The sequence below is a fragment of the Xyrauchen texanus genome, chromosome 17, assembly GCF_025860055.1.
Source record: "Xyrauchen texanus isolate HMW12.3.18 chromosome 17, RBS_HiC_50CHRs, whole genome shotgun sequence".
NCBI lineage: Eukaryota > Metazoa > Chordata > Actinopteri > Cypriniformes > Catostomidae > Xyrauchen > Xyrauchen texanus.
The window spans coordinates 12,771,493-12,915,671 of NC_068292.1; the positions used below are offsets into that span (position 1 = coordinate 12,771,493).

General features: G+C 39.0%; 3 protein-coding genes across 9 annotated transcripts in view; 1 reads left to right on the forward strand and 2 right to left on the reverse strand.

Annotated features, from left to right (window-relative positions):
• Positions 1 to 329: 329 nt before the first annotated feature.
• Positions 330 to 8,935, forward strand: LOC127658040 (NADH dehydrogenase [ubiquinone] 1 beta subcomplex subunit 9-like). Its single transcript, XM_052147109.1, has 4 exons — positions 330 to 495; positions 3,579 to 3,771; positions 8,263 to 8,376; positions 8,619 to 8,935. Exons 1-4 carry the CDS (start codon positions 407 to 409, stop codon positions 8,748 to 8,750), a joined length of 528 nt encoding a protein of 175 aa, XP_052003069.1. The 5' UTR covers positions 330 to 406; the 3' UTR covers positions 8,751 to 8,935.
• Positions 8,936 to 9,391: 456 nt separating this feature from the next.
• LOC127657916 (protein MTSS 1-like) lies at positions 9,392 to 115,936 on the reverse strand. 7 transcript variants are annotated; one of them, XM_052146904.1, is made up of 16 exons: positions 115,674 to 115,936; positions 115,464 to 115,542; positions 111,144 to 111,205; positions 105,657 to 105,730; positions 54,000 to 54,084; positions 48,663 to 48,754; positions 48,362 to 48,436; positions 36,823 to 36,980; positions 36,416 to 36,523; positions 33,091 to 33,188; positions 29,885 to 30,095; positions 28,050 to 28,160; positions 15,727 to 15,954; positions 13,938 to 14,123; positions 12,959 to 13,118; positions 9,393 to 12,611 (listed from the first exon to the last, which is right to left on the reverse strand). In XM_052146904.1, the coding sequence occupies exons 2-16, from the start codon at positions 115,533 to 115,535 to the stop codon at positions 12,004 to 12,006; spliced, it is 2,328 nt and encodes a 775-aa protein (XP_052002864.1). In that variant the 5' UTR covers positions 115,536 to 115,542; positions 115,674 to 115,936; the 3' UTR covers positions 9,393 to 12,003. The 7 variants fall into 7 exon arrangements, with proteins under 7 accessions (XP_052002866.1, XP_052002865.1, XP_052002870.1 ...); XM_052146906.1 differs by having other exon boundaries at positions 9,392 to 12,611; positions 29,885 to 30,011; positions 115,464 to 115,936; XM_052146905.1 differs by having other exon boundaries at positions 9,392 to 12,611; positions 29,885 to 30,092; positions 115,464 to 115,936.
• Positions 115,937 to 130,660: 14,724 nt separating this feature from the next.
• The window catches only part of LOC127658261 (secretagogin), a 17,647-nt gene continuing 4,128 nt past the window's right edge, over positions 130,661 to 144,179 (reverse strand). Inside the window, exons 3-11 of the mRNA XM_052147462.1 lie at positions 144,097 to 144,179; positions 138,191 to 138,280; positions 136,370 to 136,426; positions 135,806 to 135,883; positions 133,416 to 133,471; positions 132,898 to 132,943; positions 132,731 to 132,790; positions 131,281 to 131,349; positions 130,661 to 131,049 (exon numbers count right to left, since the gene is read on the reverse strand). The exon at positions 144,097 to 144,179 is cut by the window's right edge and continues 10 nt beyond it. Coding sequence (XP_052003422.1) covers positions 130,921 to 131,049; positions 131,281 to 131,349; positions 132,731 to 132,790; positions 132,898 to 132,943; positions 133,416 to 133,471; positions 135,806 to 135,883; positions 136,370 to 136,426; positions 138,191 to 138,280; positions 144,097 to 144,179 — 668 coding nt within the window. The 3' untranslated portion in view covers positions 130,661 to 130,920. The remainder of the gene's footprint in view (positions 131,050 to 131,280; positions 131,350 to 132,730; positions 132,791 to 132,897; positions 132,944 to 133,415; positions 133,472 to 135,805; positions 135,884 to 136,369; positions 136,427 to 138,190; positions 138,281 to 144,096) is intronic.

Sequence of the window (144,179 nt, forward strand, 5' to 3'; positions counted from 1 at the left end):
AATTCAGGGCATGTAGGGTACAGAGCGATATTTGTGTTTTTGAGTAATACTGGGCTTAGTAGAAGGATATGAGTTTAGTTTCCTTAAAAAATTGTATTTATTAATAATGAAAATGTATGAATATTAGTAATGGTATTAGATATTTATGAAGTTATTTATTGGTTTTATTATGGATGTATGTAGTTATTTATATATTTATTTTAAGGGTAGTGAGGAAAGGCTATTGTGATCCACACTCCATATCAGAAGGTGGCGGTAATGCACACCTAAAAGTTGTTTGCAAACCGCCATTAAAAGAAAGAAGAAGAAGAAGAAGAGCCGCAGTAGCGCATCCAGACCTGCGTGTGGCAGCACCGACTCCAGATCTCTTGTGTGACATTCATCTGAAGGTGACTCAGTGGGAAAGATGGCGACGGCCTACCTGACCCACCACCAGAAAGTCCTCCGACTCTACAAGAAATCTCTAAGACACCTCGAGTCATGGTGTATATTTAGGTAAGATCACACAATGAATCCTACAGATGTGCTTTTATCTGTCTACATCAGCATCTAGAGGCCGATCAGATTCGATCTCAGCCCGTCTGTCCTTCTCACTCCACTGCTAATGTTTACTGAGTTTACATGAACACACTGTTATTTACTACATTTCTGCACGTTTAAGTTACTTAAATAACAAGTTAGTTACGTTATTTGCTTATAAACCTTAATGGAGCCGATGCATTTATTTGATTTAGGATCAGACTAAATCTAATATAAATGCTGACGTCCGTTGCTTGTGTTCAGGACAGAGGTTTGACGTTTTTTGGATCATATTTCACTATTTAACCCTTCTGTTCCTATTCTGTGATTGACTTTCTTACTATTTGGGGTCCCAGAGACTCGTACTGCACAATTCAAAATAAAGAGTAATTTAAAAAGTATTAAATCATTATCCCTTTACGTTCTTACAATATTTATGATTAATATGTATTATTGCAGGTTTATTTCACTGTTTTACCATAAAATACACCTGCACTTTTCAGAAAGTTACTCCTACTGATTGGGGTCAATTTGAGAACCGCAAAAACACAATGTTGGAGGAAAAAAGAAAGAAAAGAAAATAAAATCTACATCGAAAAACCAAGAGTTATGCTGCAGTGTGTGCATAAGAGAATCTTAGTGGGAAAATGTATTGCAATTATTCATGTTTTATACATATGTTTCATGAAACATCAAATAGATGTACAAGCATGTTATCAACAATTAGCCCTAGTTTATAAACAGTTCAAATAAAATCACAAAAAACCATTGACTTGGAATGGAATATACTTTATTGTCACCGTTGGGGGAAACTTGGGGTGAACTCAAGAGGCAACATTTCTACATTTAAGCATCACCCGAATAAATATAGAAAAATAACAATATAATGGATACATCAAATACACCACAATTCAACACAGCATACATATCAATCATAAAAATATATCCATCAATAAATACACCTAATACATAAAAATTCAAACACAATAAAACATACAATCTAAATCATTTGGCATCATTTAACAATTTAATAGAAAAAGGCACAAATTAATTTTTAAATCTATTGAATTAACATAAGTACACTGAAACCAATTTGTATACAAATAAATCGCTTCTCAGAAATGTGCATATAAAATTTTTTAGCTACACTTTTCATTAATGTGTACAACACAGAATATATATTTTACATTGAACTTGGAGAGATATATAAAGTAAATGAATATCGTGAGTTCCTTGAGCTTCTTTAGTTTGCAAATCCATAAAATTAAGATTTTAAGTGCTGCTATTTCAAACTATCAAGTTAAGTAAATTTGAATGAACTAATGCATTTGTGTATTTCTAACAAAGGTTTTCTAGTTGTGCTGACATAAAATGACCATAAGTCGAATTTTTTTTAAAAACGCGATGTGAAAATGTCATGCATATATTTTAAGTAAATCCAACACATAATTTTATTCAGTTTATGAATTATTTGTATTACTAGACGTATGATTTATTGTGCTATTAAATGACTAGAGTCTAGGGCTGATTCATGAGGATGATTTAAACTGATATAGACGATGTCTGATGAAGATCCTGATGCTGATATCGATGCTCATCATACCTGTCAATACTCGCGTTTTTACCGGGAGTCTCCTGTATTTCACACCCATCTCCCGCCCCCCCTCCCGTTTTGTTATTTCTCCTGGGAAACTGCTGTAATTTGTATGGCCCAAACCTCGTTATATAAATAATCACATCAATATATTATTCCAAGGTTGTCCAGTTGACAGATCTTTTATGACACATTATTGTTATAGATTCATACTAAATCTATAAAGTGGTGGGCAATCTACTAGGGATGTGTCCGAAGCAGAATACCTTATTTGGAAAGGCACGGATAATGACTTCAAATCTAATAACGGATTCATTCGAATTATTTAAACAATATGAAAGGCGCACGGTGTGATTTCAGATCGGATGGGCGCAGTCTCGCCTCCGTTTGCTGTCTCTGTTAATTGTGTGCATCTGGAGCTTATCAAGTGTAACATTACGATACAACATCATATAAACTTTCCACTTCTTGAAATGTATATGCTAATGTGTCACACAATTCACACGTGATTATAGAGTATTTTCAGCCTAAACCTGAGCACGATGTAAAATTCCTGACCTGAAGTGTTGATTTCACATTGGAGCTCATCTAGCCGTCTCTTAAAGTTGACCACATTTATATTCACATAAGCGATTAAGGTAATTCACTGGTTAAGAATTTATTCAGAAAAAAGTAAAAATGCTCCATAGAGTATTCGTAATATTCCTTCTTATGTTAAACGAAGAAACTGAAACATATTTTTCTTCTTCTTTAAACTGTGCTAAATTTAAATATTAAGTGTTCTTGAACTCTGGTAAGGCACTATATAATCCTGACAGACTTTCACCTGTTTGTAGGCTTTATGGATTTTATTTTAATTTAATGTTTTAGTTTGTATTTATTATTCACTGCAAAAATTTGTGCTTGACATTTTGCTTGACACCAGCATCCAGAATAATGTTGTTATACATGCACAGACAAACTAAAATGATGTTTCATGCAGATATTAATATCTGAAATACCAGGAGAATCCACAGTTAATGTAGCCTACAAATTCAGCTTCATCTGATAAGAAATAAAATAATATTTTTTTAAATAATAATTGTATAATATTATTATTATGAGAAGGCATATACAAGGCCTGTTTTATTAATACAAACTATAAATGTAAAAGTAATACTTAAAAATGAGCATTTAATTTAGTTTTGACACACTTCCTGTTTAAGCCCCGCCTACTCCTGGTTCTGTCCGAATACAGATACAGAAAATATTGTCATATGAACAGGTACAAATACAGATAATGGCTCCGCTGCACACCCCTACAATCTACTTTATATTATAACAACTGACAATCAAAGGTTTATAAATGTCTTTACACTTTACTTCTCATTTCAAAAGCCATTGTTTTTTATAGAAACTATAGTAACATACTGTATATCTAACCACAGTAATGAGAAGCCATCCAAGTTTTACCTTTACCTTTCAGGGATAAATATCGTTTTTATGCGTGTCTGATGCGAGCACGATTCGATGAGAACAAACATGAGAAAGACATGGTGAAGGCCACCCTGATGCTGAAAGCAGGTGAGGAGGAGTTCTGGGCCAATCAGCACCCGCAGCCCTACCTGTTTCCAGACTCACCTGGAGGAACATCCTACGAAAGATATGAGTGCTACAAAGTAGGTGGAGAAATCGTGTATATTGCATACTGTGTATTGTATTTTGTGTAGTGTTGCAGCTTTTGTTGCATTTGAATATCTACCTGTCTGTTTATATCCATATTTACATGGGAGTACACAGGCATATAAAGAAAACAATCTTCAGCTGTTGTGAACTTTACTGATGATGTAAATTGGCAAATAGATTATCTACAACCCCAATTCCAAAAAAGTTGGACCAGTATGGACAATGCTAATAAGGAATGATTTGTGAATTCTATTCACCCTGTGCTATATTAAAAGCACTACAACAATTATATGATGTTTTACCATGTGAATTTAAGTCTTTTTTTATTTAAATTTTTTATATACACCCAATTCAAATCATGCATCACACATTCTTAATTGGAGACAGGTCAGGACTGCAAGCAGGCCAGTCTAGCACCCGCACTCTGTTTACGCAGCCATGCACTTGCAATCTGGGCAGTATTTGGTTTGGCATTGTCATGCTGGAAATCCACTTCTGAATGTGCGTGATCGATTAAAAACCATCATGTGTCTCTTTTGATGATATCATGATATGGGCTTGGGGATACTTTGTAAACCTTTGTCACTATTCGCTTCCACAGTGCAAGTTAAGACTTGACTATATAAATGAGAAGCCATGCATCAACACTGTCCAGAAGTGGCGCCGGCTTCTCTGGACTCGGTCCTATCTGAGATGGAATGTAAAACAGTGGAATCGTGTTTTGTTGTCGACAAGTCCACGTTTCAAATAGTTTTTGGAAAAAAACAGAAATCGTGTTCTCCAGGCCAAAGAGGAATAGGACCATCCAAGCTTTTATCGGCATCAAGTCCAAAAGCCAGTATCTGTCATGGTATTGGAATTTGTCAGACAGTTCCCGTGAATTTGTTAACTGTGGATAACCATGGATCTGTGAGGGTACCATTAATGCAGAAAGATATGTAAAAATTTTGGGGCAACAAACAGTGCATCCGGAAAGTATTCACAGCGCTTCACTTTTTTCACATTTTGTTATTTTACAGCCTTATTCCAAAATGGATTAAATTCATTATTTTCCTCAAAATTCTACAAAGAATACCTCATAATGACAATGTGAAAGGAGTTTGTTTGAAATTTTTGCAAATTTATAAAAAATTAAAAAACGACTTATGTACAAAAATCACATGTACATAAGTATTCACAGCCTTTGCTCAATACTTTGTTGAAGCACCTTTGACACCAATTACAGCCTCAAGTCTTTTTGAGTATGATGCTACAAGCTTGGCACACCTATTTTTGGGCAGTTTCTCCCAATCTTCTTTGCAGGACCTCTCAAGCTCCATCAGGTTGGATGGGGAGCGTTGTGTCATATGGGTGCACGGCCTTTTTCAGATCTCTCCAGAGAAGTTCAATCAGGTTCAAGTTTGGACTCTGGCTGGGCCACTCAAGGACATTCACAGAGTTGTCCTGTAGCTGTCCCTCCATCTGGCCCTCACCCACCTAGATAAAAAGGACTCATACGTTCGAATGCTGTTCTTAGATTTCAGCTCTGCATTCAACACAATAATTCCTCATTACGTGATTGGAAAGCTGAACCTGCTGGTTCTGGACACCTCCCTCTGCAACTGGATCCTGGACTTCCTGACTGGGAGACCTCAGTCAGTCTGGATCGGGAACAGCATCTCCACCACCACCACACTGAGCACTGGGGCCCCCCCAGGGCTGTGTGCTCAGTCCACTGCCGTTCACTCTGCTGACTCACAACTGTGCAGCAATGCACAGCTCGAACCATATCATTAAGTTCACCGATGACATGACCGTGGTGGGTCTCATCAGCAAGAACAATGAGTCAGCATACAGAGAGGAGGTGCAGCGGCTAACGGACTGGTGTAGAGCCAACAACCTGTCTCTGAATGTGGACAAAACAAAAGAGATGGTTGTTGACTTTAGGAGAGCACAAGGTGAACACACTCCACTGAACATCAACAGCTCCTCTGTGGAGATCGTCAAGAGCACAAAATTCCTTGGTGTTCACATGGCGGAGAACCTCACCTGGTCCCTCAACACCAGCTCTATTACCAAGAAAGCCCAGCAGCGTCTCTACTTTCTTCGAAGGCTGAGGAAAGCACATCTTTCACCCCCATCCTCACTACATTCTATAGAGGGACTATTGAGAGCATCCTGAGCAGCTGCATTACTGCCTGCCTGGTTTGGGACTTGCACCGTTTCGGACCGCAAAGCCCTGCAGAGGATAGTGAGAACAGCTGAGAAGATCATCGGGGTCTCTCTTCCCTCCATCAAAGACATTTACAAAAAACACTGCGTCCGCAAAGCAACCAGCATTGTGGATGACCCTCACGCAAACTCTTCACCCTACTGCCGTCTGGCAAAAGGTACCGAAGCATTCAGGCCCTCACGGCCAGACTTCTTCCCCCAAGCCATGAGACTCCTCAATACTCAGAGACTGGTTTGACACACACACACACACACACACACACACACACACACACACACACACACACACGTGTCCTGAGTTGCACTTTAATTATTGTCACTTTATACCTGGCTGCTACCTTAATAACTGCTATGTGTATAGAATACTATCTCATAGTATGTATTGTTTACATTTGGCATTTTTAGAAACTGTCATCTTTTTGCACTACTGTGTACTGGTCGGCACTGCACTGTCTCTCACTGTGCCTATTGTCCTGTTAATTTTTTGTAAATTATTGTACTGTCCCGTACTTTTTGCACAAGTTTGGACGTGCACTTTATATAGGTATGTTATTTAGTCTGTGTTGTCTCATGTGGTTCTGTGTTTGTCCTATGTTGTTTTTATGTAGCACCATGGTCCTGGAGGAACGTTGTCTCGTTTCACTGTGTACTGTTCTAACTTTATATGGTTGAACGACAATAAAAACCACTTGACTTGACATGACGCTTGCCATTCAAGCCAAAGAGTTCAATATTTGTTTCATCAGACCAGAGAATTTTGTTTCTCATGGTCTGAGAGTCCTTCAGGTGCCTTTTGGCAAACTCCAGGCGGGCTGTCATGTGCCTTTTACTGAGGAGTGGCTTCCGTCTGGCCACTCTACTATACAGGCCTGATTGGTGGAGTGCTGCAGAGATGGTTGTTCTCCTCTCTCCACAGAGAAACGCTGGTCAGAGTGACCATCGGGTTCTTGGTCACCTCCCTGACTAAGGCCCTTCTCCCCCGATCCCTCAGTTTGGCCGGGCGTCCAGCTCTAGAAAGAGTCCTGGTGGTTCCAAACTTCTTCCATTTAACTGTGGGACCTTATATAGACTGGTGTGTGCCTTTTCAAATCATGTCCAATCAATTGAATTTACCACAGATGGACTCCAATCAAGTTGTAGAAACATCTCAAGGATGATCAGTGGAAACAGGATGCACCTGAGCTCAATTTTGAGTGTCATGCAAAGGCTGTGAAATTTTTTTTTTGTTGTTTGTTTTTTTTTATAAATTTGCAAAGATTTCAAACAAACATCTTTCACGTTGTCATTATGAGGTATTGTTTGTAGAATTTTGAGGAAAATAATGAATTTAATCCATTTTGGAATAAGGCTGTAATATAACTGTAAGTGCTGCCATCCAGACGGCATCTTTTCCAGGGATGTCCCTGCATTTTCCAGAAGGACAATGCCAAACCACATACTTACTGGATTACAAGAACATGGATGCGTAAGCAGAGGGTGTGGGTGCTAGATTGGCCTGCCTGCAGTCCTGACCGGTCTCCAATTAAGAATGTGTGACGCATTATAAAGTGCACAACATGGCAACGAAGACAATTGCACAGCTGAAGACCTGCATAATGGATAAGTGGAAAATTCCACTTGCTAAATTTAACAAATCTGTGTCTTCAGTGCCCAAATGCTTATATGTTATTAGAAGAAATTGTGATGTTACACAGTGGTAAACACTAGACTGTCTTTTGTGGAACTTGTTGCAATCATCTCATTTGAAATGAGTGTATATTTAAAAACAAAATTAAATTAAAAGTCACAAATTAATAAATTAAACCGAGGAAACTGTTATTTTGCATAAATCCAAATTTGCATAAATTCAGATTACATCCTTTTAATTAAGTTAGATGGATACAATTGGAAATCTTTGGGGTGCTTTCTGCCTGTCAACCATTTTCAAGTTCACAGGGTGAAGGTGGTAGTTGAAGTGGATAATTCAAGTTTAACTCCAATTCAACTTCATCAGCAGTTGTTAGATGTTAGTTTGTCATGCGAGAACACTGTTTTGCTATAGTTGCTTTTGACATGCTCCACCTTTCATCACAACGGTCTCAGTGGTACCTTTATGGCATCTATGGAGGACTGGGGATTTGGAAAGTGTCTGGCAAGATTTCTAGAATAGCTAACGTTTAGCAATAGTCTCCATTGTGGTTTACATTTACATTGTGGTCTCATTGTCACTTGTACTGTTCTCCAGTAGAATGTAATTTTCTGTCATTGATCTCCACACTTATTTCTACCTCTAGGTCCCTGAATGGTGTCTAGATCATTGGCACCCCTCAGAGAAAGCCATTTATCCAGATTACTTTGCTAAGAGGGAGCAGTGGAAGAAGCTGCGGGCTCAGAGCTGGGATAGAGAGGTATGTGTGTTCATGACGCTCTGTGAGCTTTCACACTATCAGACTGGATGCTTTGATCATGTAGACCTGCATCACTCTGATAAACATAATGAAATGTTTGTTTAACAGCAAAACTGAATGTTTTGGTTCATACAGTTTGTAGTGATATTTTGTTTCATAAAGGCTTGTCTCATTTTAGATGAATAATTGATCAGGTTATTAGTTTGGTACTCCAGTGAATGGACATAACTCCTTTTCTGTAGGTCCAGCAGCTGCAGGCTGAAACCCCTGCTGAGGGCCCCAAATCTGAGGCCCTGCCACCGGCCCGTAAGGAAGGAGACCTCCCTCCCCTGTGGTGGCAGTTTGTCACTCGTCCCAGAGAACGCCCAATGTAAAGCCACACATTAGAATACGCCTCTTGAGATGTTTGTCAAACGTATACTTGCGTTCTGTGAGCTCAACCCTTATAAATATAATAAACTATTCTGTGAATTAGAACCCTTGTATTCATTTGATGTTAACGGGATAGTTCACCAAAAAAATTAAAATTCTCTCATTATTGACTCACCCTTGTGCCATCCCAGATGTGTATGACTTTCTTTCTTCTGCAGAACACAAACTAAGATTTTTAGAAGAATCTCAACTCTGAATGTCATTTCAATTGAAGTGAATGGTGACCAGAATGTGAAGCTCCAAAAAAAAGCACATAACGGCAGCATAAAAGTAATACTCTTCAGTGGTGATAAGATGTGATAAGGTGTGAGTGAGAAACAGATCAATATTTTAAATCCATTTTTTTTTGCTGTTAATCTCCACTTTCACTTCTACATTTTTTTTAATTGGTGATTCACATTCTTCGTGCATAACGCCACCTACTGGTTGGGGCTGGTCAAAGGTGTAGATTTATAGTCAAAAATGACTAAAATACTGATCTGATTCTGACCCACACCTATAGTTATATAGTGATAGTTACCTTCAAATGTCTGCACCATAAAACCACATTATCATTGAGGTAGGCACAAATAACAATACACAGTAATAATTCAAATCATTCAATAACTAATTTATATTTAATGTATTCAGCAGTAATTATACAGAGAAAAGCATACAGAAAGTGATTTTATAAACAGCACAGTGTTGAGATCAACTCTCAACACAAACTACTCATACTAAGGTTTTGTTTGTTTCTAGTACCAAACATATACTAGATATCAGCCTTTACAATAAGCCAGATTTTTTATTTATTTTTTTGTTAGCAATCGGCTTACACACATTTTGGCAGCTTAAAAAAAAAAGACTATCTAGAAATACTGTGAAATTAAATATCTAGATAGTTGTCATCTAAAATAAAGGCTGGTTAGAACTAAACGTTTTTACATGGACAATATTAAAACATTGTGTATCGAGATCATATGCAGGTTAAGCATCTGCTAATTTGATACTAATTTCACAATTGCACACTATTGTATTGAGACAATATTACTAAAGCTGGTCCACACAGGAAATAATTCTAATCTCTCCCTTTGTCAAAAAAGTGTCAATTTGATAATCAACTTATGACTCATTATGACTATCTTACATCATTTTAGGATTCTGTACAATAATACTCAAATTAAAATAACAAAATATAATGAAATGAAAAAGGGCTACAAATTATTTGTGCTACCCCTGAATAATTTGTCTTCTACCTGTATGGTGTGCTTTTTTTCACCCCCTCAGTGTACCTTTTGGCCTCAACTGGATTATGAAATAAAAAATAATTTATACAACAGAAAAAAAAGCACCAACAACAATAATAAAAAACCTGAAACATTCAAATGTACATCACAGAGGATGTGATTTTCTAAACTTGCTCCACTGCACTCCAATAAGTCTTGAATTAAATAAAGGAGGTAAAAAGTATGTTGAATGCTATTAAGATGGTTTGGGGATCAAAAAAAGACCGAAATGATTAAGGACTTAAGTCATACTATTAACAAATCCATCTCACCTCACTCTAATGTGCTTATACTAGGACTGGCAGCTGCCAGTTTGTCAATTTGTCATGAAAATGAGTCACTTGAACACAGCATTGACTCTTGCTGGATGTAGATGATACAGACATGCTACATCATATTATCATGTACTGGTAATGTTCTTTGCCTTAAAGAGCATGACTTTATGACAGGTTTGCAGGCCTAGTATGCCATTTTTAAACATGTACGCAGATATACTGTGCCATGCGTGAACAAAAAGTATTTAACTGGAAATACATAAAGGGCACCACACCGAACATTAACCACTGCCTCCCTAATTAACTGAGTATATGGCTTACTATCACAGCTCTGCTAGTATAATTGCTTGCATCAGCATTTAGTTGCTCCACAAACCTAACAAACTGAGATTTGCCACAGGGAGAGACGTTCATGTGTTCTGTTATATGGAAACAAGAAGTCTAACAATCACGTGTGCTTTTGTCAAATAATTAACCTTGTTCTATATTAACATAATATACAAAATAATCATGCACCGCATAAATGAAAGCTTATCTGGTTAAGGATTAAAGCAGAGAGTGCTGAAGAGAAATAAATTAAATCTGTGGTTTCCTCTGTTGATATTTACATTTTCATACAAATAGATAAAAGTACTTTTTTCTGCTCAAGCTTAAAATTAAAGTATATCCAATATGGGAATTAATAATCGAAAGAATTATAATTAATGCTGTAACTAAGAATAAACAAGATAAACATATTATTTTTGTAGATTAAGTTGACCATCAACTGAAGTCTAAATCAACTGAAGTTACCAAGGTAAGGCTACATGCTTATTATACATTAAAATATAAATGATAAAACTAAAATCGCAGAACATAATAGCACTGGAACGCAAACAGAAAAGTAAATAAAACTCTTTACATTGTGACAAAAGGACTCTTTTAACCTCTCATAGCAACACAATGGGACATGATGAGGTGATAAGTCAGGTCAGGTTGACTATTAAAGGAATATTCCAGGTTCAATACAAGTTAAGCTCAATCGACAGCATTTGTGGCATAATGTTGATTAAAAATGGTGGTTAAAATAAGGCAGTTACAATGGAAGTGAATGGGGCCAGTCCATAAATGTTAACATAGTCACTATTTAAAAAATATAGCCACCCAAACGTTAGTGTGATAAAATTGCTTACAAACCTTATAAGTTTAAAGTTTCAACCAATATTACAACTTTGTTGCCATGACGATGTAAGGTGATTTTATCACACTAAAACCATGTTAACATGTTTACATATAAAAACGGTTTGTATTTCACCACTCACTTCCATTGTAATTCCTTACTGTAACCACCATTCTTGTTTTTTATTATTTTGTAAATGACTGACGATTCAAAATAATAAGTTCAACATTATGCAACAAATGCTGTCGATTGAGCTTAAATTGTATTGAACCTGGAATATTCCTTTAAAATAAGTCTGTGGCATGAACAAGATCAAATCACAACCCACACGCACAGCTTGTACCAACATAAACAGATGTAAGTTTATCTGCATTGTTACCGAACAAGCTTGAGTGTCCTCTCCGGCCCCGCTATTAAGGCTCAACAACAATCTAAAAACAGTCTTTACACAGTATTACTACATGTTACTTAAGTCTTAAGGGCTCTTTGTGCTCTATCACGCAATGCGTGGCGCAGATCGGTCATTGGTCATGGTTTTCTTTAGCTTGACTCCTCTACGGATGGCCAGAAGCATGGAGTCGCACTGCGGGTCTGCAGAGTCCAAGTCTTCTGGGTCTTCTTCAAGTCCATCCAAACCTCTAGGCTGAAAAGGAGGGTTAGTGGAGGCCTGCCCACTCCAGGACGCCACTGGCAGGATGCCCACCGGCTCAACGTCTTCTCCTAGTATGGTTGAGTCAGGGTTGGCTGGTTCCACGCCTTCTTCACTGCTGCCCCCTTGTGGGCAGGAGAACCCGCCTGGAAGATCTGGCACAGTGGGTGTCTTCACTGGGATGACTGGGGTTTTGATGGGAATAGGGCCAATGCCCATGGTAGCCCTACGGACGGAGGGTTTGGTAGAGGGTGTGCGGCGGATTGTAGCCACTCCGGGAGTGATGATGACAGGGCCGGGCGTGGAGGGAAGACCAGCTGTGGAAGCTGGACGCTTGGCCTGAAACATCTTGCGGTAGGACTGGCTGATGTCACTGTTGCGGGGGATGGTTGATGACTTGTCAAAATCATCGCCATCTGGATCACCACTCACCGAAAAATAGTCGTAATCAGACACTGAAACCAAAAAGGGAACTGTTAGGTGAAGACAGGTTGCACTCAAACTACAATTTGATTTGACAATGCAAAAAGTGGCTTTAGAAGTCAATATATTTTTGGGGTTTATTGCCCTACCACTGGACATAAGCTTACAGTCGACACCAATCCATTTTGCAATTAAGCTTGTCAATCAGAAGGACGTATTAAAGTATTATTAATAAGAGATTTATGTACAGTACATATGCATCAGACAAACGCTTTTGAAACATCACACTGGTTTTCAGTGTTATAAAAGTTGATGTTCAATTGAACCAGTGTTGGCAACAAAACCTTAGTGTGACAACCAGAAGTGACAACAAACACACCCTGGGAGGGAATGGTGTCTTCTGAGCAGCAGGGTGTTGTTGTCTGAGTGCTGTAGCCACTGGAGCACTGCAGAGAGTCTCTACTGGAGCGCTGAGTTTCCAAATGCAGCCCGTGGGACAGAGCCAGTGCCAGCTCCTCATGAGCTTCCATGTCCTCCAGCTGTGCAAGCACAAAACATGAGCATACTTTTAAAAGGAGTAATCAGTCATTTTTATCTTATTAAAAAGGTTTGCCTTTAAGAAATTGAACAGTGCTTTTAAAATAAATGTGTTGAGTAAATTAAGTCATAAATTCACTTAAGAATTCTAATCAAAAGCCATTTATGTGGGGTCATACGTGTTTGAAGACTGCAACCAAAAGGTTGCCATTTCGAATCCAACGAGGGGCAACTCATTAAATGTTACCATTAATGGGTCTTGCTCCAAATGGCCATTGTTTGAGCATGTCTATCAAGCCCCCGAGACTGTAGGGTGTCCCATTTGTCATTTTATGGTTCTGAAGTTTGCTCAAAAGTAATCCCTTTGCCCTTTTGGCTAATCACACACTACAGCGTCACTAAAGTTTATGCAAGTAGGCAAACACAGGTAGCGTGCGATAAAAAAGTTTATAATCTAACATGCTCAGCAAGATTCTCTTCAAACTATTGTTCCACCATGACATTGATTTGATAAAGAGAAAACTGACCGTAAAAGACATGCTTGTGTTGCATTAAGAATTGCACTCATTTTGAAACACATCAATGCATGAAATTTGAGCATGCTTAGCTAGAAGTGTCTGTTTGGTCTATTGCATACAAGCATACTCAAAGGCTGCTTTGATTAGATGTGTCTCTTAAATGACTACTTACAAGTCATCTTTTCTAAAAGAAACGTTGAGAACAAAAGGCTCTCTAAATTTTATGTATGATCTAAAATGACCGCAAATTTTTCAAGTTTTTCATCAAAGAATAGAAAGCAATCATCTGTATGAAAGACTGACCTTTGGTGCGGCAGTCATACACCTCGCTCCCTGGGCGTCTTCAGGAGGAGAATTGCCCGTGATTGGCTGAGAGGAGGGGACAGTGCCATTTGGACTACCATTTGTGTCCACTGCTTCCTTTGGTTCCTTTTTCCTCCTTAGTGTGTTCACCATAGGCTGATCATAAGGACCTGGTTTAGCCCAGTCCTGGAATCAGAACAACACAGACTCAACATCTGTAACAATGAGGATGTGTGCACATGTTATTCCAATACTGGCCACTAGGTGGAAGATAAGCTCATGTTCAGTATATTAACTCGAGTACCCCATGATAACTGTGTGCACAGTGAAGTCTCTATTCCACTTTCATTATAACTATTTTTTTTGTCTGGCAGCAAACTTAAAAGGAAATTTAACAGTTCTTCACACTGTTACTCGTTTTAATCTGAATTTCTTTTCTCTGTGGTACACAGATGATGCTAAAAGGAATATAATAGCAATATGATCATTCAAATGATGTGTCAAAATATCAAAAGCTCTCAAAACATTCAAATTAAAATGTAAATATATGCAAACACGATTTAGAACTGAGAGCTACGACAGAGGGGAACATTTTCAATGAAGTGAGTTCAATTTCAGTCAGTCCTTAAAGGTTATAGTTCACCCAAAAATTCTCTCATGATTTACTCACCCTCAAGCAATCCCAGATGTGTGTGACTTTCTCTCTTCAGCTGAACCAAACAAAGATTATTTCAGCTCTGTAGGTCATGCTTGCACACAATGCAAGTAAATGGGTGCCAAAATTAGGAAGTTCCAAAATCCAAAAAAAGGGAGCATAAAAGTAATCCATAATACTTCAGTGGTTACATTCATGTGTTCAGACACTATATGATAGGTGTGGGTGAGAAACAGATCAATATTTAAGTCATTTTTATTGTAAATTCTCCTCCCTGACCAGTAGGGGGAGTTATGCATGAAGAATGTGAATCACCAAAAACAGAAGAAGAAGAATGTGAAAGTTAAATTGGACATTGACTGAGAAGGTCGGAGAATTAATAGTAAAAAAGGACTTAAATATTGATCTGTTGCTCACCCACAACTATCAAATAGCATCTGAAGATATGGATTGAACCATTGGAGTCGTTTTGAGTACTTTTATGTTGCACTTATGTGGATTTTGGAGATTCAACATTTTTGATTTGCACTCATTCACATTGTATGGACCTATAGAGCTCAAATATTCTTCTAAAAATGTATTTGTGTTCTGCAGAAGAAATAAAGTCATACACATCTGGGATGGCATGAGGGTGAGTAAATCATGAGAGAATTTAAATTTTTGGGTGAACTAACCCTTTAACACAAAGAAATTTTCTGGACTACTTTATGATAATTTACTGGTACTTTTTTTTTCCTTTTTGAAGTTTTCCAACAAAACAAAATCTAAAGACCTCTCTCTTTGTGTTCCACATAAGAAAGAAAGAAAGAAAAACAACATAAGGGTGTTCAATAACCACAGTTTCATATTTGGGTGAACTATTTCTTTAAGTATATAAACTATAAAAAAAAATTAAAAAAATAGATAAAAGATATTTTAACTCTAATTTCAGTCTATTTAGCATCATTAAATCAAATTCTTCACTAGCTCTGAACCACTTTCAAATGTGAAAGTATTTTCTGTTGAGATTTACAGATAATTCTGGCAAGGACAGGTTTACATTGTGAATGTGTCATTTGTGATGGACGAGGGATGAGCAACATAAGAACTGAGGAACATTAGATGGTGTGACTGTGGAGGAGAGGATGGACAAACCTTCCAGCTGGGGACTTTGGAGGAAGGGATCATGCCTGGGCCCAGAGTGCAATAATGGGGGTAATCGGACAGGAGACTTGAGCCCGGGCGTGACCATGAGCGCAATGTGGAGGAAGAGGAAGAGGACATGGAGGAGGGAGGGGGAAAGAAAGGAAAAACCCCTCCTGTACCCCCTCCGCTCAGGTGCGATGACTCTCCCAGCCCGTAATGATCGTAGCCATTTGATAACTGAACACATGCAGGGTTGGATGGGAGATGGACATAAAAACACATAAAAATGAATGAAATTAATAATGAAAACAGGATAAACAAGAACAACAAGCACAGCTGTGGATTATAAATTCAATTAAAAGGGAATTGAAATTGATTGAAAGGGTACAACAAATGAAACGCATTCAAAAACTAAATGATTGGCAGATGGACAAAACTGCTATCCATCAACACAACAATGGGCAGCAAACACAAATTCCTAATTCGGTTCCTGAGAATAATATGATAAAGCACAAAAGACAGGTAAATATATTACTCTATTCCTCAAGGAATAGGAAGGTGGGAAAACAGAGCGGAATGGTAAGCTTCCGGAAGTAAAAATTCCATTCATTTTCTCAACAAAAAAATTAATGTTTACCATGACATCTGATATTGTTGAGCGATGGTCAGTCAGTCCCCTCAGGATTTTGCGATTGCAAGAATTAGTGCAAATTCATCCACTCTCCATATTATTTATGATAGCTTTCAATTTTATACAATTTCATGGGATCACGTCACTTTTCTCCAAGTTTGACAGAGGCAAAACAAATTCTTGAAAGGCTTGACGCAGTCGATACATCTCCAACTGCACAGCCGCCATTCAATCATCTCCACATAGGGTTTTTATCCCATATTAGCTGGGACGTCCCATAATTTGGCCGAAACAACAACGTGCCCCACGGGATGCATAATTCCCTATATTGTAGAGCCTAGAAATTAGAGGGGAATCCTATCGCATTCACTATGAAAATCCTTGTCTGAACCTTTTTAGGACCACAGACTCTGTGTGAACATCATCAGCTAGCATTTAATTTTCACATGCTCTTCAGGAGCTGTTCTGAGAGTGATGTGCATTATGCTCACATATTGCATGGTTGCACCGGTAATTGAGTCATAAAAACATGTTGTGTTCATGTCATATATTCACTTAAAATTTATAAAATGTGATTAGAATTTGAAGTGCTCAGTAATTGCAGTTATGTCAAGTAAGTCTAATTATTAATACATCTTTGTTTTTAGTTTACAGTTTTATTGTAGGTCTACCATTTTTTTTCCATACCAAAGTTTACTTGCATTGTCTGAGGCAGAAAATGTTAATAACAAAAAAAAAAAAAAAAATTGAGGGTCTGCCATTGAGCTCATATTAGACAGATCCGTTGTATTTTTGCATGTATTTATTATAATTTTTTTTCCTTTCTAACTGCATTTTTAGCTATTATGCACTACAATATTCACAGGTAATTGCACTTATACAGACATTGATAGATTTAGTAACACTTTACAATAAGGTTCCATTTGTTAACAACATTAGTCAACATGAACTACAAATATAACAACAACAATAACAAAACTTAATAAGCATTTATTAATCTTAGTTAATGTTAATTTCAGCATATAGTAATACATTTTTAAAATCAATTTTTTTTGTTAACATTAGTTAATGCACGATGAACTAACATGAATTAACAATGAACAATAGTATTTGTATTAACATTAACAATGATTTGTTCATGATACCCAAGACATTAACTAATGTTAACAAATAGAACCTTAATACACAAATACACTATGTTTTTTTGTGACTTTCCACTGCAAAACAACAACACAAAAACGTGACTTAGTCAGGTCCATAAATATTGGGACATCAACACAATTCTAATCTTTTTGGCTCTATACACCACCACAATGGATTTGAAATGAAACGAACAAGATGTGCTTTAACTGCAGACTTTCAGCTTTAATTTGAGGGTATTTACATCCAAATCAGGTGAACGGTGTAGGAATTACTACAGTTTGTATATGTGCCTCCCACTTTTTAAGGGACCAAAAGTAATGGGACAATTGGCTGCTCAACTGTTCCATGGCTAGGTATGTGTTATTCCCTCATTATCACATTTACAAGGAGCAGATAAAAGGTCCAGAGTTAATTTCAAGTGTGCTATTTGCATTTGGAATCTGTTGCTGTCAACTCTCAATATGAGATCCAAAGAGCTGTCACTATCAGTGAAGCAAGCCATCATTAGGCTGAAAAATCAAAACAAACCCTTCAGAGAGATAGAAAAAAACATTAGGTGGGGCCAAATCAACTGTTTGGAGCATTCTTAAAAAGAAAGAACGCACCGGTGAGCTCAGCAATACCAAAAGACCCAGAAGACCACGGAAAACAACTGTGGTGGATGACCGAAGAATTCTTTCCCTGGTGAAAACACCCTTCACAACAGTTGGCCAGATCAAGAACACTCTCCAGGAGGAAGGTGTATGTGTGTCAAAGTCAACAATCAAGAGAAGACTTCACCAGAGTGAATACAGAGGGTTCACCACAAGATGTAAACCATTGGTGAGCCTCAAAAACAGGAAGGCCAGATTAGAGTTTGCCAAACAACATCTAAAAAAGCCTTCACAGTTCTGGAACAACAGCCTATGGACAGATGAGACAAAGATCAACTTGTACCAGAGTGATGGGAAGAGAAGAGTATGGAGAAGGAAAGGAACTGCTCATGATCCAAAGCATACCACCTCATCAGTGAAGAAAGGTGGTGGTAGTGTCATGGCGTGGGCATATATGGCTGCCAATGGAACTGGTTCTCTTGTATTTATTGATGATATGACTGCTGACAAAAGCAGCAGGATGAATTCTGAAGTGTTTCGGGCAATATTATCTGCTCATATTGAGCCAAATGCTTCAGAACACATTGGACGGCGCTTCAAAGTACAGATGGACAATGACCCGAAGCATACTGCGAAAGCAACCAAAGAGTTTTTTAAGGGAAAGGAGTGGAATGTTATGCAATGGCCAAGTCAATCACCTGACCCGAATCCGATTGAGCATGCATTTCACTTGCTGAAGACAAAACTGAAGGGAAAATGCCCCAAGAACAAGCAGGAACTGAAGACAGTTGCAGTAGAGGCCTGGCAGAGCATCACCAGGGATGAAACCCAGCGTCTGGTGATGTGTATGCGTTCCAGACTTCAGGCTGTAATTGACTGCAAAGGATTTGCAACCAAGTATTAAAAGGTGAAAGTTTGATTTATGATTGTTAATCTGTCCCATTACTTTTGGTCCCTTAAATAGTGGGAGGCACATATACAGACTGTTGTAATTCCTACACCGTTCACCTGATTTGGACGTAAATACCCTCAAATTAAAGCTGAAAGTCTGCAGTTAAAGCACATCTTGTTCGTTTCATTTCAAATCCATTGTGGTGGTGTATAGAGCCAAAAAGATTAGAATTGTATCGATGTTCCAATATTTATGCACCTGACTGTATTCACTTATACTTAATTATTTAGAAGACCCGAAGCAAATTCAGTAATTTTGGGCCCCAATAATCAAAGATTCTGTGAAATTCTGGTGGGACAGATCATTGTTATGTGTATTCTGATTACAAAGTACTGTAATGCAATCTAAAAGTTGTGTAAAAGTGGCGTAATAGGGTCAGTAACCTTTAAATTGCGCGACAGTGAAAAAGTAGTGTAACATTACACTTTACATTGTTGTAATCAGATTACAATTACTGACTTCTAACTTTACTGAATTAAGTTAATTACTTTTAAGTACATTACTTAGATTTCACATTACTAACATAATATTATTTGTGTAGAATACATTAAATTAAACTTGAATTATGTTCATAAGAAAATCTGTTGACATTTCTGTGACAGCTGAATGGTGTTCCCTGTAACATCATTGTAAGGGGGTAACGTGTGGTGCTGCACTTATTTGAACAAGGAGAAAATACAGACATTATTTTGAAATTAAGTCAAAAACGTTTTTGTTAAGCGTTTAAGAAAGTTTCTTAAAAGTAATTAGTAATGTGAATTTTTCAATTAAATAATCAGTAATCTGATTATAATTTTATAGAGGTAATTAGTCATTTGTAGGGGATGACTTTTTGTTTTGAGTAACTTACCCAATGCTGGTGATGATATATGCTTCTGTAGAAGCCAAGAAACAATATGAATTTAACTTAATTGTTTTTTTTTTTTTTAATAATCATGTTTTAAAGCTAATTTTCCAGTGAAGAAATACACTACCCATAATTCTGAAAAGAGCGACAATGATCAGAGAATCGCCTCAAGCAAAATTAAGCATTGTGAATGCCTTAATCAAGCAGGTCGCACTACACTAAACTACTAATATATTTCTGAATACTCCACAATGACCAAAAAACATAGATTTATCCTTATAATCACTGATAGTAAAATTGACTATTGACAAAAGTCAACAGTTTTATAGTGTACCATTGTTTTTATTAAATTCTGTAATTTGGGATTGTTGTTAATTAAGAGAACACTGTCCTGCTGTACCTTCTGTCTTCCTTTCCGATTTTCAAATGTACAGTGCATTCATAAAGTAATACTACCCCTTCATTTTGTTTCACATTTTGTTGTTGCAGCCTTATGCTAAAATGCTTTAAATTATTTTTTCACAACAATCTACACTCCATACACCAAAATGACAAAGCAAAAACCAGATTTTTGATAACTTTAAAAAAAAGAGAAATATCACATGGACATTAACTCAGTACTGTGTTGAAGCACCTTTGGCAGCGATTACAGCCTCAAGTCTTTTTGGGTATGATGTGACGAGCTTTGCACACCTGGATTTAGGGATTTTCTGCAATTCTTCTCTGCAAATCATCTCAAGCTCTGTCAGGTTGGACAGGGACCGTCAGTGCACAGCCATTTCAGGTCTTTCCAGAGATGTTTGATTGGGTTCAAATCTGGGCTCTGGATGGGCCACTCAAAGACTTTCACAGATTTGTCCCGTAGCCACTCTTGCATTATCTTGGCTGTGTGCTTAGGGTCACTGTCCTGTTGGAAGGTGAACCTTTGGCCAAGTCTGAGGTCCTGAGGTTCAACTTTCCTTCAACCCTATCCACCAGTCCCTGCCGCTGAAAAACACCCCCACAGCATGATGCTACCACCATGCTTCACCGTTGGGATGGTATTGCGCTGGTGCCTGGTTTCCTCCAGATGTGATGCTTGGAATTGAGACCAAATGGTTTAATCTTGGTTTCATTAAACCACAGAATCTTGTTTCTCACAGTCTGAGAGTCCTTGAGGTGCTTTTTTATGTTGTGCACTGAGGAGAGGCTTCTGTCTACCCACTCTGCCATAAAGCCCAGATCGGTTGTCCTTCTGCAAGTTTCTTTCATCTCCACACATGATCTCTGGAGCTCAACCAGAGTGTCCATCGTGTTCTTGGTCACCTCTCTTACCTCTCTTCAACGGGGGAGGGGCAAGCCTATGTAACACCTTAAAGATGAGGCATGCATCTACAATATTTTTAAAAATGATTGAATGGATTCTATTTTTTTATTATATGACAATGGTGGAAGCTATTAGTCTTTCTATCAAGAATCTTTATTGTCTGTTTGTACAGGGACTCAATTGGTTTCAGAGTTGTAGCATTTGTTTGAGACCAGCTTGTGAAACAATATGTTATATGGGAAAAGATCATAGCCTGCATAAAGAGGTTGGCTGCCTCTGTTGTTAATATGGTCTGATGTGTCTAAAATTACAATTTGATGGTGTTGGTGATTTTTTTAACCTGCTTTTTAAATGTCAGCTTTGAATCTAGGATGATTCCAAGGTATTTGAAATCAGACACTACTGTAATAATTTCTCCATTAACAAGAACATCAGGTTGGGGAGACTCAGAAGGTCAGTTTTGTTTACATTCAAGTGTAAACATGAGTTGTTTAGCCAGAATGATACATGGGCCATGGCTGCCGTTAGTTCATTTGGAGCTTGTTTTTTTTTTTTTTTTAGCATGTACATAAAGAACTGTATCATCAGCATACATTTGTATGTTGACAGATGGGCAGGCTAAGGGCAGGTCATTAATGTACAAGCTAAACAAAATTGGGCCCAGTATTGACCCTAGGGGGACGCCAATATTACAGTTTAGGTATGTAGATTGAGTATTACCAATACGTACACTTTGCTTCCTGTTTATTAAGTATGAGTTCATCCATTTTATTGCATCAGTTGAGAAATTAAAAAAGGATAGCTTTGACAGGAGTACCTCATGGTTTACGGTGTCAAAAGGCCTTCTTTAAATCCCCAAAAAACTGCTCCAATTTCACCACCTTTTTTTCACCACCATTTTCAAGAAAATAGCAGTTGGCTGTTTCAGTAGAGTGATTAGAATGGAATCCAAATTGCATTGGAGGCAGAGGGCAGTGGTTTGTATTCAGACGAGCGGTCAGCTGCTTTACTACCCATTTTTCAGCCACCTTTGACACTATGGGTAAAATACTGTTGGGTCTGTAATTTCCCACTGTTGTTTGGTCACCTGCCTTGAAGATGGGTGTCACAACAGCTGACTTCCAGGTGCTTGGGAAAATTCCATGCTTAATTGACAGGTTGATCAGATGCGCAGTGGGGCAGACTAAAACATCCTTGTATTTTTTTTTAAAAGTGGCATCCAATCCATAAGCATCCTTTGCTTTGGAATCTCTTAAGGAGCTTATGATGTCTGCAACTGTGGATTCAGTTATTTCCATTATTCTAAAAATTTGTTTGGCCTCATTGATGGGGCAAGCTATAGTTCTGGCAGAGTGGCTTTGGGCCAGCTCCTCAACTGAGTTTATAAAAAATGTATTAAAAGTACTTGCTATCAGATCATGATCATGGGTTCAGGTTCCTTTGTTCTCTGGTCATTATTTCATCCAGTTAATTTATTAAGATTATTCCAAATAAGTTTCCCATTTCCCCTGGCTTCATTGATAACACTAATGAAAAACTCAGCTTTAGCCTTCCTTATGTTCCTTACTACCTTATTTTGAAGGGATGTAAACATACGCCTATCACTACCATTACCTGATCTAAGTGCTCTTTTTAATGCATAATCTCGTTTTTTCATTTGTTGCCAGAGGGTTTCATTGAGCCATGGTAAAGTGTTTTTATGTCTAGGTTTGTGTTACACCTTCCTTGTAAAGGAGGAGATTACTTTGTTAATAGTTGTCAAGAATGTATTGCAGCTGTTTTCGGCATCTTCGCTGGATAGAAGGTTGGACCAATCGATTTGTTTTAGGGTGTTTAGGAATTTTCTGGTGGTATTGTTTTGTTTTGATGTTGTTTTTAAATCATTTTCTGGTGAGTTTCCGTACTAATAGTGTAATATTATGATCAGACAAACCATTTATCAAGTTTGCCCTCTTCATTGGTTTACCTGCTAACTCTATTGCTAGGTTACAATATATGAACAATTCTGCTGCTAGAATTTGCACATACCAAGCGCTCAGCTCATATTACTCCATTCCTGTTTGAACTAAATCACTTCATGGTCTGGCACATCACAATCTTAGTGAATTGCTTCCCTACAACCCGATCTTCTGGGTCCGGTCTCCATTCTGTCCCTAGATCTCGCCTCTCTACTATGAGTGGCAGGTTATTCAGTGTAGTAGCACCAAATATATGGAATTAACACCCCCTGACTCTTCGCAGCATCTCTTTGATCTCGGAGTTTAAATCTCAACTTAAAACTTATTTGTTTTCTCAGTGTAATTTTTCTTAATGTGTTATGTATTCAATCTCAGTGACTGTACTATATGAACTGTGTTTTTGTGACTGCTCTTTGTTTGTGTATTATTGTGTAACTATTGTAAAGTGTCCTTAAGGTCTGGAAAGGTGCTATATAAATTAAATGTATTATTATTATATAGACAGCTGTGTGCCTTTTTCAAATCATATTCAATCATTGAATTTGCTACAGGTGGACTCCAATCAATTTGTAGAAACATCTCAAAGATGATCCAGAGAAATAGGATGCACCTGAGCTAAATTTCAAGTGTCATAGCAAAGGGTCTGAATACTTATGTCAATGTGATATTTCAGTTATTGAAAATCTGGTTTTGCTTCGTCATTATGTGTTATGGAGTGTAGATTGATGTGAATTTTTTATTTAAAGCATTTTAGCATAAGGCTGCAACAACAAAAAATACTTCTGAATACTTTATAAATGCACTGTGTATGTATGTGTGTGTGTGTGTGTGTGTGTGTGTGTGTGTTATATACATATATATATATATATATATATATATATATATATATATATATATATATATATATATATATATATATATATATATATATATATATATATTAATATATATACATATATATATATATATATACAGTGGGTACGGAAAGTATTCAGACCCTCTTAAATTTTTCACTCTTTGTTATATTGCAGCCATTTGCTAAAATCATTTAAGTTCATTTTTTTTCCTCATTATTGTACACACAGCACCCCATACTGACAGAAAAACACAGAATTGTAGACATTTTTGCACATTTATTAAAAAAGAAAAACTGAAATATCACATGGTCCTAAGTATTCAAGTCAAGTCAAGTCAAGTGGTTTTTATTGTCGTTTCAACCATACACAGTTAGTACAGTACACAGCAAAACGAGACAACGTTCCTCCAGGACCATGGTGCTACATAAAAACAACAAAGGACCAACACAGGACCACATGAGACTACACAACAAAATAAAATACCTATATAAAAACCTATATATACCTATATAAAGTGCACGTGCAAACATGTGCAAAAAGTACGGGACAGTACAACAAATTTCTGACAATGAACAGGACAATAGACAGTGCAGCGCCGACCAGTACACAGTAGTGCAAAAAGATGACAGTTTCTAAAAAAAATAAATAAATAAATAAAAAAGTAAACATAACATACTATGAGATAGTGTTCTATGCACATAGCAGTTATTGAGGTAGCAGACAGTTAAAGTGACAGTAATTAAAGTGCAACTCAGGACACGTGTGTGTCAAACCAGTCTCTGAGTATTGAGGAGTCTGATGGCTTGGGGGAAGAAGCTGTTACACAGTCTGGCCGTGAGGGCCCGAATGCTTCGGTACCTCTTGCCACACGGCAGGAGGGTAAAGAGTTTGTGTGAGGGGTGTGTGGGGTCGTCCACAATGCTGGTTGCTTTGCGGATACAGTGTTTTTGTAAATGTCTATGATGGAGGGAAGAGAGACCCCAATGATCTTCTCAGCTGTCCTCACTATCCTCTGCAGGACTTTGCGGTCCGAAACGGTGCAAGTCCCAAACCAAGCAGTGATGCAGCTGCTCAGGATGCTCTCAATAGTCCCTCTATAGAATGTAGTGAGGATGGTGGGTGGGAGATGTGCTTTCCTCAGCCTTCGAAGAAAGTAGAGACGCAGACCCTTTGTTCAGTATTTAGTAGAAGCACCCTTTTGATCTAATACAGCTATGAGTCTTTTTGGGAAAGATGCAACAAGTTTTTCACATCTGGATTTGGGTATCCTCTGCCATTCCTCCTTGCAGATCCTCTCCAGTTCTGTCAGGTTGGATGGTAAACGTTGGTGGACAGCCATTTTCAGGTCTCTCCAGAGATACTCAATTGGGTTTAAGTCAGGGCTCTGGCTGGGCCATTCAAGAACAGTCACGGAGTTGTTGTGAAGCCACTCCTTCGTTATTTTAGCGGTGTGCTTAGGGTCATTGTCTTGTTGGAAGGTGAACCTTCGGCCCAGTCTGAGGTCCAGAGCACTCTGGAGAAGGTTTTCGTCCAGGATATCCCTGTACTTGGCCGCATTCATCTTTCCCTCGATTGCAACCAGTCGTCCTGTCCCTGCAGCTGAAAAACATCCCCACAGCATGATGCTGCCACCACCATGCTTCACTGTTAAGACTGTATTGGACAGGTGATGAGCAGTGCCTGGTTTTCTCCACACATACCGCTTAGAGTTAAGGCCAAAAAGTTCTATCTTGGTCTCATCAGACCAGAGAATCTTATTTATCACCATCTTGGAGTCCTTCAGGTGTTTTTTAGCAAACTCCATGCAGGCTTTCATGTGTCTTGCACTGAGGAGAGGCTTCCGTCGGGCCACTCTGCCATAAAGCCCCGACTGGAGGATGGCTGCAGTGATGGTTGACTTACTACAACTTTCTCCCATCTCCCGACTGCATCTCTGGAGCTCAGCCACAGTGATCTTTGGGTTCTTCTTTATCTCTCTCACCAAGGCTCTTCTCCCCGATAGCTCAGTTTGGCCGGACGGCCAGCTCTAGGAAGGGTTCTGGTCAGTCCCAAGCGTCTTCCATTTAAGGATTATGGAGGCCACTGTGCTCTTATGAACCTTAAGGGCAGCAGACATTTTTTGTAACCTTGGCCAGATCTGTGCCTTGCCACAATTCTGTCTCTGAGCTCTTCAGGCAGTTCCTTTGACCTCATGATTCTCATTTGCTCTGACATGCACTGTGAGCTGTAAGGTCTTATATAGACAGGTGTGTGGCTTTCCTAATCAAGTCCAATCAGTATAATCAAACACAGCTGGACTCAATTGAAGGTGTAGAACCATCTCAAGGATGATCAGAAGAAATGGACAGCACCTGAGTTAAATATATGAGTGTCACAGCAAAGGGTCTGAATACTTAGGACCATGTGATATTTCAGTTTTTCTTTTTTAACAAATGTGCAAAAATGTCAACAATTCTGTGTTTTTCTGTCAATATGGGGTGCTGTGTGTACAATAATAAGGAAAAAAAATGAACTCAAATGATTTTAGCAAATGGCTGCAATATAACAAAGAGTGAAAAATTTAAGGGGGTCTGAATACTTTCCGTACCCACTGTATATATATATATATATATTAGGGATGCACCGAAATGAAAATTCTGGGCCAAAACCGAAAATCCAGGATGCTCTTGGCCGAAAACCGAAACGAAACCGAAATGTACTTTTTTTTTTTTTTTACCTATTTATTTTTTTTGTGTATAATTGTATTAATATTATACGTTTTCATTAATTTCATGAATTTAATGAATCTGAATTGAAAAACTACAAACCAATAAAATAAAATCACACTTTTATTGGAAGTAACACCAAAATTGGACAAAAAATATATTAAAACATTATTAAATATTATTCTTCATTCAGTTCTGTAAAAATCAAATTTTACAGATTTTATTAACAATTATCCAAATAATGTAAAGTTTTAGAAAACTATTATATGCAAAACAACAGTCAAGTAATGAACTTAGCTAACATCTTTCAAAAAGTTTAAATATGCAACAGTAATTTTAATTAAAACAAAAGGCAGAACACAGAATGGCAGAGGGCCTCTATTCCACTGATCTATATATATCTATAATATATAATTATATATATAGATCAGTGCTCTATTCTGTTTATGTAAACATATGTACACTTTAAGTGAAAAGTCTCTCCTGTCAGAAAGCTCATCAAGAACATGAGATGCTGCACTGAACAGTCTCTCACTCTCTGTGCTGGTGCTTGGGCAGATAAATACCTGTGCGCAATCCGCGCAAGCAAAGGAAAGCGGTCTTTGTTTATGCGACCGTAGTCAAGGGGATTGTCGCTTCTGGCGTAGTTCAGCTAGATACGTCTAAAGTTGTGGTGTAGCAGCACTAGTTGTGGCACTGCTGTGGATCGGGGCGCTTTCCTGTAGAATCTCTTGCTTTACTCTGTATATATATCTCTTGAAATTTCTGCTGAACAAACACTGCAGATCGCAAATTTGATGTCCTTATCAGAAACTTTGAAGAAGTTCCACACCGCTGACATGGTCGGCCTTTGTTGGGTAGCGCTGTGATAAGGGCTAGATCGATCCAGAGTGAAATCTGAGCACTGAGGGGCGGGGCGAGGAGGTATATATTTTCGGCCTTTTTTCTCTTTCGGCCGAAAACCGAAAGTGCCATTTTCGGGCGAAAATTTTCGGTGGCCGAAATTTCGGTGCATCCTAATATATATATATATATATATATATATATATATATATATACACACACACACACACACACACACACACACACACACACACACACACATATATAGTATATAAATATATACAGTAAACATGACATTTTTGTCATTATGTCTATCAGAGATGATAGGCTTCGTTGGAACTCTTCATTTATGTTAATTCCTGTGGAGAAAATGAACAGGAAAAATACTTCCAGAACAAAGTCCGCAAACAAATTGGGAGACAATGTGCACTCTATAGTGCTTGTGACCCGGAACTAAATGGTGTTACTAAATAACATGAGGGCCGATGGGGGTTCACCTTCTCTGAGCAGGCAGTGTCTCCACCTGAGCCAATGGAACTGGGAGAACTGCACTCGCTGATTGATTGACAGGTCTCAGAACCATCAGAGGAGGCAGAGCTGGAGGTAGCCTATGGCATGCACAGTAGATGAAAGACAGAGAAAACAGCACCAAACACAGAAACAAGTTCACAAATACACACATGTAAGAAAAACCAAACACAAGAGAAAGTGATCAGAACACACACACACACAGCATGTACACAGTATAAGGACAAAATGTTTAGACACACAAAGAGAGAAAGAGACAGAGAAAAGAAAAGAAAGCGAGAGGTTAGAGGCTGTAAAATAATTAAAAATGGCAAAATTAAACAAAAAAGTTTTAGAGGTTCCACAGGAATAAGTATGCCAAATCTAAGGCCTGTTTCACACCGCACACGCAAGCATCGTGTAAGTGAAGCAGCAGTATAACTGGAACAAGAAGGCTTGCATTGAGCTTTCACGCTGATAGCGATCCTGCTGCGTAACAGAAATGAGGTGTTATACAGGAAGTCATGAGATTTGTGGGTTAAACTGAGGTTACTTTTAATAACGGCATCAATTCTTAAATGGTTACCGGGAGTTGGGCACCGAAAATTATTACAATCTTGATAGCCAAAATATCGATTCCTTTGATATGGGTGGCATAAAAAATATGTACTGCTTTTGTGTGCGGTCTGAACCAGGCCTGAAGCACAAAAAACAGTGACACCAGTTTTATTCAGCGAGAGTCAAACTGAGCCATAAGCTTTGACTAATTCAAGTTTGTCAGATTCTTGGACTGAGTAAATCTGAAAAGGCAGACAGGGCGCATGAGGGGTGTAGAGCCACAGAGAAAGGAAGCTGCAGAACTGCTAAAGTGCTTTCCAATTGAACGGGGTAGCCATGGATGTTGGAAGCTCTGAGACCATGCTGGGGCCTAATATAGGGGGCCACTCGATCTTGGATGATGACATCACTAGTAAAGCATCCGAAACCTCAAATTCCGGCTTCGCTCAGCCCCGACACAACTTTGCCAAGTGGAATTGTGGTCAGTCTCTCAAATGCTCCAATTTGGGTGAACTTAGTCTCACCACTGTTTTGAACCCATAGTAAGGGGAATTTAGTCATGTTTCCTCAGGCACCAATTAAATTCTGTGAATTTGTAGGGTATTTTCACAGAGGATGAGCCAATTAATTTAAATAATTTCAGAAACTCCAATAAGCTGCACAAGAATTAGTAAGCCAGTGATGGTGGGAAAGTATGACAAAGCAGGTAAAACATTAAAACTGTCGACCAACTCCTCCTCTTCAACCAACTCATTCTTTCTGTAAATATCCTCCAGTTGTTAAACCCTGCTTATTTCTTAAGAGGGGATTAATTCAGCAAACTCAGTAGGACTTCTCGCAGCAACAATTTAGAGGCACCTGTTCAACTTGTTCTTGCCCAAGCTCAATTGGCTATTGGAAATTAACTGGAATGAAGTGGAAATGAACCACAGAGTAAAGCCCCACACCCTGCTGTTGGTTTCTTGGACAGTTGACCGACACCAACAAAAGACTCGAGTCTAAGCTGACAATCACTTCAGGTCACTTTAACAATGGATGTGCAGAGCTGACAATCACTTCAGGTCACTTTAACAATGGATGTGCAGTTCAAAGCAATAAAAAAGACACTATCTTCCTTCAAGCTCTACCATGACATGAGGAAAAACACTTTTGTCTAAACTTTTACATTGGGGTCATTTGTAAGAATAAAGATCATTTGTAAGCAATTAGAAAATTATTTCAGCTGGTTGTTGATAATTCAGCACACATCTACAAGTTAAGCTCTTACCTGTGGAACCGATTCAGAGGGCATGGGGGACGGTGACTTGGACTGGAAGGCATCTTGCGAGATGAAGCCAGAATCATGTGAAGAGATACTGGAGAGGCGTGCAGGGGCCTGCTGGGGCAGTGTTGAGCTGCGATAGCGATAGTGTGGAGAAGGGGAGTGAGAATGCGACCCACTGGATCTGGAGTCACTACTGTTCACACTGTTCAGACTGCTGTTAGAAACAGAACCGGAGTGGAGGGGGCAGGGCACAAGCAGGGAAAGGGGACAAAACAGAGAGGGGAGGAGACCAGGAACCATTAACACTCCACACAAACCCAATGCAGCAGGCAAGGACAAACATAAATCAAACTGTAACAAAACCAAAGTCAAACCAAATGTGAGATGTGAACACATCAAAATCAAAGTCAACAGAACTGCTCCTTCCCTTTAGGACAATCTTAATTGGTCAACTAGATTTTTACATTTGACATTTTTACAAAAACAAAATGTAAGTGGTCTTGCCCATGCAGGTGGTTGTTGAGATGGGGATTGCTCAGGTTATTAGGTTGCAAGGTTATTAGTGGTTTTTAAGTGTGTTGGCAGGCAGCTTCAAGGATGTTTTGCATGGTTGGTAGTTGCTACTTGGTTGCTAAGCTGTTCAAAGTTGTTGTGGTTGCTAAGGTGTTTTGGGGTGGTTGGTAAAGTGTTGCTACATGGTTGCTAAGCTGTTCAAGGTTGTTGAGGTTGCTAGAGTGTTTTGGGTGGTTAGACGATTGTTGCTACTTCGTTTCTAAGCTGTTCAGGGTTCCTCTGGTTGCTTGGGTGTTTTGGGTGGTTGCTAGAGTATTGCTACATGGTTGCAAAGCTGTTCAAGGTTGTTGTGGTTGCTAGGATGTTTTGTGTGGTTGGTAGATTGTTGCTACTTGTTGCTAAGCTGTTCAAGTTTGCTGCAGCTGCTAGGGTGTTTTGGGTGGTTGACAGTGTTGCTACTTTCAGTATTTGCTAAGCTGTTCAAAGTTGTTGTGGTTGCTAGGGTGTTTTGGGTGGTTGGTATATTTTCACTAATTGGTTTCTAAGCTGTTCAAGGTTATTGTGGTTGCTTGGGTGTTTTGGGTGGTTGGTAGAGTGTTTCTACTTGGCTGCTTAGCTGTTCAAGCTTGTTGTGGTTGCTTGGGTGATTGTCGTTACTTGGCTGCTAAGCTGTTCAGGGTTGTTGCGGTTGCTAGGGTGTTTTGGGTGGTTGGTAGATTGTTGTTACTTAGTTGCTAAGCTGTTCAAGGTTGTTGCGATTGCAAGGGTGTTCTGGGCGTTTGGTAGATTGTTGCTATTTTGTTGTTAAGCTGTTCTAGGTGGTTGGTAGGGTGTTGCTAATCGGTTGCCAAGCTGCTCAAGTTTGTTGCAGTTGCAAGGGGTTTTGAGTGTTTGGTAGATTGTTGCTACATTGTTGTGAATCTGTTAAAGGTTGCTGTGGATGCTAGGGTGGTTTGTGTGGTTGGTGAGTGTTGCTACTTGGTTGCTAAGATGCTTAATGTTGTTGCAGTTGCTAAGTTGCAGTTGATAGGTTGAATTTAACAAGTTCATAACAGATTCAACTGGGTCAGTAGGAGGTCATGCTATTTCAATGTACATGATGGATTATCCAGATTTAAAAAAAAAAAAGAATAGTAGATTATGACCAGAGGGGTCAGAGAAAGGAGAGCTCTAGATTAATAGCAGTCCAATGATGTTATAGAAGACAATTACAGTATGACCTGATTTATATTTTTAGCTACTTGCTCTAAAATCAGAACACTTGGCCAGCACTTCTCCAAAAGTGTCTGACTATCTAGTGGGTGGGGGGCTTATTGCCAAAGGGAAGAGTATAATGGTATAACACATCAACATAAGAAGTGACAGAGAGCCAGAAGCCGTGCCAGCAAGCACATTTATCATGCTTGGATCTCCTGCAGGCGAGTGCATTGTGGTCATTAAGAAGCGTGCATTTGTCACTTGAAGCTGCAAATACTTGCCAGATGCATTTTGTGATCTGACTGCTGTTGCTTAATCAGAGTGAAACTCCAACAGCGGGCCAGACACAATGCAGCGTCACCACACAAACTGTTTCTAATGAAACAGTTCAAAAGAGAATATGACGAACGATTCACACAGCTGGACACAGAGAGGGCCAGGGGTTTTCAAACACATCAAATATTATGAGCACTGTCAGTTCAGATTTATATTTCAGCTTTCTGTTACTGAAATCGGTATGATAAGTGGATTATCATGCTTCCTCTGAAAGACACTTCACTTTTTAAAAAGTTATATTTTAGATGTAAATGTATACAATGTATAGGTAAATTTTATATATTATGTCCTGTATCTGGTCACCATTTCTTCTTACCACGTTTTTCTTTTCAATCACCTTTTTGCCTTTACTAGGTCATTTTAAATGGTACTGTAAAGTAGCAAATAAATCTAGGTGCAAATATAGAATGTGAAGAATTTGGAACTGACACAAGGCAGAGCTACTGTTAATCAACAAGCCGGTACTGTCATCTCAAAATGGACAAAATCTGACAAATTATCAGCCTGGCCAATGTATTTATCCATCACTAACAAATGCAACACCAATTTTATTTATTTAATTCATAGTTGGGAAAAAATATCCCTCACAGGCTGTGTAACTGTGTAACTTCTCAAGCATATAGGCATATTCACACTCATATCTCATTCTGCACATATATTTACAGCAAACTAGGACAAACTCTTTGACCTTTCTAGATAAACATGTTTTTACACATCATGCAGGCGGTAACGTTCCAACACACACAAACATTAGTATAAACATATCATGTGCAGAGAACATGATTATTATACTCGAACCAACAACTTTCTTCCCTAAAATTAAGCTACCCTTAAAAATGGTTTACCAAATGTCATTAATATGATGCTGTGTAGGAATATGCAAATTTCTGAATCAAAGATATTCACATGCAGTTCTGTTTCCTGCCTCTCTGGCAACAAAAGCTCACAGACTCATTTCATAAAAACATTCTAAGGGACACAAACAGGTAACACTAGGAGGCGATACAAAGACATAATTCAAACAGGCTTTTATCTGCAGAGTTAACCAGTTCATAGCTCTCTCTCCATTAACCAGAATGTTTCAATGGAGTCCTAAAAACATCTTTACATGAAGTGCTACTGGAATCATGAGAGAACAGTTCTAAACTTTAGTTGACACTTACCTGCACATACTAGATTTCCTGGATGTAGTGGTACTGGGAGAGGATGGAGGAGTCTGATAGGACCAGGTGTAGTCGGAACCTTTCAGATCGTGTATGACCTGTAAGATACACACACACACACCAGAAATGTTAACCAATCGAAGCCATTTTATATTTGAGCTTCTTCAAAGGAGGTACTCTTTGCATAGACTGCAGCTCTGCAAACTGTCAGTCAACACTGTCACGCATTACAAAAAAAATTACAATTTGTTAAATTGCAGCAGGACAAACAAAAACATGGGAATCTGACTAATACAGTGAGTTTGAGCAAAAGATGTCAATCCGAGGGCTTGCTTGCCCCAAGGCCTTCAGCACTCATAATGCAATGTAAATACACTGATCAGCCACAACATTAAAACCACTGACAGGTGAATTGAATAACATCGATTATCACATTACAATGGCACATGTCAAGGGGTTGGATATATTAGGCAGCAAGCGAACAGTCAGTTCTTGAATTTCATGTGTTGAAAGCAGGAAAAATGGTTAAGTGTAAGGATCTGAGCGACTTTGACAAGGGCCAGATTGTGATGGCTAAACGACTGGGTCAGAGCATCTCCAAAACGGCAGGTCTTGTGGGGTGTTCCCAGTATGCAGTGGTTAGTACCTACCAAAAGTGGTCCAAAGAAGGACAACCGGTGAACCATCGACAGGGTCATGGGGTCAATATTGTGCATGGGGAGCGATGTCCAATCCCACAGAAGAGCTACTGTAGCACAAATTGCTGAAAAACTTAATGCTGGTCATGACAGAAAGGTGTCAGAACACACAGTGCATTGCAGCTTGCTGCAAATGGGTCAGCATAGCCGGCGGTGGACGGGTCTGCATGGGCATACTGTCTGGTATGCCCATGCTGACCCGTCCACCGCCGGCGCCTAGAATGGGCACGTGAGCATCAGAACTGGACCATGGATCAATGGAAGAAGGTGGCCTGGTCTGATGAATCACATTTTCTTTTAGATCACGTGGACGGCTGAGTGCGTGTGCGTTGTTTACTTGGGGAAGAGAAGGCAGTCGGATGCACTATGGGAAGAAGGAGGAGGAGGCAGTGTGATGCTCTGGGCAATGTTCTGCTGGGAAAACTTGGGTCCTGGCATTCATGTGGATGATATTTTGACACATACCTCCTGTTGCAGACCACGTACACCTCTTCATGGCAATGGTATTCCCTGAAGGCAGTGGCCTCTCTCAGCAGGATAACGCACCCTATCACACTGCAAAAAGTGTTCAGGAATGGATTGAGGAACAAGACAAAGAGTTCAAGGTGTTGACCTCGATTCCGAATTCATCTTCCGAAAGATCATCTATGGGATGTGCAACAAGTCTGATCAATAGAGGCCCCGCCTCGCAACTTACAGGACTTAAAGGATCTGCTGCTAATGTCTTGGTGTCAATTAATACAGGACACCTTCAGAGGTCTTGTGGAGTCCATGCCTCAACGGGTCAGAGCTGTTTGGCGGCATGAGGGGGACCTGCACGATATTAGGCAGGTAGTTATAATGTTGTGGCTGATCGGACGAAGTTGTCTAGTTCCCAACTATGCTGTTCTACCACAATGGAGAGAGCAGATTGCTCCTGCAATCACCACACTTATGACACATGAGAACTATGTTTTCAGTGAAGTGTATTCTACCCTGCCCCAGAAGACAGTAATAGTAACAATCACACTGAAACTCAAATATTAAAATAAACAGTAGTCTGATGGCTGATCTGATAAAACTGGAATGTTCCACTGAACATGAGATGTGTTGACACAGTATGTTATTATAGCATCTTTAAATGTAAATCTACAACAGGTCTATTAAAACCAAAGTACAATAGAATAATTATTGTTTTTTGACCACATGACCAGGCCTGGTGGAATTTGTTTCTGCAACTTTCATGCAATCCCTTAGGGTAAATAGCACAATGGTGATAGCTCATGGCTCGCCCTTAGCGGTTATCGAACCAGCAAAATTGTGGATACTAATCCTGAGTTAAGGGAATGTTCTGAGTGTAATACATGCTGAACAACAGCATTTGTTGCATAAAATTGATTACCACAAAATTGTTTCTACCCATCCCTCATTTACTTCAAAATCAGGGTTAATGCAAGGCACTTGAAATGAAAGTAAATGGTGTGAAATTTTGGAGGGTTAAGAGATTTTCTTGAAGCTCATAAAATATTCTGTATGCATTTTGGGATGCAAAGTTGTCTAAATCGTCGATTTTGTGGTGGGACTAACATTCTATATGGATGAAATGACTGAAGTTCAGGCATGAAACTCTACATGGCACAAGCTGATGGGTTCTTCGAACTTATCTGTAAACCAATCAGCTGTCTCACATGTTATATGTTAAGCCAATTGGCTTGCATGTTTCAAGCTGATAGGTCTTTTGACCTGTCAACAGGTAGCCAATCAACTTGCATCCTCTCTCTTTGCCTAATATTTAAATTTACTCAGTTTGCAAGTGAGTTGGTATCACTACATCGCGCTGATAGAGTTTTTCTCTGAAATAAACCTCCACCCCAGCACCACTTGTCTAGATCTACAACATGGAGATTGTATGCATGTATAATTGTGCAGCAGCATGTCCTACCACATGCTCGATGCAACATGTCTTGTGATTTGCTAACACAGTACGTCTGTGTATTTTCTAGTAGTAGCAAGTCTTCATACTTTACTAAGATTCTTCAGCTGGTTTAAGACAATGGCCAATTGTCCAATTAGCTCCATGTGCACAAGGAAGTAATGTTACTTCCCTTCTAAGTATACTTGTGCGGACATTGTGCAAATGTTACCATGTTTACGGTAAAAGGTTTACCGGCATTACATCGTCATGCCAATGAAGTTGAAATATTGGATATAACTTACATAGACAATGTAAGAAAGCGGTTTAAATACACCACAGTCATGTTATTATGTTAAGTCTTGTGGATATACTTTTGAAACAGTGTGTATTTTAACATTTTGCAAATTGAACTTGTTTAGTTCCATTGTAAGTGCATTAATGAACATGTAAGTATTTCTTTTTTGTTTTAAAAAAAAATAAGAAACGTGTCAAAATAATTTTTTTGTAGTAATCAATATTACAAGAGCACAAAATCTTATTTTTTAGCAAACAAGGAACATTCCAACCACTACTCCATACCATCTCATACAGCCACCCTAACTACAGTTTAATTTGAACATTAAAACACTGCTATTTTTATGTATATACTTATGCAATGTAGCTTTGTAAATGGTAGGTAACATTTTTATAAAATGGTAAAGGTATTCGGCACATGCACATTATGTCCACTGACCTGCTCGCTTGCCGGTGGCAGTTTGTGGGGGTCCATGGTCAAAGACTTCAGGTCATCAGCAATGGTCTGCAAGTGGACGATCTCTCCCAGCATAGACATTTCCTCATCCTGACAGAAAAGACCACAAGTTATGGGGATGAGGCAATAATGACAGAATGTTATGTGAATTATTTCTTTGAGGATATTTATGCTGATATATTGATTATGTAAAGAGTTGTGATGTGATAATCATGTTAAACTTGAAACTAAAAAACTGGTTCACAGAAAAAAGCTGTGGCAAATTTGTGGTGCTTGTGGAACTCCTGAGAGAGAATCTGTATCTTTTGATAGATATCATGGATGAGCTTTGACATATTTCCTGTGTAAATTTGTTTTTAAGAATTATTTGGGGCAAAAAGGCTGCTTACCACCACAGGTTTAAGCATAGATACAAAGGAACAGAATCGTCCCCTCTCCTCGATCAGAGCCTTCCTGACCGCCTGCTTCTCCGTCTCCTCCAGCAGCAGGTATTTATCACTGACATCCTGCATGGCACTGTCCAGCTGTGGCTGGATGTCTCCTCTCCCTGCAACACAGAGAATAACAATCACTAAACATTACTGGATCATTTACATTTTCCCTAATCGCACCATTTCAACCCGGTTTATAACAATTACCCTCTCAAGTCTCATTAAGTTAGGTTTGGCTTTTTAGTATTGTCAAGTTTGCCCATGCTGGTAGATGCTATAACTACAAAAATATTCGTGCAAAAAGCACTTTTCTCCATTGACGTGCACTTAAAAGTAGCCATATGTTGTGAAGAAACATTTATTTTCTCAAAGCAATATATTTCAATTTAATATAGCATATTTTGTGAGAGTGAAAGACTTTTTTGGAGGGCTCTTAAAAGCATGAAATAGTCAGGACAGGACCAAAGCTATCCTCCTACAAGGTGTAAGGAGGGATTCTCAAGTCAACATCTCTGCCCATATTGTCCATTATCCCTGAACTGATCCCAGCCCAGGCCATATTGTCCTGTGCTAAATGTGTCCCGTCTCTTGTCAGTGGTTTGGTGCACCACACCTCAACACAAATAAGTGGCGTGTCTGTATTCAGGGCCCACATACTTTAGTAATGCTCTGCCCAACATGCTAAGCCGCCAGACATGCTGGCAACGGCCCATGTGCCCAGAGCATCCTGAGGACATGACCTGGGAGAGTCAGCTGACCTGTACTCACTGCTCTCCATGACCTTCAACAAGCCGTCATCATGGGCTGAGATGAGCAAAAGTATTAGGAAGTGATGCTGGATAAAATCCAGGATGAGGGCCTCCCTTCAATTTTAGCTTTTGGTCACTGGGTACAGGGAAGTGAGTGATGCGTCTACTGGGTAATGAGGTTTCTTCGACATTTTGGTTAGTTAAAGACGATATGATAACAACTCCACTTCGGTTTCTAAAGAGATCTACATTAAAGTATATTTGTTTTCAGACTCCTCTCCGGGAACCAGCACCTTATCGTGGTGGAGAGGTTTGTGTGCCCTTATGATCCTGAGGGTTGTGTTGTCTGGAGCCATGTGCTCCTGGTAGGGTCTCCCAAGGCAAAGTGGTCTCAGGTGAGGGGCCAGACTAAGAATGGTTCACAATGACTCATGGATAAAACGGCAAAAGGAGGAGTTACCCTGCCCGGAGGAAGCCCAGGGCCCCCGTCTGGAGCCAGGCCCAGATGGAGGGCTCGTCGGTGAGCGCCTGGTGGCCAGGCTTGTCACGGAGCCCAGCCGGGCACAGCCCGATGAAGCGACGTGGAACCCCCTCTACATCCCTTGGGCCCACCACCCATTGGAGGAACCGCAGGAGTCGGGTGCGCTGCCATATGGGCGGCAGTGAAGGCCGTGGGCCTCGACGGACCAGACCCGGGCAGCAAAGGCTTGCTCTGGGGACGTGGAATGTCACCTCACTGGGGGGGAAGGAGCCGGAACTAGTGAGGGAGGTGGAGCGTTACCAGTTGGATCTGGTGGGGCTTACATCAACGCACAGTTTTGGCTCCATCCCCTGGATAGGGGATGGACTCTATTCTTCTCTGGAGTTTCCCAGGGTGTGAGGCGACGGGCGGGTGTGGGGATTCTAACGAGTCCCCGGCTGAGCGCCACTATGTTGGAGTTTACCCCTGTGGACGAGAGGGTCGCCTCCCTACGCCTACGGGTTGTGGGGGGGAGGGAAACTCTGACTGTTGTCTGTGCATATGCACCGAACAGCAGTTCAGAGTATTCAGCCTTCTTGGAGACCCTGAATGGAGTCCTGAATAGGGCCCAGTAGGGGACTCCATAGTGATGCTGGGTGACTTCAACGCACACGTGGGAAATGACAGGGACACCTGGAAAGGCGTGATTGGGAGGAACGGCCTCCCTGATCTGAACTCAAGTGGATGTTTGTTATTAGACTTCTGTGCTAGTCATGGATTATCTATAACAAACACCATGGTCGAACATAAGGATGCTCATAAGTGTACGTGGTACCAGAGCACCCTAGGCCGAAGGTCGATGATCGATTTTGTAATCGTGTTGTCGGATCTGAGGCCATATGTTTTGGACACTCGGGTAAAGAGAGGGGCAGAGCTGTCAACCGATCACCATCTGGTGGTGAGTTGGGTCAGGGGGTGGGGAAAGACTCTGGACAGACCTGGGAAGCCCAAGCAAGTAGTGCGGGTGAACTGGGAACGTTTGGAGGAGGTCCCTGTCCGCGAGATCTTCAACTCACACCTCCGGCGGAGCTTTCAGGCATCCCTGCGGAGGTTGGGGACATTGAACCGGAGTGGGCAATGTTCAAAGGTTCCATTGCCGAAGCCGCAGTGGAGAGCTGCGGCCTCAAGGTTTTAGGTGCCGCAAGGGGTGGAAACCCTCGAACACCGTGGTGGACACTGGTGGTCAGGGAAGCCGTCCGACTGAAGAAAGGGGCCTTCTGGGATTTGTTGTCCCGGAGGTCTCCGGAGGCAGTTGCAAGGTACCGACAGGCCCGAAGGGCTGCGGCCTTGGCCGTGAGGGAGGCAAAGCAGTGGGTGTGGGAAAAGTTCGGAGAAGCCATGGAGAAGGACTTTCGGTCCGCACCAAAGTGCTTCTGGAAAACCGTCCGCCACCTTAGGAGGGGGAAACGGGGAACCATTCAAGCTGTATACAGCAAAGACGGGACGCTGTTGACCTCAACCGAGGAGGTTATTGGGCGGTGGAAGGAACACTTTGAAGAACTCCTAAATCCCAACACGCCCTCTATGGTAGAGGCAGAGCCGGAGGATGATGGGGGATCAGATTCTATTTCCCTGGGGAGGTCACTGAGGTAGTCAAACAACTCCGCAGTGGCAAAGCCCCGGGATTGATGAGATCCGACCAGAAATGCTGAAAGCTTTGGATGTGGAGGGGTGTCATGGATGACACGCCTCTTCAACATTGCGTGGAAATCTGGGACAGTGCCTAAGGAGTGGCAGAACGGGGTGGTGGTTCCCCTCTTCAAAAAGGGGGATCAGAGAGTGTGTGCCAACTACAGGGGTATCACACTTCTCAGCCTCCCTGGTAAAGTTTACTCCAAGGTGCTGGAGAGGAGGGTTCGGACGATTGTCGAACCTCGGATTGAAGAGGAACAATGTGGTTTTTGTCCTGGCCGTGGAACGACGGACCAGATCTTTACTCTCGCAAGGATCCTGGAGGGGGCCTGGGAGTATGCCCATCTCTATGAGTATGCCCAAACGGTCTACATGTGTTTTGTGGATCTGGAGAAGGCGTATGACCGGGTCCCCCGGGAGAGACTGTGGGAGGTGCTGCGGGAGTACGGGGTGGGGGGGTCCCTTCTTAGGGCGATCCAATCCCTGTACGTCCAAAGCGAGAGCTGTGTCCGGGTCCTCGCACGCAGTCGAAGTTCATTCCATGTGGGGTTGGTCTCCGCCAAGGCTGCGCTTTGTCACCAACCCTGTTTGTGATATTCATGGACAGGATATCGAGGCGTAGTCGGGGTGGGGAAGGTGTGCGGTTCGGTGGGCTGGGGATCTCATCGCTGCTTTTTGCAGATGATGTTGTCTTCATGTCATCATCGGTCTGTGACCTTCAGCTCTCACTGGATCGCTTGGCAGTCGAGTGTGAAGCAGCTGGGATGAGGATTAGCACCTCTTAAATTAAAACCGATGGAGTGCGTACTCCAGGTAGGGAATGAGGTTTTGCCCCATGTGAAGGAGTTCAAGTACCTCGGGGTCTTGTTCACGAGTGAGGGGACAATGGAGCGGGAGGTTGGCCGGAGAATCGGGGCAGCGGGGGCGGTATTGCACTCGCTCTATCGCACCGTTGTCACAAAAAGAGAGCTGAGCCGAAAGGCAAAGCTCTCGATCTACCGGTCAATTTTTGTTCCTACCCTCACCTATGGTCATGAAGGTTGGGTCATGACCGAAAGAACTAGGTCACGAGTACAAGCAGCCGAAATGGGCTTCCTCAGAAGGGTGGCGGGCTTCTCCCTTAGAGATAGGGTGAGGAGCTCAGTCATCCGTGAGGAGCTCGGAGTAGAGCCGCTGCTCCTTTGCGTTGAAAGGAGTCAGTTGAGGTGGTTTGGGCATCTGGTAAGGATGCCCCCTGGCCGCCTCCCTAGGGAGGTGTTTCAGGCATGTCCAGCTGGGAGGAGGCCTCGGGGAAAACCCAGGACTAGGTGGAGAGTTTACATCTCCACACTGGCCTGGGAACGCCTCGGGGTCCCCCAGTCAGAGTTGGTTAATGTGGCTCGGGATAGGGAAGTTTGGGGCCCCCTGCTGGAGCAGCTGCCCCCGCGACCCGACTTCGGATAAGCGGTTGAAGATGGATGGATGGATGGATGTTTTCAGACTGAAAATGTTGATTTCTGCTCGGTTTGGCTTTATGATGAGAATTCCTGGAGGGCTGACTAATGGAGATGGTGAATTATGGGGCTGGAAACTTAAACTGACATTTAAAAGAGAATTATAATCCATTTGTACATACTATTTGGATTAAAGGGAACTCTTCAAGTACAATTAAATGAAAATCCTTGGTGAGCACACTTTGGTTTTTCACAATCTATAAATCAGAGCAGAAGGAACCGATTTTGTGTACCACCTCCACCATTTAATTTGGCTTGAGATCTAATATTACTTAGTTCTGTTACATATCTGTAAACAAAATTGAACTTCGATTTTACACTAATACAACACAACATGAAGCAGCGACAACAAGCAGAATTCTATTTAAAAATGTTCAGACGGTGCTTGCCTGTGCGCATTCTGGGTCATTGCTGTGTGGTTGCTAAGGTGTTCTGATTGGTTGTTAGCAAATTGCTATGAAGTTAATTACATTAGAATCACATTACTATACATACATTGTCATATGTATCGTGGCAGTTTCCTGATTAAATTAACACTAGGCGCTACAACAACAAATTAATTTAATTTATTTTCACACAAATTGAGAATGTCACAAAATGCTTTCTTTTAACATCTAAACACCTTTACTATAGCGCATGACTTGTAAGTCCAAACATTTCAAATTTACAGTACATTAAATAACCAACTACATTTATTTGTTTGTTCAAATGCTATCAAATGGCAGCATGATAGTTGCTCGACTGAAAAGAGCGTTGCATTTTCGATACAAAGGACTGGGTCCTGAAGTGTCATAGTAGCACCACAAAATGACATGGTTGCTTTGGAAATTGCGTTTTTCGTGTCACGTTTGCCGTTTATGGAAGCGCAGCGTAGTTCTAGCGGGAAGACTAGCAGCTGTACATCATCACATCAGCCATTGCTTTATAAGTCTGCTCACAATCTATCACATTGCTGTTTCAGTGTGCTAACACGGCAACCTCCACCCACCCCACCACCACCAGTTGAGCCCTGTCCCGCACGGGGGTAGACTCCTCGCCCCTGCCTTCTATCTAAGGCAGGACATGACGGTTCCGGGTACAATTCCCTCGGACCACCGGACGGGGCCTACGCCAAAGAGAGAGACACATTACTTTCTGTTTTACATTTATCAAATAAATGGCATCTTAAACTTCACTCAAGCCTGCGTGTCTTCCCGATAGAAATTACACTATTGTTAGATTTAGGTTTAGCGTTTAAGGTAGGGAGGAAGGTTGAGTTTAAAACATAACCTGTCTGGGGGAACATTTAAATAGCTTTTAGCACCACACAGTGAACATTTCACATTAGAACCACCGTGATACGTGAAAGGAACCATGAAATATCACTTTGCTAAAATGTTGCCACAATCCCATAATTTTCACGAGATCAGGCTGGTGTTCTGGATGACTGCTAGATGGTCCTAAAGAGCCCATCTTTAGGTCCCAATGCTATTCTGGTCCCTCGATTAAACCCCTTCAATTAAAGTCTATCAGTTGTTTCCACTCGCTTTATCAACCTCCAGATGGAATCAGAAGTCTGATTGCTTTGAAAATCAACAGCAAACCTCTCCTCAACAACAAGCTTGTTCATGTTGGTAGGACAAATGGTACAGGATGAGTTAAGTACCAAAGTTTAATATTTAGAATTAGAGGACTTGAAAAATCCCTAACCCTAATTATGAGCGAGAATAATTGTGATGTTTTAAGATCTAAGCAGACTGAGGACCAAACCTATCCTTACACAAGGTGAAAGGAGGGATCCACATGCAAGTTTGTCCCAGAATACAGCTAAAAATAACTGTCCTGCAACTACACAGTACACAGAAACAGATCCAGTGCAAGACCAGTGACAACCTTACAGTGTAGCATAATGGGGCAGATTTGCTTACATGCAGGACAACGGATAGACATATGGAGAGCATTGAACACAGGCTTTGAACAGACAAGCTTGAGGACGGGTGAGATGAAAGAGAGTGCAGGGGAAGGATTAACCAGGGTTAATTAAACACTAACTTGTTGAGCTTTGATTGAAAAATCCCATTAAACAGGAATCACGATGGAGCCATCACTGATATGGCTGTCACATCTCTTTCTCTCTCCCTCTTCCTTGAGAAAGCAACGTCGCCTTGCTTTCATATTTCTGCTGTTCATGCACAACTTGTTTGGGATTCCAGTGGAGGCAGACTGTGTTTACATGGATTTTCAAATGTGGGTTAGAAAACACAGATGGATTTCCAGTAGTCTCGTCTGCTGATTCTGATTTACAATTCGAAAACACTCAACACATGCTTGATAGATCAGAAATACACCTGATCCTCAGCGGCTTCTATTATTTGCTTGGTTTACACAATTTCATATCTCATTTTAATTTCTCTGAGCCAGTAACATGATGTGAAGTTCTTTGAAGTCAACATGAAACAGCAATCACAACTCATTTTACTTCTGTAATGTGAAATCTGAGCAAAACAAAGATATTTAATGAGAAACATTATAGACAGGGACTAGATTTTGTCTTTGAAATAACTAGACTCTTTCCTTTAGAATAACATGGAATGGTGAATTGTTCACAATAAGATCAGGAATGTTTTAAGTAAAAAGGTTTAATTTTTATTTCATGTTGACTTTAATGACACCACATGAAGTGGTTTGACATATGAAGTTTTCTTTCCTGTGTTGACGTATTTCCTATTGAAATAAGAAGTTGGGACAAGACAAATCGAAGGGCTTTTGTTTGTCACAATCTGGCAAAACCATGATTTGCTGCTTGCTAATGCTGGGGTGAACAATCCCATTAATACCATTATTAATGGGATAGTTCACCCCAAAATATTAATTTTCTTACCAATTTCTCACACTTTCTTTCTTCTGCTGAACACAAACAAAGATTTTTTGAAGAATATTTCAGAAGGATACATAAAAGTGATCCATAAGACTCCAGTGGTTAAATCCATATCTTCAGAAGTAATATAATAGGTGTGGGTGACAAACAGATCAATATTTAAGTCCTTTTTATTCTAAATCTCCACTTTAACTTTCACTTTCAGGTGCAAAAGTGAAAGTGGAGATTTAGAGTAAAAAAAGATTTGATCGGTTTCTCACCCACACCTATTATATTACTTCTGAAGATATGGATTTAACCACTGAGTCTTATGGATTACTTCTATGTTTCTTTATGTGTTTTTTGGAGCTACAAAAGGTCTGATCACCACTCACTTGCATTGTTTGGACCAACAGAGCTTAAGACACATTGTTCTTAAAATCTTTGTTTGTTTTCTACAAACACGCCTAGGATTGAATGAGGCTGAGAAAATTATGAGAGAATTTTCATGCGGTAGGGGACATTCTCATTTTATTGCACAAAAATGTACATATGACCCTGTGAATGGTCCATTTACTGGAAAACACTGTCAATTTTCTGCTCAATGTGTATATCTGCTCAAATTTATTTAGTCAACTTTTACAAGTACGCAAGCATATAGATGGCCTCGAAACTAATAGACAGATTTAAAGCCACAAAACCCCAATTATGATTTCATAAAGTCTTTAAAGGGCACCGTTCAAGATAACCAGTTTTAGACATTCTCAAGATAAATGCACCTGTATCCCACAATCACAGTCTTCTGCCATCCTGACCCAGGGTATGACAAACACATCCACAATATTTAATAGGGCTTTCAAGTCATTTTAGTCAAACCAAAAATCTGACCCGAACAAATCACAAGCTGAGGGAATGACAGCTATGTGCTAAACTGACATTTGACCCTTGGACATTTTCACACACAGATAGTATGCAGCCGCACAATAGCCCTCGAGCTTTAAGACAAGAGGGATGAAAGACCATTAAACTTGAAGTTAAGGTGTCCCATAGCAATGTGTTATCGCAGCTGAGTTTAAAGGTGAAGTGTTTAATGTGCACAGACAACAGTAAGCAAGCCATTATCAGGCATTCCCCCAAAAAGTGTAAACACTGTGGCACTCAACACATTTAGTCTGATCTCATGAAAATGACGTGACTGGGCAACTTTTTTGCAAAATGAAATGTCCACTGTGTGGCGATAAAAGAGAGTTAAATGTTCTCCCTAAACAATGGCAGTTTTTAATGTTAATGCTCTATCGAGTTTTAAATCAACGATAGTACCATAAAAGCAAATGTTGAAAAATGCAGTTGCTGAAGCAACCAGGTCATTTTGTGGCACTTCTCTGACACTTGAACTCACGTGTAGATTTGCATATTTTTCAGGACTTGTACTTTTGCATCGCAAGAGCAATGCACTGCCAAGCTATCGTGCAATTTGATCACGCTTGAACAGGCATGTAAATGTAGTTGGTCATGTAATGCAAACGTTAAAATGCTCATCTTAAAAAGTTGTGCGCAGTAGTAAAAGTGTTTATGTGTAATAAAATAGAATTGTGTGAGGAACAGTGCGAAAAGTAAGTGTTAATGAACTGAAAATCTGCTATTTTTCTTGCGATTTGTGTGAAAGTACAAAAATATTTATTGCCGTAGTGTCGTAGCGTTCATTTCACCAGGAAACTGATGTGATATGCACAAGTCACGTGAAAATCATTTTGCAGAAATTTTGGGATAGTAACGTAAATTCTATGAGACCAGGTTGAAAATGGTGCTATGTTTGTCTGAGCATCCTGACCAGCCTGAAAAAGCAGCATAGGCTCAACCAATGGCGTGAGTTTGGGGCGAGACTATCTAGAAGATTGAGGGGAGTGCTCCGGAAACCTGTTTGACTTTATTTTTGCAATTCATTTGGTGCTGCTACTGCCACAGAAATGACATGCTTCGACTTTAAAAAGTAGTTTCCTAAAAAAGTTGCTGACATCCCCAAACCCCCCTTTCCATTACACAACGGTCACCAATGTCTATACTCATCAGTTTACTTTAAACATATCTAAAGCACACACACACACACACAGCTCCGGTTATTATGCTACCCTGGGGCTTCGGGTGGAAAATAGCCACTTTGTCTGCTTCCAAATGGCTGTTTTTGTGGTTTAGCGGCAGTAGGCACTGATAAACTAGGAAAACAGAGCACAGCCCATGAGCCAACTGGGTAAAAGTGGACCACACAGAGCGAGAGCGAGAGCGTGTCGAGACGAGAGCTGACCAGTCAGTCACTGTGCATGAGGGGGTAAATAAGACACTGGCAGACTAGCTGGATCTTAAGAGAACACAAACACACACACACACACACACACACACACACACACATGTTGTGTTTCCATGTTTTATGGGGACTTTCCATAGACATAATGGTTTTTATACTGTACAAACTTTATATTCTATCCCCTAAACCTAACCCTACCCCTAAACCTAACCCTCACAGAAAACATTCTGCATTTTTACATTTTCAAAAAACATAATTTAGTATTATTTATAAGCTGTTTTCCTCATGGGGACCGACAAAATGTCCCCACAAGGTAAAAAATTTCAGGTTTTACTATCCTTATGGGGACATTTGGTCCCCACAAAGTGATAAATACACGCTCACACACACACACACACACACACACACACACACACACACACACACTTACTTACTTACTTACTTACCCAGGGCATCGGCTGCTTATAAAGCAGGTGCAAATTATGGCATAGAATAGAAAAGGGGGAACAGGTGCAAAAAGGATAAGCTTCTGTCAGTCTCATGACCAAAATCGCATCGCTGCACAGAAATGTTATTTCATAATTTTCTCTAAAACAAACCAAGCTTAAAAACATGAAGAAAGTGAACACAGACAACAGAGACGTCTTGTTCATTTCTAACACTTCTCGGTTTCATGTCAAGTTTGCTGATACTTCATTTTCCAGTGATTCTTTTATCTGTCCCACAGCCGTTACGTCACTTGTATCACAATATGCAATATACGGTGATGTCTTCTAAGAGCATTCAGGAGTCTGTTTCTCATATTTGTCCTTCCTATCTGGGGTGAGGGTTGAGACGTACATTTTGTTGTGTAAATAGAGTGCATTATAATCTGGAAAAACATGTTTCTTGGAATGTTAGGTGCCATTGGATTTATGTTAATTATGTGTTATGTGAGAAAGTACCTTCTTCTGATTGGACAAGGACAATGGACAGCAAAACAATTGTGTGCGTTACATTCAATGACACCAAAATAGCTGTATATAATTACTGTACAGAAATATCTGCTTTTATTCAGTAATGGAACTGAAGAACGTCTGTAAGATTTTTGCCAATGTGACAATTTTTTTTATCACAAATTAATTTCAATACATTTTCAGATTTTTTTTTATTTCAATAAAATTTTATACTATTTAAATTCAGTATTATTTGGTTATTTAAATAAAATCTTTGGGTCCAGACAGAATGATTTTCATTGATTGTATTTATTTTCAATACAATAATGAGAATTTAATTAATATGATCATTAAGATCTGAACATTTCACTACTGTAATGAGAATTTGATTTATTTATTTTTTGCTTCATTGCCATTAAAATAATGTCATAATGTAAAAAATTTTTTTATTAAAAATAATAATAATAATACATTTTTATATATATTATGGGGTGAAATATGTCCCAGACATGTTCGTTGTAACATACACCCTTTTATGCACAGTAATAATCAATGTTAAAAGAGATCTCTGACGTATAATCACACATAGTTATTACATCATATCAGGTTGGTAAAGCCTCATAAAAGGATTAGATTAAGGATTTTACAGTTTGAAGCAGGAAGTCATGGTCTGTTTATAATCATTTGTGAATCACCCCTCTCCTCTGCAAATCATCTTACATTTTTTGTTATTATATTTTGTGCTTCTAATACACTGTCTGACATAACAGGCTTAAAGTTTTGCTCCTGCATGTCCACTGTAACATGCAGAACGATGCTGTAGTGTTTCTCATCATTGGCGGCAACAGTTACACCTACCTCATTACAGATGAGAAATATTCAGAGGATTAACTGCACACATTGCGTAACGTTCTGCTCACAGTATCCGGATTTCCCACCCATTTAAAAGTTTGCTACACACGAAGCACAATGTTGTCTCACTTGAAGCAATGCCCCCACAGGAAAAGATGTTATTAAGTGTTGAGATTACCTTTCTTTGCTTTCTTCTGCAGTTTAAGGGTGTCTGAAGATTTCTTCTTGATCTCCTGTCTAGCCTTCTTATATTCTGTTTAAAAATAAATACACAAGGATGACCTCAAACTTGCAAAAAAAAAAAAAAAAAACTGAGCCATACAAGAAGTGCATCTGTTAAAATAAATGCAGCTGTATTAGTTGCATAACAGTTTTACGCCGGTTTAACAAATCTGGATTTTATTGGAAACACGTTATGTCATAGAGAGAGAAGAATTACAGGCGAGATAAAAGTCAGGAGGGATTGGCGAGTCGCGCACCTTTAGCGTGGTCTTTATCAAGTGTGTTTGCCCCTCGCTTCCATTCCTCCATCTGCTCCTGTAGAGGGTTTATCAGACACTCGATGAAGGCCCTGCAAAACAACATACAAGCAAAATTTAAATAAGATAATGTGCTTAATGTTTGTTCAGGGCTTATTATCAAAAGGATACCTCCATGCACTTGCTGTGTTACATGCCTATAGTAACTTAAAGTGTTATATTTTTAGGTAACTAAATGTATGAATGTAGATTTAACACAATTTTACACCTCAAATGAATTAGTGTCTCAATAATTAATTTTATTTGTTTGCCTTTGCTTAAGTTAATCATTGGCTGCTTGTCACTATTTCTCATTGCATGCTGAGCAGCTACGGGAGGAACTTTACAATTACAAGTCCATCTGCAATTCCTGCTTTTGGAGTCATCTGCAATTCCTGCTTTTGGGGTCAGTGTCAGGAATCCGACAGCCGAAACACAAATGTCTGATTTATAGCATAGCAATGGAGATGCATGAAGAATTTGTCCAAAATGTCTCCTGAAATTAGAGCTTCGAGATTGCATGCCAAACAGTGTGGAATTCTGGGAGAGATTGGGGTGAGTCAGATAGACTGGGGTTCCCTGCATTCTCTGAAGTTTTACTACCACAATAACAACCATCTGCTTTCCTCTCTGTGGACAAAACTAACACAAAATGCCAGTAAGACTGCTGGTTTATGATAATCCTGGCTATGGGGGGTTTCTAAATCAAGATTTAATGATATCTAAATAAGTGTGTAATGCATTTGTGAGGGTAAAATCAACATTTATTAAAGTGGCAGGGAAACTGCATACATTCAGGCCCCACATATAGTTCCTTAGTAAAGTTATGTTTAAAAGAGATGGCATTACAGCCTGTCATACAATACTTAGACCCTTACAGATGTACTGCATACGTACTGTACCAGTCAAAATTGTACACATTTGACAAAATTTAAGTTAGTGATGATCCTGAAAACATACATACACACATATATACATACATATATAAACTCATCTAAAGGATTATTAGGAACACCATACTAATACTGTGTTTGACTCCCTTTCGCCTTCAGAACTGCCTTAATTCTACGTGGCATTGATTCAACAAAGTGCTGAAAGCATTCTTTAGAAATGTTGGCCCATATTGATAGGATAGCATCTTGCAGTTGATGGAGATTTGTGGGATGCACATCCAGGGCACGAAGCTCCCGTTCCACCACATCCCAAAGATACTCTATTGGGTTGAGATCTGGTGACTGTGGGGGCCATTTTAGTACAGTGAACTCATTGTCATGTTCAAGAAACCAATCTGAAATGATTCGAGCTTTGTGACATGGTGCATTATCCTGCTGGAAGTAGCCATCAGAGGATGGGTACATGGTGGCCATAAAGGGATGGACATGGTCAGAAACAATGCTCAGGTAGGCCGTGGCATTTAAACGATGCCCAATTGGCACTAAGGGGCCTAAAGTGTGCCAAGAAAACATCCACCACACCATTACACCACCACCACCAGCCTGCACAGTGGTAACAAGGCATGATGGATCCATGTTCTCATTCTGTTTACGCCAAATTCTGACTCTACCATCTGAATGTCTCAACAGAAATCGAGACTCATCAGACCAGGCAACATTTTCCCAGTCTTCAACTGTCCAATTTTGGTGAGCTCTTACAAACTGTAGCCTCTTTTTCCTATTTGTAGTGGAGATGAGTGGTACCCGGTGGGGTCTTCTGCTGTTGTAGCCCATCCGCCTCAAGGTTGTGCGTGTTGTGGCTTCACAAATGCTTTGCTGCATACCTCGGTTGTAACGAGTGGTTATTTCAGGCAAAGTTGCTCTTCTATCAGCTTGAATCAGTCGGCCCATTCTCCTCTGACCTCTAGCATCAACAAGGCATTTTCGCCCACAGGACTGCCGCATACTGGATGTTTTTCCCTTTTCACACCATTCTTTGTAAACCCTAGAAATGGTTGTGCGTGAAAATCCCAGTAACTGAGCAGATTGTGAAATACTCAGACCGGCCCGTCTGGCACCAACAACCATGCCACGCTCAAAATTGCTTAAATCACCTTTCTTTCCCATTCTGACATTCAGTTTGGAGTTCAGGAGATTGTCTTGACCAGGACCACACCCCTAAATGCATTGAAGCAACTGCCATGTGATTGGTTGATTAGATAATTGCATTAATGAGAAATTGAACAGGTGTTCCTAATAATCCTTTAGGTGAGTGTATTTATATATATACACACACATACACACACATACACACTGATTGCCAAAAGTTTAGAATAATGTACAGATTTAGCTGTTTCTGAAGGAAATTGTTACATTAATTCACCAAAGTGGCATTCAACTTATCACAAAATGTAGTCAGGACATTACTGATGTAAAAAAAAAACAGCTTCATCACTATTTGAAAGAAGTCATTTTTGATCAAATCTAGTCAGGCCCCATTTCTAGCAGCCATCACTCCAACATCTTATCCTTCAGTAATCATGCTAAATTGTTAATTTAATTCTAGAAAATCACTTGCCATTATATCAAACACAGTTGAAAGATATCTGGTTCAACACATGAAACTTAACATTGTTTTTGTGTTTGTTTTTGAGTTGCTACAGTATGCAATAGACTGGCATGTCTTAAGGTCAATATTAGGTCAAAAAAGAAACAGCTTCTCTAGAAACTCTTAAGTCAATCATTGTTTTGAGGAATGAAGGCTATACAATACTTAAAATTGCCAAAAAAACTGAATATTTCACACAAAGATGTACACTACAGTCTTCAAAGACAAAGTACAACTGGCTCTAACAAGGACAGAAAGAGATGTGGAAGTCCAGATGTACAACTAAACAAGAGGATAAGTACATCAGAGTCTCAGTTTGAGAAATAGACACCTCACATGTCCTCAGCTGACAGCTTCATTGAATTCTACCCCAACACCAGTTTAATTTACAACAGTAAAGAGAAGACTCAGGGGTGCAGGCCTTATGGGAAGAATTGCAAAGAAAAAGCCACTTTTGAAACAGAAAAAAAAAAAAAAAAAAAGGTTCAAGTGGGCAAAGAAACACAGACATTGGACAACAGATAATTGGAAAAGAGTGTTATGGATCTTAACCCCATTGAGCTTTTGTGGGATCAGCTAGACTGTAAGGTGTGTGAGAAGTGCCCGATAAGACACGATCTATGGCAAGTGCTACAGGAAGTGTGGGGTGAAATGTCACCTGAGTATCCGGACAATCTGACAGCTAGAATGTCAAGAATCTGCAAAGCTGTCATTGCTGTGTGGAGGATTTTTTGATGAGAACTCTTTGAAGTAGTTTAAGAAGTTCTGAACATTTATTTATTTTATTTTTCAAATAGTAATAGTAATTTTTAACATTATTAATGTTCTGACTATATATTGTGATCAGCTGAATGCCATTTTGGTGAATAAAAGTACCAATTTCTTTCCATAAGAGCAAAATCTGTACATTATTCCAAACTTGTATATATATATATACACTGTACAGTTGAAGTCAGAAGTTTAAATTTTTTATGTAATTAAAACTCATTTTTTAATCATTCCACAGATTTCATATCAGCAAACTACAGTTTTGGTAAGTTGATTAGGACATCTACTTTGTGCATGACACCAGTAATTTGTCCAACAATTGTTTACAGACAGACTGTTTCAGATTGTTGACTATATCATAATTCCAGTGGGTCAAAGGTTTACATACACCAAGTTAACAGTGCCATTCTGATTATTTGTTCTATTTATAGATTCATATAGAGAACAAAGAAAAGCAAACAAATAAACACAGAATCAACATTTAACCCCCACTATTACCCCTCCCCTTCCAAATCCCCAACCCCACCCTGACCCCCGAGAGCCCTCCAAAAACGCCAAATAGCTGCCCCATTACCCATCAAACGAATCCCAATTCCACAGCTTTCTACATGATGCTTCCTCGAAATCTGCCACCCTCCCAATCTCCGTGCACCATTCTTGAAATGAGGGTGCTCCAGCCAACTTCCATCCCCTTAAAAAAATTTGTCTGGTTATTATAACACTGGTTAGCACCCAATTATTTATGTGTTTATCCCCTATAATGATGACCATCGCCTAAAATACAGAGTCTGGGGCTAAATTAAATGTGAGTGTCCAATACATCACACATAAAACTCTGAACCTTTAACCAAAATTCTTGAATCTTAACACACTACCAATAACCATTGGTTGTGTCTCCATCTTCTTATTGGCATCGTCAGCAGGTGGGTGTGTCTTTAAGACCAAGCCTATACAATCTAGATCAATGATCAATGAGTCCAATAGAATCAATGTAAAATCTTGAATTGCATAAGGCGCACCCTTGCAAACTGTGCTTTTAAGTAGCTTGGAAAATTCCAGAAAATGATGTCAAGCCTTTAGGCAATTAGCTTCAGATAGGCTAATTAGAGTCAATTGGAGGTGTACCTGTGGATTTATGGCCTACCTTCAAACTCATTACTTTTCATGGGAAAATCAAAAGAAATCAGCCAAGACCTCAAAAAAAAACTAAAAAATAAAAAAAGAAGTGGCCCTCCACAAGTCTGGTTCTTGGCAACAATTTCCAAACACCTGAAGTTACCATGTTCATCTGTACAAACAATACTACGCAAGTATAAACACCATGGGACCACGCAGCCATCATACCACTTAGGAGGGAGACACATTCTGTCTCCTAGAGATGAATGCAGTTTGGTGCTAAAAGAGCAAATCAATCCTAGAACAACAGAGAAGGACCTTGTGAAGTTGCTGGAGGAAACGGGTAGACAAGTATCATGACAAGTCAAAAAGTTTGACCCAAGTTAAACAATTTAAAGGCAATGCTACCAAATATTAAGAAAGTGTATGTAAACTTCTGACCCACTGGGAACGTGATGTAAGAACCTCTGACTTCAACTGTATTATATATATATATATATATATATATATATATATATATATATATATATATATATATATATGTGTGTATGTTTTTAGAATAAAGAAAATAAAATGTGAAATATTCTGGTTAAAATGTTCATATTTAACCCCAAATCGTTACACCAAAATTTTTGTATTATATTTTGCATAAAGAAAATAAAGCCTACATTTAGCACCATTAAGATTTTCTGCATTGTTGCACTATTTCAAGGAGACTTAAGCATAGCCCCCGGCATTAGTAATAATAAAGAATGAGTAGGTGTGACCAACATTTTTGCGTATATTTATTGAGTTATTTTACTCAAATAAGAAACGGTTCTCTTTAAAAGAGCTTCTGGTCCTCGTTTATGTTGTGGTAAAGTGGATATTTACACTGAAAACTGCCGGAGCTTGGCTTCAATGCTTCTGTGTCTCATACACATCCTGGTGAGAGCTGAACCGATGTCTCTGGTACCACCTGAAACACAGAGAGCGACAACATATTAAAAACACTCCACAAAATGAATATGAGAGCTATAATACTAGTTAAAGACCCCATGAAATTGTTTGAAAATCCTAGGTTTGTTTCATGTGTTGTCACATTTCCTACTGAAACAAAAAGTTGGATAGTAAAACCAGTTAAAACAAAATCGATAAAGCATGACTTGCTAACGCTAGTCGAGGAAGATGCTATTTATACTGTAATTTACATTCTCATTCTAGAAAGCATTTTATTGGGACAAACATGAGACTGTACATTTTAAATGCACTTGTCTGCTAAAAGGTACATGTACATCTCGAGTGTACATCTAAAAGTTTATTTTGTTACATTTTAGGTGTGCACTCGCAAATAGACAGCCTCAAAGCTAACCGACTTGGACTTTAAGCCATATGTTGTCAAAATGCCTAGGTTCACAGTAAGACACTAAAATTGACAACAGTGTCCAAAACTTAACCCTAACCCTTATGTCAAGAGGATTTTTAAACTTTCATGACAAATTCTCCTTAAAGTAGTGCCCCAAAAGAGTCCAGGCCTCTTGAGAGAGGACAAATCTGCCATTCTGAGCAGCTGCGCGAACCACTGCCACAAAGACCGAGACACTGTCCCACTGACAGGGACTACCTCCTGTGTCTTTGTCCACAAGTTTCATTGCTTCTTCAATATGCATCAATAGCCTTCTTACAGTCCAGCAAATGAACACTGAAAAGAGTATGGCCGCATATAAAGAAATTAAAATGTACTCACCCTCATGTAATTCCAAATAAATATGACTTACTTCATTGAAAACAAAAGAAGAACATTTTAACAACATCCATGCTGCTCTGATTTGTTAAAAAAAACACTAGGAATGCACCGATGTGTCAGCCTCCATTATTTATCGGCCAATTATTTACTAGAAGCAAATCAGTTTTAAGCATGAAAACGGCAATGTAAAAAACAATGGTTCATTTATAATAAGTAAATATGCAAAATATGCATATGTATTTTGTGATGTTTTGTATATATAGTAGAAACATGTAAAACAAATGGAAATGATTGTAAATTCATTTTTAAATATTTTCCCCTTCTATTTATCTTTAAACTTTTGTCCTGTCATGTGTTCAACAGACCCAATCCATGTTCAATGAGAATTATTTATTCTTAGAACAATAAAAAAATCTTTAGAACCTCTTTGTACATTTTTAAAACAAAATGTTTGAGCAAAACTGAGATTTGATGACAAAATAAGGTAAGTAGCAAAATATCGGTACCAGTATCTGTCAAAAGTTTTTTGTTAAAATCGTTATTTTGAAGAAAAAAATGATATCGGTGCATTCCTACAAAAAAATGCACCGTAAAAGTAGTCTATATAACTTGTCCACCATATTCCAAGACTTCTGAAGTCATATGATGTCTTAATGCAAGGAACAGAAATCTTGGGTATGATACCTTTAATTTAAACCACCTTGTTTAGCAGCCACTCACATTCATGTAAAAAATATTGGGTTTGGCTTCAGAGATCTTTTTCTCTTCATAGTCACATCATTAGACCCCTGTTCTCTCATTGCCACAATAGTTAATGATCGTCAGTCCTGCCCTACGGCAATAGGGGCCGTAACTAAATGGCCAGAAGCACTTGAACACAACTCCTCATTAACTGCGCTCTCAAATCCTTGGACTTTGGCTAAACACACACATCAATAGTGACCACACAATTACAGGGAAGAAACGTTCATTCCTTAAACCACTTCCACCAGTGTCAAATCATTTTCAGAGTACAGAGATTAGAATGATTGCAGAAGAGATTATTGAGCACAGAACTTCTTCCTGATTTCCTGAGACTTAAGGCCTTCTTAAAGAGCACAATATCACTCAATAGTGTTTGACAGCAGGAAGATCAGTGCTGAGATGTAATGAGGATGTGCAAATGATTCCTGTCACCTGCTGACCATACAGAAAGATCCTGTGTCTGAATAAGCATGCTTTCTCTGTTACACAGTATGCAAAAAGCAGTCAGTCAACAGAGTAGGATTTCAGAATACTAAGTTGTCATTATAGAACAGGCGAACAATACCCAGATGGTGAACTGCACCACTAAGATTCTGAAGTGTGCTACCAGTGGGCACTTTACTATGCCATATGGCCACAGGAGCTGAGTCAGTCATCAGATTAGAAAATAAAATAAAAATGGTGGAGAATTATGAGCTGGGCATCTCTATTTTATAGTGAGTGCTACAGCAACAAAGTAAGTTGTTCATCGTGGTTAAATTGTACTTGTTTAACAACACTCGAGTAAACTGTTGACTTGTTAAAGGTTTAAATTGAGATTGAATAAAGCTAGCTGCAAAAAGACTTTCCATTGTTATCTTTAGCGAGCGGGTCAAGCTCTCAGAACTTAAAGAATAGTTCACCCAAAAATGAAAATTCTCACATCATTTACTCACCCTCATGAAATCCCAGATGTGTATGACTTTCTTTCTTCTGCAGAACACAAATAAAGATTTTTAGAACAATATTTCAGCTCTGTAGGTCCATACAATGGAAGTGAATGGGTGCCAACATTTTGACACTCCAAAATCCACATAAAGGCATCATAAAAGTACTCCGTATGACTCTACAGTGTTTAAATGCATGTGTTCAGAAGTGATATGATAGGTGTGGGTGAGAAACCGATCAATATTAAAATTATTTTTTAGCGAAATTAAATGTGGAGATTGACTGAGCAGGGAGGAGCATTTATAGTAAAAAAAAGGTCTGAAATCTGTTTCTCACCCACAACATTTCGCTTCAGGAATAAACTTCGCTTGCTGTCATGGAATAAACCATTGAAGTCATCTGGAGTTACCCTTATGTGGATTTTGGAGCTTAAAAATGTTGGCACACATTCACTTGCATTGTATGGACCTACAGAGTTGAAAAATATTCTGTTCTGCAGAAGAAAGTCATACACATCTAGGATACCAGAATGAAGACCACAGTGGGGCCGGCCATGTCCCAGAAGAGGAGGCCAAAGCCGGGATGCTGTGCACTCTAGAGGGACCCCTTATAAGAAAAGCATTGATTTTGTCTGGCCCTATGGAGACCCACATGGCTGTGAGCAGCCCAAAGCACCAGACACTATAGAGAATAAATGAGCAGCACTGCTGGAAGTGTCTTTTAATCTTGTTCAGAAATGACAAACTGCCTTTGTGCTTTCACTTGTCAGGGAGCAAGAAAAAGATGGAGAGGTTCTTTTGGACTTACAGACCCAACCCCCAACAACAAAATCTATGACCGTGCCGCAGGAATTATGCTTCAACTTCACCCTAGCCTGCCCCTGAGCGACCTGATCTCTGTTCTTGGCCTCTGAAAGCAATAAATGCTTCCTACAATGTTGTGTTTGAATGAGGAACGTGTGTGTGTGGTGTGAATAGAGGACACATTTCAGAAGTCTTCCAGCGTCCACTGATCTTGTAAACAAAATTGGCCAGTTTCAACCACAAGCCTCACTGGCCGTGTCACGAAAGCTGTAATTACAAACACGCAATGTAAAATATTGTGGTTTGGTGAAGAAATGTGCAGAAAAATGCTGTAGTTTTCAATAAAGCATCTGAACTTAGACCTTCAAATGAAGAATGAATCAGCTGATATATGTTCACGATGAGTAGTGGCCACAATTCTCCCAAAAACATCCACTGCTTTTCATTAAACAACATTAAAAGAACCAGGTTCTTATGTTAAACTGATTCAATTTGTCCCTCAGTTTGTAAAAACAAACACAAATTGCATGCACAGTAATAAACTTACATGGGAAGTCCATGGGACCAACATTGTGTGCTATTTGAGCTGTAAATTTGTCCAAATCGGTACCAACATTTCAGCAAAATAATTATTTGGCACTATCGGTTAGGTTTAGGGTAGGGATGTAGGTTTTGTTGATATAACTCAATACAGCATTAACCTTAAAAACAGTTTTGAAAAAAAATTCTAATCGCTTGCCTTTAGCGCCATTCAGTGGACATCTAACCTCGGGACAGCCACAATAAACGTAATGAGCCACGTAATATAATTGAGCAAAAATGCAGTCACGGTCAAGTTTTTTCATCCGATTACGTGGTTCTACGCAGATTACCTTCAAGTAATGCAATACAATTGAGTTTGCTTCATGTAAACAGTTGTTTGCCAAAAGTTACATCACGTATCTTTATGGTTTTCTTGCGCATATCGTCCGAAAGATAGAGTTTAAATGATCATTACAGGAGTTGAAAGACTTCATAAAACTCTGCATAGGTAAGGTTAATGAACAATTTTCTCACACTTCCACTGTAAATACAAATTTGTTTTGTTTTTACAAGCTGAGGGATGAGTCGAAGGCTCCAAACATTTTTATTTGGTAATCAATTGCATTAACTTGAACTGTATTGAATCTGGAATGTTCATATAATCAACTGAAATGGATAAAAAAAGACATGAGTGGAAACATGAAGCCCCAACACCATTCATTTACATTCACTTCCTTCCAGTCTGTAAAGAGTCAAGTGAACCCTATTAGAAAGAGTCAGCTTGAACAGGCCTTATGAATCCTATTTGTTCTCTATTCACAGAGCCTCAAGTCTAGTTCCTTCTGCCTGCCATCCTGAAACCAACAACTCGCACTCCACGCCATCAGGAACAGTTCACTGCTTATTCCCCATCCAAAATACTTCTCAGCTTAATCCAACCCACTAAATAAAGCTCCATTCTAACCTTAAAAAGTCAGTTCTCTGTCTCCATAAACCATCAGAGGTTTTAGTTAAAGCCCTTTTAAACCCCCATTTGTTTTCATATATAATGAAATGCAGGAAGCTTTTATAGCTCAGCGAGGCCCCAATAAGGGGCAAAGCAAAGATGGTACAAGCGTCTTTTCATTTTACCCAGAGACAAATGACAATGCCATTGTAGTAACATTTCCAGTGTGGCCCCTCCTCAGAGGTGGACTCTTCAAATAATATTAACCACAGACCTTATTTTACCAACCGTCTCATAGAATGAACGTTACTTTAATTACATTTTTGCAAACTGCCATTTACATGCCGTTATAAATTTCACCACAGTTTCCTGGAGAAATTAACACTAGAGGAGCAACAACTACTGCACATTTCATTCACTTTCACACAAATCACGAGTACAATTGCTGATTATGACTTTATAAAGAATTATTTTTTGCTTTATGCAGCACACATTGCTATATTATGATATCAAAACACTTTTACTCTAACACATCATTTGAAAAACTATGCATTATAACACATTACATTATTACATGTTTTACAGACCAATTACAATGTGATGAGCTTGCATGGTAGCTCACCTCATAATGTGTTGGACTTTGGACATGGGAGACCGTGGTTTGAGCCCAGCCAAACACGCAAGCTGACATTTGAGACAAAAGTGTCACAGTAGTGACACAAAATGACGTTGTTACATCGTCCTTGGACAGGTACAGGCTTTACTCTGAGCACTGAAATCAAACTCAAGGCAAAAAAACAACAAGTCTAGATGGAGCTTGTGGCTTTACATTGAAGAAATCTCTTCTCAGCTTAAAAATTAGATCAAAAGTTCTGTTCTGTAGTCTGTATCATTTCCCTGCTGGTGAATATACACATCAGAACCTTAAGTTAATTTCTTAGTTTCCAAATACATGCTACCAGAGATGTATTGAAAACTAAGGTTTTAGCAACAAAACAGCTTGTTTGAGGTTCAGTGAGGACCGACTTCTCTGAGGGACAACGTCACATAATTCTGTCAGCTAGTCAGGGGCTGTTGTTTCCCACTCAGCCATGACACATCAAAAAATGTCATATATTAACAAGTGAGGCTATACCGTCTGTCCCTAACAACAAAAACTAAATGGTGAAAACAAGCTTGTAAAAGCTGCGGCTTCATTGCTCTGGAAATATCGAACACGTCAGCGCCTGAAGTTGACAGACTAAGATGTTTTCAATTGCTCCTTTTAGTGTCTCCTAACAAACTGTAGTCGTAATGGCTGTAGGCGGGCATCTCTGCTTCCTTTCATGTGGCGATGATTATTGGTTTCTTTGGAGATGAGCAAGGCACCTCTATTAAATTTAGTACTTTTGAGTTTTGTCCAGACATGAAGTGCTAGCTTGCAAACAATTTTAGCTTACATTTTGTATTAAATATAATTGTATTAATTGGGTAGTTGACTCAAAAATGAACATACAGTTGTCATTTACTCACCTTCATGATATTCCCACATAGACCCCAAGTCTTTGACCACTAGCTACTACTCGCCTGCTATAAGCATAAAATAAAAAAGATGTAATAGACTCTGCACTTATCAGTGGTGGCCCATGACAGAAATTTCCAGGGAAGATAATATGTAAATTGGTTTTGAAAGTTCAAAATAATAAAAGATTGCAAAGGTTTCAATCATTTGGCAGAGTGAGCAAGAGGCAGACACAGTGGATGTGGCATCAGGCCATTGAGAAGGGTTTATTTTAAATGATAAACTACAAAGGAGTTAAAAAGGGAGAAGATAAAGTGTCCATAGGGAATAAAGTTTCCAAAATAAAGAGAAGATGAAGTCTGGCGTTGTCATGGTGCGTTGGCGCTTCTGTGAAGGTCTAGGAGTGCAGAATGGGGAATGCTCCAGGTCAAAAAAGGTGTCCCAGCAACATCACCACACTCCCCTCCTTGTCTGTGGAGTGAGGAGTGGCGGCTTCTCCAGCGGCTTGGCTTCCCTGGGGCCACAGTGCTTGAAGGGCATGGCGGCCCGGCATCACATCTAACTCGTACCAAGGGCCTTAGTTCCCAGTGAAGCATCTATTTTGTGCTGGAAGGAATAAAGTCACCCGGTCTGGTCTGGGACCTATGAGGATGCCAGTGTGCATGCTATCAGGGAAGGAGGCCAGCCTCTCGAAGGAGAGACACACTCTGCTTTTTAAAGGCAGCAGTGATGAGGCTCTATTAACTTCAGGTCTACCTCATTATACACTGCCAAATGATAATAGTCACTGCGCCCCTCCTCTCTCTCTCCTCCCACTCCCTTCGGAAGCCTAGGACGGGCGGCTGAACCAAGGGTTGGGGAATCTGTGACGTCAAACGAGGTTGTCACGTCACAATATCATGATGTTTTGGCTGGTAATGCTCCTGTACACAGATGATCTCTCCCCCTGATATTTAAAAAATAGTCTAGATAACTACCAATGTATAAACGAATTTCAGACTATGATCAATGCAAACATTCATAAATGAATGGAGGGCCCCATTTCATGTACATTAACAGCTACTCACCTAATACAGTAGAGGAACTTGCCTGTAGGAAGCATTATTTATATATGATCTTGTTGTTCGATATTTCAAGTTATATTGGTTATAAATGTGGAAGGCGGCAAATTTCATTTTGCTTTCGTTTTGCTTTTTTTTGGGCTGAATTTTGAATAGAAGCAGATGACGCTGTGTGACATTTTGAATGGTCAGTTTACTAATGAGAGGCGGCGTAGTACCATCAGCCTCCTCTGGAATTCATACCAATTTCTACAGTGATTAAAACTCACCTGAGCTACACCCCATGAAAGAAAAATATTAAATATGTATTTTTCCATTAAAGGCATCTGTTATGAATGTTAGTAGGTAAAATCGATTAAAACAACTGTTCATTTTATCACTTTTGAATGCATTTTGGGGAAAATTATCCCCCTTGCCTCCTGACGAGCCTCCACTGGTGCGTTTATCACTGTGACACAAAAAACTCTTACAGAAAAGACGCTTGAGAAGCAAAAGGTCTAAGTGACAAAGAAGGTAGTTATCTTTCTTAACATGCTCAGCCCTAGTCGCAGTGGGGATAGTATTTAAAAGCTGCTCTCTAGTGTGCAAGATGCAGATCCGGTGACCTCTGAGTTTATTTTTAGCACAGCTGTGGCGCTGGGCTCCAAATGCTCCGTCCCCTCCCAGAATGCCTGATGCATAGATTGGTGGCCATTAGAAGTAGCCTCCACATGGGCTCTATTTGACTGCTGCATTGCAGCTCCGCCCCTTCGTTGCTCTGCCAGTATATGCCTTTGCCTTTCAATGTGTCTGTCGCTCTCTGTTGATTTTCATTACTCTAGTCAATCTCTTGTTATCTGTTCAAAGTTCCATTGAGGAGGGCTGACAGCATTGGCTGCCCTTGCATGCTGATCTAGGACAGCACCTCCCGTACAATCTAAAATCTAGCTTGCATTAGAAAGACTGCTGAGCTGATGTAAGAACACTGTAAAAACAGCAGCCTCCATCAACCCTTGAGCGAGATCTGGTGAGAGACAGTTCACCACAGGGGCATTTGAGAGTGAAGTGACAGTACACAGATTTTATTCCTTTCCTCCAGACTCCCTCTGAGGGCCCGGTATGTGGCACTTCCCTGCCAACACAAGTGTAAAGGACACCGGTGGGAGGAGGGGCCCTTAAGTGGACAGAAAGCTCAAGTAGAAATGCTGTCAAAGGCAAGATGGCTTTGAAAAAGCTCTGAAAAGACATATACATCTACAGTTGCCACAAAAATCAATGCATGAACAAAATATCAAACCAAGGCTCTGAATTAAAACCTAGTGAGTTTCCTCATTGTCTACAGAGCCTACATAGGCAGCTGCCTTCTGAGGCAGCATCTTAAATTAAATGAAAACTTGTATGCAATGCATCTGTGATCTAATTTGTATTACCTTTGACTAGTATATCTATTGTCTAACAAAATTATTTTTTTGAAATATTTTGTTTAAAAAGTATGCTTGTGCTTTCTGTCTAGAAAATAAATGCCACATTCATTTTAAAGAGTGGCTCAAGTCTCCACATTCTTGGGGGGTCACTTGTTGGATGACTGAAACTGGCAGAGCATATGCCCCCTCACAAAGCCCTCATACAGTCAGTGGTCTTTGTCTTCTCACGCTAACAGATGCATTTGCATAATTTCAGACTCAGTGTGCAATCAGCCTGCATCCTCTCTGCTCACAGCTGGGCAGAATGTTCTGTAAGAAAGAGACAACCAGAAAGAGGCATACCAAGAGCTTTGCATATTCAAAATCACATACATTTCTTGTTTTTGGAAAAAAGCTAATTTTCCCAGATGTAATATTTTTCTTCTTCTAGAATTTCACATATAAAACAAGAATAGAATGGAATTTTACATCTTCTGAAAAAAAGTTTAGCAGCGCTTGCCTGTGCAAAATTCGCCACCACGATACTAAGGTCTAATGGGTTGCCAGGGCGTTGATACACAATTGCTAAGGTGTTATTAGCGCATTGCTATGCAGTTTCAAGAGTTTTCTGGGTGCTATATGTGGTTGCTGGAAGTGAAGAGAGTCCACCTCCACTCTATGTTATTCTGTTTGTTGATATAGCTCGACTCCTTTAAATGTAAGGTTTTTTTGTCTGCCGTTGGCTGAAAACTCAACTCAAATCAACGGTTTCCAAAAGAGATTCCCTTCAGGTTTGTTCATACAGCTGTCTTGTGCATTGCTGTAATAGTAGACCATGACCTCTGGATATTTGTAGACTCAAGCAAACAGCTGTCTTAATATCTCTTCTGGATCTTGATGAAAATTGGCCCCTTTCACATTTTTCTCAATCTTAGAAATCCATCTAGTCTTCAAACATCTGATGTCTTTGACTGGACAAATGTATTGATATGTTCTACAGCAAACACTCAATGTCTCTAGCGATTGCATAATAGCTGGAAAGTAGCTGATTTATTGTGCTGACCCTCCTGTTTCTGCCCTGATGCTGCCAAAAAGGGAATGAGGATGTCCATCCATCCATTTGGATCCATTGAATGACCTCTAACACTTGTCAGCACCTCTGAGAAATGCCTTCTTATACTCTGAAGCTATTATATGGGTAGCTGACATGAAATACTTTTGGGAAGTTGACTTGTCCTGAGGTGTGACATGATACACTCCATCTAAAACTGTTTTAATCAGCATTTTGCTAATTTATAATTATTTTACATGAAGCTTTTATGACTTCGTATTGATTGAGAGACTACATTATATATACAGTATATGACGTGTCACATTGCAGGATCATTTAAAATAATCTAGTGAATGCAAAAGGTAAAAAAGGTCAAATGCAAAGCCAAAGTAAAAAATGAAGGTATACACTTTCCCATCCCTTGTATACATTTTAACCTCTAATCTTGATAAAGAAGATAAAAAATTCTAGGTAAAAAACTTCAAAAGAAACGGTGACCAGTCACAGGATCTAATATAGGCACATTCCCTTATACATTAATATTTTTAATAAACATTAACCTAAATATTTGATGAAAGTGAACTTACATTTACTTCTTTACATTTCGTGCCTGACATTCCAAGTCTTATGAAGAGTTTTGGTGAGAAACCACCACAATTTTAAGTCATTTTCAGTAAAGAAATGTTACGTCTGTTGTGCGTTCATGAATGCTATGTGAGAAGCTCATTCACATTGGCTTGTGTGTTGTTCACGCGGGAACTCGGGTTGCTTCTTTTTTTACATTGCTTTTTTTTTTATAATTGTATACATTTTTTTTTTTCTGTGAACTTTTCCTTTAAAAGAAACGGTGACCAGTCACAGGAGCTAAGATACAGTATAGCCTAAACTTTCCCTCATACATTTATACAAATTTTAACCTAAAATCTTGAATAAAAATGGTGATTACAAATTTTGAAAAACCTGGTGATTAGTCAAAAACCAATGGATATGTTATGCATCAACTACCCATAACACTTGCTTGCACAGATGGAGGGAAAGCTCAATACATGGTTGATCAGCCAGGCTTTACATGGAGCTATGAAAGGAATGTGCTAGAGATGTTTAAAAAAAAAAATGGCCAGCGATGTTTGATGTCCCGTGAGCACTCATATGTAAACTACACACATAAGGACATAGCCTGAAATAATGACATTCTAAAAGTCCTATGTGTTAGAGATAATGCTTACACTGTAAACCTACTGCAAGGTCCTACCTATGAAACAGTCGCCTTCAGCGAATTTGCGCTGCTTTGTGTCAACACCTGCTGTAAACCATACGGGTGACATCCATGGATCAAAGCAATGTAATTCTCATTTGTCATGGGTAACAATAAGAACAGGGCTCTGCAGAAAGAGAAATGTAATACAATCTAATACAAGAAAGTATGGTTGCACAGTAGACTCGTGTTACGGTAATATTGCAATACTGAAGCTTCAAACCACTGGCACTGCCACAGTATTTTTTAGTACCTTTAATACGGTAGTACAGTAAGTTATGTTGAATGTGTGGTAGTAAATATTATTTTCACTAAAAACCTTAATATAAATCAGACCTATGTCTGCAATAACATAAAAAAATTGTCTTTTCGAGTGGATTCCCCTTCACGCAGTGCCCCTTAAGAGCACAAAATGTTGTTTATAATTTCCCCCTTATATGGTATTGTTTATTTTTCAATGAGTGGTTTTCCCAAGCTTCAAACCTACACATCTGAATCACAGCACGTTAATTTGGCGGCCATGTCTCCTAATGGATAATATGGATTTAAGTAAAACTTCAGAGAGTGAGATGCTTTTTACACAACACAATTCAAATAGTGAGATTTGAAATTATTTTGGGTTTTGGCCGATGAGACCAGGAAAACCTATCTGCTGTGAATGTCTACAGAGATTACAAGCCAAAGGGAGAAACACCAGCAACCTTAATAAACACCTTGGGACACATCCCATTGCAGAATACACACGGGTTAGTGCCACTTCATTTCACCTAAATGCTTTATCTTAACATTTACAGATTTACCATTTCTCTATTTCTATTGCACTTTTTTTTTTTCAATTATACAAATGCATGGTGGCGGTAACGTCGCAAAATTTGCACTTATGATAAGATCAAGTCCCTGAGTCATGCTATCAAACCGGTGTGTATGTAATCTGCATTTGAGCTGCTGTTTACCAGGTGACTGGGGCTGAAGTGGTTATAATAATGAAACAAATGCTCAAAATGGTCTTTTTAACATTACAATCTTTATTTTTATGTTAATAACATTCAATTAATCACAGAAATAATGAAATAAAAGTTTTAAAGATGTTGCTGTTTGATCTGGCAGTTTTGTTGTGGTGAAGAATTTATGTAATTTTTTTTATGCCAAACTAAGAATGTATTAGGTAACAAGTTAGTCCATTTCAGCCTTCTACCAGTTCATCCATCATTTATTTTCACCACTTCTGGAGCAACAAGTGGAATTTCTAAGAGCCACCTTTAAACTGTTAAGAATTAATACACTATCGTATGGTATCGTGATACTACTTGCTATCATGGTACTTTAGCTGGTATAGTATCGTCAAATATAATTATGGTATCGTGACAACCCTACAAGAAAGCAAATGTATGAATGCTGATCATGGTTGGCTTGTGTAGCCATGGTTCAATTTGCCTCAAGGGTTTACCTGTAATTACTGTACAGTGCATCCCAGTTTAGTGTTATTTGTTGTGGGCTATGTGTGAAAATTCAATTGTGCATGCTAAGGATTAAGCTGTCATCATCTAAGACGAGGAACTGAAACGAATGACTGCAAATATCGCTTGTTACAGATCACACAGTCATCACATCATATACCTCAGGCAAGCACAATGAGTGGGAAATAAACGGAAAAGCAAAGATTTGAATGTAATTGGGCTGATTACAGCAGGAAAAAAAAGTTGTTTTTATCCCTGAGGGCGCAGGTTTGGTCTACAATGCTCTGTACAAAGTTTTAAGTTTCCCTTAAAGAGGCAGTTTAAATAATGAGGAATAATAGCATCTGTTTTAAATTATTTTGAGGCCAAATAATCCTGTGTGTTTTCTTAAATTACCAACATGTACTGATAAGTATCCTCACCTTGTGCCCATAGCCCTTAACGAAAAATAAGCAGTTTAAAGGAAGAAAGGATGTATCGCCAACCATGTTTACTAATTAATCCTTTACAACTATCCAGGAGGACAAAATAAAAACATGATTTTTACATTTTAGGTTGTGAACCTTCTATGTGTTTTAAGCATATTGCTATCCGGTTTCTTCCATGTTCTGCATGGATGCCAAATTGATGCTAATGCTTTCTGGGTTGCTAGGTGGTTCCATGTTAAAAAAAAGCCCACCAAAACATTGCTATTACATTAATGTAAGTCTGTGTTTTTTATGCTCCTTTCATTATCTAATCCCTCTGAAATGTAATATCAGACTTCTCCAGAACAAGCCATATAATTTGAGGTATCATTTATGTCTGTAGCACAAACGGTGCAGGACGAGTTACGCAAGTTGGATACTTGGGGTTAGGGATTGTTTAAATCCCTAACTCGAAGTCACAGCACCACTATAGCTTATCAGGGCAATTACATATCTTGGGCAAATTAATTCAGACTTCATTACCAAGCAGAGCCACAACATGCACAGAGTCTTGTTATGTAATATAAGGGAGGTTTATTAGTATAACACTACAGATTATTTGCCAGCCAGATGTTCTCATTTCCCACAGGCCAAAACCTTGAGATAAGAACCAACAAGCAGCTTGCTGGTGGCTAATTAGAGGCAGTGAGGAAGGAGAACCCAGACCATACACTCATTGAAATGATTGCTACTTTACTGCAGCTGTGGAGTGTGGATCAAACCATTCCAGAACGTTCAGACTAACCCATGGCGACCAATGGCACTGCACTTTCAAGGCTGGGGCTTAGAAAAGCAACCAGCACGAAGCCGCTATTTGCATAGCCTACTATAAACAAATATTTTCCTAAAGACTCTCTGAAATAAGATAATGTAGAACTAGTTATCACCATTGCAAATTTCAGAATTCACTGAGTTATGATTTTCAATCATTTCAATACAACAGCAAAAACTAACAGGCTATTCTATTGAACACCAAGACTGCCATTTTAACCAAGAAATGTGCAAATAAATGTAAGCATTTGAAAGCTTTAAGACATTACAGGGTGCAGAATTGAGTTAGTACTCTACACTACGATACTATAGAAAGATTTTATTTGTTTTGGTACAGGCACTTTTGACATCTCTAGACAATGGACAAATTGTATCTAGACCTAATCCGAAGCAACCTTAAGTGCAAGAATCAGGGCTTCTTTAAAAACACAAACAAAAACAATCTGAACCAAGCTCAGAGATTGCCAATTAGGGAAGAATTGGCATCCATACCATTGTTTGTCTGAGACAGTGGTGACATGATTGCTCTGACAGCCTTGACAAATTAGGTTAAATTTACACTATGGGCAGTCACATTCATTGTCTACTGTCAAAGCTGAACTGAGACCCCAGACAACTCCCACTTCTCATGTGCCCCAAAGTCTACGGAAGACAAACACAGAAGCTGACTTGTGAGACGAAATGTGCTTTTAATTTCACATTTGCTTTTAAAACACTATCGGTTAGATTTAGGTGTTGGTTCAGGGTAAGGCTGTCTGTTATGTTCACCTCTCAACTGCTTTTAGGACACTATTGGTTAGGTTTAGATTAAAGTTTTAGGTTAGGGAGGTAGATTTTCCTCATTAAAACATTCACTTTAAAATCTTAGTCTGATTACAACACCATTTCACTTGTTTTTGGTGCCAACACAATTTTGAAAAACAATTTCGTTTTGCAAAACTGTTGCCACGGTAATGTAAATTTTATGAGATCCGGCTGTCATTTTTACCATGAATCCTGATAAATGTTTTATCATGTTTCACATGAGCATGAGCTGAATGAGCAGAGTCGGCCATAGAAGCACTGCGTGTGGTGTGGAATGACAGAGGAAGTGAAAAAAAGTAGCGTGGTGTGATGACAGTGGGTGTCATTCCCAGAGGTGGCCTACATACAAGCCTTCTAATTAGCCTCCATTCGATCCACACCACTGCATCTATCAGCAACAGTTGACAGGCTACACGGCTACACCCACCTAATGCAGGACAAACAGGTGGCCATGCAAAGGCTTGTGGGAGGGGAAGGGCAGGGCAATGTGTGCATTAGGCAAACCACAAGACTATGCTGAAACAAAGATACACACACGCATGCAAACTTGCTGAGCCAGCTATTGCTGACTGGTCTGAGAGTGGTAGACTTGACAGCTGCCGGCATACTGGAGGAACTCACAGGAGGCAGGAATACTTTGGGAAAAGTGAAGCCTTGTAGGGTAAACAAAGACACACCCTGGGTTGAGAGATGCATAACAAATGAAAAATGAGGATCAATTGGTCACCCTTGGTTTCTCAGTTCTACAGGGTTAAATGACTAATGGAAAATGTATTCTTGTACTTGTTGCCTATGAACCATGTGCCATTATAACATATGCTCTAGACAAAAGCATTAAGTTGGCTTCAGTTCAAGACGGCACAGCACACTTGGCACAGGCCCACAGAAAAGCCTCACTGTATATTTCTAAGCCTACTTGGCTGCCATCTTTCTGCCACTCTCATTCACGGTTTGACAACCACACATTTCCTGTGCATTCAAACTATATAATTTCCCTATTATGGAATTTAAAGTAAAAGAAAAGAATAGTTTTGTTGAGACATCCACTCATTAAAGGCCTTCTTTATTTTTAAGTCGTAAATCAAGCTATTATTAACTAAAAGAGAGCTGTCCTCAGATCATAAAACACAATAAAGTTAGGTTAATGAACTATATTAGCCCTTGATATGAAATACTATGATGAATATTGTTTCAAATCATCATGCATAACAGCCTCATGTATCCAGAATTGTGACTCTGACTCTGGACAAATGACTCTGGACTTAATAAAGCACAGTGGACCAACACCAGCCGATGACATGGCTCCCCAAACCAACACAGACTGTGGAAACTTCACACTGGACTTCAAGCATCTTGTATTGTGTGCCTCTCCATTCTTCCTCCAGACTCTGGGACCTTGGTTTCCAAATGAGATGCAAAATTTGCTCTCATCAGAAAAGAGGACTTTGGACCACTGAGCAACAGACCAGTTCTTTTTTTCTTTAGCCCAGGTAAGACGTTTGACATTTGAAGCCCATGTCCAGGACCCGCCTGTGTGTGGTGGCTCTTGATGCAGTAACTCCAGCCTCAGTCCACTCCTTGTGAAGCTCCCCACACATTTGAATGGCCTTTTCCTGACAATCCTCTCCAGGCTACGGTCATCCCTGCTGCTTGTGCACCTTTTTCTTCCACACTTTTCCCTTCCACTTAACTTTCTATTAATGTGCTTTGATACAGCACTTTGAGAACATCCAACTTCTTTTGCAATTACCTTTTGAGGCTTTCCCTCCTTGTGGAGGGTGTCAATGATGGTTTTCTGCACAACTGTCAGGTCAGCAGTCTTCCCCATGATTGTGAATTCAACTGAACCAGACTGAGAGACCATTTAAAGGCTCAGGAACCCTTTGCAGGTGTTTAGCTGATTAGAGTGTGACACTTTGAGCCTACAATACTGAACCTTTTCACAATATTCTAATTTTCTGAGATTCTGAATTTGGGGTTTTCATAAGCTGTAAGCCATAATCATCAAAATTATATCAAATAAAGGCTTGAAATATCTTACTTTGCTTGTAATGAGTCTATATAATATATTAGTTTCACCTTTTAAGTTGAATTACTGAAATTAATGAACTTTTGCACGATATTCTAATTTTTCGAGTTTCACCTGTAAACTAACCAATAACAGTTTTTTTTTTTTTTTTGTGGAATTTCAAGGCAGTTATATTTGAAATTGGATATAACAGTCAAAGTAAAGCAAAACAAGCTCAAAAGTAGCAGGAAGCGGGGGTACTGGGTAGCTCAGCGAGTAAAGACGCTGACTACTACCACCCCTGGAGTCACAAGTTCGAATCCAGGGCATGTTGAGTGATTCCAGCCTGGTCTCATAAGCAACAAAATCGTCCATTACTGATAAATGGTTACACAGGGGTGACCATTTATCAGGGTCTATAAAGTGTCCGGCTGGGATTTCAAAACTGGCTAAAATGTCTGGGATTTGTATTTGTCTTCATATCCAGGTGCTCTTTACAGATAGAACTATCTATTTAGTATATTTGTTACTACTCTGCAGCTAGAAAAATAAATAATATATAATAACACTTTTAAAAGTTCCCCAATCTGTGAATTACTGAATAGAACAGCGGTTTCATCACACTCACGCTTGCAACAAATGGTCGTTTTCAACTGAAAATGTTGAATACATTGAGAAAACATCAAATAGGCTATACTACATATAATTGTTTTTTTTATACCTCGGTCTGTCAGATAATTGTAGTGCCAATGGATGAAAAATAAGCAGAAAGTACTACTAAATGTAACAAGCATAAAATGGCAAAAGAGCAACTCATAAAAATATTATTTTCAGGGAAGTACCTGCGCGGTGATCACAGGATGGCTGAAAAGTGCACAAATTATTTTTAATGGCATCTGATCTTTTTTAATTTTAATTTATGTCCATTATTAAATGTATTAATATTTAAAAAAATTAAATGTATTAAATAAACGTCATTGATGCCTTTTCTATGAATAAGTTTCTATGAATAAGTTAAGAATAAAAAGATCTACCTAAAGTGTATGGCACTAACCTCACAATGTTGTACTTTAATATGCTGGAAGGTACCTATAATTTATTGCACTTATCTTTTTTTTCTTCTTTTTTGCCTGTTTGTATTTTATTTAATTCTTGTGTGCAAAAAACAAAACAAAACAAAACAAAACAAGATTGGTTAGGGTTAGCCAATCTAAAATCTAGGGTGCCAATAGAGTCAGGGCCTGTCTGTGCTTTAGTTGCGCTGGTTCTAGTAATTGCAGCGGCACCTGATACGTGATCCAAAGCTTGCATTTTACTGGTCAGGGAATTTCATCGTCCAGAGAATAAAAAAATTATGAATCAGCATGTACATAAAAAAAATTAAATCTCACTGTTGGTGCGCGAATGTTCGCTCCGGGTGTGAATGGCTCCATAGGAATGCATTGTGTCTATTCAAAACCTTAATCATGGAAAAAATTCATGTTTGGTGCAAAAAGACCTTTAGGCTGCATCTATACCTAACAACACCCCTTATCCTTGGTAAAATCACTGTAACATACAACCTCTCATGGCTATTGCTTTATTAAAGCATCAAAACAAGATGATATTTGTGTGGAGGTTGTTTGGTGAAGTGTGTGAGGGTTAAAGATGACCACATATGGCACATTGGGAGCAGAGCATCAGTTCTTTTGATGGATTCTGTGTCGATTTGCACAAATGTAGAGGGCCACTCTTATGAACAAGTCTTAGGTGACACAAGGTGGATGAAAAAGTACATTCAGAACAAACTTTCTATGTGTAATCAGTGACATGTAGTTGAAATCCTCTTTTATTTGAAACTATGCCAGGCAGCAGAAATAGCCACAGATGCTAACATCATTTCTATATAGGCCAGATCTAAATTTAGGTCAAGAGGGAATTTAAAAAATATGATTCCAGCAAGTGAGTGCATTCAGAAATACAGTTAATACAGAGAAAAATACACCAGAAAAATATGTAGCGATGAAATTGATTCCATGAATGCAGAAGTGTCTGGCATTAAGTACAGTACTAAAAGCATGTGCAGCTTTAAAATCTATTTTGTTATTAATTGAAATATCGATCAAATAGCTAGTAGTCATTCATATGGTTACTTTGGCTCAGCTGATATTGTGTGACAGTGAAACTTGATCAATGTGTTTGAGAATTGTGTCCATCCAGGTGAGAGAGAGATTCTGTTTTGCCCATCAACACATTCTAACCGTTCCAGGAAGGATATCAACACATATTACAGGCCTGAAGCATGCGTTGACTTCACCTGTGATAACAACTCACTATAAGCAGACACCTGAAGAGGAGCACGATGGGAAAGGAGAAGAGGGGACAGAAGAGATTACTACATTTCCCCGGACTGCATTTTTTTCTCATGGGCCAAGCAAGTGGATTTTCAAGGGTTTGAATTTCATGTCTTAATGCCCCATGAGCAAACCTTATTTTGTGCAAAGGCCATGTGGTGTGAGTTTATCATGTGTCCACGATCATCGATCAGTCTAACAGCTCTATAAACTCTGCAAAGCTTCCTGAGCCTCATCTTTTCTGGGCCAAAGCAGGAATATACACCTAATCTAGCATTGCCTGACATGCATTCCTGTGACAGGATTATTTGGGGCGCACCTCTACAGCTCGTCTGGAGTCAGACAGCAAGTGATTATCAAAGAGACTGAATGGGGAATAGGGGAAAAAGAGAAGATAAAGCCACAGCAGAAACATTTTGTTTTATTCACATCCCGTTTACACCTGCTATTAAGATGCATTTCGGTAATCTGATGATTTTGATGAAACCCCAGTGCAGAAACCTAAGTTCAGTGACATAATGCACTCAGTTATGACAATCTTAACTGTGTTAAAAGATAGTTGGGTCAGTGGTAATGGGTCTCAACCTCACATCCGCCCGTTGACAGATTAAGTCAGACCTCACGCACTGAGGAAAAGGCCTAAATGTAGAGCGATAACAGGCTAGCCTGGGTTCGTAAAACTGGAGCATCATGTATAGATAAAGAATATCTACTGATAACTGTGGCTAAAGGCCAGTATGTGTCAACAAATCAGATCAAGACATATAACTGGTGGGACAAAGTCAGCCTTTAAAGCATGCTAAGTATTTAATTTAATGCTACATTTGTTCACTTCCTACAAGAACAGCACCGTAGGGAAATGACAATGTATTGATAATTTAAAGCACTGCTACAACTGGCGATGGACATAGTGAGGAAATCAAATATATTATTAGTAGTAGGCATGACTAATGTATGACTTAATTAAGTCTGCATGAGGTATTTCACAGTACCAGAAGAAACTTATTAGATGAGACATAAGTTTGTATCTTTAATGACCAAATGAATACAAGCCTGAGCAAGTTAAGTCATGTTAAAAAAAAATATTTCACTCACAATTTTTTTCTACTAAGAATGTCAAACAGTGTATGAACATGCACCACAGTAGATTTGTCCTTTTCTTCTGAAATTCATGAAAATTCCCACCACATCACATCTCAAATTCTGTATTGTGTTTAATAGAATTCTGTAATGGAAACGTCAGTGATGGAAATTACATTTTTACATGTTTTTCAAATAAAACTACTAAAAAACTTCATCTTATAGGGTTAGTTCACCCAAAAATGAAAATTATCCCATAATTAACTCACCCTCAAGCCGTCCTAGTTGTATATGACTTTCTTCTTTCAGCCAAACACAATCTAAGTTATATTAAAAAATATCCTGTCTCTTCCAAGCTTTATAATGGGAGCGAATGGTACCTTAGATTTTGAAGCCCAAAAAAGCACATCCATCCATCAAAAAAGTAAACCATACACCTTCAGTGGGTTCATAAAAGGCCTTCTGAAGCGAAGCAATGCATTTTTGTAAGAATCCATATTTAGAACTTTACAAACTATAATCACTGGCTTCCGGTAACAGCCGTCCGTGCATTCACTGGCTTCATCTATCCTCTGCGCTTCTGTGTTAGTCACTTCTCACCGGTGCTTACAATATGCCTACATCATACGTCAGAACTCCACTCTCTCGTGAATGAGGGAACAGCCGTTACCGACTTCCCCAGCTGTTACACTGAGTACTGCATCTTTTCCACAAGTTGCATTATTTTCTCTAAAACGGGGTTTGTGCATACATGCACATGACCATACACGCACACACATGTCCGTCATGTGTGTGTTTGTTTAAGTTTATAATTAAAATATTATTTATATTGACAAAAGACACAAACACACATGAAGGACATGTCCGTAAACTATCTCTATCTTGTCGCACCACCGTCTGCCATCGGCCTTCATCCCTCTCGGAGGCTTAATTAGCCTGATAAGGGACCGGGTGTGTATAATCACGACCCGGCCCCACCCTCCGCCCTGCCACATTCTCTAATACATGCATTTATGCTATATGCATATCTGTACATCACTATAGAAGGAAAAACCTTGCTGTTAAAATGGATGCTAGAAGGAATGCCATAACGCAACAAGTGTTTTAATAATACGTGGAAATCCCACATCTTTAGGGCAACATAACTTTGGCAATGAACACTCCAAGCGCTTTAGTTATTGTTATATGTCTGTCTGAACTAGCACTGAGTTCCTTAAAGACGGAAGGAAGTGTCTGTGTACAGTTTGGGGCTCACCTGCGGCTCTGTGCGCGTAATGCTCTATCTATCCTCAGGTGATGTCGACATAAATAACTAATCAAACATTGATTTATTACTAGTATATGGCACTCATGTCAAGCAATGTCTGCAGACAGTGACTGTTTGGAGATTTATGACCATCGCTGTTGTGATTGACTGCAAAAAAAATATATATAATTCCCAGACAGGAGACTTGAATGACGCAGGGGCTTCTCTGTCTTGCCGCTTGTTTTCTCAGCTTGCCATTTTCAACTACACACTAATGCGTGCAGAACTGTTATGTCATCAACTGATTTAACATTCTTACAGTTAATAGTACAGCTTCTCTCTGTAGAAAGTTGACCCACGTGAAACAGGCAGAGCGTGTCTACAGAGCGTTACAGGTGCATTAGCGAAGGTTATAACTGCGCATGTCTATTTGGCGCTTTATTTTCTTCGCAAATCTGTATAAATCAGAGGAGCTATTAAACTTGAGATGAACCGCGGTGCAAATGCTTACCGAACCGTTTTTAATACAGATCAAAAAGCATCCAAATGACAAAAGGAGGGTGCAGTTTAAGATAATACGAGGGTTAATAAGGCTAATTTTATGGTTTACAATTTATGCATCCTAAATACACACAATTAAATCATATTTTCATACTTTCTGCATAATTTGTCAAAATTACAGCTTGATTGGATGTCCTGTAATGGACCACAATGGAGCACAAATGAAGGGCCAGTGGTGGCTCAGTGGTTAAGGCTCTGGGTTACTGACTTAAAGGTCAGGGGTTCAATCCCCAGCACAGCCAAGAAACCACTGTTGGGCCCTTGAGCAAGGCCCTTGACCCTATCTGCTCCAGCTTAGTTGGGATATGCGAAAACAACCGTATTTCATTGGCTCTGTACCTGTACTCTGCACAATGACAATAAAGTTTAATCTTAAATATTACATGTATTATTTCAGTACTAAAAATTAATAGTTAACTAAAGCAGTAATTAATATCAGTTTGTCATCAATTAATGTATAATAATTATACTGTAGAGGAATTGGACTTTGTTTTTTGTTTATACAGTTTTAGGCTGGCTAAATTATAGCATGTCACATTGCAGGACACTGTCGATGCTGCATGAAATTTCATGTCAACTTTCCACAACCTTTTCAATCTGAACTGATTGATGGTCACAGCTATGTTGGTCACAAGAAGAATGACTGGCACCTACACAAGAACCTTAAACTGTCACTCTTTATCTTTTTGCTTCAGGAAAGCAGTTTTGCATATAGTTAAATTCCACATGCAAAGTAACACAAGTCAACAAGCATTTCAGAATCACTGCACCTTCCTTCCAAAAACATATGCTATAACCCATGTTACTCTCATCAGATTAGACCAAAACAACACATATTTAGTTTAACACAATGGTCTATTAGCATACACTGCCGTTCAAAATTTTGGGGTCACTTACTTATTGTTAATTATAAAAAAATGTTCTTCACATTTTAGAATAATAGAGAAGTCATCAAAACTATGGAATATCAAATGGAATTATGGTTAATATGTTGTGACTAAAAAAAATCTAAAATAAATTAAAAAAAATTATATTTTAACATCTTCAAAGTTGAATTTAAAGACATGTACTCTTGACATTTAATTTCAAAAATGTTTTTTTTATTATTACATTTTAGTTTTGTAATTAAATAAATTAATATGTTGGCACAATTATATTTTTGTCTACAAAACTAATTTCAAACATTTAAGCATACGCCTTCAGATCAAAAGATTTTAAAGATCATGAGAATCATTTCAGTCAAGTGACCCCAAACTTTTGAACGGCAGTATACATGTGTGTCATGTGTCTATGGACACATTTCTCAGCTAGCTAATCGAAACTTAATGGTCAATTAAGGAGGCCTTTATATTATAAATAGGAAGCAGTGACAAAGTTAATAATGGGGTTGGTGACAGACTGAGGTCTTGTTTTCACAGTGACGGTCACGTTTATTGAAGACTAGCAGGGCAATATGATACATATTGGGCTGTATTCTCACCAAACTATAAATCAAACACCAATGGCTCATAAACTAGAAGCCAATGGTTTGTTGTTTTGGTTTATAGGTCTGATTGCTTTTAACAATTGCACATGGCTCATACACTCTGCTTTCAATAACTCTGTGGCACAATTAAAGTAAAAAGCATTGGGCAACTCATGCTGACATTTGGAAAATTACCCGCTTCAGCAGGATTGTGAAGGATGGCTTGTTTTTCATGGCAGTGGTACATCAAGCACAAATCTGTGAGGCCCAATAGGTACTTAATGATGAACGCAAGATTTGGCCATTTCAATAAGATTTCAGGACTGATCCTTGTATGGTTTTCGCCTAAAGCAACTCCAGGGATCTGCTTTAGGACCAGCCTCAAAGCCAAATCCAAAGATTGAGTTTTGTTGGAGAAACAGTAAAACTCTTCTCAGATCAGTCTCCTGCAAGGCAACTCCTTCCAACAGCATCTGATCTTCCAGTTCCCATGGCAGATGGTCTTTCCAGGTAGGAACTGGACAGCTGAGCCTCCCTCTGTTTGCAGAGAGCACAAATCTGTTACTGTCCTCAACCTTCCCAAGGCAGAAGAAGCATTGTTTATTTGCTTTAAACTGTGTCCTTGAAAAGAGGAACCCATCTGAAAATGAAACTAAGGGCGAGGAAAATGGAACATGAACATTAACCTCATTTGCAAACACTCAGTTTAGCACCAAATTACAAATGGATCAAACTTGGAACTCTGAAATAATACTTCAAAGCATGTTCCCGGAAAAAAACACATATCTTCAAACATTTTCACATTTGGTTTATTTGTCAACCCATGGGTTAGTGTTTTGCCTAACCACTGGCCTGATGTCTAAACGAGTGAGTACACTACATTCATAGCTCACCATGATACGTAGATATGTTCTCATGCACATTTAGGGTCTTATTTTATCACTTAAGATGACTTTGCTCATTTCAAGCACAACAATTCCAGCAAAATCTACTGAGGATTTAATTCTAGACCAGATTAACAAGACATCCACATTTTGTTTGTTCCACAGGCACAAGACCACAGTGGAAAACACTAAATTTACAATCAACTTAGGGTGTGCAAAACTAAAAAAACAATTTAATTAACTACTCGGCGAGTTGCCTGAATGACTAATAGGTTAAGGAAACAGAGCATAATCAGGCTGATTTTGGGTTCACCCGGAGCCTGATCAGATGATTTTCTTAGAAGGTGTTAACATAAGATGTTTTCTTGCTTTTATAAACAGCTTGAAGAAACACAACAAAATGTAACAAGTGTCTCAAGACCTGTTTTCAAAAGTGGAACTTTTTTGACATGATATTGAGACAAATGCAATGCCAGTTAGATCAGTTACATTGGCATTACACAAAGCTGCTCCTTCCTGTTGTGAATGCTCCTCCCACCCTGAAAAAAGTGGCAGGACAAATGCTATATGTGTGTATATGTAAAACAAACATACACAGATTCAGGCCACACTGTAAATCAGGCCTGTGGTGTCCCAGTCTGCTCTAGCCTATTAAATGCCTCATTGCTTCTTCCAGCTGCCCACAGATTCCCACGTCGAACACAGAGACCAGATTGGCAAAAATAGTGAGCTTATAAAGGAATTAGAGTCTCTCTTATATACGAGATATAGACCATTTCAAGGACTGTTCGTTGGTGACATCAAGTGACATCATTGTTCCATGAACATTTCCTGCTTGTCAAAACAGAGACTATTTAGCAGCGATGGACCACTTCTATTAAAATTACTGGGAGAAATTGGAATGCCCAACAGCAGCTAACGGTCAACCCGCCTTACAGGTAAAATAGCCAATAACCCATTTAGGTACATGCACATTAGTTATACAAGATGGTATCAATTGCGTTTTTAGCGTAATCTGAGGTAAAGAAACACAATTGATTATACCAGTTATAGACCATTTCAAGAATGTTTACATTGTTGAATGGTCTATAGATGCATGAAGAAGAGTTCTCAACGTTCTGAAATCAACAAAGCCCAAGAAAGTAATGTTACGCAGTCCAATGTTACTATGCAGGATATATATATATATATATATATATTTGTTGTGCAACCATGCATCATTTTGCTATACAAAATGTCTTATTTTAGGTGTTCTATAGTTAACTACGGTGGATTAGCCACTCAACTGGATTGAGTTGATAGGAAATGCATGGCTTTTTTGTTTGTTTGCATGTGAAAGTACATGAACTTTATAACTTCCTATGTGCTGGACTGACCCTGTATGTAATGAGCAATTTTTCCCTGTTGGTTTTGGGACAGTTATTGGGAAATGGAATGCAAGTTAATATGGAGAAGTGTTCACCAATTTGTAGAAATGTGAATTTTTCAATATTGACAAAGTTAGAGGGGCAAATTCCTGTATTTACTGACAAGCTCATTAAAGTTCAGATATATCTAAACATTCAAAGTCTGAAGAGCTACTGAGGACCACCTCCGCCAACTGAATTTGAATCTCAAAAATGAAATCTGAGCATTACTGGGTCATGTTTCTTTTGGCTAAACACACTGGGTGCTGATTTACAGCATAATTCCGAAATCATATTCCAAGACATGGACGGAGGGAGAACAATTGGCACGTGATAAACGGTTGACGCCACACAAGGGTCTGAAGGGGGTTATAGAGAGGACAGTGTATGTATTAGGTCCAGTGTAACTGCAAACACATGCGCAATGTTTGTGATTAAAAGGTCAATGAAAATGGCAGAGTATGTCTAGCCAACAACATAAAAACATGGTCATTACCTTCACACCCACCCAGCTCCAGTTAACAAACCTTCCAGACTGTTGCAGGGTCACTAACAGGCCAATAACCGCCTCATTACGAGTTCAAGAATGCTTTACCAGCCATGTGTATTCTGAATTACAACAAATGGTCTTCAATTAGAAGTCCTTACAAGTAACCTCAGTAGGTCTTATAACCTAAAGCCAGCACCACACTAGCAGATTCCAAACAAATCGATTTTGGCCGAGGATGTCACACATGCAGACTGTTCTGCTGAGACATTGCTCTCTTCAGTCAGAGGTATGACAATTGCAGATACAAAATGGTGTGGAGACAAACATACCAACTCACCACAACTCCCCTATCATGTGGAGCTCGTGGAAATAACATCATGAGTACCGCATGAGCATAAACCCCTTTCAGACCTGTAGCTTGATCTCTATGTTCTGGAACAGGGGCTAAAATAGCAAAAATGTTGCATTTTCTTCATGGTTCGATTTGCTTTCACAGCGTTGTATTTTAAAATGGCCCAAAACTGTACACTTTCCGTTGAAGTTTTATTTATCCATCATTAGTTGCTTTTGCATTATTTCTGCATTGAAAAGTACCTGCTCTCACTGTCCCGCAGCCCTCAATCTCTCTCTCCCTCCAGCAGACACACAAACATATAGATGTTTTTACCCGTGTCTGTTCTGCCTTTATCCAAGAGAGGTGATCATGAAGATTGGCCTATATAATATAGCTGCCAAAAGGCTATGATGATGACAAGCTGACCTACAGAGGTGGTCTCGGACCAATTGTTTTGCTGTGGACCAGAGTGTGATTGCCATGTTCATTTATGCCTATCCTAACCGAACCAAGGGAGAAAACGCACAAAGTTAGGACACAAATGCGTCAAACGACCCAGGTGTACGATTCATAGAGTAAAATACATAAAGTGTGTGATTGTGTATTTATCCCCTCGAGGCCTGCCGATTGCTGTACTGAAGTAATTTTCTCATAGGAATAAGTATCACAATGGATTACAATCAGCATTGTGATTATGTGCAGCTGAGTGCGATGAACACATTCATATCAGCTTGACATCTTGTCAGTTCATCCAGAAAAGAAGAAGCACATTGGTCACTTGATAAAAACACAAGACCCCGCATCAGTGGCAGCGTGATTTTTTTCTAACCATTTTGATTTTTCTTTTGCTGGAACCATTGACTCAGCAGGCAGTATCAACGGTCAAGTAATTAACAACGCTAGATAGACGCTAATGCGCACTTCGTCTCCCTTGCTGGCACTTATGTTATGAAGCTCACACCTGAAAATCACTGGAAACAAATTAATTGGCTAGTGGGGCACTGGCTTAAGTCGCAGAATTCTTCTTTCACGCTAAATGTAAACGTTATTGAGAGATAAATGAGAATCAAAACTAGAGAACCGAGGTAAATGGGGCTTTTGGTGATTATTGTGGTGAGGTTAACCACAGAAGTGTGGAAATGAGTGAATATCTGTCAAATTAGTACTTTCTAATAGGTGTTTGGTGCGTTCAACTAGTGAATAATCTGGATTTTTTTTAAACAGTGTTCCTTTAAAGGGGAGAAACTCTGAGATGCAACTTTTCAATGAAAGACAACTTGTGTAACAAATTCACTGCCTTCAACAATAAATGACAAATAAAGACTTTTAGAAGAATATTTCAGCTCTGTAGGTCCATACAATGCAAGTGAATGGTGATCAGACCTTTGTAGCTCCAAAAATGACATACATAAGGCATAAAAGTGATCCATATGACTCCAGTGGTTAAATCCAAATCTTCTAAAGCAATATGATAGGTGAGGGTGAAAAAAAAAAAAGTCATTTTTTTACCATCAATCTCCACCTTTGACGAACCCCAACCAATAGGTGGCTGACTGAGAGTGTAGATTTAGTTAAAAAAGGACTTAAATATTGATCTCACCCACATCTATCATATCACTTCAGAAGACAAGGAATAAACCACTGGAGTCGTATTGATTACTTTTACTTTTCTTTTTGGGTCTTCAATGTTCTGGGTACCATTCACTTGCATTGTATGGACCTGTAGAGTTGAGATTTTCTTCTAAAAATCTTCATTTTGTGTTCTGCTAAAGAAAGAAAGTCATACAACATCTTGGAGGGCATGAGGGTGAGTAAACAATGAGAGAATTTTCATTTTTTGTGTGAACTATTCCTTTAATGTTTAATATGACAAACAAATTTATTTAAATACTGTAAAACGTAATTCTCAGAAAATCTCAAAATCAACATCCTTCTTTTATATTACACATTATAATTTTGAGATTGTAGCTTTTAAAACTAGATAGGTACATTTCCTGAAGAAAATGTGAGTGGTGCTTGCCGTGGCAAAACTCGTCAAATAGCCTGCTTGAAAAGAACAGAAATTGTGGTCATAAATAAATCAACCCAGAAGTCTGTATAATGTTCTGGTGCAGAAATATGTGATTTGTTAGTAGGTTGCTAGGGTAACCCCATGTGGTTGCTAGGCAGTTACCATAGTGATACTAATCAAGTGTCCTTGCCATCCTGATTGAAATAAGTCAAACCGGAAGTCTGTATGTTTTTGTGATGCAGAGATATGTGATTTGTTACTCGGTTGCTAGGGTAAGCCCATCTGGTTGCTAGGCAGTTACCATAGTGATACTAATGAAGTCTCCTTTCCATCCTGATTGAAATAAGTCAACCCGGAAGTCTCTACGTTTTTCTGATGCAGAGATATGTGATTTGTTACTCGGTTGCTAGGGTAACCCCATCTGGTTGCTAGGCAGTTACCATAGTGATACTAATCAAGTGTCCTTGCCATCCTGATTGAAATAAATCAACCCAGAAGTCTCTCTGATTTTCTGGTGCAGAGATATAGTTACTGCTAAACGGTTGCTAGGGTACTCTGTTTAGTTGCTAGGAGTGGCTTGGCAGCTGCCAATCATGAATCTCCAAAGGCTGCTTGTCAGTATGAATGATATAAACCAACTCCCATGCCTCTGTGACATTCAGAATGGAAGATATCCCTCTATGGATTTTGGTTGTTAAGGTGCTCGACAATGGTTGCTAGGGAGGGGCTAGGAAGTGTTGATTTGATGCATGATTGGCTGTTTGCTGTCCCGAGTAAAACGAGACCACCCTTGTGTTTCTATGACACTTCTATCCGGAGATATCCCTTTGATCTGTTTCAATAGAAGTCTATGGGACTTGTTGCTAAGGTGCTCTTAATGGTTGCTAGGGCGTGGCTTGATAGCTTCACAATGATCCTGAGAGACTGATTGGTCGTCTGAGTAAAATGAGCCCACCCCCTCGTCTCTATGACACTGTGATCCAGAGCTATGTTCAATACAAATCCCTATGCCTTTTCATTTCATGGGCCGTCCTACACCATTATAAGTCAATTGGGGCATTTTTGGGCAGCTCCTGCCCCCAGGGGTGCAGCTTTTACCCCATATTGAGGTATGCTCTTACAGAGCCTGCCAGCCTCTTCAAATGTGGCAAATCACACGTTTCTACTGAAATCCTCGCTTGGAGCTGTGACGCGTCAAAGTTTGTCTCAATGTTAAGTCTATGGGATTTTTCGGCTGCTTTTTTGCCCCTGGGGCAAATACCGTACCCCGATCGCTTATAAAAGTCATAGCACACGTGTCCTCAATAGGTCGTTCGATTTGACACCTCATTCGTGGGTCTACGCCAAACGGTGCGGGACGAGTTAGGTGCCGAAGTTTTGTTAAGAGATATAAAAAATAAGAAAAATAAAAATAACTAGATGGGTACATTTCCTGAAGAAAATGTGAGTGGTGCTTGCCGTGGCAAAACTCGTCAAACAGCATGTTGTAACTGGAAAAGAAAAAAATTATGGTCATAAATAAATCAGCCCAGAAGTCTGTACGATTTTCTGGTGCAGAAATATGTGATTTTTTACTCGGTTGCTAGGGTAAGCCCATGTGGTTGCTATGCAGTTACCAAGGTAATACAATACATGGCTCCTTTCCATCCTGAGTGAAATAAGTCAACCCGGAAGTCTGTAGTGTTTTCTGGTGCAGAGATATGTGATTTGTTACTCGGTTGCTAGGGTAACCCCATCTGGTTGCTAGGCAGTTACCATATTGATAGTAATGAAGTGTCCTTGCCATCCTGGTTGAAATAAATCAACCCAGAAGTCTGTACTGTTTTCTGGTGCCGAGATATGTGATTTGTTTCTCGGTTGCTAGGGTAACCCCATCTGGTTGCTAGGCAGTTACCATAGTGATAGTAATCAAGTGTCCTTGCGATGCTGAGTGAAATAAATCAACCCGGAAGTCTGTACTCTTTTCTTGTGCCGAGATATGTGATTTGTTTCTCGGTTGCTAGGGTAACCCCATCTGGTTGCTAGGCAGTTACCATAGTGATAGTAATCAAGTGTCCTTGCGATCCTGAGTGAAATAAATCAACCCGGAAGTCAGTACTATTTTGTGGTGCAGAGATATGTGATTTGTTACTCGGTTGCTAGGGTAACCTCATCTGGTTGCTAGGCAGTTACCATAGTGATAGTAATCAAGTGTCCTTGCGATGCTGAGTGAAATAAATCAACCCGGAAGTCTGTACTCTTTTCTGGTGCCGAGATATGTGATTTGTTTCTCGGTTGCTAGGGTAACCCCATCTGGTTGCTAGGCAGTTACCATAGTGATAGTAATCAAGTGTCCTTGCCATCCTGATTGAAATAAATCAACCCGGAAGTCTGTACTCTTTTCTGGTGCCGAGATATGTGATTTGTTTCTCGGTTGCTAGGGTAACCCCATCTGGTTGCTAGGCAGTTAACATAGTGATAGTAATCAAGTGTCCTTGCCATCCTGATTGAAATAAATCAACCCGGAAGTCTGTACTCTTTTCTGGTGCCGAGATATGTGATTTGTTTCTCGGTTGCTAGGGTAACCCCATCTGGTTGCTAGGCAGTTACCATAGTGATAGTAATCAAGTGTCCTTGCCATCCTGATTGAAATAAATCAACCCGGAAGTCTGTACTCTTTTCTGGTGCCGAGATATGTGATTTGTTTCTCGGTTGCTAGGGTAACCCCATCTGGTTGCTAGGCAGTTAACATAGTGATACTTATCAAGTCTCCTTGCCATCCTGATTGAAATAAGTCAACCCGAAGTCTCTATGTTTTTGTGATGCAGAGATATGTGATTTGTTACTCGGTTGCTAGGGTAAGCCCATCTGGTTGCTAGGCAGATACCATAGTGATACTAATCAAGTGTCCTTGCCATCCTGATTGAAATAAGTCAACCCGGAAGTCTCTATGTTTTTGTGATGCAGAGATATGTGATTTGTTACTCGGTTGCTAGGGTAAGCTCATCTGGTTGCTAGGCAGTTACCATAGTGATACTAATGAAGTGTCCTTGCCATCCTGATTGAAATAAGTCAACCCGGAAGTCTCTACGCTTTTCTGATGCAGAGATATGTGATTTGTTACTCGGTTGCTAGGGTAACCCCATCTGGTTGCTAGGCAGTTACCATAGTGATACTAATCAAGTCTCCTTGCCATCCTGATTGAAATAAATCAACCCAGAAGTCTCTCTGATTTTGTGGTGCAGAGATATAGTTACTGCTAAACGGTTGCTAGGGTACTCTGTTTAGTTGCTAGGAGTGGCTTGGCAGCTGCCAATCATGAATCTCCAAAGGCTGCTTGTCAGTATGAATGATATAAACCAACTCCCATGCCTCTGTGACATTCAGAATGGAAGATATCCCTCTATGGATTTTGGTTGTTAAGGTGCTCGACAATGGTTGCTAGGGAGGGGCTAGGAAGTGTTGATTTGATGCATGATTGGCTGTTTGCTGTCCCGAGTCAAACGAGACCACCCTTGTGTTTCTATGACACTTCTATCCGGAGATATCCCTTTGATCTGTTTCAATAGAAGTCTATGGGACTTGTTGCTAAGGTGCTCTTAATGGTTGCTAGGGCGTGGCTTGATAGCTTCACAATGATCCTGAGAGACTGATTGGTCGTCTGAGTAAAATGAGCCCACCCCTGGTCTCTATGACACTGTGATCCAGAGCTATGTTCAATACAAATCCCTATGCCTTTTCATTTCATGGGCCGTCCTACACCATTATAAGTCAATTGGGGCATTTTTGGGCAGCTCCTGCCCCCAGGGGTGCAACTTTTACCCCATATTGAGGTATGCTCTTACAGAGCCTGCCAGCCTCTTCAAATGTGGCAAATCACACGTTTCTGTGAAATCCTCGCTCGGAGCTGTGACGCCTCAAAGTTTGTCACAATGTTAAGTCTATGGGATTTTTCGGCCGCTTTTTGCCCCTGGGGCAAATACCGTACTCCGATCGCTTATAAAAGTCATAGCACACGTGTCCTCAATAGGCCGTTCGATTTGACACCTCATTTGTGGGTCTACGCCAAACGGTGCGGGACGAGTTAGGTGCCGAAGTTTTGTACGGAGATAGAATAATAATAAAAGAAGAAAAATAAAAATAACTAGATAGGTACATTTCCTGAAGAAAATGTGAGTGGTGCTTGCCGTGGCAAAACTCGTGAAATAGCATGCTTGAAAAGAACAAAAATTATGGTCATAAATAAATCAACCCAGAAGTCTCTACGCTTTTCTGATGCAGAGATATGTGATTTGTTACTCGGTTGCTAGGGTAAACCCATCTGGTTGCTAGGCAGTTACCATAGTGATAGTAATGAAGTCTCCTTGCCATCCTTATTGAAATAAGTCAACCCGGAAGTCTGTACTATTTTCTGGTGCAGAGATATGTGATTTGTTACTCGGTTGCTAGGGTAACCCCATGTGGTTGTTAGGCAGTTACCATAGTGATACTTATCAAGTCTCCTTGCTATCCAGAGTAAAATCAGTCAACCTGGAAGTCTCTACGATGTTCTGATCCAGAGATATGTGATTTGTTATTTGGTTGCTAGGGTAACCCCTCCTTGTTGCTAGGAAGTTACCATAGTGATACTTATGAAGTGTCCTTGCCATCCTGAGTGAAATAAACCAACCCAGAAGTCTCTACGTTTTTCTGATGCAGAGATATGTGATTTGTTAATTGGTTGCTAGGGTAACCCCATCTGGTTGCTAGGCAGTTACCATATTGATACTAATGAAGTGTCCTTGCCATCCTGGTTGAAATAAATCAACCCGGAAGTCTGTACTCTTTTCTGGTGCCGAGATCTGTGATTTGTTTCTCGGTTGCTAGGGTAACCCCATCTGGTTGCTAGGCAGTTACCATAGTGATAGTAATCAAGTGTCCTTGCGATCCTGAGTGAAATAAATCAACCCGGAAGTCAGTACTATTTTCTGGTGCAGAGATATGTGATTTGTTACTCGGTTGCTAGGGTAACCCCATCTGGTTGCTAGGCAGTTACCATAGTGATAGTAATCAAGTGTCCTTGCCATCCTGATTGAAATAAGTCAACCCAGAAGTATGTACGCTTTTCTGATGCAGAGATATGTGATTTGTTACTCGGTTGCTAGGGTAACCCCATGTGGTTGCTAGGCAGTTACCATATTGATACTAATGAAGTGTCCTTGCCATCCTGGTTGAAATAAATCAACCTGGAAGTCTGTACTCTTTTCTGGTGCCGAGATATGTGATGTGTTTCTCGGTTGCTAGGGTAACCCCATCTGGTTGCTAGGCAGTTACCATAGTGATAGTAATCAAGTGTCCTTGCCATCCTGAGTGAAATAAATCAACCCGGAAGTCAGTACTATTTTGTGGTGCAGAGATATGTGATTTGTTACTCGGTTGCTAGGGTAACCCCATCTGGTTGCTAGGCAGTAATCATAGTGATAGTAATCAAGTGTCCTTGCCATCCTGATTGAAATAAGTCAACCCGAAGTCTCTACGCTTTTCTGATGCAGAGATATGTGATTTGTTATTTGGTTGCTAGGGTAACCCCATCTGGTTGCTAGGCAGTTACCATAGTGATAGTAATCAAGTGTCCTTGCCATCCTGATTGAAATAAGTCAACCCAGAAGTATCTACGCTTTTCTGATGCAGAGATATGTGATTTGTTACTCGGTTGCTAGGGTAACCCCATGTGGTTGCTAGGCAGTTACCATATTGATACTAATGAAGTGTCCTTGCCATCCTGGTTGAAATAAATCAACCTGGAAGTCTGTACTCTTTTCTGGTGCCGAGATATGTGATGTGTTTCTCGGTTGCTAGGGTAACCCCATCTGGTTGCTAGGCAGTTACCATAGTGATAGTAATCAAGTGTCCTTGCCATCCTGAGTGAAATAAATCAACCCGGAAGTCAGTACTATTTTCTGGTGCAGAGATATGTGATTTGTTACTCGGTTGCTAGGGTAACCCCATGTGGTTGCTAGGCAGTAATCATAGTGATAGTAATCAAGTGTCCTTGCCATCCTGATTGAAATAAGTCAACCCGGAAGTCTCTACGCTTTTCTGATGCAGAGATATGTGATTTGTTACTCGGTTGCTAGGGTAACCCCATCTGGTTGCTAGGCAGTTACCATAGTGATAGTAATGAAGTGTCCTTGCCATCCTGAGTGAAATAAATCAACCCGGAAGTCAGTACTATTTTCTGGTGCAGAGATATGTGATTTGTTACTCGGTTGCTAGGGTAACCCCATCTGGTTGCTAGGCAGTAATCATAGTGATAGTAATCAAGTGTCCTTGCCATCCTGATTGAAATAAGTCAACCCGGAAGTCTCTACGCTTTTCTGATGCAGAGATATGTGATTTGTTACTCGGTTGCTAGGGTAACCCCATCTGGTTGCTAGGCAGTTACCTTAGTGATACTAATGAAGTGTCCTTGCCATCCTGATTGAAATAAATCAACCCAGAAGTTTCTCTGATTTTCTGGTGCAGAGATATAGTTACTGCTAAAGGGTTGCTAGGGTACTCTGTTTAGTTGCTAGGGAGTGGCTTGGCAGCTGCCAATCATTAATCTCCAACGGCTGCTTGTCAGTATGAATGATATAAACCAACTCCCATGCCTCTGTGACATTCAGAATGGAAGATATCCTCTATGGATTTTGGTTGCTAAGGTGCTCGACAATGGTTGCTAGGGAGGGGCTAGGAAGTGTTGAGGTGATTCATGATTGGCTGTTTGCTGCCCCGAGTGAAACGAGACCACCCTTGTGTTTCTATGAAACTTCTATCCGGAGATATCCCTTTGATGTCTTTCATTAGAAGTGTATGGGACTTGTTGCTAAGGTGCTCTAAATTGTTGCTAGGGCGTGGCTTGATAGATTCAAAATGATCCTGAGATACTGATTGGTCGTCTGAGTAAAATGAGCCCGCCCCATTGTCTCTATGACACTGTGATCCAGAGCTATGTTGAATACAAATCCCAATGCCATTTCATTTCATGGGCCGTCCTACACCATTGTAAGTCAATTGGGGCATTTTTGGGCAGCTCCTGCCCCCAGGGGTGCAACTTTTACCCCATTTTGAGGTATGCTCTTACAGAGCCTGCCAGCCTCTTCAAATGTGGCAAATCACACGTTTCTGCGAAATCCTCGCTCGGAGCTGTGACGCGTCAAAGTTTGTCGCAATGTTAAGTCTATGGGATTTTTCGGCCGCTTTTTTGCCCCTGGGGCAATTACCGTACTCCGATCGCTTATAAAAGTCATAGCACACGTGTCCTCAATAGGCCGTTCGATTTGACACCTCATTCGTGGGTCTACGCCAAACGGTGCGGGACGAGTTAGGTGCCGAAGTTTTGTACGGAGATAGAATAATAAAAAGTATAAAAATAAAAATAAGTATGTGAGATTACAATAGTGATGCTTTGCAAGCACCACTAACTAGATAGGTACATTTCCTGAAGAAAATGTGAGTGGTGCTTGCCGTGGCAAAACTCGATCAAATAGCCTGCTTGAAAAGAACAGAAATTGTGGTCATAAATAAATCAACCCAGAAGTCTGTATAATTTTCTGGTGCAGAAATATGTGATTTGTTACTAGGTTGCTAGGGTAAGCCCATGTGGTTGCTATGCAGTTAGCAAGGTAATACAATACATGGCTCCTTTCCATCCTGAGTTGAAATAATTCAACCCAAAAATCTGTACTGTTTTCTGGTGCAGAGATATGTGATTTGTTACTGGGTTGCTAGGGTAACCCCATGTGGTTGCTAGGCAGTTACCATAGTGATACTTATCAAGTCTCCTTGCTATCCAGAGTAAAATCAGTCAACCAGGAAGTCTCTACGATGTTGTGATCCAGAGATATGTGATTTGTTATTTGGTTGCTAGGGTAACCCCTCCTTGTTGCTAGGCAGTTACCATAGTGATACTTATGAAGTCTCCTTGCCATCCTGAGTGAAATAAACCAACCCAGAAGTCTCTACGTTTTTCTGATGCAGAGATATGTGATTTGTTACTCGGTTGCTAGGGTAAGCCCATCTGGTTGCTAGGCAGTTACCATAGTGATACTAATCAAGTGTCCTTGCCATCCTGATTGAAATAAGTCAACCCGGAAGTCTCTACGTTTTTCTGATGCAGAGATATGTGATTTGTTACTCGGTTGCTAGGGTAACCCCATCTGGTTGCTAGGCAGTTACCACAGTGATACTAATCAAGTGTCCTTGCCATCCTGATTGAAATAAGTCAACCCGGAAGTCTCTATGTTTTTCTGATGCAGAGATATGTGATTTGTTACTCGGTTGCTAGGGTAACCCCATCTGGTTGCTAGGCAGTTACCATAGTGATAGTAATCAAGTGTCCTTGCCATCCTGATTGAAATAAGTCAACCCGGAAGTCTCTACGCTTTTCTGATGCAGAGATATGTGATTTGTTACTCGGTTGCTAGGGTAACCCCATCTGGTTGCTAGGCAGTTACCATAGTGATACTAATCAAGTCTCCTTGCCATCCTGATTGAAATAAGTCAACCCGGAAGTCTCTACGTTTTTGTGATGCAGAGATATGTGATTTGTTACTCGGTTGCTAGGGTAACCCCATCTGGTTGCTAGGCAGTTACCATAGTGATACTAATCAAGTCTCCTTGCCATCCTGATTGAAATAAATCAACCCGGAAGTCTGTACTCTTTTCTGGTGCCGAGATATGTGATTTGTTTCTCGGTTGCTAGGGTAACCCCATCTGGTTGCTAGGCAGTTACCATAGTGATAGTAATCAAGTGTCCTTGCCATCCTGATTGAAATAAATCAACCCGGAAGTCTGTACTCTTTTCTGGTGCCGAGATATGTGATTTGTTTCTCGGTTGCTAGGGTAACCCCATCTGGTTGCTAGGCAGTTAACATAGTGATACTTATCAAGTCTCCTTGCCATCCTGATTGAAATAAGTCAACCCGGAAGTCTCTATGTTTTTGTGATGCAGAGATATGTGATTTGTTACTCGGTTGCTAGGGTAAGCCCATCTGGTTGCTAGGCAGATACCATAGTGATACTAATCAAGTGTCCTTGCCATCCTGATTGAAATAAGTCAACCCGGAAGTCTCTACGTTTTTCTGATGCAGAGATATGTGATTTGTTACTCGGTTGCTAGGGTAAGCTCATCTGGTTGCTAGGCAGTTACCATAGTGATACTAATGAAGTGTCCTTGCCATCCTGATTGAAATAAGTCAACCCGGAAGTCTCTATGTTTTTGTGATGCAGAGATATGTGATTTGTTACTCGGTTGCTAGGGTAAGCCCATCTGGTTGCTAGGCAGTTACCATAGTGATACTAATCAAGTGTCCTTGCCATCCTGATTGAAATAAATCAACCCAGAAGTCTCTCTGATTTTGTGGTGCAGAGATATAGTTACTGCTAAACGGTTGCTAGGGTACTCTGTTTAGTTGCTAGGAGTGGCTTGGCAGCTGCCAATCATGAATCTCCAAAGGCTGCTTGTCAGTATGAATGATATAAACCAACTCCCATGCCTCTGTGACATTCAGAATGGAAGATATCCCTCTATGGATTTTGGTTGTTAAGGTGCTCGACAATGGTTGCTAGGGAGGGGCTAGGAAGTGTTGATTTGATGCATGATTGGCTGTTTGCTGTCCCGAGTCAAACGAGACCACCCTTGTGTTTCTATGACACTTCTATCCGGAGATATCCCTTTGATCTGTTTCAATAGAAGTCTATGGGACTTGTTGCTAAGGTGCTCTTAATGGTTGCTAGGGCGTGGCTTGATAGCTTCACAATGATCCTGAGAGACTGATTGGTCGTCTGAGTAAAATGAGCCCACCCCTGGTCTCTATGACACTGTGATCCAGAGCTATGTTCAATACAAATCCCTATGCCTTTTCATTTCATGGGCCGTCCTACACCATTATAAGTCAATTGGGGCATTTTTGGGCAGCTCCTGCCCCCAGGGGTGCAACTTTTACCCCATATTGAGGTATGCTCTTACAGAGCCTGCCAGCCTCTTCAAATGTGGCAAATCACACGTTTCTGTGAAATCCTCGCTCGGAGCTGTGACGCCTCAAAGTTTGTCACAATGTTAAGTCTATGGGATTTTTCGGCCGCTTTTTTGCCCCTGGGGCAAATACCGTACTCCGATCGCTTATAAAAGTCATAGCACACGTGTCCTCAATAGGCCGTTCGATTTGACACCTCATTTGTGGGTCTACGCCAAACGGTGCGGGACGAGTTAGGTGCCGAAGTTTTGTACGGAGATAGAATAATAATAAAAAGAAGAAAAATAAAAATAAGTATGTGAGATTACAATAGTGATGCTTTGCAAGCACCACTAATAAGTATGTGAGATTACAATAGTGATGCTTTGCAAGCACCACTAACTATTGATTTTACTATTTAGTGTGTTTTGTTTTCATTTATTTATTTATAAAAAAAAAAAAATAAAAACATTTTTTTATTTTTTTTTTAAATTGTACAGATTTTTCATTTAGGCATTTCACTTTTTCATCAGTCATTTACTGGTTATCGGACATCACATGAAAAGAATTTGCAAATAACCAGAATTGTAATATTGGTGCATTTGTATTAAAGCTGCATAACCCTAGCTTCTAATGACAAAATTTGTACATTGTGTTATTTTCCTTTCTCTTGAAGGTATTGGACTTAAGAGCTTTCAGTGCCATGCTGCTGCAGAGACAGCTGAGAGCCTCGCCTGTCACAGAGGCCCCTCCAGACAACTGCTATGTCTGACTATGACTGTGGAATGCCAAAAATACTAAACTAACCCACACAAAGTATTAAGGCCTGAAGTTTGAGTTCCAAGTATGGAACACTCCCATCTGTTCCTTTTTACCGCCTCGGCAGTGTCATCTCAAGATATTTCTGAGTACTCTCTTGGGTCAAGTCAATTAGACTGGTTTTTATAGTCACATTTCTGGTGCTCGCCTATGTTTTGTTTCTCTTCAACAGGGTCATTGACGCCAACATGATGGAGACCGGGTAACACTGTCCCTTGCCCAGTGAGCTCCTCAGTAGTATAGCCTCCACACTGGGACCAGAAGAGAGGAAGCACACCAATTAAAATTTTGTCCCAAGCCCTGAGTATTTTAGCGATGGTCTTGTGTTAAAAAAAAAGAAGGATCTGAATTGGGAACAGGGAGGGAAAGAGGCTGAATGACAGACTGAGTCTTTTACCACAATAAGAGGTTTGGTTTCGGTCATGTCTTCCAAATGAGTTGCCATTTCAAACCATTTTTATGACCTTATGGGGAAAAAGAAAGCATGTTTACAAGAGAATGAAAGTTCAGTTTATCAAGAAACAAGAACAGAACAGAAAGCTTTAACCATTTTTGAGGCACAGTCCATCAAACAACTGAACAATGAGGATAATGTGCTAGCTGAAATATAGCATTAAAGGAATGGTTCAACTTTTTGGTACCAAATGACGTCAATGACAAGTGGTCACAACAAGCCACACAAGAACCTATTTTTGACCACTATGTTTGTAGTCCATACTAGTTTTGAAATCAATTTCAGACTTTACTTTTGGTCTGCTGTTAACACAAATTTTATGGCTTCAGAAGACTTGGCATCAAGTGCATAAGTCTTAAGGACTTTTCTCTTTTGGAGGTTGAAAGCCCCAGTTCTGATTCAGGACAGCCAGAACAGCTCATCAAAAATTTACTTTTTGTGTTCCAGGGAAGAAAGTCATTAAGCTATGGAATGACAAGAGATAAAGATTATGAAGATGTTTTCGATCCCATCAATGTTGCTTGATTAGGGTGAAATTAAGCTGAGGAGATGGCTCTTCATCAGTTAAATCTGGTTTACAGTAGGCATGTTATCTCTTGCAGCATTTCATATGAAGTAAATTTCAAATGACAGACTTAGAATCAACAGGCACAGTTCCTGGCAAGTGATCTTCAAAGCCACCCTAAAGCAAACAGCATAGCTGAAAGCATATATGAATATGCTTCTGTTCACCAACCACATTAAAAGCAGTGATTTAAGTTTTTTCTTTTTTTAGAAACACAGTGAGAGAGACTCTTGCTTTTTAATAGTTCAGGAACAGTGCAAACAGAAAATTTGATGATCAGTTATTTATACTATGGTAAAATCCCTCTTTTATGACATCACAATGCTAAAAACAACAATTTGTTGCATGTTTAGTGTGGATCTTTTTGTAGCAAGTACGTCTGAAAAACAACTAAACTTCTTTCAAATGCAGTACACATATCTGCATTGTTACCCAATACACAATTAAAGCAACAAATCTAATAAAAAGTATAAATAAAAATAAAAAAAAACAACTTTGGTGGCAGGTGTCTCTCCAAGAATACAGTTTGCGTGCGCGCACACACACACACACACACAACACAACACAAATAAATCATGTTCAGATCTGTGAGAGGAATGGGTTTTCCCTGAAATGTGATCATCTCAGACGAGTCTGAGCTCATCGTAGGTGCTGACAGAAGTGTAGCGCAGAGTGAACAACACACTCTTTTGGCTGAACTCTTTAACCCTCTAATAAAGTGCTTGAGTAGCTATTTATATACACAATTTCTTAACTGTTGAGGAACCTGTGAATGGAGATGTGAAATTGTACTTTTGGGACAAGCAACAGGACACAACACAATTCAAACCGAACACATGGCAAGAATCCATGGTGGCAACATAATATGACAACATAAAATGCAGAGAACATGTTACATGCTTACTAATTTCCATCTGTGCATCCAAATAAACTAATACAAACTCTACTGATTATTATCTTACTAACAATTATTCAGTTAGGGGCTTTTCAAAAACTCAAAAAATGTAATTACAATTAAAATACCCCAAATTGTGCAACTTGAGCAAGGTGTGAAATTACAATTCAAACAATCAAACTTATGATTGTCGCCTGGCCTACAATAAATCAGGCGAAAAATCGTACTTCTTATCAGACTTACTATGAAGAAAGGACCAGATTAAAGCATTTGTAACAAATGGAAAATAAATGTGTTTGGCAGTTATGATATTTGTTTAGTAACAATACGAATCCAGCTGAAATGTGATTGCTCACTACTACGATGACAGCTTTGGGGTCAGAGGTCAAGCTCTGTCATTCTATCCTCCAGCACAACACTTGTCAGTGTATCAGGGCTGCATTCTGGGTCCATATAGCACTCGGCAGTACCTGTTTAAGCTGTAAATTTCCTCTACGGGAGATTTGCACATTCTGTGGTTTGTTCAGAAATGCCCATTCCAACTATATTTCCCCATGTGCCATAGTTCAAAGTGCAACCTATGGCTGGGGCCGACCAAAGAAATGCCCAAATGAGCTGTAGAATCAAAAACAAGCCTCACTTTGCATCTAATAAATCTCACAGCCATGACTTAATCCCCATTTGTTCATGAGCTCTATCACTTGGCATTAGTAGAGGACGTGAAGTCTCGACTCCACAAACCTCACAATGAACCCACTGTTGTCCCGTACAGTAGCCTGAATGGACGGCCCAGTTATAGCCTCTGCATTCACAATGGAACAAAATAAAGTCAAAGTATTTAGACTCGCACAGAAACTCATTTCAATCTTCCCACAGGGAGTGTTTAGAGGTTTAAAGGAAAATATGATCGGAGGGTAATCAGCATCGACAGAAAAATGAATTGGCCTCAGTGCTAGAACAAATACTGAAAAGAATCCTCTATTTCGGGCTTTAAATTACACTTGTGAATCTCGTCTGCTGACTGTTTAAGCATCTGCCTTTTCAGAAGAATTTTGAGTTAAAGATTAATAATACAAACCTCAAAGTGCCAGATAATGTACATGGAAAGAGATGCTACTATTTCTGAGTCTCGACTGTATGAATATCTCTGGCCTGAGAGAACAGATTTCTTTATCTCCAAGCTCTGCGTAATTATTTAATCAAATCTGTGAAAATCAAGTTGAATAATTCATGACCTTGAGGTAAACAAGTCATGAAGCCTTGAGGGAAAGGGAGAGATAGACAAATCTGGACATCATGTAAAGGTTATGAATACAAATACAGCATGATCATTAATGTTAAAGGGAAATGTCAACCAATAATGCAAATCCTGCCATTTTTTACTCAGTCATGTAATTTCAAACTTGAATGCTTTATTTTTTTCTTCTTCCATGGAACACAAAAGGGGACATTTTTGAGGGATTTTAAGACACTTCTTGCAATGAAACAACTAGATGTCGACCGATATAGGATTTTGCCAAACATTCTGCTGTTCTCGATTAATACAGCATCTAGTCAAGAAATGAATTACTGTATAAAGATATGACAACATGTACTGTATACATACATTTATATCAGCAAAACCGATATATTGGTCAACCTCTAGAAACAACAATTGATAGTGACTTGACACCAGTCAAGTGAATTGCCCTAAAAGTAGTCCATAGGACTTGTGCGTTTTACTCAGAGTCTCCTGAAGCCATATGATTGGTTTGCATTAAGAACAAATGGAAATTTAAGTCATTATTCACTGATAATCTTGCCTTACCCCCAAAAATTGCATCTAGCTTGGGTTCAAGTCCAGAAATAATTGAATCTGAAAACATTGGTGTCCTACATTACAACACAATGGCGATGAAAGCTAGTGGAAGATATTATTGAATATGACCTTAAATTTGGTTTGTTCATTGCACAAACTTATAATTTGGCTTCAGAAGACTTGGGATATAGTGCAAGCCGTATGGACTACATTTATGGTGCGCTTTTTGTCCTTTTTTGTCCTTGCCAGCCTCTGGTCACTATGATCAGTTGTTACATATGACAAGAGCTGCATAACAATTCTTTTACAAAATTTTTATTTTTGATTGAACTATTCCTTCAAATATTTCAAGAGATGTTTTTTTGATTAAAGAGTTAATAAAAAGAAAAACAACATAAAAAAGCATTTCCAAACACTACAAGTACACACAGGAATTCTTTCAAATTCATAAACGTTCACAAGAACGACAAGTACTCAAACATTAAAAGTGTTTAAGCAACAGAGATTAGAAAAGTTTGATGTAGTAATCTCCATAAATCCTTTCTGTCAAAAACAAGATTTACCTATTCGATGACAATCGAAGCCTGATGGGTGCCAAAGCAAACAAGTCCATACTTAAATGCTCTCCCACACGTCAGAACATCACAAACCCGTTCCATGTGTTACAGTTTAAATCTCAGTGTTGTGCACAGGTATGCACTCTTTAAACAGCAAAAAATAAAATGTATATACAGTACTGTGCAAAAGTCTTAGGCACATTAGATGTTTCACAAAAATGTCTGTCTTAAGATGGTTATTTATTTCTTCAGCTTTAGTTTGTCAATAGGAAATATAAATGTTAGACTCTCAAACATTACTTTTGCAAATAGAAATGATCACACACACAGGTAGCACCTGATTTCAAACAGCTCTGTAGACTGAATAGATAAGTAACATGCAAAATATAAAAAAATATTCATATGATCTAAATATATAAGAAATAGAATATTAGATGTTCATGTGATCTACAGCCATGGCTTAAAGTATTGGCAGTGAAATACATTTTGTTTTCTGCAAAGTGTGCTGCATCAGTATTTGTAGATAATGTTTTCACATGTTTCTATGATATACTGGAAAACAATGATAAGAATTATGAGTTTTAAAGGCTTTTATTGGCAAAAACATTCAATAATAAAGAGTCAATATTTACAGTGTTGACCCTTGTTCTTCATAACCTCTAAAATTCACTCTGGCATGCTGGATATCAGCTTGAAATCCTGACTGATGGCGATCCATTCTTGCCTTATTAGTGCTCTGAGTTGATCACAATTTGTGGGCTTCTGCTTGTCCACTTGTCTTTTGAGGATTGACCACAGGTTCTCTATGGGGTTAAGATCCGCGGAGTTGCCTGGCAAAAATTTCAATGTAATGATCTCCGAGCCCCTTCATTATAACTCATGCTGGAAAATGCACGGATCATCACCAAATTGCTCCTGGATCATTGGGAGAAGTTGCTCTTGCAGGACATTTTGATACCATTCTTTATTCACGGCACTGTTTTTGGGCAGAATTGTGAGAGAGCCCACTCCCTTGGATAAAAATCATCTCCACACATGGATTGTCTCAGGATGCTTCACTGTTGGCATGACACAGGCCTCATGGTAGCGTTCACCTTTTCTTCTCCAAACTATTGATTTTCCAGATCTCCCAAACAGTCGGAAGGGGGCTTCATCAGAGGATATCTTTGCACCAGTCTTCTGCTGTCCAATTATTGTACTTCCTGCAGAATTTCAGTCTGTCCTTGATGTTTTTCTTGGAGAGAAGTGGATTCTTTGCTGCCCCTCTTGACACCAGGCAATTGTCCAAATGTCTTCACCGTCACCTGCTGCCACTATTGAGCAAGCTCTGCACTGGTGGTGACACGATTCCGTAGCTGACTCCTCAGGAGGAGATGTTCCTGGCACTTGCTGGACACTCTGGGATGTCCTGAAGCCTTCTTCACTGCAGTTGAACCTCCTTCCTTGAAGTTCTTGAAGGTCCGGTAAATGGTTCTTTTAGGTGCAATATTCTTTGCAGCAATTTCCTTGCATGTGAGGCCATTTTGATGCAAAGCGATGATGCAAAACAAGTTTTCTTAAGAGGTGACCATTGCTAACAACAACAATGATTGGAAGCACTTCTTCCCTCCTTTTATAGCAAACAGTCTGCTCTTATAATCCAATCAGAGTAGAGTGATTTCATCTAGTGACTAGTACCTGTTCACACTTTCCCAGGTGCTGCTGATATGATTAGTGAAATGATGTTGGCTGGTCATTTTGTACCAGGACCAAAAAAACTGAAATTTGTTTTTTTGTGATAAAGTTGAATGAATCTTTTTGCAATTATTTAAAATGCATCTGATCACTCTGCACAATAATCTAGAAACAAAGTGAATCAACACCACAACAACTGAAGCAGAAAACTTTGCAAAACACAACATTTATGTCACTGCCAATATTTTTGGCCAGGGCTGTAGAAGGTGAACTTGCTCATTCTAGCTATATTACTTTAATATGTCAGTTTGTATTAAATTTTATTTGAATTATGCTTTTAAATATTTTTCATCTAAGAATATAAATTGAGTATATTCACTCAAATAACAGTTCAAGGAAGAAACCAGAGCAGCCAGCAAGATATAAATGCACAACAGTTCTTTTAAAGTGAAGTATTGTTTATGTTACAGATGAATAGTTTCAGTGGCATTTGTTGTGCCAAAGCAAATATAGCGCCAAAATAAAAATTCAACCGTTAAACTGGATCGGACTGAATGATTGTAAATGAAGCAAAGCTTCATAACATACTTTTTAGATCATTCATATTTTCAGGTTTACACCCTCCATTCACATTTATTGTGAAATTCTTTCAAATTATCTATGAAACCTATTTAAACAGAGCATGCCTCATAGAAAGGAAACATGTCTATATGCATAGAAAAACACTTACAATAAACATGGCACATTTCAGGTTGCTGGTAGGCCTAAATAAAAGGATTTGTTTTTGGTTTAAATACTAAATATCTTGAATGTTGTATTTTGCATTGATTTCTATTAAGAAAGACTTTATTTATAAATACATTTTATGCCCTGGATTGTAAACACAACCTTTGATTTGAACATTACACTGTTAAGAAGCAATATTCTGTATTTGAGTTAGGTTAATGTTTAATCAGTAACGTCAAAATCAGATTCCGGGGTTTTATGAAGAGCATTTCCATGATAATACCATGTATAAAATGTGTTTGTAGTGCCGCTTTTCATCCGGTGCAAAAGTACCGACAAACCTGACACGCTCCACTGCAATGGGACACTTATTTATAACCCGAAAGTGAAACAGGAGTGTAATGCTGAGGTCAGATTCCAGCATCTCTAACTGACGTGAAGCAAGTGTACAAACAGATCCTAGTGCATTACATGTAAAGGTACACGCAAAACAACATGTTTTCTATAATATTCATTCATCAGCTTCCAAGTAGTTTATTGTTAATGAAAACTAAAACAAAAACATATTCGTCAAGTGAAATAAAATATTAGTTTTACTGGAAACATTACACTAACTAAAATGTAATAAAAATGACTAAAATTATTTGAAGTTTTTGATACACATATTTTATGAAATTTGAAACCTTTTCAATCTGCCTTCATTATGATCATGAAAATGCCACAAGATTGTCCTGAGAAATATTACTCTGTTAAACATATTTACAGCATCTAATATCTAATGATATTAGACAGTGCATTCAATTTGGCAGCCCTAAAATCCTTAAATTACTAAAAACTAACAGTCATACGTGACAAATAAACTGAAAACGAAACTTAATTAAAAAGGACAAGTAAAAAAAAATTCAAAACTATGCCTGCTTCAGTAAAAAGCAGTAAAATTCAGTTTCTGACTGAGGGGCACGTCCACATCTGTCTTTTTTGGGCAATTAATGTTTTTACAAGAGGTCATAGCCGCTGATCCTACATAACATTCCACTCGGGGTGTCATTACCACTTACTTCTACAATTCACAACTGCAAGGCTTAACATAATCCCACTTTAATAAACCCAGGGTTCAGCGAGTATTGACACTGATTACCACTCCTGGACTCGCAAGTTCGAATCCCAGGGCATGCTGAGTGACTCCAACCAGGTCTCCTAAGCAACCAAATTAGCCTGGTTGCTAGGAAGGATGGAGTCACATGGGGTAACCTCCTCGGGGTCGCTATAATGTGGTTCGCTCTCCGTGGGGCGCGTGGCGAGTTGTGTGTGGGAGCTGCGGAGAAGCCACCACACGCACTATGTCTCCGCGGTAACACGCTCAACAAGACACGTGATAAGATGCACGGGCTTACAGTCTCAGATGCGGAGGCAACTGAGATTCGTCCTCTGCCAAACGGATTGAGATGGCTACACCACCACGAGGACTTGGTTAACTGGGAATTCCAAATTTGGGAGAAAATAACCCCAGTGGGATAAGAAAGGATGACATTTTTATATATAGACTTTTAAAAACCTGTATCATCAGGATATAAGGAGACGCACTAAACTGGCATTTTTGTCTTATTTTCCAGTAAAAATATCTAAACATGATTTATTTACTTGACAAGCAAAATGGCATAAAATTTGAGTTTTGTTTTAGGAGAATTTAGTTTTTTAAATTTAAATTTTTTTCTTGTATTATGCCTTAAATTCACAAAATTTTATCAGGATTCTCTGAAAACAAGACTTAACTTGAATATCTCTATTCAATCTAATCCTAATTAACATCAGATTTTTAGTAGAGAGGCCTGTAATTTTCTTTGATTATGGTCATATATTCATGTTATGCTGTGTAAAGTGGGTGTGCTGGATATTGGGATTCAAAATTCGCAACACCTGGAAATGAGGGGATCTTGTTTTAGGATTTTGAAAAATTTTAAACAAAGATCTTTTATGACACAAATAATACATTCTTATATTCATATTAAATGTTGCAATGAAATTGCTAAGCTGATACTATAATTTATAACGTAAAAATCTTTAATAAATTCGAAGAACACGAAATAGGAGCATTTTCACTTGTGGTCTCAGACTTTTGCACCCCATTGTACGTGCAAGCCCCACAAAATAAAGATGCCTCTTCCCTCATCCCTAAATCGCACAACCCCCAAACACCCAAATATGTTGTCATGGTGACTACACGCCTCCCCTCCCCAAACTGAATCGGCATCCGTTCCTCTGAATACAAGAGCGAGCTTGGCGTCACTGGAGACAGAAACTGCTGGTATGATTGGAGGGAGTGTTGTTGTAAGAAAAACAGCATGTCAGACCTGCCTGCGCACATTCAACAGAAAATCGGAAGCAACAGCAATATCAGTCTCTGATATCAGAATTCTCCTTTGGACAGAGGCCTATCCTGTGTGTATGACATGAATGGAGGAAGGGAAGGCTCATGGGAATTGTGCGATAAGGGTTCATGCACTAACATGTATGTTCTAGAATCTAGACACATCTGTGAATCTGTCACTCCCACAAAAGCAGCACTTGTTAACCCTTAGAAGAAATGCTGATGGGGAGATATTGGGGAGGAAGTGTGTGTGTGTGTGTGTGTGTGTGTGTGTGTGTGTGTGTGTGTGTGTGTGTGTGTGTGTGTGTGTGGTGAATAAATCATCAGGCCTCCTTATAAAGAGATAGTTCACTCAAAAATGAAAATTCTGTCAATTAGTAACCCTCATATTGTTCCAAACGGATGTGATTTTCTTTCTACCGTGAGGAAAGTGATTAAGTCGACAGAATTTCCATTTTTTGTTAATCTGTCCCTTGAACAAATCAGAAATGTGAGAGAGATAATAAACAAAGATTTGAAGACAAACTGTGTTCATTCTGCATTGAGCTCCTGCTAAAATGGTAAATGATTTGGCAGGACAAAAATATAGCAGATCATCACTGTGGCATCAGTGGACATATAAAAGTGAATTGATCAGGGTGTGATCCTGGTCTCACACACACAATTTCCATTCTGTTGCTATGGAGACTGGTGCATGCCTCTGAGATTCAATGCCAGTAGGAGGTCGCTCCACCTTGTTGCTTTACCTTGCAGAAAATCAAGTGTTTATGGAGAAAAGGAAGTGTAATTAAAAAAAGAGAAGAGTAAAACAAGAGAGGTTGAATAATAGAATAAAAGGAGATTGTGTTACGAGACTATGACACAACAGCCTGTATCTAGAGATTACATCTAGTACAACCTGACAATCGAAGTATTCATATCCTTATAGGTATCCACCCAGAAATGTCCTAAAACACACTGATATAAAGTTCAGTGTAGCCCTCAGAGAGCTATTGTGAATCTATTCGAAACTCAGTGAATCAATTCGAAATTTCTTTAGCTAAAATTGGTCTGTGCTAACCGAAATGCGAATACTGCACCAAATACTGCGCCAAAGCGGTAAGTGTTGTTAGGTGTACTGGCACGTGTATGTCCACAGAGGGGTGCCAAAAGCAAGTTGTGAAGTGAGCCGTTTTCAGCAGTACAGGCTGTAATTCAGTGAGGAGTACAATACATATTTTAAAAACTGTACCCCAGCACTCAAACCCCAAACCTAAACCTAACCACTTGACTTGACTTGACTAACCATTAGTGGAGTAAAAATGTAATGTAACCTCCAAATCGTGCTCGTAAACGATTATGTGAATGCAATTACATCTTGGTTTCAACGGCGGATCTGGGATGCCAGGAGGTAAATCATTAGCGAATTTTCATTTTTGTGTGAACTTTAAGGATATTGCTTCTATTCCAGTTGTCAAGAAAGCATTTTATGTGGCTAGAAGAATTACTGCTATTTCAAATTATTGCAATATTTTACTTAACGATACTGCATTGATATTCTAATGCCAAGCAACAGTTTTAATTACTAGGGGTGGGAATCACAAGGTAACTGGCAATACGATATTATATCAATATTTAGGTCATGATATAATATTATTGCAATACTTTATTTTTGGTGTATTCAAAACTACGACATACTACGATATACTGCCCAATGCGCTTTAAGTGACTGCCCTCAATCTGGGTGGTGGAGGACGAATCTCATTTGCCTCCACGTCTGAGATTGTCAACCCGCGCATCTTATCACGTGGCTTATTGAGTGTTACCACAGAGACATAGGGCATGTGGAGGTTTCATGCTATTCTCCACGGCATCCACACACAACTCCCCTCCAAGAGCGAGAACCAGATTATAGCGACCACTAGGAGTTTACCCCAATGTGACTCTACCCTCCCTAGCAACTGGGCCAATTTAGTTGCTTAGGAGACCTGGCTGGTGTCACTCGGCACACCTTGGATTCGAACCTGTGAACTCCAGGGGTGGTAGTCAGAGTCAATACTCGCTGAGCTATCCAGGCCCACCAACAAATGCATTGTTAAATTAATATAAAAGTGCCAGTTTACAAAACAAGGTGAGTTTATTTCCTAATATCCATGTTCAGTACAATGCACAGCTATAAGCATATAATAAGACCATAGGTCCTTATTTATGTGGTTTGGTCAATGTAGCTAGTCTTTCTAAAAATAAATTATTAGCCTAAACACTTTAGAATAATTATTTATTACAACATAGTTTCAATACACAAAGTATAATAGTTTTTACCTAAAAGCCTGATACTCGTCAAAATACCTCCAATAATGTTACTACTGTAAAATTGTCACATTTTATTAACGGTGTGTGATTTTGTGTAAAGCATGATAACGGCACCTTCTAAGGGACTGTTGTTGATTTCCTAGATCGATTTGGCAAAGAAAAATAATGTTCCCCATCACCATAATGTGAAAAAAATGTCAAATAATATCGATACTTGGCCTGCAAATATCTATACAATATCACAAGGAAAAAGATCACAATATATTGATATTTCTTCCCACTTCTATTAATTACTATTGTAGATGTTTGTTAATAAGTGTACGTCTAACACAATTTGTGAAGGGCAGCACAACTTGTAGCGATGATCACTGAAGGGTGGAAGGACTACAGGTCTGCAGCCAACAATACTAACATTGGAGTTTACTGTTTCGGCATGTTGCATCACTCAGAAAAGAAGCAATGTGGGGGGGAGAGAGAGAGAGAGAGAGATGACATGGTGCTACAGAGCTCCATAGGCCAGTGATGAAAGACAGCACTTTTCTAGGTGACTATTAATAGCAGTTTGTGGAGACCTAGGAGTGTAGATCAAGACTGGAGATGGTTTAGCCATTGCCCCTTAACTGTAGTTGATTCCGCTCTTTCCTCATTTCTCCTTTATCTTGATCTTCTAAGCTCTGCCATAAAAAACCTGCCCATTTCCAGTTTGACCGTAAATCCTGATATCTAACCTGTGCCTTGCCAACATAAGCTAACCAACATACCTGTAACACTGAAAACATTACCCTTATGTATTCCACATCAAATATTTTTTGTACCACACATCCAAAACATCAGTATTTATTTGATGGGCCATTCTCGCTCTGCAGAGCATTTGATTGGGCACAAATGTAGATGTGCCACTCCTGAGGGCAAGACGAGTCAAAAACATTTTTGTCAGTTTTCACTGGAGAAAGACTAGATGTTAAATTCATACTGGTCTTATTTAGAAGTTCATAAGCATCTAGATGGCCCCAAAGCCAACAGACAGACTTAAAGCCACAAAAGTCCACTTTTGATTTCATGAGATCTTTGAAGAAAACTGAAAGCAATGAGAACACATCAGTCCAAACAGAGGAGCAAAACTTTTCCTCAAGCTCATCCCAGCAATTCTTGCAGTCCGCAAAACCTTCCGCATTTCCTACATCTGCTTACCTCGTGTGCTGGTGGCCAGGTCAGCCACTTTCTGAAAGGCATCCAGGAATGCAGCGACTGCAACAACGGTTGTCCTGAAAAAGAAAATCACACACGCCTGGTAAATATTTTGCCCTTATCTACCAAAAAATAAATAAATAGCAGTGGGGTCCAAAAATCCAGAGACCACTAGTGAAAATGCTTCTATTCTGCATTATTCTAATTTAATACAAATGTCTTTATTACAAATTATATAAACAGCATAGTATATTGAGTGAAGAACTAAAAAAAATATAATTATCACCCCCTAAAAATTAGCATTATAAACGGTGCCAAAAAGAAAAGATGATGTCTTATTCATTTTACAACATACCATTTTACAAACAATAAATATGTGTTAATATTCAGGCTTAAAGGGTAACTAAACCCCTGCTCAGAGTCTGACTCCACCCACTAGCAATATTTGTAAAATGCTGGAAAAGTGGGCAGACCCCAGTGGGGATAGAGGGGACGAACCGAGGGCGGGGCTGAGCGGGGGGGGGGGGGGCGTGCACCTGAGACCCGTAGTGACGGATTAATTGACAGCTGCTGTCAGACTCTAAAATGGAGAGTGACTGGAGTGACGCAAGTAGCTTTGCCACGGAGCGGTCTTTTGAAGTCGAGGACTTTTCTCCCCCACCTTCACCTGAAGTGGAGGAGGGTGAATTGTCTGTGGACACAGGGCCGGAGCCATATCAATTCGAGCCGCTGGCTCAAACTGCGGTTTTAACTCCCGCATCGCGATCGGCATCCGACGATGCTAGCGAAGCAGCCGCGCAAGGGAGAATGGGGCCAGTGTCTAGCTCGTACCAAGGGCGTGGTGAGCTGGAACCTGCTTACGTCAGCTCTCACCGCTTATGTCACGAACTACCGCAAACAGCCAATAGGAAAATTCAACTGCAGTAGCCACCGTTCAACCTGAACCTGAGCACTCAGACGTTTTTACACCATATATTGTAGAATTAAAACACTTTATACACAAATGTCAAAAAAATTACTTGAATCAATGACCAGTACTAATAAAGCCCCATTCTTACAGATCATTAACTAAAAAAAAGTTGGTTTAGGGTTTAGTTACCCTTTAAATACAAATTTAAACTACCAGATTTTCAATATGGTCACAGATTTTTAAACCCCATTGGATGTACAAGTGGCACATGGTTGTTTAATTCAGTTGGACTCAGTACAGGATGTTATCAAAAGGTTATTTCTTTGTTAATGTGGGTTAGGTTAATTGCTATCTAAAGAGTTGTTCCCTCAATTGCTGATTGCTGGTTCTCTGTGTTTGTCTGCCAGCTGCATACAGACTCCTTAAAGACCAATATCGTGCACTGAAAAGACTTGAACCTTAAACGAGATACACCTGGACGATATGCTTTCAGCGATTGAGTGGAATGGAAAATGAGAGAGTGAAAAAGGGAAAGTCATTGTCTGCATTGTCATTAGAAGAATTCACCCACCATGGGCAGGATACCTGACACGCGCAGACAACTGTGAAATCTGATCACATGTTTCAATGGCAGTATGCAAAGGGTTGACTGGGTGGTCATGTGACAGAGCTCATAAACAGCCGTATATACGTGCAATGTGGGGAAGATTCCAGGGATCTGGTTTTAAAATGCATGACGCAAATGGCAAAATAGATACTAGGCGGGGAATGCCACAGGCGGGCTACACTACTGCATGCCCTACGCATATGATGGTTTGACAATTATAACCCAATGATTTTTTCAAACAGAAGCGTGTGGCAGGGAGGGGTTAGACTGAAATAACATTTAGAAAGCTATTGTTTGTTTGCCAAAACATCGCTGTAGGCAACTGTATATGTGTATGTATGTATGTATGTATGTGTATATATATATATATATACACACATACACATACATACACACACACACACACACACAGTTGAAGTAGGATCACTGCTTTATTTTAAGAATGTGAAATGTCAGAATAATAATTATTTCAGCTTTTATTTCTTTCATCACATTCCCAGTGGGTCAGAAGTTTACATACACATGTTAATATTTGGTAGCATTGCCTTTAAATGGTTTAACTTGAGTCAAATGTTTTGGGTAGCCTTCCACAAGCTTCTCTCAATAAGTTGCTGGAATTTTGGCCCATTCCTCCAGACAGAACTGGTGTAACTGTTGGAGTCAGGTTTGTAGGCCTCCTTGCTCGCACATGTTTTTTCAGTTCCGGCCATACATTTTCTGTTTTTTTACATCAGATGCTATTTGCGCACTGATGCAAATAAAAGGTATATGTTATTTACAACCCAGTGCAAATAGTGGCAGATATTATGTGCACCCCAGCCCTGGTTAGATATTATTTGTACCCATATTTAAATATTAACATACAGTATGGGCAACACTGCAGTGTTTATTGTGTTTATTTAGAGTTCCACAGACACACTACATTAACCTCTACCCCTACCCCTAAACCTATCCTTAACCTGACCTTAGTTTTATAACCTTGGTTTTACTAAAGTAACCATAGTTTCACGCAGGAACGAGTACGATCGACAGACCCCAGCTCCAGATCAAATCCTTCTCTGCACACCCTGACATTCACAATGGCCAAATCACAGTGATGAAATCAACATTTATATTCATTTTTATCTATTTTAAGTAGTATTTATTTATTTATTTTGGAATTCTCCCCATTTAGAATGCCCAATTCACAACACACTCCAAGACCTCGTGGTTGTGTAGTGACCCGTCTCAATCCAGGTGGCAGAGGACGAATCTCAGTTGCCTCCACGTCTGAGGCCGTCAATTTTCTTATCAAGTGGCTTGTTGAGCGTGTTACCGCGGAGACATAGCGCGTGTGGAGGCTCACACTATTCTCCACGGCACCCACGCACAACTCACCACGAGCCCCACAGAGAGCGAGAACCACATTATAGCGACCACGAGGAGGTTAACATATGTGACTCCACACTCCCTAGCAACAAGGCCAATTGGTTGCTTAGGAAGCCTGACTGGATATTACAAGTAGTATTAATGGAAATATTAAGATTGGAAACTGAAAATCAGATGGAAAAACAGTGGGACAAAACACAGATTCGAACCACGGTGGCTAAGACAACAGTTAAGAAAAAACTTTGCATTTTTGTATCTTAATTTTTAAGGCCCTATATTGTTAAATTGACACTATTGTGGCACCATCTGTAAACTGTTGGTGGAGTACGTTGTTGTTCCCTTCCATGCTGGTCTCTATTTAAACACACTGAACACTTGTAATCAACTCAGGCATTCAGAGGAGTTGCTCAGAGGCGTCACAGTGTAATTCCCTCATTGAATAGTCTCGCTAAAAACAAACATCATCCCTCACATGACAGCCAAAACAAGCAAAAGTCCAATGCATTCCAATCTATTCTTAGACAGAAATGAAGACTAAATTGCCTTAACTTATTCAATAACGTCAAAGTTTGGCTATACGCTGGAGAAAAAGGTACTCAAGCAAACATCCCAGTACAAAGGTACTCAGAGGAATTTAACCATTTAACGTTGTCTGTTAATATGTGCTGCAACAAAAACAAGCCAATTTTATTTGAAAAGAGCTTTTCACAATACATACTGTTTCACAGCAGATTCCCACTGTATAAAAGTCTCCTGTGAGCAGCCAAAGACTGTGGAAAGTAAAACAACTCTATAAGATGATTAAGTAATGGAGGGAGACCAACCTTGAGAGGAATCAGACTCATCTGGCATATAGCAAATTTACATATGCCAAATATGGTGGTAAAGCGATGTCATTAAACAGTAAGTATAATGATTGCGTTGTAAAGATAATGATTCATTTCTAGTCTTTGAAGTCTCTTGTAAATTGATAGTTGTCTTGCTGGTATCGGCTGTAAACAGAACTACACTGCTTGAGGGCATTGGGTTTGCAACTGAATGGCAATGAAAACGTAAAAAAAAACATGGAGAAAAAAATGCAGCTGCTTTACAAATCAGAGTGGGAAAAGGAAGAAAACTCAAGACGAGGGATGTTTCGGGTCATGAGTAAGCTGGATTTTCAGAATCGCCAGTGTGGTGACATCAGACAGGAAAAGAGAGGAGATATTTAGCCACAAAATATACAGATGACCCAAAAAAAACTGTAATTTGAGCGCAGCATCTTTAGCCTCTTTAAACGAGATGTGATTATAGAGCATGCGAGCCATGGATTTCATTAGGGACTTCCCAACTGGCATACCCAGTGCTCTAACATTACGACCACTGATCACAGAACAGCATCTAATGCCTGAGATGAAACTTAACCAATGGGCTTAGGCTTCTTAAAAGGGAAGTTCACCAAATTCTTCCAAAATTTCAAAAGGAGTTTACTTGGGAGTATCCAACTTGGGACTAGACACTCTGGTCATGCATCATGAGTTGAAAGAGCTAATACCAAGTCCATATTTAAACAAAACTGTCCCAAACCCCTTCAAGAATCAGTTTGGGGTAAGACCATAATGGTTAACTTAAAATGGCCCATTAAAACTGGTGGGAACTGAATTCTGAAACATTTTCTGCTCATGTAATGTGAAAGGTCTGAACAAGCTGCCATAAGCAGTCCAAGCGTGTGTACAGTATAATTTCACTCTTGACCTTTATATGCCTGGCTAGATCAAACAGACGTGTTGTTTGCCGATCAGATTTCAACATATTTACAACTGCCTGTGTAAACTAGAGTTGTGGAGGCAATGAATGGACATGACTCACCAACAAATGAGGACAATGTAAGATGTGTGATTCACGTATTCACCATAAAACATATTGAGACAAACACTTTCAAGCCTCAGTTGGAATATTACTACATTTGCAAAGTAACAAAGACATGTCTAGATATATAGAAATATTCTAGAATTCACAGCTTAGTGTACACCCCACAAACCAATGTTGCCGATTTTACATGAACGCTTACGTGGATGCTAAAGCAATACTGTGAAAATATGATGTCATAAAAAATGCATTTCTTAACCAAAAGTAAGAAATGCTAAGGTATCGGATTCGTTAAGTGGAAGCGAATCAGAACTGAAATAGTTAAATTCCAGCCCTATACTGCTTTCTAAAAGCTCTGCTGGTTTTAAGTCCAACAAAATCTGTGTAAAAAGTGTACAAATGACTACATCTTCAAACACACTGCAAACACCTGAAGTGTTTCCATCTCACACATGCATTAACTGCAGCAGGGTCATGCATTCTCCACAGCTTAAGTAGAAACACAAGATCAGGATTTAATGACAACAGCAGATCTTCACGTACTGCAAATTATGGCCCCAAGCACCGAGGGAGGGGCTGCACATTTCCACTGAACTCTGCACAAGTAGACGCCTCCACTTTAAAACAGCTTGCCTTCCTCAGGGCACTACCCAACCATTAAAATAAAGGCCATAAAAAAATATGACTATTCTTCCCACACAAATGCTTCCCTGAGCAAAGGTGATCATGAACATGCAGACAGAAATTAAACTCTTACCTGAGCTGAGACTGCAGCTTCACAGCTTTGCTGACGAAGTCCTCCCAAATCGGATAACTGCTCTGTAGATGCAACAGAAAAATGTGATTAATATTATTGCTACATTTCTAAGGAGAGCATTGACGTCCAATGGGTTAATCACACCACAAACATGGTCATGGTAATGGAAAAAAGGATCTTTGATGGTGACGCATCAATAATAACGGTTTGCATAGAAAGCCTTTCTGTGCATTTGCTTTTTTTAAACAAAGAAGAAAAAATTATACACGCACAATGATAAACCATAAACACTTTGAGAACCTTTACATACAGTATTTTGGTGGTACTACCGTGACACAATATTGGTATTATTATAGTACTTTCATACATAACACTTTACTGAATAATAACCAAATTCCTTCACAATGGCATTAACGTGGTTTTCCAAAATATGTATACCATTTTGGGTGATTTTGCGCACAATTGAATTAACTGCCGCAAATTCCACGTTCAAAATGCAAGGAATCCCATCATTATTTTATTCACTTCAACATGTAGCTAAGAATTGGTAAACCAATCCATAGAGATGAACATATGAAATCTTCTCTTTGTATCAAACTGTAATTACAAGATCTGGGCAAATACATCAGCTCTTCCACATCCCTCTTTCCCATGCAGCTTGAACGCTTGCTGAGTTTAGTTCGAGCGTACGCAGTGAGGAAGCACATGTTTACTGAACTTAAGATGTTACATATCTCTAAACCTGTTACTTCAACATGCAAATGCCATTGTATTGCATCTCTGCAAGCGAGAGAGCGATGCGATAAAACTAATAAAAACTCTGATAAAACTGCGAAGATGGAGTGATCTAGTTTTGCCACCTTTCACGTTGTGGCGCTCTCATAATGTTAGTTAGCTATTACTAACTCGTCTTTGTCTTGTTGCAAACCTGTATGCTTTTCTTTTTTCTGTGGACCTCAAAAGGAGATGTTAGGGAGAATTTTTGTTTCAGTCACCATTCACTTTAATTGTGTGGAGAGAAAAAGAAATAAAAGATGCAGTGACAGTGAATAGTAACTATAGTAAGAGATTCCTAACTAACATTCTACCTAACATATCCTTTTGAGTTCCACTAAAGAAAGTAAGTCATAGAGGCTTCAGGGGGAGTAACAAAAGGAATTTCATTTTTGGGTGAACAGCCCTTAAACTACCTGTTGAAGTATTTTTTAAAGGTATCTGCCAAGATCAACAATATAAATCTAAGTCAGCACATGATTGCATCACATGTTGCTAGCAAACAAGTGACTAAAGAGCAGGGCTATAATGTTGGCTCAGGCTGTATATTTAAAAAAATCTAATAAAACTAGAAGTAAGAATTGGGAAAAGAAACCCCATATGAGATTTAGGTGAGATTGTTTTAAAATGTCAGATGTTTTAGCATCAAAAATTGTATCCCCTCCTGCTGCTGACCGGAAGCAATGATTTATAGTTAAAAAGTGCTTAAATATTGATATTTTTTCGCACCAAACAACATTGTTTCACTTTAGGAGACATTAATTTAACAGCTGGTTTCGTAAGGATGACATTTATGCTGACTGTCTGTTCTTTTTGGAGCTTCAAAAATCTGATCACCATCAACTTGCATTTTAAGGACCTACTGAGGTTAGATATTTTTGTATTTTTCTTCAAATGTGTTCTGGTGAATAAAGAAAGTCATACACACCCGGGATATCATGAGGGTGAGTAAATAATGAGAATTTGTATTTTTGGGTGAACTATCCCTTTAAGATTTTTTGCATTGTAACACTTTAGCACATTTCTCATTAGCGTCCAGACATTTTATATTAACACATCCAAAAGTTGTACTTTTATTGTTCCTATCATTAGGGTAATATAAAATTACCCTAATGATGCTTCTCAATACTGTAACAAGTAATTTTATGTATTACTGCAAGAAAGATGCTGCTATACAATCATAATCTAAATTAAAATCAGCAAAAATTAAAAGGCAGATCTAATAGAATACTACTATGATGTATAAATAATTTACAATGCAATTATGTTTTGTTCATGTTGCGGTAATGATTATATAATAATGACCATACTTTTCTTTTGCAGGTTAAATGTACTGTTATGTAACTGTCATGGAAGTAATCGAAATTTTCTATTTGCAAATATAATGTATTATTTGTTTCTTTTGATTTAAGAGTAAAATAGGACCAGGACATTCTCTTGACAGGTTTTGTGAGAATCACTATTTTACCATAATGCTTTATATCTTGTATGCTGCTTGGTGATGTGATACTTTCTGGTACTTTTCTTTACTTTCTGGAACAAAACAAACCTAGAGCATAACCCTGTGTTACATTAGTTTGAGAGAAGAACATGACTCAGCTTGCATTGGTTTATGACTGTGTGAAATATGCAACTCATTGTCCACTTAAAGGAAGACAGACACATATCCATTGACTTTCTCATATATAAAAGGCAGATTCATTCCCAGATAAGCTGGGCTGCATTATCTGAGAGCACTTAAGTACATTATCTTAAGTTTCCTGACCAATCGAAGATCATATTGGCCCTGTACCACCAGATTAATGAACAGTTATACTATATAGTAACCAATTCTTGAGTTTATGTAAACACTCGAACGGTAATACACTGATTGTCTGACATATTTGACAGTTTTATTCTATGAGAGGTTGACTCAGATAAAAGTGGCGAGGTAACTCAACTAGGTCAAAAGCAAACTATTCTATAGAATCACCTGATCAGGTTTTATAGCATACAGTTGGTATAACACGATCAAATGTTGACCACTTTTTGTTTTAACCGGAGGAACACTGACAATCTAAATGCAATGTTCTAGTGGCCGAGTTCTCATAACATCTGTAAATATTTCAGAAACCTGAAAACTGATCGCATCACAAAGTTACAGCAAAGCAGCACACACAGCTAAATTAAAATGGGCTGCCACAGTGAGTCACATTGTGTCAATTCATTTTCCATCCAGGTCTTTGATAATTAGACAGCATATATGAAAATGACCTGGGGCTTGGGTAGCTCTGTCATGAGTTTGATTCCAGGGTGTGCTTAGTGACTCCAGCCATGTCTCATAAGCAACAAATTCGGCCCGGTTGCTAGGGAGGGTAGAGTTACATGGGATAACAATTTGCAATTAGTGGTTCTCATTCTCAATGGGCCACTAGGTAAGTTGTGTAAGAGTAGCATGAGCCTCCACATGATGGGAGTCTCCATTGAGGTGAGTAAACGCACCACCACGAGGACCTACTAAGCAGTGGGAATTGGGCATTCCAAATTGGGAAGAAAAAGGGAAGTAGTAATAATAATAATAATATTATATATGAAAATTACCAACCTGTAGAAGGGGTTTTACAGGTTTACAACAACACGAGGGTAAGTAGATGATAAGAATGTACGTTTTTGGGTGAACTATCCCTTTAAAAAAAGTTACGCTGACAGAAACAGAGATGATTTGACAAATTCAGCCCAGTCTACGCGATGCAAAGGCTCTCATCTTTTCTATTAGATGGCACATCTATTGAGATGTTGGACACTGTTTGCAAAAGCTAAAGCTAAATTTTAAGATTGACGATGACTCGAGTCCAACATGTTTCTGATTTCCTTAGAATGACATGGGTTTCACACCAGATGTCATTCCACCCCATTTAGCTCTTCACACCAGTCTTGAGACCTCTGAGGTCAACAGAATTCCAACATTCCTTGGACTCCTTAGAACAGGTGTGCTACATTCAGCACAATCTTTAAGACATTTGTCAACCCTGATTAACCAGTGTACATCCTAGCTGCACACTGACACATAAACCTAGATTTCAGACATGATTCGTTCATGATTAATGAATGGATTGATGCGTTTCCAAGGGAAATCTGAAATGCATTGAGGCGCACAGCCAATGCAGACACAACAGAGCGAACCCAGTCAATCCATATACACTAAAAATAGGTCAGTATGACCAATGTATCTCAACCATGCATGTATTAAATTGCATCTGTGACCCACAAATGCAACAGCTGCATTCATGCTGCAATGTAAAGATATGGCAAAAACCTAACTACAGCAATGTTTATGTTAAATATAATTGCTATATATATACAAATGCATATGAGAAATATGATTGAAAAAACCCAATTGGATATTAAGGCATAGGTGAAATATGGCTTCTAGCTATATTGCATGACCTGTGACAAAAAGCAAATGCTTTGCCAGTCTGGCTGAGTTTGTTGACAGTGATGATAATGACAACAATGTAATGGACAAGCATTTTTGGATGCACAGAGGAAAAACAAAAACACCTTTACCTTCATGTCTGTGATAATGATCTGAAAAAGTCCACCAAGAGCACTGCACTCTTTTTCAATAACAGCCTCCATTGTTTTGCTTTTAAAAAAACAATAAGTGAAAAGTATTTTTAATTGTTTGCAGCCCCAAAGACCAATACGCTTTTAACGTATCCGAGATCACTTTGAAATCCGAAGTAATTAGAAAACAGGTTTTAAATAAAATCCAACCTCTGTATGGTATGTGATGAAGATCAGTCGATGGAGTGTGGCAAAGATAGATTTAAAAGCCCCTTTCTGCCCCACGATAGCGCACACTCCATGACTTTAGGTTGAAAAACATAATAATGCGAGTCCACCTGGATTGCAAAGGTAAAACAAAGAGGAAAGGGAACCATCCAATGTCGTTTCTGATCCAAACTAAGCGACTGAAAACAAAACAAAAAACGACACGTCTCTCTGAAGCCGAACCGCAGCAGCTGTCTGTTCACACAAACGCGCTCCCGAAACTCCAGGCGCGCCCTCGTAGCGCCCCGCCACTTTTCCCCTGCACCTCACGCCGCGGCAAAGCGTCGCCCTGCCCCTTAAATAGTTAGAATGATCGACTCACTCTGTAATAAACTGATTGTGCGTAGGTTTGCCTGCCTTTATACACAGATTTATGGTTGATTTTTAAAAAACTATATATATATATATATAATGTTTTTTTCCCCCGTTTAATATAAGTTCAGCTTATATATGTACTGGCGGCCAAAAGTTTGGAATAATGTACAAGATTTTGCTCTTAGGAAAGAAATTGGTAGTCCTACTTTTATTAACCAAAGTGGCATTCAACTGATCACAATGTATAGTCAGGACATTGATAACTATATATTTCAATTTGAAAAACTACTACTTCTTAAACTACATCAAAGAGTTCTCCTCAAAAAGATCATCCTGGCACAGCAATGACAGCTTTGCAGATCCTTGTCATTCTAGCTGTCAGTTTGTCCAGATAGTCAGGTGACATTTCACCCCACACTTCCTGTAGCACTTGTCATAGATGTGTCTGTCTTGTCTGGCACTTCTCACGCACCTTATAGTCTAGCTGATCCCACAAAAGCTCAAATGTGTTTCTTTGCCCATTCTAACCTTTTCATTTTGATTTTCTGTTTCAAAAGTGACTTTTTCTTTGCAATTCTTCCCATAAGGTCTGCACCCCTGAGTATTTTCTTTACTCTTGTACATGAAACTGGTGTTGTGCAGGTAGAATTCAATGAAGCTGTCAGCTGAGGATATGTGAGGTGTCTATTCCTCAAACTAGAGACTCTGATGTACTTATCCTCGTGTTTAGTTGTACATCTGGACTTCCACATCTTTTTCTGTTCTTGTTAGAGACAGTTGTCCTTTGTCTTTGAATACTGTAGTGTACAATTTTGTGTGAAATCTTCAGTTTTTTTTTTTTTTTTTGGCAATTTCAAGCATTGTATAGCCTTCATTCCTCAAAACATTGATTGACTGACAAGTTTTTAGAGAAAGCTTTTTCTTTTTTTGCCCTTTTTTGGCCTAATATTGCCACTTTGGTGAATAAAAGTAAAAAAGTCCTTCCGAAACAGCTAAATATGTCCATTATTCCAAACTTTTGGCTGCCAGCGTGTGTGTGTGTGTATATACACACACACACACACACACACACACACACAGTTGTGTTTCCATGTTTTATGGGGACTTTCCATAGACATAATGGTTTTTATACTGTACAAACTTTATATTCTATCCCCTAAACCTAACCCTACCCCTAAACCTAACCATCACAGAAAACTTTCTGCATTTTTACATTTTCAAAAAACATAATTTAGTATGATTTATAAGCTGTTTTCCTCATGGGGACCGACAAAATGTCCCCACAAGGTCAAACATTTCGGGTTTTACTATCCATATGGGGACATTTGGTCCCCACAAAGTGATAAATACACGCTACACACACACACACACACACACACACAGTTGATGTCAGAAGTTTTCATACACCTTAGACAAATACATTTAAACTCAACAATTCCTTCACAATTTCTGACATCTTAGGTCAGTTAGTATCACTACTTTATTTTAATAATGTGAAATGTCAGAATAATAGAGAAAATTATTTTAATTTTATTTATTTATTTTTATTTAATTTTGGACAGAACTGGTGTAACTGAGTCAGGTTTGTAGGACTCCTTACTTGCAGCCACTCCAATACCTTGACTTTGTTGTACTGAAGCCATTTTGCCTCAATTTTGGAGGTATGCTGGTGGTCATTGTCCATCTGGAAGACTCATTTTCATAGCTTTAACTTCATGGCTGATGTCTTGAGATGTTGCTTCAATATATACAAATAATTTTCCTTCCTCATGATGCCATCTATCTTGTGAAGTGCACCAGTCAGCACCCCACAACATGATGATTCCATCCCCATGCTTCATGGTTGAGATGGTGTTCTTCGGCTTGCAAGCCTCACCCTTTTTCCTCCAAACATAACGAAGGTCATTATGGCCAAGCAGTTGAATTGTTTCATTAGACCAGAGGATATTTCTACAAAAAGTAAAAACTTTGTCCCCATGTGCACATGCAAACTGTAGTCTGGCTTTTTTATGGCGGTTTTGGAGCATTGGCTTCTTCCTTGCTGAGCGGCCTTTCAGGTTATGTCAATATTGGACTTGTTTTAATGTGGATATAGATGCTTGTCTACCTGTTTCTTCCAGCATCTTCACAAGGTCCTTTGCTGGTTTTCTGGGATTTTAGCACCAAACTACATTCATCTCTAGGAGACAAAATGAGTCTCCCTCCTGAGTGGTGTGACGGCTGCATGGTCCCATGATGTTTATACTTGTGTACTATTGTTTGTACAGATGAACGTGGTACCTTCAGGAATTTGGATAAACCTGTAACGTTGCAAAGCAGGCAGGACAGGCTGAACACAAGAATGGACAAGGACGATGATGAAGTGAGAACCCAAGTGTAGTTTATTTACAAAAACGTGAATAAACAACATTACACCAACACAATACATGAACAAAGACAAGACAAACACTAGGGCTTAAATACATGGACATGGGTAGCCACATAACAGACAACCAATGATGGGACTAAACTAATGAACATGATAACAAGATACTAAAACATGAACTGATAACGAGTTAACAAGATAATAAACCAATGAGAACAAAACACATGAGCATGGAGGAAAACAGTATATCACATGACAGGAACAGTAAACATGGCAACTAAACTTTAAAAATAAAAGACTTGAAATTAAAACCACATTTATCCCCCACAAGGGGCGGCTCCTGATGCCTAAACATAAACAAACAATACAGTTCAATAGGGAGTTTGGCTCGTTGACCATGGCAGGCGTGGGCGCTGGCTCGTCGACCGTGGATGGCGTGGGTGCTGGTTCGTCAACTGTGGCAGGCGTGGGCGCTGACTCGCCCACCGTAGCAGGTATGGGCGCTGGCTCATTGACCGTGGCAGGCGTGGGCATTGGTTTGTGGAACGTGGCAGGCGTGGACGCTATGAAAATGGACTCTGACCTAGAGGTGGACTCTGGCATGGTGGCAAATGTAGGAGTGCTGGCATACTCCGTTCCTACATTGAACTTCACTGTAGTTGGATCCACTCAGCAGCAAAGCATAATCATTAAATTCCATCAAAGTCCATGTGATTTGGCCTTGAGGCAAACAAGACTTGATAGGCTCTTCTAGTCCAAAACGGAAAATTACCTTCAAAGCAACATCATTAAAGTTGACCTCATTGGCCAAATCCCAAAAGTCCACCACAAATTCCTCTAGGGAACGATTCCCCTGGCGAAGACGCAGGATTGCAACTGCTGGGTTCATGTTGAGGTCAAGTATTCTGTAACAGGCAGGACAGGCTGAACACAGGAATGGACAAGAATGATGATGAAGAACCCAAGTACAGTTTATTTTTCAAAAACTTGAATCTAAAACAAAACAAACATAAACGACTTGACTACACTTGGACATGGGTAACCACATGACAGACAACCAATGACGAGACTAAACTAATGAACATGATAGCAAGATACTTAAACACGAACCAATGACACGACAAGACTGATAACAAGTTAACAAGACAGTAAACCAATGAGAACAAGTCACATGAACATGGAGGGAAACAGATATCCCATGACAGGAACAGGAAACATAGCAACTAAACTTTCAAAATAAAAGACACGAAATAAAATCATGAACAAAAAACACATTTAAGCATGACAAAACCAGACTTGGCTGATTTCTTTTAATTTTCCTATGATGTCAAGCAGGCACTGAGTTTGAAGGTAGGCCTTTAATTACATCCACAGGTACACCTCCAATTCTGTACACCTCCTATCTGAAGATAACTGGCAAACTGTCTAAAGGCTTGACACCATTTTCTGGATTTTTCCCAAGCTGTTTAAAGGCATGGTTAAGTTAGTGTATGTACATTTCTGACCAACTGGAATCATGATATAGTCAATTAAAAGTAAATCAATCTGTCTGTAAACAATTGTTGGACAAATTACTTGTGTTATCCACAAAGTAGATGTCCTAAACGACTTTATCTATAGTTTGCTAATATTAAATATGTGGACTGGTTAAAAATGTTTTGTTGGATTATTATTATTTTATTTGCACTCTTCCTGGAGTCTCTCCAACACTGCACATTTTGTATATCTCCCTTTTCTGACTAACCCAATTCAGGTCTTGGTGTCAACCGTAACGATCTGATGAGTTGAATCAGGTGTGTTTGGGGATATATCCAAAATGTGTAGTGTTGGGGGGCCTCAAGGAACAGGGTTGGGAGCCACTATGGCATTTGTCGTCATCTGGTGGTGAGAAATCTCATAGCAGCCTAATTTTGTTTTCTTCAACATTTCATGCGTCCCTCACCAAAAATAAATTGTTCCCGCCAAAATACCAACTTAGTACAGGTAGCCTATATATGTTTTCGTTTCATGTTAGATCCGCTTTGCTTCTGTGCCCCAAAACATATATTTTTTTAAATTACAGTTTGTCTGCACTTGTCTAGGCTATATGAGTTGCATTGCCTGCTTATTTATTATAAAGACAAGTGGCTTCGTTGCATAGAGAATCTGTCGCCATCTGGTGGTGAACAAATCTCATAGCCTAATTTTGTTCTCACCAACGTTTCATGCCGGTCACAAAAAATTATTTACTTCCCACCAAAATAACATACTTTAACCATACTACAGTTACCATTAATAAATAAAACAGTGGGAGCTTGGTTCCATCCACCATCGTCAATCCCAATGGAAATTTGGACCAGGACATTTTACACACAGAGCTTTTTAAACATAAACATACTTGTCATTCGTCCATGGTGATAATCAGGATGTCCACACTAACTATGCATGCTACTGTACTTAAAGCTGTTTTAGCACATAATGCTATTTGTGATGATGTTGGAGAGATGGTTTATACAATTCCATAACCGTTTTCTATGTGGTTAATCATTATATTTTTATGTTTCTATAATCTGACTATTTCATTTTGATTGATCAAACATGACAGGGTCAGGAAAAGATAGTGTTGACTTTGACTCCAGATTGTGTTTGGCATTCTCACTTCTTACCACTAGAGGTCACCAAACAGCAAGAACAGTTTTCCCGCTTCATCTGATCACCAGGATTGGGTTGCACGAGCTGTGCGTATGTTCTCACGTAAATTAGGACGTGAAGTTCACACAAGGGCTTAGTAACTACTAGTTGTTTTGTAACTACGTCAGTGCTTAATTTGGTTGCACCACCTGTTCTTAATGTAAGACTTAACTAGTAGGTCGTAAAATCTCCGTAAAGTGAAGGGTAGTCGCATAATATGACGTTTACCTGTATTGCTCCAATCAGCAGCCTTCACATTTGTAGACAGAAGCCTTAAAGCCATGCATTTCAGTGTGATCTTGTTATGGTTGATGTTAAAACCTTGTCAGCTGTAATAAATTACATCCCCATTGAAATGCGATATGTAATTAAACAAGATTTCATTAATTGTATATTTAGCCTATGTAAATAACTATATTTAATAACTATCTAAAACTAATAAGGGACAATAAATACTTGTACAACAGGCTAGAAAAACAGACACTGATTCATTTGAGTGAATATATATATATATATATATATATATATATATATATATATATATATGCTCACCTAAAGGATTATTAGGAACACCATACTAATACTGTGTTTGACCCCTTTCGCCTTCAGAACTGCCTTAATTCTACGTGGCATTGATTCAACAAGGTGCTGAAAGCATTCTTTAGAAATGTTGGCCCATATTGATAGGATAGCATCTTGCGGTTGATGGAGATTTGTGGGATGCACATCCAGGGCACGAAGCTCCCGTTCCACCACATCCCAAAGATGCTCTATTGGGTTGAGATCTGGTGACTGTGGGGGCCATTTTAGTACAGTGAACTCATTGTCATGTTCAAGAAACCAATTTGAAATGATTAAAGCTTTGTGACATGGTGCATTATCCTGCTGGAAGTAGCCATCAGAGGATGGGTACATGGTGGCCATAAAGGGATGGACATGGTCAGAAACAATGCTCAGGTAGGCCGTGGCATTTAAACAATGCCCAATTGGCACTAAGGGGCCTAAAGTGTGCCAAGAAAACATCCCCCACACCATTACACCACCACCACCAGCCTGCACAGTGGTAACAAGGCATGATGGATCCATGTTCTCATTCTGTTTACGCCAAATTCTGACTCTACCATCTGATGGTCTCAACAGAAATCGAGACTCATCAGACCAGGCAACATTTTTCCAGTCTTCAACTGTCCAATTTTGGTGAGCTCTTGCAAATTGTAGCCTCTTTTTCCTATTTGTAGTGGAGATGAGTGGTACCCGGTGGGGTCTTCTGCTGTTGTAGCCCATCCGCCTCAAGGTTGTGCGTGTTGTGGCTTCACAAATGCTTTGCTGCATACCTCGGTTGTAACGAGTGGTTATTTCAGGCAAAGTTGCTCTTCTATCAGCTTGAATCAGTCGGCCCATTCTCCTCTGACCTCTAGCATCAACAAGGCATTTTCAGCCCACAGGACTGCCGCATACTGGATGTTTTTCCCTTTTCACACCATTCTTTGTAAACCCTAGAAATGGTTGTGCGTGAAAATCCCAGTAACTGAGCAGATTGTGAAATACTCAGACCGGCCCGTCTGGCACCAACAACCATGCCACGCTCAACATTGCTTAAATCACCTTTCTTTCCCATTCTGACATTCAGTTTGGAGTTCAGGAGATTGTCTTGACCAGGACCATACCCCTAAATGCATTGAAGCAACTGCCATGTGCTTGGTTGATTAGATAATTGCATTAATGAGAAATTGAACAGGTGTTCCTAATAATCCTTTGTGTGTGTGTGTGTGTGTGTGTGTGTGTGTGTGTGTGTGTATATATAAATAAAATGTATGTGTGTGTATATAGGCTATATGTATGTATATGTGCAGTGTGCACAGGAAAGTGTACCTTTAGATCAGTTTCATGCTGAAGTTTTTTACATAATGTTTTCTGTCTCATAAATGTAAACGAGCATAAATGCCAACATCTGAAGCCTGTCAACTAAAACATGACGTCATTAAATGAGTCTGCCTACATAAGTTTAATGGTGTAACACTCAAATGTTTAGTAGTGCGTAACTTGTTGCCCATTTACGCCAAAACTAGGCTAAGTTGTAACGCATGTATAGCTGGTGCAACCAGCCTCAGTAACCTAATACCACAGTAAAATTATTTCAGACAACTCACACAGTGACAATACTGCACTATATTCTCTCTCTAACAAGTTTTGGACTATGCTTGTCCACCAATAAATCTCAAATTAACACACTGTTGTCTGAATACAGTCAAATTTAGTGGCTGTGGATGCCACCTCAGTGGAGCTCAGATTGAAATTGAAGCAATGTTTATCTTATAGCCTATTGTAGGGAAGTGTAACTAAATCAAATCCTTCTAAATGGAAAATTCAGTCTCTCAGGACAGAAGTGTTAGTTGATAATGAGATCCTCACGGAGAGATGCACACACTGAGAAGCAATGTAAGTGCAGCGTAGTTCTAGACTCTAGCGGGAAGACTAGCAGGTGTACATCATTACACAATTAACTAGGTAACCCCTTGCCAATCAGGGGTAAGCCTGCTCACAATCTATCACATTGCTGTTTCAGTGTGCTAACACAGCAACCTCCACCACCACAAGTTGAGTCCCATCCTGTACGGGGGTAGGCTCCTCGCCTCTGCCTCCTATCTTTCAAAATGAATCAATCCAGAGAAACATTTACAGCATTCAAATGTGTAGACGACAACTATTCTCCCCTATTTGACAGCACAATAGTCAGAAATATAACAGATGCCTGTAATAAAGTGTTTGCTCTTTTATAAAATATGTCAATAACATTGCCATTTACATTAATTAACATGGTATTACTGAGTGAATACACACACACATTATGAATTATTAATATGACTTTTGCTCTTTTTGTTTAATAAACTGTAGAATAGTCTTGACACAGAATATTCCACTGGATGCAGGTGCACACTTGAGTTCATTTAAAATGTAAAACGTGTTATTATAATGCTCTTTCTCTGTGCATCGAACACCTGTTTACTCCGTTTCATTGAATACCATCTCCCTCTAGTCATTTTGACCTTTATTGTTTGATCCAAAAGATACAGGCAACATCTCACAATATGTCTTGTTTTGTGCTTCAGATAAATATATCTCCCTTTGGTTCACCTGCTGCCCTTAAATTAGACTGTAATTTCATCCACTGTCTGTCTGAAGGCTGCAGGTTTCTATGGTGACATGCTCTTGACCAAACTTCAAGCTCTGTCATGAAAATAATCTTTTCTTTCCTGCCCTTCAGGTTGCATCTTTTTCCCATTATGTCACAGTAAAAGGGATTTTAACTATATTTGGAACCATTGCCTCTGATACAGCTTTTCTTTATGAAGTGCAAACGAAATGTGGACATGGCCGGAGTAATTCTGAAACATCTGAGGTCACATCCCAGATCGCACACTAACATGTCTGAGATGTCTGTTTAAGAGTGTTTCATCTGGAAAGCATCACATTCTAATTCGCATCTGTTGAACATCTTAAAAAGAGCAAAGTTACATACACTAAATCATAATGGTCTCAAAGACACCTACTCACTGTCTTATTGACATTCAAGAGGAAACATCTTCTAGAAGCAGATGATCAAACATCCTAAAAAACTTGTCTTCCAGATGTAAGCACAAACATTACATAAACGTCTGGGTAATGTAAATGTAGTGTTTGGGAGTAACGGAATACATGTAACGGGATTACATATTTAAAATATAAGTAACTGCATTCCACTACAGTTACAATTTAAAGCACTGGTAATTTGAATACAGTTACATTCAAAAAGTATTTTGATTACTGAAGAGATTACTTTGCATTTTATTGTCATTTGTTTAATTTAATATTTAGTCCTTTCAGATGGAAAACATTTCTACATATAAATGATGCGATCCAAAGTGCATTTGAAACACTTTCTTATGATGTGTTACATTCATACGAGCAGACAGAGAAGTAAGTTTGAAGTTTAGAGCAGAAGAAATAGAAATAAACCTTGTGTAAATTGTCAGCTTTATGCTAAGCTAAAATGCTATTTCTAGCCATTTTTAACGCACGTGATACCAGGCACAATAATTTTTTTTTTATCAAGAAAATTCACGTTGGATCATAATTTCACTTTTTCTTTTAAGACCTTTGATATTAGGGCAAAAATCGTATTCTTGATGATAATTTTTGTATTGTTTTCCTGTAAAAATATCTAAAAATCATTCAAACTGGGGCCTGAGTAGCTTATTGAGTATTGACGTTGACAACCACCCCTGGAGTCGCGAGTTCAAATCTAGGGCATGCTGAGTGACTCCAACCAGGTCTCCTAAGCAACCAAATTTCCCTGGTTGCTAGGGAGGGTAGAGTCACATGGGGTAAACTCATTGTGGTTGCTATAATGTGGTTCTCGCTGTCGGTGGGGTGCGTGGTGAGTTGTGCATGGATGTCACAGAGAATAGCGTGAAATGCGCTCAACAAGCCACGTGATAAGATGTGTGGATTGAAGGGAGTCACTATGCCACCATAAGGACTTAAAGCGCATTGGGAATTGGACATTCCAAATTGGGGAGGAAATAAAATAATAATTATAATAAAAAATCCTTAAAGCAATATCAGTTTAATTTATCTTATTTTAGAAACAACACTGCATAAGATATTTAGGTTTTTCAGACAATGTATTTTTAACATGTGTATTTTGTCTTACTGTACTGGCAGAGTTTTTAATAGTCAAAACAAGTGAAAAAATCTACTAATGCTGAAGTAATCCAAAGTATTTAGAATACGCTACTTACCTTCAGTAATCTAACGGAATTCGTTACAAATTACATTTTGCAGCATGTATTCTGTAACCTGTAGTGGAATGCATTTCAAAAGTAACCTCCCCAACCCTTCCTTTACATCTGGAAGACATTTTTTTTTTGGTTGTTTCATCTGCAAAACGAGGAATAAAACGTTTAATTTTGGATGTCAATAAAGTATTCAGCAGTTGTCTTTGAGAAATTTATGATATTGAATGTTTGTAAATTTGCTCTTTAAGATGTTCAGCAGATGTGAATTAGAACGTAATGCTTTCCAGATGAAAAGCTCTAAAACAGAAATCTGTGACATGTTTGTGTGCTATCTGGGATTTAATTGTTTATATATGTAATAATAGAGAGCAGTTTCTAAATGCTCTGTTTTCTTTGGAGGAAATCACTGTTCTAGTGTGGATGAGCGTTTTATTCAAGTCCAACTAAGATTATATATTACTCTACATTTATGTTACAATAAGGCTATATCAAGTAGAAATAGACCCTTAAAGGTATATTTTGAGTTCAATACAAGTTGAACTCAATCAACAGCATTTGTGGCATAATGTTAATAACCACAAAAATTTAAATTAATTTTTACGAAATTTAATTTCTTAAAAAAAATGCACTTACAATGGAAGTGAATGTAGACACATTTTTGAGGTTTTAAAAGCAGAAATTTGAAGCTTATAATTTTCTAAACACTTACATTAATTCTTAATTTTGTAATTTTTATAGTAATTTTTGGGTTTGTTGAAATTAGATCAAGGCAACTAATTTGTATGTAATTTGCTATAAGTTTACACAGAAAAGTTTAATAAGTGATTTTATTATTTTATTCAAAAATTGGCCCCATTCACTTCCATTGTAAATGCCTCACTGGAACTAAGATTTTAGCTTATCTTAAAGAAAAGAAAGGACTAATCAAAATCAAGTTTTGTGGTAATCAGTTTTATGACACAAATGCTGTCGACTGAGCTTAACTTTTATTGAACATGAAATACTCTTTTAAGGTAACAATTGCTCAATTCTAAAAGCTATATTCATCCAACAAAGATAAAAGATGCATAAAAAGTGCAATAAAACAGACATATTGTGGCATTTGTCTCTTAAAATAGTTAAACATGAACAAACACGGGGAAGTAAAAAACAACTGCTCATTTGCACGCAAAAACAACAGAACACCGCACTCGAGCATCTGTTTGCCAAAGGCATGGCTGTAACAGTGAACAGTAATGATGAATAGAATTAATGTAGTCACAGAGGCACACTATACACAGTTTCATGCTACACACCAGGCATGGCTTTGACAGACTGCCAGCTGGTGTGAGCTTTCATTGAGGTCTGTATGCTTTGTTAGAGGTTTCAGAACATACTGTTTGTCTCTTTTTAGTTACACTAATTGGAATAATTAGTGTATGATATAATTAATGTAATTCTCAAAATACTGTAAAAGTCTATATGAAATCTTACATGTAATAACTTTACCTCTGAAACAACTTTCCTCTTTGGCTGATGTCACCAAAACCCTCTTGTTTTTTTTTATCAAGTCACATCACATATACAGTATCTCACAAAAGTGAGTACACCCCCTCACATTTTTGTAAATATTTGATTATATATTTTCATGTGACAACACTGAAGAAATGACACTTTGCTACAATGTAAAGTAGTGAGTGTACAGCTTGTATAACAGTGTACATTTGCTGTCCCCTCAAAATAACTCAACACACAGCCATTAATGTCTAAACCGCTGGCAACAAAAGTGAGTACACCCCTGGTGAAAATGTCCAAATTGGGCCCAAAGTGTCGATATTTTGTGTGGCCACCATTATTTTCCAGCACTGCTTTAACCCTCTTGGGCATGGAGTTCACCAGAGCTTCACAGGTTGCAACTGGAGTCCTCTTCCACTCCTCCATGATGACATCACAGAGTTGGTGGATGTTAGAGAACTTGTGTTCCTCCACCTTCTATTTGAGGATGCCCCACAGATGCTCAATAGGGTTTAGGTCTGGAGACATGCTTGGCCAGTCCATCACCTTCACCCTCAGCTTCTTTAGCAAGGCAGTGGTCATCTTGGAGGTGTATTTGGGGTCGTTATCATGCTGGAATACTGCCCTGTGGCCCAGTCTCTGAAGGGAGGAGATCATGCTCTGCTTCAGTATGTCACAGTACATGTTGGCATTCACGGTTCCCTCAAAGAACTGTAGCTCCCCAGTGCCGGCAGCACTCATGCAGCCCCAGACCATGACACTCCCACCACCATGCTTGACTGTAGGCAAGACGCACGGTTTCTGCCACACACGCTTGACACCATCTGAACCAAATAAGTTTATCTTGGTCTCATCAGACCACAGGACATGGTTCCAGTAATCCATGTCCTTAGTCTGCTTATCTTCAGCAAACTGTTTGCGGGCTTTCTTGTGCATCATATGGTCTGAGCACTGACAGGCTGACCCCCCTCAACCCTTCAACCTCTGCAGCAATGCTAGCAGCACTCATACGTCTATTTCCCAAAGACAACCTCTGGATATGACGCTGAGCAAGTGCATTCAACTTCTTTGGTCGACCATGGCGAGACCTGTTCTGAGTGGAACCTGTCCTGTTAAACCGCTGTATAGTCTTGGCCATCATGCTGCAGCTCAGTGTCAGGGTCTTGGCAATCTTCTTATAGCCTAGGCCATCTTTATGTAGAGCAACAAATATTTTTTTCAGATCCTCAGAGAGTTCTTTGCCATAAGGTGCCATGTTGAACTTCCAGTGACCAGTGTGAGAGCGATGACACCAAATTTAACACACCTGACAACAACTGACTGAGATCCACCAGGAATGCACAATCCCTCCATCAGTGCTCAGATGGTCCACAATAGACAGGGTGTGGCTGGACTGGGGACTTTTAAGCCTGTTGTAAAGCAGGTCCTTACCAGACATCACCGGTAACAATGTCACCTATGGACACAAACCCACCTTCGCTGGACCAGACAGGACTGGCAAGAAGTGCTCATCACTGAAGAGTCATGGTTTTGTCTCACATGGGGTGATGGTCGGACTGGCGTTATCATCAAAGGAATGAGCATTACACTGAGGTTTGTACTCTGGAGCGGGATCGATTTGGAGGTGGAGGGTCCATCATGGTCTGGGGTCCCCCCTGTTCTGGTGCTAGGTAGGACGCGTCCTTTGAAGGCTGTAGTATATGGAGCATCCTCCTTTAAACAAGCCTCTTTTAAACGAGATGCCCTTCGTAGGGGAAACGGAAATGGAAATGTAACATAACATGGTTGCTATGACAGCATGGCACACTTTAACAAGTGTGAGCGCTTTGAGTGAGAAGGGAACAAAGTCCCTTTAGAAGGGAATGTATGAGGTACATTTTAGGAGAATTTTAATGATGTGAAGAAAAAGAAAATAGATTTTGCATGTGTACTTTTTGTCTAATACTTTATTTTAATGATATGTTAATATAATTATACATATTATATACTCTTCACCCATCTACTGAGGTACTTCAACTTTGCATTTGAACATCATATTTATGGGCAAATTGGCATAATTTTTAAAAAACATTTCCGTTGAAGCAAATAATTGTGGGTTATGGGTGCCCACAAAGGATACACCTCATGCTTCCTCCAAATTCCCATGAAAGAAGGTAGCTTTCGAGGTGTCCTAATCGCTTTTCTGAAACGAGACGACATATGCAGCTGATAAATACGACCTCCGGAGGATGCATCCTTCCAAACGAGACACAGCCAGAGTCAGTCACAGGCGATCATTACACCAATCCAGAAGGGGGCAAGCGCAGTAATGCAACGCTGTTTGCCAACCGCCACAACAGGAAAAAGAGCAGAAGAAGAAGACCATCTATGCACCAACCCAAAACAAGAATGGCGAGTTCAGATGACACTCGAGAGCTCGAAGAGTCATCAGGGCTGGATTGGAAATCTGGCATACCGGGCATTTTTCCTGTGGGCCGACGCACTTTGGGGCCAATCATTCCTTCCCTAATGCACAAGTTTTATTTTTCATTATTCAATTTATTTTATACTTTAATTACAAAAGAGATTATTTTGTACTTTTTTATAATAAAAGAGATGCTTTTCAGTTTTGTAGCTGATTGTGACCAAATACCTTTTTGGTTATTATCAGCCTGTAAAGGGATTTAAGGGAAAGGAGGAGGTGCGAACCGGCTTGACAATATAAATAATAGTTTAATGGTAAACTGAAACAAAAGACACAAACACACATAACGGTCAGCTGACCGTAAATGATCTCTCTCTCCCGCACCACCTTCCACAGTCAGCCTTTATCCCTCTCGGAGGCATAATTAGCCTGATAAGGGACCGGGTGTGTATAATCATGACCAACTCTCTGCCCTGTTACACAGCCCTACAAAAACAAATGACCCATGCAAGAGTGCATTCTGTTTACTGCTTAGTGCTTAATACACTAAAGGAGGCTGTAGTGTACCAACTACCTCAGGGGGGACTAAATGCAGCTAGTTGGAACAAACTGTAATTTGCACTACCGTCTGTTCAAAATAAAATGAAACCTTGCATTTGGGATTTGTTGCTTTGTTCCGAACTCATATCGAACAATGACCCCAAAACCGAGGTACGTACCGAACCGTGACTTCTGTGTACCGTTACACCCCTAATATATATGTTTTTTATATATATATATATATTGTGGGTTGAAAAATGGGTTATGAATATAATTTCATGTTGACTTACAGGTATATTCAAAACAGAAAACCAGGTCAAGCTTTGTTTTTTTTTTTTTTTAATCATTACATAAAACATGGCTCTTGCAGTCACCTGTATCATACATGCTTAACATTATTGAATATTCATTTTTGCAAATGTGGACATTTTAAAGTACTAGTAATCGGAGTTATTACATAACATTCAATTAATTTAAAAACAATACAATGCAAAGTGTTATCAGAGTAAACAGCACACAAGTACAGTTTTGTTATATATAATTACACAGACACAGGCTCACAAATACAGTAAGTACAGTTTTCAGTAGTAAAAGTGGTGTGAGAACTCCAGTGTGCAGTTAGGACTATGGTTTCAGCTTCACCCCCAAACACAAGGCCAGCTCGCTCTTCTGGATCTTCCCATCTTTATTCACATCACAGTGATGCAGCAACACTTCACGGAACTTATCCAGATCCATTCCGCTGATACTGGGCTAAAAGAAAGAAGAAAGTTGGAACAAAGCGGAAAATAAGGTGAAATATAGAGGAAAAAGAGACAGTGTTCAGAAACAGGCACTAGTACTATTTTCTACTTACAGGATTGAACAAGTAAATTGAGTTTTGCTGAGAAATTGATTAGCTCTTACTGTTAGTGTAGTTAAGGATAATACTGTAATGTTAAGTAGAATTTAATAAACAAAATCACACTTAATCCAATCACTTACCTTGACGAGCTCCATCATGTCTTTGACAAATCCGTCCACCTCTGGTCCTTCAAGAGCTCCTGTCTTACTCTAGAATGAGAGCCGATTGCTATATGAATAAATCATGAAAACAATTGATGTACTGCCAATAAGATCACAGCTTATTAGCCTGTGAGGTGACGTAACGTTTTTCAAGCTTACTGCATCTTTATAGCTAACATTTGGGAAACTATCATTTAGACAAACTTTGTGATTTGAATTGTAATGTGATAAATATGTATCACAATATTGCCACTGCTCAGTATCTGCCACACACACACTTGCTAGAAAGCATCGCTTGCTTACTCTGACCGGTGAATGCAGACTAAAATGCAGCCTTTTGCACTTTAGTAATTGCACAAGCCATATTGCGATTTCAATCTTAATTTGATCAATTGTTTGAGCCTTACTGGTATACAGAACCGATGTCTCAGAGGTCAAAATTATTTTGGAGGTGAATTTTATCAAACTTTTTGTAATTCATCTATTCCATTAATCTGTTTCCTCTTCCTACTTCACCATTTTATTTTTTATTCTTTTTACTGACAGAGATAATGTTGCTGTCATAGCAATGGTGCAGGAAAAGTTGTGCTTGTGTTAACCAATGTATCTACCAGTAAAATGAAATAAATGTGCTTCATGTGGTAACATCTAAATTAACTGGTTTGATTGAAGTCAAAAATACAGTCTAACATCACTGTACCAACCTGAATATATTAGGTAATACCTGCCAATACTCCCGAGTTTACCGTGTTTTACCGCATCCTCACTTTGCTCATCAGAATGTATTATTAGACCTCATTTGGTTGCTACTTGTCCTGTATTTAAACATGAAATGATGCATCCTGTATAAAACGCGATTTGGCCAATAAGCGTTACAGATGGCATTACGGAGGAATTGTTTCAGATCGTTAATTTAACATTGATATAAGTTAGACATTTTTCATATGGTGGGTAAGGGACTGTCTGATAAGTCCACACATTGTACTGAAACCAGCTAATATTTTGGAGGTTGTAGTAAGGGACCATCTGAAATAACCACACTAAAACTGGATTTTTAAAAAAAAAAAACATTTTAAACAGTCATAAAGACGAAGTATGAAGAAAATCACAATAAATAAATACAAAGATTATGAAAATTGCTAAATTGCTAAAACTGTGAAGGATTTTGTAAGGGACAATCGGAATATATGTTCAATTTCTTGGTATTATTAATTATCACTGTAGTATTACTGATCGGAACTGCTGCTCACTATATTGTAGATGGTATTGCGTAGAGCCTAGAAAATCTCACTGTTTTTCACAATCCAGTGTTGGCAGCTATGCATTAGGTTACCCCAACAAAACTAATTTGAAGGATTTGATCAGAAAGCAATAGCTCCATAATGTAACAATTGCAGGTTATCAATGAAGGTAAAAGAAGGTTTCTTACAACATCATAGTGGACAAAGATCGTCTCAAAGTCTCTATTTCTCTCCACTTGACTACTGGCCTGGGGGGGGACAGGAAAGACGTCACGCACTATATAGCAGTTTATTAAATTTGGGAGTCACAAACAGTGAAATAAAGTTAGAAGAATAACAGAGATAAAGTACTAACATCTATTTTGAACTGCAACAGGAAGTTCTCTTGTAGAGCCAGGATTCTGTGGGAGGATACGCACAACAGTGAGACTCAATTCAATTAACATACCAACAAAACCAACAACTTAGTCAAATACATTTGATTGACTTATTCATAACAGAACTTCACTATTTACTGAAGGATTCAGAAAAATTTGTGTTTTAGTTGCACAGGTTCAGTTTCTTTGTTAAAAGTTCTCTGCCTTTCAAATAACTAGAATAAACAGAGGGACTTTTAATTATTGTGATGTGACACAGGTAGGCAGCATTTATCAGCAGCTGCAACTTTTTGTGGTAAATCTTGACTGCTTCAAGCTTTTACAGTGCCACTGAAATATCCTAATGCCTTAAAAACACACACACACACACACACACACACACACACACACACACACACACACACACACACACACACACACACACACACACACACAAACAATTGCTAAACAGCTCCACATGCACAGAACAAAAGTGGTATCACTTAACAAACATCACCTAGCAAGGTCATTAAGATCCAATCGGCCATCTTTGTTTTTGTCAAAAATGTTCATCTGCAAGACATACAAACAAACAACAAACTCTGGAATATAATTGCATTTTTATTGGGAAATCACTGTTGTGTTCATCAAAAGAAAGAGTGTTTTCTTTTTTTTTTCCTATTTAACCCCTAACCAAAACCCCACACCTAAACCTAACTGTATAGTTTAACCCCTTTGGTCTTTTGTTTACAGAGGTGTCCTTTCCTATAATAAAGTGTTGAATGGGAGGCTAGCTAATATTTGAAGCCTGTTTTGTACAAGGTTGGGAGGGGTACTTTTGAAATGTATTCCACTACAGGTTACAGAATACATGCTGTAAAATGTAATTTGTAATTAATTCCATTAAATTACTCAAGATAAGTAATGTATTCTAAATACTTTGGATTACTTCTTCAGCACTGGTAGATTTTTTTTTTTTTACTTGTTTTGACTATTAAAATCTCTGCCAGTACAGTAAGACAAAATACACATGTTAAAAATACATTCTCTGATAAACCTAAATATCTCATGCAGTGTTGTTTCTAAAATAAGATAAATTAAACTGATCTTGCTTTAATATTTTTACAGGACAGCAATAAAAAAAATATTATCAAGAATACAATTGTTGCCCTAATATCAAATGTCTTGCTAGAAAAAAGAAATTATTTATTTAATATTTTATCCAACGTGAATTTTCTTGATAAAAAAATATGATCGTGCCTGGAAACACGTGCGTGTAAAATGGCTAGAAATAGCATTTTAGCTTAGCGTAAAGCTGGCAATTTACACAAGGTTTATTTCAATTTCTTCTGCTTCAAACCTTCTCTGTCTGCTCGTATGAATGTAACATCATTAGAAAGTGTTTCACCGCTGTTCAAATGCACTTTGGATCGAATAATTTCTATGTAAATATTTTCCATCTGAAAGGACTAAATATTAAATTAAACAAATGACAATAAAATGCAAAGTAATCTCTTCAGTAATCAAAATACTTTCTGAATGTAACTGTATTCTAATTACCAATTATTTAAATTGTAACTGTAGTGGAATACAATTACTTATATTTTGCATTTTAAAAACGTAATCCCGTTACATGTATTCTGTTACTCTCAAACACTGGTTTTGTATCGACTTGAAATCGATTTGCTCCAAAAAGCACAAAGTCATCATAAAAGTAATCCATATGACTCCAATGTTTTAATCCATATCTTCAGAAGTTAAATGATAGGTGTGGATGAGAAACCGATCAATATTTATGTCCTTTTTTGCTTGAAATTCTTCTCACTCCCCATTAGGGGGTAGTATGCATGAAGAAGAATGTAAAAGTGATCTGTTTCTCACCCACACCTATCATATCGCTTCTGAAGACATTGATTTAACCACTGGAGTCTTATGGATTACGTTTATGCTGATTTATTGTGTTTTTACAAAATTGTAGCACCCATTCACTTGCATTGTATGGACCAAAGGAGATGATAAATTCTTCTAAAAATTTTCATTTGAGTTCAGCAGATGAAAGAAAGTCATACACATCTGGGATGGTATAAGTTGAGTAAATTGTGAGATAATTTTCATGTATGGGTGAACTATCCCTTTAATGGGTTGATCTCTGGGAATAAAAGTAACTGTTAAGTCATGAAGCTATGGTTTTTAACTTTTTAAAAACATTCACAGTTTAATTTGCTACACAGAAATGAAAAGATGCGTGCTTCCAAGATCAGGGCACAGGAAGGTTAATGCAGAGAGCGGTCAGCTGCAGTCTGCAGCCACACGATCTCATGACTGTCTGGAAAACGGACCTATCACTCACTAAATGAGTATATGCCACAGAGCCTAGAGTGTTTGAGGAAGAGAGCTACACAAAGGGCTCAGAAATGGTTGTCAGACCAACATACTGTATTTATATTAAACAATATGAATAATTCTTGAGATATTTGGGTTGAAGTGGCAGCCATTGACACAGAGCAAAGGATCTGTTACATCTGGTACATTGCATCATATTGATAACTATAAATGGTTGGTCTTTCTGCATATTTACTGAAATGTATGGTTATTATGGAACATTGACAATGTATTGATTGTGTACCCCATTTGCATTACTAGTGCAAATAAGTGTAGTGAATGCATCTTGCTGTTTATTTGAAATGTTAATGACCTGTGATTTAATATGCATAAATGTCATTCACTAAACAACACTTGGGAAAAACTGGCCCTTGCTGAGAAGCCATGCAGGATGACATCTCTGAAGTGACTCCTCTGACATTGCTCTTATTTAGCTGTTTAGAATGTGTAATGAAACATAGGGGTGTAAACTAGGTTAGAAACACACATGAATCGTGTAACAGAAATAAACGAAAGGAACGTTACCATGGTATCTGTGTATTCATCCAGCTTGCTGGAGGGAATATTCTTTTTGTGCTGTAGAAACAGGTCCTTCAAGAAACCCTGCCATGAGAAATAGAAGCATTTGATCTTTATCTTGTGTTTATACGATAATACGAATTTGTAATTTTTTTGCCTGGAACAATGTTGTCTTATACAGATTAGCAATTAATATACAGAAACTTTTGATTACAGAATACTACAACTGACCAATCAGAATCAATTATTCCTTTGAGATGTGTTATACAATCAATGCACAATGGCTTTTTCAAATGTTTCTGTCAACATTCAGGTGTATATGTGTTTGCCCCCCTACGGATCTCTGTCCTGTTATGTGCTAAATCAACAATTTTGATCCCACAGTGCTTTGTGAGACTATTCACAAGTTTTTACACATTTTAACATTATCTACAGAAGCCTCAGTTAAACATGCTTTAAAAGATTTCAAGATTGATGATTGTTGAACCCAAATCCCCAGGACCCCTTGTGTATTGTATTACCTACAGTAGTGTATTTGGATACTGACTGTACTTTGGTGTGCGCATTTACCTTAAGTTCCACAGCTGATATGTAACCACTGCTGTCAGCATCATATTTTCTCCAGATCTACCACGATAAAAGGACAAACTGTTTTAAAATTCAGTCAACACGAATCAGTCCTAATTCAGATGATACAGTATGTCTTAGTAGTCAAAGTGTAGTAATCCATGGTTAATAGACTTCTTTCAACTTGCCATTGGCTGATATGGATTCTTCAATGGCCATTATAAAGAGAGTATGTTGGGGGTAATATAATAATAATATAATATAAAATAGTGGTTGACCGATATGGGGTTTTCAATGGCCAGTGTTGATATTGATATCTAGAGAGCAGGATGGGCGATAATGGCCAATATAAATGTCCATAAACATAATGGGTCTCATTCATGAAAATTTAGTAATAAACAAAAACATTTGGAGTAATTTCACAAACACTTTGTATTCCCCAGATTTGTTAGTATAATATGTGTGTGTGTGTGTTTGTGAATTTCAAACGAGCACGCGTGCAAGTTTATTAACAATTATCATAATCCACGGCCATGAAAACGCCATAGAAGGGAGGCATCAAACTCTCTAGTAATTGAGAATAGGATGCTTTGAACATCAGTGTGAACAGTAATCAAATGTTTAAAAAAAATAATTATTGTATTTTTTATGGAGTGCATTCACATCGTAAAATATTGCTTTAGCAAACACTTGCATGTTCGTTCTCAAAAGAAATTAAGGAACTTACAGTCATTGCATGCTTTTGCTGTCATCAGTGGATCTTTTGTAAATTAACAGTCCAAGAGGTCAATAAAAAGGTGTAACATGAAGATTTAGTTTAAAAAAAAAAAAAAATCTGTTTTCGCCAATAGGAGGATGTCCACTAATCAATCTGTCACTGTCAAAATGTCTAAGTCAAGTCAAGTCAATTTTATTTGTATAGCGCCTTTCACAACACATATCGTTTCAAAACAGCTTTACAGAAAATCAGGCATTAACAGAAGATAAAACTGTTATGTCTATGGTTCAGTTGAGTGCATGCCAGCGTCACTGTAGAAACTTCTCGAGTAAATCCAAGACCGTAACAGCGACATAGCCTAATTCCTTTCCAACAGGAACAATCTTCAAAGAAACTGATGGAATGCCTGAAGGAGGTCTTTGACCGAAACGCTGTAAGTAAATACAGATTCGCAATCTATACGAAAGTGTGCTTTTTCTTTTTTCACTTGTTGCAGCTAGTGTGTACACACATACCCATGATGCGTTTCTTTGTGTTTAACAGCATTAGCATACGTTATCAACTAAAAGTGATTTACTGATGCCTATATTAACTTATGATCCACAAATTATAGAGCTCATATAAAAAAAAAACTTTCAACCAATCACGTTAGAAGGTATATATTATTTTCTATAAAATAAGATGCAAACTGTGTCTTTCCATGAACCTTTCACCACATGCCAAGCAATTCTGCTGGGAAAACGGGTAATATCACTCATTTAATTATTAGTTAATCTTTTCTTTAATTCTAATCTTTACTTATTTAATTTTACTTCCATTAAAATGTAGTCATGGCAGTTTGTCTGAAAGAACAGAATGTTTGAATGTCTTATGCACAATCAACAAATGGTTGAAAGCAAATTTTGTTCGTACCAACTAACGTTTTGAAAATACAAAAGGTTTCTTTTGAAAATGTACTTCAGACTGACCTTTAAGAACGATTTACACACAAATTTGTTCTGCTCGTGTTTCATGAATGAGGCCCAAAACAATTTAACAACAGCAAATCAGACATACACAAGAAATGAAATAAGAGTATGATCATGTTTAGTAACGTAAAGGCTTACCTTCATAAACTCCACACTGTTATCTAGAGGAGCTTCTCTACGAAAGATAAGAAGGAAGTTTTCATCCTCCGGCAGGATCATATTGGCCAGCTATGACACACAAACACACAATGACATGTTGTTATACAGGAAAGGAATAATTTTTTTTAAATGTCCTAAACCTCTAACTAATGGAGGGGTTTGTCAATGTAAATTCAACTCATAAAATCTAATTAATTCCTATCCAACCAATTATTTTGCTGACCAGCTTGCTGTGTTTTGATATAGGAAGGATTCTTCTTGAATTTCTTTAAAGAAGTAGGCTTTCTAATTGTACAAACCAAATGATAGAATGACAAGAGAATTGCAAGACACAATGTAAACAGAGCCTGGTTTGAGCTGTGTCCAATCTTGCCACAGTTTCTTCTTTAAAAGAGATCTGTGACATGTGTCCATGTAAAATTCGAAGCCCTACGATAGCGTGATATGGGTCATCAAAAGGGTTTTGCTATTAAGAGTGTTCTGCAAGTTTGTAAGGCAGTTGCTACAGTAGGATGTTCCAGGTGATTGCTATGTGTTTGATTACTGGCCCAAATCTAAAGAGCCCAACCCAAGTATGGAAACATATACTTACATAAATTTGGAATAGACATTTACCTACTTAGACTCCTTGGCTTTTCTTACTATTCTACTGCATGAGTCTTGTCCTAATATGCTATGAAGAATTGCCTTCACCCTCTTGTCAAGGTTAATTTAGTTTGGTGCTGCTGGCCATCAGGGCAGGGTAAAACAAGGTCAAACACCCCCATACACACACAAACATATGCATATACACACAAAGACACACACTCTTGTACGCAAACCTCAAGTGCTGGCCTACAGATTGTAATGTCCTCATATCTTAATTGTGTTTGCTATCCATTAGAGAAATGACCTGGACGGCAATCAACGCATGTTTTAACATGGGTGGAAATGCAAGCAGCAGCTGTAGGAATACTGAACATCTATCCACAGGAACAGATGTAATGTAAAGTTGTTCATCATTCATAAGCTTGAGCTGCTAAATGCATTAAGCCTCTAGAGAAGCTGATGCAATAGACCAAATTCCTGCTAGCTCTGTCTTTGATTTTTAATGGAAATGACAATGAGGCTGTGAGGGATAGACTTAAGTCACTTCAATTGGCTGTACTGCAGTTTTGTGTTTTTGAATTGTTCTCTGGACAAAACATTGATACAGTATCTGACCAAGAACATTCATTTACATATACATTTATGCATTTGGCAGATGCTTTTATCCAAAGCGACTTACAGTGCACTTATTACAGGGACAATCCCCCTGGAGCAACCTAGAGTTAAGTGCCTCGCTCAAGGACACAATGGTGTTGGCTGTGGGGCTCGAACCAGCATCCTTCTGATTACCAGATTACCAGTTATGTGCTTAGACCACTACACCAATACCACTCCATTCAATAAATTATTATTTATTATATATATAGATTAGGAGCTTTATACAGCTTTATACCATTCGTGCCATTGAAGAGACTGTAAGTCTATCCCTCACAGCCTCGTTGTCATTCCTATTAAAAATCATAGATAGAGCTAGCGTGAATAAGGTCTATGTTGAGCATTTGGTTGACTTTATAACCACGATGGGAGAAAAGTGCCTCAGCTTGTTCCTGGGAGTGTACTTGCCTTATAGGCTCCATTTGGTTAGGATTAGGGTGGCGGCGGGTTTATGGCAAATAACAAGCTCATTTGTGTGTGAAAAAAATCTGCGCGAATCTGTGGCAGGTTTGCAGCAACTTTTCTGCAACACTAGGCTTTTTGTAAAGGCTAGCAAAGTATCCCACGCCTTTCTGATCATCATGAAGCAATATAAAACCCAGCATCAACAAAGCTAGGCCAATAACCACTTACAGCAAACGCAAGTGGATATACCCTGTCTGTGAAAGCAATGTGGCACCTTTAAAGGCAGTTTAAAGGATAACTCCATTAGCTGTGCAATTAGCAAAGCATTCTCATAATAGGTCTTGGTCAGAGAAAGCTTCTAATGTGCATTTTCTTGCTCTAACTCGGTTAACTTGCAAATATTTGTGATCAGCTGTCAGACATTTAAATGGAGTTCTCTTGTCACAGAAAGTAATCAGGTCATGAGTTTATTGCACTGACAATGTGTGCATAGCCCAGAGTGCTAAAGGCAAAACAAGTTAGAAGCCAGATCAATGTTGATTTAAGGCTGGTTGCCCATGTAATGTGTTTTGGAAATTACAAATCAATACTGAAAAATAAAAAAATAAATGGCATGCGACACAAAAGTGGACACTTTTTTGAAAATGAGTTGACTAGTAACATGCCATTAGCCTATCTATCTTGTTTGACAGGAAAGCCAATAGCTTTTAGTTTTTATATCAAAGTCCAGTAAAATAATGTAAACAGCTGTGTCATTATTTTTCATCTGTTTCATTGGAAGAGAAAATGTACAATTTCAATCCATATATTGTATATTTTGTCAATTTTTATAAAGTACACTAACACATAGCTAAAAGATAGACAGACTAAAACTCTGCTTTTAAGTCATATGAAGTCTACTACAAATGTAAATTATTTAAGATTATTAGTGCATAATTATACAAAGCCATTGTGAGGTGGAATGGATAATTTTTTTTATTAATTGTTGCATTTTAGCAGCTGAAATTTGTGACATATATATTAGTGTTTGTGTTTTGACATATTCAAATACGATTCTGATCATTTTTCTGATATGCAAATTTTTTTTAACCTAAAATGTACAGTTTAATACATTCAGGGTTTGAAATTAACTTTTTGGGTCACAGACCACAGGTCACTGACCACTTGTAGTTTCCAAGGTCACTAGCAACTCAGCATTTTCAATAGCCAAATCACCCACCTAGCAAAAAGTGATAAAGGTAACTGGAAACTGTAAATGAATGCATTTGTTTGGACATTTTACTTAAACAAGATTTATATGAGTTCAGCAGGACAAAGGCCTAATTATCTAACTTACCAATAAAATATCCAAAGGCAAATGCCATAGAACAGGAGTAGGAGCGAACAGGAGGAAATTTTGTCAATCATTTTTCCATAGTTCATGGAAGTTTCCAATTATACTGGCCTATGAAAGTTTTCCACTGTTTAACAGTGTAATTTGTAATGACAAGACCACTAGGTAAGACCATGGGTTGCTTCACATTACTGTGGTTAGGTTAGTGTTGATTTTCTTTTCTTAAAAATAAAACTGTAGTGTTTTTTTTATGAAAAAGTTAATAGCCTAAACACATTTAGAAACTTTTAACTACAACTTTCAAAGTAGAAGCCTAATAAAAATAAAGTCTAATTGATCCGTCCTAATTGCAGGAAAATCCTGGGAAAAAACATCACCCACCAAAGTGGCTAGTAAGAGTGACAGAGTTACCCACCACAAACGATTTTTACTCACGTTTGGTGGGTTTGTGGGCGTTAATTTTAAACCCTGAATACATTATGTTGAAAATAACATAGATAGGTTAGTTAGCATTTTATGTTAATCTAATCCAACAGCACAGGTCTCCTTTCTGTATCAAATAGCCAATTTATATGAAGACTTATGTTGCTATTGTAGCATACATGGTGATGATGCCCACTTAAGACTTTCTCTTTCAGATGCTGTAAAACTTTACAATCCAAAGTGACATGGGAGGTGAAACAGCCCATATAAACTCAGTTCAAAACATTACTTTCTGAATCAGTTCTCTTTTTGGCTGTAAAATCCAAAGTGTTGTTTAAACAGCCCTGAAACTGCACATATGATATCATTAACAAAGTGGGTAAGTACACTAATGACAGGCTCTAGTTTTACTCTGACCTCCTGTTACTTTACAGTATATTTAATCCATTTCAACCATCACCCATCTCCCCAACCAATGATGCCAAACAAACCTTTAACACAACAATGCAAATAGCACGATTAATGTGGTTGATGAAACCATAGAGCCACTAGATAACAGCTGTAGCAGCAGAGAAACATCTGCCATCACTGAACGTACAAACTAATTCAACTGTTTTACCTTTCACACAGAATGACTAATTAAACATGATTAGCCTAAAGGCCTTTTCTTGCCACAATAAAGATTTTGAATAGAAACAATTCTTTTTTTTTGTTGTTGTCCATTTTTCTCCACAATTTGGAGATTTGTCAGTTGCTTCTGAGAGCGTCAACCCTGGCAATCTTATCACGTGGCGTGCTGAGTGCATTACCGTCAAGACTTTAGCGCTTGTGGAGGCTCACCACAACTCACCACACTCCTCTCAGAGAACGAGAACCACCACATAGTGACCACAAGGCCAATTGTTTGCTTGGGAAGTCTGGGTGGAGGCACTCAGCACACTTGGATTCGAACTTACGACTTCAAGGTTGGTAGTCAATATCTTAGCTTGCTGAGCTACCCAGACCTCCCAGTTAGAAACAATTCTAACAATTCAATTACTCCTCTGGAGTAAGGATGCCGATTTAACACATTCATTTAGTGCAATTAATTGAATAAAAGAATAACACGTTAAAAAAAATTAATGCAATTAATCGTACCGTACGTAAATTCATGTCAGTGTCAGAAGAGGGTAGTTAACGCAGCCTCAGCTGTACAGGCAACAAACCATATTTACCGAGAGGCACAAAACAGCGGGATGTGTTCTTGAGTTCAAAGGCAGCTGAACGGAGCACAACACTGAATGCAGTGGTCTCGAAATACGTTTTAAAAATTTCAAGCTGCGTTTAACGTGACACCACGTCTTAAATATGCTCAGGACGCTGAAAACCAGTGAAACACTATGCAGCCATTGTAAGATGCTCCAAAAGCATCTGTATGATGTGTTTATATGTAGACCAACAAAACTAGCTCTGACAGATGCAAGAACACAACCTGTGTCAACGGCCTGGTCTACCTGGAACCGATTGTGGAACTCCATCCGTCCGTCCATCCGGGATTGCAAATCGATTCAAATTTTTAAACGATTGACAGCCCTACTGTAGAGCCTTTCATACTGGGAACGAGCATTTGCATGTCAACAAACAAGGTTTTTCTTCTGTGAGTTTTTTTTTCCACCTCTGCGATGAAACACGTGACAGGCTTTGGATCACATGTGAGGAGCCAGTTCAATTAGTTGTGGTAAAGCACTTAAAGTTGTTTTGCCCACCATTGCACCTACTGTATATTTTTCAACAGTAAAGTCTCACTTAAAAACAAAGTGTACCACAACACATCTTGGATGTGTCCCATGGTAATACTACTCTATGTTTATTTGGACATGTAACATGGAATACCATAGTGTAAATACCATAAGATATGAATATGGTAATCACTAAGTGCCATAGTATGTATCAAAAAACAAAACATTGTATTATGTCTGTTACCACCATTGTACTATGGTACCTCTATATTAAGGGTTGTATGAGAAAAAACAGTTCTCTCATACAAAAGCACCCCGGTTTTCCCTCTTGCTTAAAGGTGCCTACAGAAATTTCGTGTTTACGTTGTGCTGGAATTTGGAAGTGTCTGAAAACAGGGAGATTACTATGATAAAGTGAGTAGTATTTTTAGCTGGTCATGTGATCTCAACATGGTGGCCCCCATGAGGTGACCCACTCGATGTATAATAAAACAGCTTTTGTCAGGCTACTGATATACCTGGAGTCTCATTTCATTAAGTGTAATTACTGTTCATTTTTTAGGGGTAAAATCTTTCTGAAAAGGAACAATCACTGAATGCACCTTTAAAGAAGTTTCTTGTTTCATCGTTGCTAAAACAGTTTATTTGTTTAATTGTTTTTAGCTTTTTAAGCTCTAATATTCACTAATCTGCTGTACAAAACACAGATCTTTCTGAAGGTTGACATCAAGGAAACAGAAATGGAGAAAAAACATGTAATATACCTCCTGGATCTGCAGGCGTCCATCAGCGGTGATGTCATAGGCCGACATAAACCTCTTCTTCATCTGCTGCACTTTCTCCTCTG

What these genes read in the sequence shown, in the direction of transcription:
- LOC127658040 (XM_052147109.1), top strand. Translation starts at nt 407, where the DNA reads ATGGCGACGGCCTACCTGACCCACCACCAGAAAGTCCTCCGACTCTAC. An exon ending in GAGTCATGGTGTATATTTAG is followed by an intron (nt 496 to 3,578) that starts GTAAGATCACAC and finishes TTTACCTTTCAG; the next exon opens with GGATAAATATCGTTTTTATG. An exon ending in AAAGATATGAGTGCTACAAA is followed by an intron (nt 3,772 to 8,262) that starts GTAGGTGGAGAA and finishes TTCTACCTCTAG; the next exon opens with GTCCCTGAATGGTGTCTAGA.
- LOC127657916 (XM_052146904.1), bottom strand. Translation starts at nt 115,535, where the DNA reads ATGGAGGCTGTTATTGAAAAAGAGTGCAGTGCTCTTGGTGGACTTTTT. An exon ending in TCATTATCACAGACATGAAG is followed by an intron (nt 111,206 to 115,463) that starts GTAAAGGTGTTT and finishes TTGCATCTACAG; the next exon opens with AGCAGTTATCCGATTTGGGA. An exon ending in CCTCTGAATCGGTTCCACAG is followed by an intron (nt 28,161 to 29,884) that starts GTAAGAGCTTAA and finishes TGCATGCCATAG; the next exon opens with GCTACCTCCAGCTCTGCCTC.